Genomic DNA, 141524 nt, shown 5'->3' with positions numbered 1-141524 from the left:
CTCCCTCCAGCTGTGGCCTCCCCTACTTCCAGCCCTGTTTCTGCCTTTTTCTAGACCTTCCCTCTAGCAACAACTCCCACTCTCTGTTTCTCTCTGGGACAAACCACATCCTTCCTTCCCACCTACCCTAGGACCAGGCTATCCTCGGTTCTCCAAAGCCCACTAGCAGCAGGCTGGGGTGCTCATGCCTTGAAACTTTCCCTGCAAGCTGAGCCCTTTCCTGAAAATATGGAACAGGGCAAGAAAATATGGTTTCAATCCTCCTCAGTGTTTGCCTTCAAGATCTAGTTAAATCAACAAGGCAAGGAAAATCAGTAAGAGCTGCAGATGTCAAAGAGAAGCGGTTCGGATCTGCATTGTAATTGGTTATATCTGCCGAACAGTCCCAAGCTCGGTTATTATGGGAATAACAAGAGTTTAGTAAATTTCATATGTTGATTTTGCAAACACAATCAGTAGCTGTTCTGTGTGCCAGCCAGGCATGTTTTTAAAAAGACACAGGCTCCCTTCACCGCTGCCAAAATATGAACACCCCTGGTGACCATCGCCCACTGAAGTCCGGACATCTTAATGAGACACACAAGTCTCTTCCTCAGATTCGTCAGCTTTACTCTCTTGCCCCTCTGCTGCCCAGAACTCATCCCCCTCCAAGCCTTCCTGTGAGTTGCCCCTGCTCTTCCAGCTGCCAAGAGTTCCGTCCAGGCTCTTCCTCTGAGATGCGTCCCCTGACCAGCTGAGTCCTAGCACACAGCACAGCCTTTTCTGGGTCCAGCTCCAGCCCTAGATAATAGTTATGATCTGTGATTTCTCTGCCACTTGGCCAGGAGCCCCCCAGGGAACAGGGAATGAGCCTGGCTCAGACCCGTGAAGGGCTGATAAATGTCAGCTACCCAAGTAAAATGGTGTGGCCCCGCCATGATTGTGAACCTGAGCTACATCTACACTTAGGTGTGTTCCAGCTTTGCAGATCTTCATGCTGGCCCCTGGGCCTCTTCGTGTGTGTGTGTGTGTGTGTGTGTGTGTGTGTGTGTGATTGTCTTATAAAATGTGATTGCCTCTGTGTGTGGACGTCTTCTGCATCTGTGTCGTCCCTATGCCTCATGGATGTCTCTGCTTCCTGCGAGTGTGCGTGGCTGTCTATGTATTCGGATGTGTGCATATCTTCTGTGACAGAGCTGGTACTTTAGCTCAGCTGGCCTGGGCTTAGAGCCCAGACCCTTGACCACAAAGGCAACTAACAAAGCCAGAGTAGTCTCAGCCTCTTGGTCCCCACCCACTACCCCAAACACCCTCATATCCTCTTACCCTACCTGGCCGGATCATACCTGATATCCGCGCAGACAATGTACCCAGGCAGCAGAGGTCCTAGGGAAGCCAGCCAAGCAGGATCCTCAGCCCAGGTCCAGGAGAGAGGCTTCCAGCACAGCCCAATTGGTTGACAACAGCTGGGACTTCCCAGCCACAGGACCGCCCAGGCCCCACTCTCTACTCGGACCCCATACTTTCGCTTTCAGAGAAGTTCCACCCCTTTCATTCCAGAGACAATCACTCCAACCTTTGATCAGTCACAGCCCTGGAGCTGGTCTGAGCCTAGGCCGAGCTTGACAGGGAGAGACTGGGGAGGGGAGGCTAGGGAGGGCCTTAAGGGAGAGGCCGAGGAGGTGGAGATTGGTGGAGAGGTTAGGGGGTGTGGTTAGGGAAGGAGGATGCAGCAGTGGGGGCAGGAGCTGTTGGGGACCACCGAGGATGGTCAGACCCTTGCTCCCACCAGAGGTAAGCTACATGAGAGGCCTTCACCCCCTAGCGCCCAAGCCCAGAAACACTCCGCTCTCCAGGGCTGCAGCTCTAGGCCAGTCTGAGAAGTTCACTCCAGTGCCCCCAATGCCTGCCAGAGCTGAGAAGCAGAGAGCAGATACCAAGACCCGTCGGGGAAGTTTTCAGTAGAGCCTGGAGGACCAGGTGTGAGCAATACACGCTCCTGAGCGCTGAGAGCCTGAGGGACCCAGGGGCTCACACAGGAATGACAGGCAGCCTTCTAGGCAGATGCAACCCAGTGCAGCATGAACAGCGTGGAGGAGGGGCTACCGTGATGTTGTTGGCGTTAAGGCCTTCTGCCTTCACGGAGACTCACACAGGAGGCTTTTTTTTTTTTTTTTTTTTTTTTGTGGGGAGGGCCGTGGAGACTTCAGAAGAGGCACCTTTCTCGATTTCAGGGGGATTCCACACTCAGCGTCTTAGGAAATAAATTCAGGGGAAATCCAAATCCAAGGATACATTCAGGACTGTCCCGCCCTGCACCCTGGGTACAGTTCGGATGCTCCAGGTACAGTACTCAATGCTGGGCTGTGAGAACAGCGCCACACAGGGTGTGCTTTCCCGGTTTGGGGGACCTGAGGGCTAAGATCCTGATTCTTCTGAAGCTACCTTTCTCTTCCTCCTCCTCCTCCTCCTCCTCCTCCTCCTATTTTACTTCTTCTGAAGACAGGGTCCTACTATGTGTTCCTCGATGTCCTGTAGCTCACTATGTAGACCAGGCTGCCTTTGAATGCACAGAAATTACACTTTAAATGAAATTAATTTAATTAAATTAAACAGAAATTAAAGACATGCGTCATCATAGCTGGTACTTTCTATCTTTATGTGTTTTTTTTTTTTCCCTCTATATGTGTCTGTCCAGTTTTCCCTTTTATATGCTTGCAGGGTGTGATGATTTGTATATGCTTGGCCTAGGGATTGGTACTTCTAGAAGGTGTGGCCCTGTTGGAGTAGGTGTGGCTTTGTTGGAGTAGGCGTGGTTTCGTTTGAGTAGGCGTGGGCATGGGCTTTAAGACTGCTAGTCCTAACTAGCAGCCTTCAGATGAAGATGTAGAACTCTCAGCTCCTCCTACACCATGCCTGCCTGGATGCTGCCATGCTCCCACCTTGATGATAATGGACTGAACTTCTGAACCTGTAAGCCAGCCCCAATTAGATGTTGTCCTTATAAGACTTGCCTTGGTGTCTGTTCACATCAATAAAACCCTAACTAAGACAAACTGGGTAAGCTCTCTACCTGGGGTAAGATAGAAGGGGGTGGCAAAGTGTGGGACATGAGAAATAAAAAGAGCTCCTCTGGTCGAGGTGCCTCAGCACCAGGCAAGGATTCATCCAATCAACACCTGCATAAGGCCTTTCTTCCTGCCAGCTACAAACCTTCATTTTTTTTTTCTAGGAATTTTACTCTGAAACCCTTCACTTATACTAAATACCTTGAGAAAGCTCATCCAATTATAACTGCATAGAAGACATCTCTATCACCACCACTCCTGTATCAGAAAAGAGAGAAATAACACTATCTTGGTAACCTCGGAGATGTAAGCTGAGAGTCACCTAAACCAAGTATCTGTGGCTAAAGCTGGGCTCGCTTAGTTCACTGCTGAGCGCCCTGAGCAGGCTGAATCCTCGCTTGGGTACGTCTAACTTTCTGCTACTCTCCCTACGTTGAGTAAGTCTGACTCTCTTTCACCGAACCCTCATTTTATCTCCAATAGAAATCTCCAACTCTACTTCAGACTGGCTAGTCCCGAAATTCTTTTCTTCATTAAAGCCGCAAGTCTCCGTTTAGCGTAAGTTGGGTCTGTAAAAGACTAAGAAAGTCTTAAGGCTGGTGAAGGTGACAGCGCCAGGCTATGTGTCTCTGCATTTTCCTCTTGGGGCCGACATAACAACTTAGCTCTATACCCAGCCTCCCAACTGACCTGATTTTAATGGATTGTCTCTTTAAAGACCCCGTCTCCATATAAGGCCACATCTTCAGGTTCCGGAGCAAAGGGTTCAACATATAAATAATAGATTTGATTATACCAGGCTTATTACATCACCCCATGCTATTTGGAGACAGGCCAAGCCAGACTGAAGCCATTAGCACCACCTCCAGGATGCCCTCCAGCTAATCACACCTTCAGTAATGATAAGATCTGAGCTTCCTAGGTGGAACTACCAGTCCTAGCTCAAGAGGTGCCCAGAAGGACCGTTCCCCTCAGCCTGGCCTGCCTATTGGCTCCCTCTGTCCTGGGCTCAGGGACCTACCCACCACCACACAGTCAACAGGAGAGGCCGAGTCACATGAGAGTCCTAGGATCTCCAGGTTCAAATTGCCTAAAGTCTAACTTCAGATGTCCAAACAGGAAGACTTTGGTCTCTTTCTGACTTCTGCCTCTCTCCTGCCTCAGAAATCTAATACTCAGGACCAGGAGGATTGTTTCTGGGCCTCCCCCAAAGTCTCACAAAACCCCAGACTGAGCATACCCACAAGGCTGTGTTGGTTTCTTCTTTGATTTCGTTGCTGGATGGTATTTTTGGGTTCTTTTAAACATTCTTTTCAACAAAGTAGAGCTTTATATGTGTGTGTGTGTATAAATTTATTAAATATATTCATTTTGTTTTATGTGTTTTATCAGCAAATGTGCATATGCTATGCATGCATTGGTGCCTGCAGACGTCAGAAGGGAAACAGATCCTCTGGGACTGGAGTTAGGAATGGTTGTGAATCATCACATCAGGTGGATGCTGAGAACTGAACCCAGGTCCTCTGCAAGAGCAGCAGGTGATCTTAACCTCTAAGCCATCTCTCCAGCCTTAATTTGTCTGTTTTTATGAGCAAGAGTGAGTTGCCTACAGGTATGTCTGTGCTTTCCTGGTGCCATGTTCTCTGGGACAGGAATTATAGACGGTTGTGAGCCAACATGTGTGTGTGGGAGTCAGACTTAGTCCTCCAGAAGAGAAGATGGTGTTCTTAACCACCGAACCAACTCTTCAGTTCCAAGCCGTCTGGCCTTGAACTCGTTACATACTTGCGGATGACCTTGAATTCCTGCTCCGGCTTTCATCTCTCAGGTGTTAGGATTACAGGATGTGCCATCACACCAAGCAGCTTGTTCTAATTTTCCATGCTGTGTTCCCCTGGCTTTTCCAGTAAAATCCCAGCGGAAAAGTCCCAGTCTAGTCTAAGAGAAGCCCAGGGACTAGGGCAGTCCGTTGAGGTCAGCTGAGGGCCGTGCAGTGGACAGCTAAGAGCGAGAAGCAGAGCTAGGACACGACCGAAAAGAAACTTCAACTACAGCTCCCCACGACCAAGGGAGAGGCATCTTGGTCTCTAAGCCTTATTTACTCTTAAGTAAATAGAATTATTACTGGGATGACATGAGTTCGCCTCGCCTGAGGACCTGGATTCTAGGTAATCAAAAGCAGGAAGGACCCCTGCCCCCCATAGATATTTGCCTGTCGAGGGGTCAATTTTGCCCAGAATGCTAAGGGGCCCAGATTGGAACCCATTCTAAGATTAGGGAGGCGGAGTTCACCCTCTGTCTCTGGCGGTTGCGGTGTCTGGCGGGAGCGGGGGCGGGGTGGGTGTGGATTGTGCCCCATTCTCTCTGAGGACAATTTGCAGACTGCTGGGTGGACCTAAGCGCACCAAACTATGGCATCTGCTGTTTTATGTACTGAACCTAGCGGGCGCTAGGGGGAGCCGCAGGCAGATTTCAGGCCTCCTGTGTGCTAAGGGGCTGGGCTGGGCTGCTCAGTGGGTGTGGCCTCCGATCTGGCCCCACCCAGGCTCCGTCCCACTGCTTGGTGAGGAGTGGGCTAGGTCCCCTCTAGCTCTCGGACCTCCGGAATGGGTCATCACTACTCCGGGTCTAACCTGGTAGACCACGGAGAAAGCCTGGGCTTAGGTCCCAGGCGACACCTCTCCCTATCCCAAGGGCCCTTGGGCTTGTCTTCTGTGAGACCCTGTTTAAAGTAGGGCATAATCCTGCCAGGGAGAGAGGTGGCGCAATCCCATTCCCCGTTCCGCACTGCCTCCCGAAGTGCACAGTACTTCCTGCCAAAGGTCAGCCCCCGAGGATCCCCACACTCCCTCCCCATTTCCTATTCTCCCTGCCCTTGCTCAAAACCCACAAGAAGGGCTGGGGACAGGGAGGTTCTAGAAGGACAACAACACTTCTAAACTGTGAACCCGGGTAGGGCCCACGGAGACATCCTGGACCCAGAACACCCACGGTTTTAAATTTAAAGCAGATTTCCAGGCAAACTTCCGCACCTCCCCTCCCACCTCTGGCGTTTGGGGGCCAGGCTATATTTAGAAGGAAGGCAGGCTGGAGAAATTGCTTTATTCATCCTGGAGGTTAGCAAGGAGGCCAGGAGAGAACAGGAGGCCTGTGTCTTCCCACAGCCTCACCAGCTCACCCAGGGTGGGGCCTCAGCCCGAGGGCTTTGTTGAACTAACATTATGGGAACTTTCTAGTGACTAGGTCCTGAACTTCCTCAGGCTTGGCCAAGGGAGGGCAGTGCACCTTAAGAGGGAGCCCAAGCTATCCCTGATGAGGTACCATAGCTCCCCTCCTGGTTGTGGAGTGACAAGATCACTATTCAAGGTGAGAGGAGGTGCTTGCCCACCCAAGGTCTCTGGCCCACTTGATGGATTGCTAGCTTGAGGGTCCCTCCATAGCTTTGGGCAAAACTGGTCCAGGGCACCTCATTTTGAACCTAAATTTTCCCATCTGTAAAATAGGACTTGTGCAAGGAATTAATAGTCGGGGCTGGAAGACCCCTCACCTTAGGCATTACCCTAATGTACCCAGGATGCAGGGTACAAGGGGTGCCTGGCCTCCAGGGGATCTCTAGCAGGGGTAGGAAGAGTGGCCACAGGCAGCCTAGGTGAGGAAGAGTGCAGAGAGGGTCCCTAGGCAGAGACAGTGGAGGAGCCTACTCGGCAGCCCTGAACAGCCTTCTGGCTCTGCTCAGCCTGCCATTCCCCACCCCAGACTGAGTGCCAAGCACTGAGTGCTAACCATCCAATACTCTGACTTGCCCAGCCTAAGGAGTCTTCAATGCCATCGGTAGAAGCAAATTTGTGCCCGGTACCTCAAGTGCCCACCAAACGTGCCTGTGGCCGCCAGGAAGGATGCCTTTATTTCAACCACTGAACAAAGAGGGGTATATTTCCAGATCTGGGCCATGGAGTGCAAAGGCAGGGGCCGGGGTCCTGGCCACACCTAGCCAGACAGGAAGCTTGGCGAGCTGGGATTCCTGGGTGGGCCCAGCCTCTTCTGTGAATCATCCTGGGATAGAGGTCCTCTCGGTGGTCAGGGAGCAGAGCCTGCCATACCCTTATCTGTTACTGGACCAGGGAATGCCTGGGGCCCAGAGCTGTCACCCACCATGACATCATCATCCGCTTCCTTCCCTGGTGCTCCTGGTGGACTCGGGGAAGGAGCTGAAAACAAGCAAAGAAAGAAACAAACAAACAAAAAAACGAAAAACTAAACACAAAACCAAAGGCCTCTATATTGGTGTTTAGCTGTGGCTTGATTGGTCCTGGGGGTCTGAGGTGGGCCTTTGGCAGACATCTGGATGGGTCGGTTACTTCTTCCCCAGGGATGATGGGAAGGAAGGGGGTTATTACCATGCTCTTGTTCCGGGAAGAGAGAACGAGAATGAAGCCCAACTCTGGAAGCAGAAGCAGCTTTCCACCACCCTTGCCCTATGCTTCAGGGAAAGGTGAGACAGAGTAAGGCAGCCCGAGGGCCTTCCCACAGCCCACACCTCAGCGGTTGCCTCAGGGCCAGCTGCTGCTGCTGTCTCTGCTGCTGGCCTGACTTGGGGGTGGGAGCTTTGAGCAGAAGTAGGGGCCATGCGTATAGACCCCTTCAGCGCCAAGCTGCATAAGGATTACCCGCCCCCCAGAGGCTGAGGTCTGGGGAGAGGAAGGTTTGTGTGATTCTGAGCATCCGGCATGGGAGCTGAACTCACTTCCTCACAAGAAAAGACCCTCCCAGGGTTCAGCTCACCCCTCATTCCCATAGCTTCCAGTGGCTTATGAGCCACTCTGGAGGCCCTAAGGACTGACCACTCTTGTCCCACCTTTTTCTTGAAGCTCTAGTCTTTCACCCTAACTGCCAAGCCACGAGGAACCCCTGTTCCCAAATGTGTTCTGCACCCCCACCCCCGGCCTCTCTAGGTCCTCGTGAGCAATGTGAATTCTTCCAAAGGTCTCAAGTCAGGGAAGGAGGAAGAACAGAAAGCAGGCTAGCCACAGAGAGTGACGGTGCCCCTCTCAGGTGCCAGGCCTGGAGCCACAGGTGTGCATAAGGGGACAGATACAGACGGTGGGGGGGGCAGTAGCCACAGCAATGGGTGAAGGGGAGGCAGAGTCCAGACCCTGGGCAGATGCTTTACGTGTTGGGTGTGGAGCAGTGCAGGGGTCCCACACCAACTGCAAACACAGACAGGAAGTAGGTGCTTTCTTCTCACCAGCAGCAGCTCGGATCTGAGGGGTACCCCTCTGGGTTCCCTCTGGTGGCCAACGCAGCTCCCCACTTTCCACAGCACCCGCTTCAGTGGGTTCCACCACAATAGAGGGCAGTCGCTGACAGAGCCGAGGACCCTTCTCCCGGACACCTACTGCAGCCTAGAGAGAGTGTGGGGGGACAATCAGGGTAATACTGGCCCTGCCTCTTCTGCCCTCTATCCTGCCCTACTAGGAAGGCCAAAAAAACAGGCAGGGTGAACATCCCTGCCTTGTCCCACCACTGGGGAATTAGGCACCCAGGGAACACCTGGACTCACACCCAAATAAGCCCATTTCACAGACAGATCCTAAGATGGTAGAGACCAGTTACTCAGGAGGAAGCCCAGGACTGAGCACCCCAGCTGCTTCCTGTACCTGGAACCAGCACAATTCCTTTCTAGGGGCTTTCCTGCTGGGTCCTTGGCCTCCTCCCTCCACATGGCAGGCCAAGGAGCTAGGAAGATGTTGCCATGGCAATCAGAACCGGCTCTCCTTCATTGTTTGGTGCCCACACGCCCTCTGGGTGCCCTCAGCAGCTCCACCTCCCATTCAAGGCTTCTCAAGGCTGAGGCTGCCTCACACAGCTCCATCCATTGGTGCCCCGAGGCCCTGACTTACCTGCACCACCCCACCTCTATGCCCTCCTGAAGTTTTGGAAAAAATAGCTACCTAGTGTTTGTGCCTTCCCACGGTGGCACCCAGTCCTCAAGGAAAGGTAGGCACAGAACAGACATATTGTTACACTGCCCCTGAATGGCTGTTTAGAACCAATGGACACCGGTTTCCCCACCACCACCACACTTCCAACCTCTACCTAGGACCTGTTAGCCAAGCACTGCAGGTGACCCTGAGGGTTGAGAAAAGGTGTCACCAGGCTGGGCCATCTGAGGAATGAAAGAGCAAAGGGCCTCAGAAGACGGCAGAGGAGGGACCCTGTCCTGCCCCCACATCTAGACCCTCCTGAGGCTGGTACTTTGGTGGCCTCGCCAAGCCAGGCCTCCTTCTCCATCCTGGCTTCTTCCCTGCATGCCATTCTGTTTTACTTCTTGTCCCTGGCCAGGGGTTCTGTCTGGGGGGTACTCACTCTGGTAAGCTGCCCAGGCTAGTCAGACGATCAGGGTAGCTGTGCCCTTGAGCCCAGAGTTCACTGTCTCTATTGACCTAACACAGCTTTCTGTGACCCTGCTTTTCTGTGCAGGACTAGAGTCTTGGTTTATTTTACTTCTGAAACAGGTTCTCATACCCTAGACTGTCCTGAAAACCACCGAGGCTGGTCTTGATCCTCTGACTCATCCTCTAGACTACTGGGATTACAGGGGTGCATCACTGCACCCTACTACAGATTTAAACATCCCGCTGCATCAATATCCCTGCCCCCCCTCCAAAAAATCTGAAGGCACCCTAAAACCCTGCAGAGAGCAAAGTGTGATCCTGTGCTTGGGGAGGAAGCCTTGGTGTCCCCAGGTTCAGAAGGGGTGCTACGTAAACCAGGGCAGTTTGATTTCTCCACCAAATTTCTACAAAACTAGCAGTGCCCTCTGCTCTCCCCGCCCCCCACACCATGGAAGGGTAAACTGAGGCTGGCAGAGATGAGAAGCATATCCAAGTCACAGGCCAGAGCTTGAGTCTGTCTCCTGCTCCCTCAGTCACTTACCTTCCCTGCTGGGCCTCTGGGGCCCTCAGTAGGACTCTCTGGTGCAGCTGACTGTGGGGTACTCATGCTGTTCCTGCTGCTGCTGCTGTTGCGCTGCACAAAGACACAAGTAGAAGTGGGGCATCCACTGCAGCCAATGCTAGGTCTCCATCTCCTCCTCCTCCTCCTCCAGGAACACCACACACACACACACACACACACACACACACACCACACACACACACACACACACACACCACACACACCACACACACACACTCACACACACACACACACACACACCACACACACACACACCACACACACACCACACACACACACTCACACACACACACACACACACACACACACACACCACACACACCACACACACACCACACACACCACACACACACACTCACACACACACACACACACACCACACACACCACACACACACACTCACACACACACACACACCACACACACACACACCACACACACACACACACACCACACACACACACCACACACACACACACACACACACACACCACACACACACACACACACACACACACACACCACACACACACTCACACACACACCACACACACACACACCTCAGCCTAGCCAGGCCCAGCACCCACAGCTCAGGGCTGATCTCAAGAGCATAGGACATCTTGCCTGCAAATGGCCATGTCTACCCAGGTCAGGCACAGGTTGGGGATGCTGGATCAGAGCATCCACAGTGAGAAAAGAGTCCTTGCCAAAAATCATAGGCCCACTCTCAGACTTTCCCCAAGCACGGTAGAGGGCTGTGGGGGTGCTCTTGAGACCAAGCTCAGGCCAGAGCAAGAAATGAGCAGGAGCAGGGGGCAGTCTGAGAGGTACTGGTGGATTTCAGATGGGCAACCCAGGGCCAGAGGCCAGTGCTTTAGAAGGAGACTGGCCAAGGTGAAACACCGACCAGCAGGGTGAACTAGCTGAGAGACCCCTACTGGGAGGCGGGGACCCCGGGCCTCCACACGGTCAACTGCTAGTCTGGAAAATGAGGATCCTTCTACCAAATGTCCACCCGGTCAGCTCAAGTCCCAAGGAAGTCTGGAAATGGGAATACACCCTGTGATGGGGACCCCCTGGCAGTAGGCAGCCATGTCATGCCCTGTGGACCGCTCCCAGCTCTGAGATCTCCTAGGTTCCTGCATTTCTCCAGAGTTCTGGGAACCTGGTACAGGGACCCAAAGAGACGTCTCAGAGACATTCTAAAATGAGAGAGGGAGAGTGGCCACGTAGGCCATTCAAAGAGGTGACAGAGAGGAAGAGTGAGGGGAGACTGAGGGAGAGAGCAAGAGGAGAGTCCAAGGGAAAATCTGGGGAGCCAAGATAGCAGCAAGGATGGAGCAATGATGGGGCAAGTGCCCACAGGCTGCGTTGCTCTTGCCGGGTACCTGGTGTCCAAGCCTCCGCTGCAAGAGCTCCCCACACCTCTATCCGCTCTGGGGTGCGGAGGGCTAGGTGTTGTGGACCGGCTGGCGGTAGAGGGACCCTTGATCGAGAGCCCCCATCCCGCATTTGGTTGCCACGGGGGGGGGGGGGGGGACCCACACCCGTCCCTTCACCGGGGCGCTCCCACGAACTCCTTACCGCACTCGCCCTCCTCCCCACCCCAGGCTGCCATGGTGCACCTCGGACAGACTGAACCCTGAGAGTGAGGGTGGGGAGGGGGCGTTGTGCCTCCTGCACACTCACCGACACTCACCGCTGGCGCTTGCGGGGGACTCTACGCTGGCTTGGGAGCTCGCCTCCCTCGGTCCTCCTCCGGAGCTCTCCGCCCACACGCGCGCTCGCAGCCGGCCCCTCATTCACACTCCCGCCCTCTGTTCTGCAGGGCCGCTGGGAATGACCTGGCCTCCACCTCCCAAGGCACCACCCTACCCCAGAAACGGGTCTTGGCCACTTCAGACCTCCTCCCCCAGTCCCCAGGTTAGAATGTGAGGTGTGGCTTTGTGTGGTGCCAGATGTGGTAAGAAGAGGATTTTTCTGCAGCCGGGCAACTGGAGCAGGAGATATGGAGAGAAGCAGGTTGGAGAATCGTCCACATTCCGTCTCGCATAGCGATCCCCAGGTTCATTCTCTATCCCGGGACAGTTGGTCTGGTGAACCACTGTCACCCAAAGCCACAGTGCCACAATCCCATAACATAATCCACACAATTCCCCTTCTAGGATCCACTGTGGGCTCCCTAAATGTCCTGTTTCTCTCAGACCTGCAACCAATACCCACACCTACTATTTGGCCACCATGCACTCAGCTGGTCAACAGCAGGCAACATCTACCGTCAACCCAACCTCCATTCAGTGGTCAGTCTACCATTACCAGCAGCCACCCTTCCCTATCCATCACCCACAGTGACACACCCACCACCTTACGACCTACCACACAGCCATTCTGCACTCATCCCCACATACTTACCCTAGCATTGCATCTAGAATCTACCCTATACCAGTCACCCGGCCACCTAGGGTGGCCATCCAGCCATCTTCTTTCCCTGTAGTATTAGCCTGGGTGTCAACCAACATCTATTAACTGTGAACACCCTACCCCACCCCAACTACTATGTACCATCTCTTCACCATCCACATCCACTTCACTAAATGTTCACATCTATGAAACACACAGTGTCTTAGTCAGGGATTTCCTGCTGTGAGCAGACACCATGACCCAGTCAAGTCTTATAAGGACAACATCTAATTGGGGCTGGCTCACAGGTTCAGAGGTTCAGTCCACTGTTATCAAGGTGGGAGCATGGCAACATCCAGGCAGGCATGGTGCAGGAGGAGCTGAGATTCTACATCTTCATCTGAAGGCTGCTAACAGAATATTGACTTCAAGGCAGCTAGAATGAGGGTCTTAAAGCCCACACCCACAGTGACACACCTACTCCAACAAGGCCACACCTTCCAACAGTACCCCTCCCTGGGCCAAGCATATACAAACCATCACACACACCCAACAGATATTCTTTTACTGCTCATTCATTGTCTCTCTAGAATTACCCAGCATGCAACAGGTTTCCATCAAATAACAACTTCATGCATTCATACACAACTTACCTACCTTCAACTGTCAGTTTATTGTCTGTTTACTACCGGTGTCACTGAGCTATCTGCCAGCCTCTGTCTAGTCAGTCACAAGTCATGCCCTATAATTGTTACCAGTCACCATCCATACTTATACGAACAGCACCCCGCCGCCATCCGTCCACCCACTGACCTTATCCTCGGCTACCTACCTCGTCTACCTGTTCAATATCCATCTCACAATATCCACCCACCCGTTACTGGCCACAATTCACTATTAGTCAAATATCATGACCGCCTATCCACTTTTATATCCTAGAAAATGTCGAGGAGTGGTGTGGAATCAAGGCTCAGACTCCCTTAGCAGGTGAGAACGCTGCAGCAAGTACGTTTATTATTTCCCGGGGAACGCCCTCTATACCCTCCGTCCACATCCCATTGGTCCCAAGCAAGTGGGTCCTCCAAGTAGCAGTTCCTGATTGGCTGTCATTGTCTGCATCACCAATCTCTAGGCTCTCCGGCAGTCTTCCGTTTGGGCCTCTGAAAGTTGCCTCTGCGGTTGTGTGGCCCCTGATGTTCATGTGGAGGCGGCCGCCACTTTGTCCACCTCTGTGTCCAGCACTGATCTCGGCACTGGGGATGGAGACACAGCGCTGAGCTTCCACCCACCCCGCCCCCCGCCCAGTCCCACTGCAATCTCCCATCCAGCCAGCTGGGCAGCACAAATGCAACATCTTTCATCGAGTACTATTGTCTGGTGTCTGCCTTCAGAGGTCTCTCTGTACATTAAATTCCCCACTTACTAGTCACCACGTACTGCCTTCCAGTCGGTCACCATCTCTTCACTGCCTACCCAACCACCGTTCAACTTTCAGGGATCCATTTCCCAAGAATTAGTCATCTACTATTTACCCTTTCTCCACTCGCCACGTGACCATCATCTGCCTTCCCTGAGCCCGCCCACTTTCTGTCTTCGGTCTATGCTCAACACCATTGTCCATCCAGGGAGCAACCATTTATTTACCATTTGGGATAGTTTCTCTTCCTCGTAAACAGGATCTGAATCAACTGCAAGCACATCTGTGAGGGTTTGTCTTGAAAACGGTTTTTTATTAAAAAAAAAAAAAATCCACCCTAAGTGTATGCTGTGCTTTTTGGCGGTAGCTCAAATACAAGGATGTTCTAGGGGGAAAGCTTTTGTGTGACCGCCTTCGCAGCCCAATGGTGAACTTTCGTACTTTACTGCTGCTAAGGGTGTGGCTGCTGCCATTTTCACTGACGTCAGAACAGGATTCTTCAGTACTGAACGCCAGTGGCTCCCCAGGAAGCCTACGTTCAGCACCAGACTAGGACCGCTGGGAAACCCAGCTTTATGGAGTGAACAGCTACTAGTTTCCAGCCTCTCTTGTGTGAAGAAGGTTACCACTGTTGGACCCATCTACCCACTGTGTCGGGACACACACACACAGACATATATCCAGTTCCCAACATCTCTTGTGTAAAGATAACAATTGTTGGACCACCCACTGTATCATGTAAGAGATTTTATATATGTGTATATGCATGTAATTACATATATGTATATAATTATGTATATGTACACGTTGATGAATATGTATATGATTATGTACATGTGTGTATGTATGTATGTGTATGTATACAATGTATATGTGTATCCTTATATGTATGAGTATGTGTGTATATGACTATGCATATGTATGTGTATATGCATATGTATATATGTATATATGTGTATGCATACGATGTATATGTTGATAAATATGCATATGTATATGATTATGTATATGTATGTTTATGTGTATATGATTATGTACGTGTGCATGTGTGTATGTGTGTATATATTTGTTCTCATGCCCCACCCATCTTTCACAAAACATGTTCTTGTCTGTCACTCATCACCCATCCATCAGTCCTGTGCCCATCAACTTTCCATTTATTTTATTTGAATTGCCCCATTATAACCAACGTACTAATTATCTGCTGTCTGTCCGTGTCTGCCTCACCTGTGGTGTCCGCCACCCGTCTCTTACCTGCCATCCATCTGCTACCTCTAAACTTATTCACTGCATACCCAACTGGCTCCACCCCCATCCAACCCACTCCTGAATCTGCAGTTCATCTATTCACCCCCACTCAGCCACGCACCTTAAACAGGCCCTTCCTCCATCTTCCATCCATCCGCCAGGGCAGCACAAGCACCTACTTCGTTTCCAACACCTGCGAGCAGCATTTACATCATTCTACATTGTATCCAGCCTTCATCTCTCCACTGGTCATCCAGGCACATTGTAACTCCCCCATGCAGCATCCTTCTATGCAGTCATCTAGGATCCTTGTTACTGATCCTGTACGCCAGGCAAATAACTATTTTTCCTCTCTTTATACCTCTTTTTCCATAATTTATCCTTTTTCCCACCTACTATTCTTTTCTCTATTTATTCATAAACAAAACATCAAACATTCACTTGTTAATAACTATCAAAATTGTATACACACACACAAACACCACACATACATACACAGGGCTGAGCAGTTAAGAGCATTTGTTATTGCAGAGCACCCAGGTTCAATTCCCAGCACACACATGGTGGCTCACAACTGTCTGTAACTCCAGCTCTGGGGACCCCAACACCTTCTTCTGGCCTTGGAGGACACCAGGAATGCACATGGAACACAGACACGTATTCAAGCAAAACACTTATACACATAAAACAAATAAATCTCTAAGAAAAATTCAATATAAATAATAAACATTTGTTGTTTGGTGCTGGTTTCTGAAATCATTAAGATAAATAAGAATCGATCTAAATGTATAAAAAAGAGCCAACAAATCAGCAAGAGGAGTCTCGGCATAAAAATACACATTTAGGAGCTGGAGAGATGGCTCAGAGGGCCATTACTGCCTTGCAAAGGATCCCAGTTCTGGTACCAAAAGGGCCCATTGGGTGGGTCATGAGCACTTGTAACTTTGGTTCTGGAAGAATCTGACACCTTCTGACCTCCACAGAGACTCACACTCGTGTGCACACTGCCACATATGCACGCATGTAATTATACACAAAAGTAAATCTTTAAAAAATGTACTTCACACCGATGTAAATTTTAGGTCCTCCATCTCTTGGGTATGGGATAGGTGAAACACACTGGCCAGGTTCCTGGGAAGGAGGATGGGAGAGAGAGGAGTCTGCAGAAGTCTGCCCTCCACCAGTGGCTGCATCCGGAGAGACCTGGTGGTCCGACCTGAGGGGGAAAGACAGTGGGTGGAGATCCTGCAAAGTGGGGCTTAGGGATCTAATGTGGAGATATCAAAGGGCTCTTAGAAACGTATACACACACTCCCCTCCACTCCAGGTACAGGAACTCAAAGGTCACACGCCAAATGATCCGTTGCCAGGGCCACTGGCCGCTGTGGCTTCAGCTGAACCATACCCTCACAGCAGGAAGCGCTTTGCTCTGTGCCCCGCCCACAGCTCCATCCTCCCCCACCCTCCTTCCCACCTGGGCAGAAGTTGCTCTCCTTGCTTATTAGTGTGGTGTAACTGCCACCTAAGGTGTTAGCTGTCATCCAAGGTGTTAGCTAACAAGAGACCTGCATGCAGCTGCTGGGGCTTGGTCCTGATAGAGCTCTCTGGAAATGCTCAAGGCCTTGAGGTGTGCGCTGTGCTATAAGGGATGGGGGCAGGGACTGTGTAAAGACAGGACAGAGCCCAGAGCTTCCAAGTCCCCTTGGGGCCTAGCTTTGCTTTAGTCTCAAATCCTAGGGCTTTTCTACCTTCTTGCTCCCACTTGGGGCCTTCTCCACAGAGAAAGCAAAGCTGACCTGATAGAGGTGCTTTGTGTAGGGCTGTGTGTGCATCCAAGGGCACCCGTGTCTCTCCCTGGGCCTCCCTGACAATGCCAACCGAGTAAGGGATGAAATGGCTGCACACGGAAGGTAAGAACTCTGAAGTCCTCAGGTTTCTCTGAGACTGTTGGGATGACCTCCGAGGGTTGTTTGTGGGCTTCGGGCCTGGATGGTTTGCTCTTGGCGCCCTCTGGTGGCCACTTGGCTAAAGCACAGGCATACGCAGGACGATCATTGACCAAATAACAAGGCATCAGTGAGCTGGTATGGAATGTTTTTACAGGGCTCTATAAAACCATATACGGATCACGAGAAGACAGGTTCAGGACTGACCATTCAACCCTCTTGTGCCTCAGGGTGACTACGAGAAAAAAAAAAGTCTGGCGGGGACAGGATTTTCAACTCTCCAGCCAGGAAATGCTAGTTGGCTGTAGAAAGTTTTGGACATTAAGAGTTCTGAACTCAAAAGCAAACCGCTTTAATCAGAGAATCCTACCAAGAGGCAGCCCCGGAGGTTAAGAAGCAGGTGTTTCCCAGGGCACTGAACCAGGGCATGTGGGACACGGAGAACCTGGAACCTTGCCCTCACATCAGACTCATGGTGCCTGCTGAGGGTGGCAGCAATCTTCCCTCCCCACAACAGTGGAGTGGGCACAGGGACATTCATCCCCTGCCACAGGACTGGGCCCCACCTTGGAATGACTGAATGTGGAGCCTAGGATGAAGGGTCACCTCCAGGTTCCAGGGTGGCAGCTGAGGCAAGGGTACCTCTCCTCCTGCTGCTGGCTTCAGCAAAAAGCCTAGGAAAGAATCAGTTCAGCCCATGCTCTCCTCCCCAATACCCCCATTCCATCCACCCACAATCCAAAATGGCCACCCAAGGCCACCGTCTCTAGGTGCCTTTTCTTTCTTTGGGTGAACTACTTGCTGTCCCATGCCAACCCATCCTGCTGGGTTGGCTGGACTGATTCATGATGGAATGGTGTGACTTTTATCTGCAGAGCCTTCTTTAAATAGTATTTTATTTATTTGTGTGTGTGTGTTCTTGAGTGTGCACATGGGCAGAGGCCAGAAGAGGGTGTTGGATCCTTTGGAGCTGGAGTTGCAAGTCTTTACTGGATGCCTAGCTTGCAGCTTGTTAGACATACGTTGGGATTTGAACTCTGGTCCTCATGGCTGTGCTTCAAGTGCTCTTAACCACTGAGCCATATTTTCAGCCCCTACAGTGCTCTCTGAGAACATTTCCCTGGGCAGTGGCTGCCAGCCTGCCACTGTGAAGATCCCTATGCCAGCCCATGCCTACCCTGCTAAATGGCAGCTTATGTCCACAGAGGTGGGAATGCTCTTTCTCTAGAGTCTACCTTAAATAAATGAACAGTGATCATTTTAAAATGTTAAAATTTTTGGATAGCGTATGAATATTCTGGAAGGATACCCTAAAGTACTGGCCAACCTGACAGTACTTCCTGTCTCTAGCTGGGATGTACTAGATCATTTCCCTTAATCATGAAACCCAGGAAGGATGACATGATACTCCATGTTGTGGAGGAAGAAATTAAGCACAGAGAAGTTGAAAAATCTATCTGGGGTCCCAGAGCTGAATGAGAGGTGGGGTTTGGGTTGGAGTGGGTGGATGTCTTGCTGTTAGTCTCCAGGCTGTCTTATATTTTTTTAAAAGATTTATTGGTTTTATGTATGTGAGCACACTGTTCCTGTCTTCAGACACACCAGAAGAGGGCATCAGATCCCATTACAGATGGTTGTGAGCCACCGTGTGGTTGCTGGGAATTGAACTCAGGACCTCTGGAAGAACAGTTGGTGCTCTTAACACTGAGCCATCTCTCCAGCCCCAGGATGTCTTTTAAAAATGTCTGTCTCTGTTAGGGTTTTACTGTTGTGAACAGACACCATGACCAGGGCAAGTCTTATAAAGAACAACATTTCATTGGGGCTGGCTTACAGTTTCAGGGGTTCAGTCCATTATCATCATGGTGGGAACGTGGCAGCAGCCAGGCAGGCGTGGTGCAGGAGATGCTAAGAGTTCTATGTCTTCATATGAAGGCTGCTAGCAGAATATTGATTTCCAGGCAGCTAGGATGAGGGTCTTAAGCCCATGCCCACAGTGACACACCCACGCCAACAAGGCCACACCTCCTCATAGTGCCACTCCCTGGGCCAAACTCATACAAACCATCACTCGAAACTGTTCAGCCACACCCCAACAAAGGTGGAGGACCTCTTCTCCTCCCAGCAGGGCTAAGGATGGAAGTTGTTAACTCTCCAAGAGGAGAGGTGAATGGCTTGCCTCAGGGTGAACAGCTGGAAAAGCTGAATTTGAGTTGTTCCGGCCATTTCTGCTTACCAAGACCAGGAGAGCTACAGCACACTCCCTTTCTACGAGCCAGGCATTGCCACCATGACAGCCCCGGGTTGAACAGATTCTTCTGGTTGACAGAGCCTGCACTGTAAAAGCCCGCTCTTGAAATTCCCTGCACACCTAGAAGCAGAGCCCGTGACCAAAGCCAGTCAGGTAGGGAATACTGCCACTCCCTGTCCCAGCAGTGACCTCAGGTGGAGGAAGTGCAAAGCCACTTCAGCCTTGGTCTTGTCTCATGCTGAGGGGTGGGGCCCTCCAAGCCTCCGCACCCCACAGCAATCAGGAAAAAAAAACAGATGCCCACGGCATGACTGACATGCTACCTGGATGTGGGCTTAAGAGGCCTGGCACACATTCCCCCAACAGGGCCAGCTTCCCCGTTCCTCCCCAGCTCACAGGTGGCTCGTCTGCCCAGGCCATCATTGCTTTAGCAGTCCATTCCGGGACGCACTGCAGTACCATCGGAGAGCACCCAGCATGGCCTTCACCCTGGATATGGGCGTTCCAGGCAGGGGAGTGTGGAGAGGTGCAGCCTGGCTCAGACTCAGAGTGCCATAGTGGGAGAAGGAAGGGGCGGCTTCCAGCGTAGCCCAGAAGACGGGTTCACAGAAATGGTCCTGAGTGAGAGTCGTTGTGGTGGTAATAATGGAAACATTGGCATGATGTGGCCACCACGATGACATGGATGTCACCACACCCATGACATCATTTTAGTTGTCTTCAAGTCCTGTAACATGTCCTGATTGGTGTCTTAGTTGGGTTTCTATTCCTGCAGAAACATCATGACCAAGAAGCAAGTTGGGGAGGAAAGGGTTTATTCAGCTTACACTTCCATATCGCTGTTCATCACCAAAGGAAGTCAGGACTGGAACCCAAGTAGGTCAGGAAGCAGGAGCTGATGCAGAGACCATGGAGGGATGTCACTTACTGGCTTGCTTCCCCTGGCTTACTCAGCCTGCTTTCTTATAGAGCCCAGGTCTACCAGCCCAGGGATGGCACCACCCACAATGGGCTGCCCCTCCCCCACCCCCCCTTGATCACTAGTTGAGAAAATGCCTTACAGCTGGATTTCATGGAGGCATTTCCTCGGGGATGTTTGTTTCTCTGTGATAACTCCAGTTTGTGTCAAGTTTACACAAAACCAGCCAGTACATTAGTTTTGCTGTCAACTGATAAACCTGGAAAGAGGGAACTTGACTTGAAGGAATGCCCCCATTGGGTTGGCTTGCAGGGACATCTGTTTGGGCTGCCATCATCATCATCTTTCTCTCTGTGTAGCCCTGACTGTCCGGGAGCTTGCTCTGTAGACCAGGTTGGTCTCAAATGAACAGAGATCCACCTGTCTTTGCCTCTTGGGTCCCAGAATTAAGAATGTGTACCACCACACATGAAGAGCATTTTCTTGATTAATGATTAATATTAATGGGAAGACCTGACCCACTGCAGGTGGGGTGCCACCCTTGGGCACGTGGTTCTAGGTTGTCTATGTAAGCAAGCTGATCAGCCAGAGAGCAGCATTCTTCCATAGTTTCTGCTTCTGTTCCTGCCCAGAAAGTCTCGTGGGTGCTGGGAATCGAACCCAGGTCCTTTGGATGCAGAGCCAGCGCTCTTAACCCCAAAGTCATCTCTCCAGGCCCTGGCATTGTAGAAGGTGAGCTAGGACAGATGGTGAATGACTCTACTTGCTGAGTAGATGGGGGCTTGGGGGGACAACCTGCTAACCCTCTCCCCTGCAGAACAATATCCAGACCAGGACATCTAAAGCCAGGGTCTATAGTCAGCCTCTCCCTCTCCAAAGTCAACCACCTGAGGTTCTTTGTCACACCAAGGACTGCTATTGAGCACGAGAAGAAAATGGAGGAAGGTGTATGTTCATGGGGCGACAGAGGAGCTCTGGAAGGAAGCAGTACAGGAGCCTATTGGCTCAGGCAACAGGCTGGAAGGTCACGGCAGCCTACCAAAGGATCCCTGACCTCCCCACAGGCTTCTGGGCTAGATTTGGAGTCTGTTTAACAAGTTCCCGAGTACCGCTAATGGCCCCATTGGAGACCACACTGAGTGGGGGGCCAGAAGACAAGAATGCTCTCACCCTGCCCTTCCTGAGTCTCAGAGTTCATATCTCAGGAAGTCCGAGCCAGCCTTATATCTGCTGGAGATTCTCAGGCCTCTCCTAGCCACGCAAGCTTAGATAAAGGTCCTGCTCCTCCTCCGACTAGGTGCCCCTAGCAGGCTGCTTGTCCCTCTGAGTCTCATTTCTTATCCACCTGTGTGGAGGAGAGTAGGCTGTGTGCCAGTCAGAAAAAGCCCATGAGGCCAGAGATTAGCCTCATTTAGAAGGAGCCATCCTGCAGCTCTGGGGAGGGTGGGGTGGTATGCTGGACCAGGCTGTCTGGGCTCCAGACAAGTCCTGGCTTTCCTTCTCCAAACCTCAGCTTGCTCTGCTGATAGTGGGGCAGGCCTTCCCTCGCCCCTCTGGCTCTCATGCAGGTTGGAGTGAAACCTGCAAAGCATTGAGCATGCAATATTTGCAGCCAGGAAAAGAAATCCTTGACCTAAATACAGCCTCAAAACTCCCATTGCCCCAAGAGAGTGGGAGCTATGGAAGGTTTCAGAGCAAGGTCAGGAGGCAGTCAGCCGCAGCAATCCCTGAAGATGCTGCTGGCTGTCGGTGGAGATGGTCAGGCTGTCAGTGTGCACACGTTGTGTTGATCAGCGCCTCTTGTCCCCACTTTGTCCCTGTTATTGTCCCCAGTTGACCTGTTTGGCTCTAGGACTGTTCTGTGTGGACTGTGCCCACTGTGGCTACAGATTGCACCTAGGAATTTCCAGGAGCCTCACAGGCTGTTGCAGAGACCTCTTATCAACGAAGAGCTGAGGGCCTCCTCAGTGAGCCCTCACACAGCCCAAACGTGTCCCGGGTGGGCGGGCTTCGGGATTGCTAGGCTTGTGCTGTTAGATGTCAGCGACCGTGCTGGCTGCAGTGGGCTTTTTCAGGGGATATGGGAAAGGGTTTAGGAGGGGCAGGGCTTGTTCTCAGTCCAAACCAGCAGCAAATGGTAGCTTGTTTGCAGAAGACAACATAGGTCACTAGGTGTCCAAATCCTGGGGTGGGGCTGCCAGGTGAGAGTTCCTCTCCTGGAAGAAGTGAAGGTAGCAGAAATTGGGTCACCTCCTCTTGATTCCCGAGACATTGCCAGGTGCCAATGACAAGGAAGAAGCCTAGAGGATAAACGCCTTTCTTGTCCTCTCCTTCCCCCTAGATACCCATCAAACTCTCCATTACCTGAACCCATGAGCCAGATAGCTGGCCCAGATATGATGGCACCCACACAGACAACTTCATAGATGTAGCAGCTAGAGAGGGTAAGGTGAACCTGGGGCACAGGTGTGACGACTATGCCACCAACAGGTTCTTCCTGTACCACCGTGTGGTCTCGACCTCTACCCCTCTGTCCTAGGGCTCTTTGTAAGTCTTTCTGGAATATGTCTCTTCTGATGGTGCCGGCTGTTTCGTGCTGGGTCCTTGTCCGACAGGAATGTTTGATGCCTTGTAAAGACCCACTAGCAGGGCTGGGGAGATGGCTCAGTGGTTAAGAGCACTGGCTGCTCTTCCAGAGGTCCTGGGTTCAATTCCCAGCAACCACACGGTGGCTCACAACCATCATGGAATGAGATCCGATGCCCTCTTCTGGTGCGTCTGAGGACAACGACAGTGTACTCACACACATAAAATAAATAAATCTTAAGACCCACTGGCAAACTCTAATCCAAGTATGTCCCCTGCATGGCTCCCTTCCCCCAGCTAACCGGTAGGGTTTCCCAGATGGACTTTCTGCCTTTGTGGACTATGTGTTTGGTCCGAGCTACTATGATATTGGCTCCCTGGTCTCACCCTCTGCTCTGCCACACCGCACTGCTGAACAAAGAGGGGGTGTTCAGAGATCCCCATTTCTAAACCTGACATGCCAAGCAACACTGCAGGTTCCCCAGGGTCCTCTGTCCCCCCTGCATCTCCCTCACAGCTCCCTGTATTTTTCTTTTTCCAAAAACTTCACATAAATAACACAGGCATTTCATTGTGCCTGAACATAGCTGGTGCTCCTGAACTTCAGTCTTCAGTGTGGACACTGGGATGTTGACCAGAAGGCCATGCACCTTCAGGAAGGGCTGTGGTTCAGGTAGTCTGGCAAAGGATGCTTAGGAGTGTCACTGACAGGATCTCAGGAGATGGGGAGCCCACCAGGTATAAGAGGGAAGAGGCCCTTCTCACTGGGGGAGTGGCTGTCTGTTCTTGTTTGGGCCTTTGAGGGTTAGCGCTCCCACTTCATCATTCATACATCTGCACCTGCCCTATATAAGGGTCTTCTGGCTTGACCCCATAGTGTCACTGTCAGCGTAGGAGAGGAACCTCCCTTTTCCCTGTTTACCAGGCATTTCTTTACCTGTCCTCCAGGCCCACTGTCCCTTTCCTCACAGTCAGCCCTGCCCTGGATCGACCTGGTTTAGTTTGGTTTGGTTTGGTTTTTGAGACAGGGTTTCTCTGTGTAGCCCTGGCCGTCCTGGAACTTACTCTGTAGACCGGGCTGGCCTTGAACTCACAGAGATCTGCCTGAGGAGAGCACCACTACCACTTTGTTCACATTTACCTCTTTATGCACTGCTTGTGGTCTGGTCCCTTGGCTGCAAAATAGCTTATACCCGGACAGGATTTCCAGGAGCAGATGCTCCAGAGCCTTGGTTTGAAGAATTATTTTGCAGTTTTTAGGGGCTATAGAGAATTCTATTGTTTCGTGTGTGTGTGTGTGTGTGTGTATGTGTGTGTGTGTGTGTGTCTTGCTATTTGTTTATTTTTGATATCCTGAGACAGAGGTTTTGTCACCCAGGCTGGCCTGGAACTTTACGTGTGGCTAAGAATGACCATGAACTTCCGAGATTTCTACTTCTGCCTCCCAGGTTGAATCAGTCACTTTCCTGTCGCTGTGATAAAGCACCATGGCCAAGGAAACTTACAGAAGGAAGCGTCTATTTTGGCTTAAGGCTCCTGAAGGTTAGGAGTCCACAGTGTGAAGGTGCGGGAGCAGGAACTTGAATCAGCAGCATGAAGCAGAGAGGAACAGACTGGACCAGGCCCTAGTGAGATACCTTTCCCTGTAAGGCTGTATCTCCTAAGCCTCCCCCAAAATGATGCCACCAACTGGGGGACCAAAACATTCAAATGCCCAAGACGGTGGGAGACATTTCTCACTGAAACTGCCACAGGATGCTGGGGTTACAAGTGTGTGCCACCAAGCCGGGCTGGAATTCCACCTCCCGAGTGTCCTGTCCTGTGTGGATACTTGGGCTTCTGTTTTCCACAGACAGCAAATGCACATGTGTCTGGGTCAGCCCAGCAGAGGTCATGCTATGTAGCAGAACCGTGGAGGTCAAACCGTAGCTGGTTTACCAGGGTGTGGACGGGATCAGGTCAGGAAGGATGAGATCGGCCAACTGCTGGGTCCCACTACAGGTCCCATGGGGTGGCTGAATGGAGGGTGTCACAGTCTGAGAGAGGATCTCCTAAGGAAGGGCCTAGATGGAAGCTGAACTGTCAGCTACTGGGTAAAGACATCCCTTATGCTCTTACTGGACACCCACTGAATCTAGAGTAAAGTGGAAACCTAAGGGGTCTCTGGAAAGTCAGTTAGATGGTGTTTTTCTGGGGCAAACACAGGAAGGGAGATTTAGCTGAAGCAGACACAGAAGAGAGGATGTTCTGCTAAAGCAAGCATATGAAAGGACAGGTGATGAAGTGTTCTCTGCTAACAACACACATGTATTGGTCCGCCTTACATTTTGTAGTTGAGCTGCATTTGTCGAGACTCCGTAGAGAGAAGACCCACACAAAAAAATTCTTCTGGTGCTGTGCTGCAGTTTCTTGCTGCTTCCTTGGACTCGGGTTATCGGCAGAGTGATGTCAGCTGAGACAGATGCATGAGTTGAGGCAGGACATGTGATAAGACAAGACCCAAGGAGGACTCGCGATGTCTGGAGAGTATAAATAGGACTCGAGGACAGTGACAGGCTGAGCTAGGCTTGCTTATAGAGCTGGCTGTACAACACTTGTGGGGTCTCACATCTTTGCTGACCTTTGCTTCCCTGCGAGAGGCACAGCTGAGAACTTCCTGGTGTCCCTCTGTCCCTCTGGGTCCCTCCTGCTGACTTTTTCCAAGGCTGAGGCCTGGCTGTCCCTGTTGGGTAGGGCCACTGCTGTTGACTTGCGTTTGCTATCCGGACTCTCCCGACCTGGACGGCTGGTGTACCCGTCGGCATGTGTGAGTGGATTGCGGCTGCTGACCCGTGACCTGAACTGCCGATTTCCAGACAGCACAGATGGGAGTTGCTCCAAAGAGCCTTTCTAAACAGGTCCACTTCCTCCCCCACCCCCATGTCCTTTCTTTCCCACGACCTCTGGTGGGTGGTGGACTACAAGGGAGGTTAAAGTGTTAAAGAATCATCATTAAAAATAGGTTTTGAAAAAAAGTAGTTACACTAGAGTCTCCCTGAATAGCCCCACTTTGGGGTACAGAGTAAGATAGAATTTAGAATATATGAAAGAAAGGCAAACCACTTAGCCCTGTGCCTCTCAGGCTTCTCCCTTGTCCTATAGAGGAAAATATGACCTTAACTCCAATGGCCACAGAGTTGACTATCAGACTTTGGTTACTGATAGACAAGCAGGTTCGTATGTATATACCTGAAGCCAAAGGCTTGGCATCACCGTGACTTTGCACAAGGTGTGTGCAGGTGGAGCTGCCTAGCAGGAAGTAATCCCCAGTCTCAGGCCACTGTCTCTGTGCCTGCTCTGCCTCCCGTGGGGCTCCTTAGCAGCTCTTTCCCTCAGGATGACTAGAACTTTTGTTCACAGATCTGCACACTGGCCGCCCTGAACTCACAGTCTTCCTGGTGGTTGAGGCTGGGCTGTTTGGCTTGGTGGGGCCGGGCAGGGAGGCCTGGCGGGGGAGGGGCAGGCTCGGCTGTAATCCTGTAATCCATCTGGACCGTGACACAACGTGACTGAGTTTCCTGAAGGAAGCATTCCTCTCTTAGACACTAGCCCAGGGTCACAGGAAGGAAAGCAAAATTCCTGTGTTAGTTGGTGTTAAGCAGGAGGGCGTTCTCCGCTGTTGGGTTCCTGGACTTGGGGTGAATGGCGCCATGCACTGCTTGCTGGGGAATAGACCACACCCCGCAGGATGGGCCTGGCGGTGAGGCATGTGGTAGTCAGGGGATTTCATGGGCATGAGCTCTCTACCATACTTCCTTCTCCATAAAGTGAATCCTACAGCTCTCAGTGATGTTGTGTGCGTTGCCGTGGCAACAGATAAATAAAGCATTCTCAAAGTCCAAACATGGTGGTGCTGGTAGTGATGTGGCTGGAAAGCAAGTCACTGCCTGAAGTACAGACAGCGAATCACCATCCTCTCTGATGGATGCGGAGAACAGCCTCAGATGAACGCGACATGGGGCCCTGGTGATGAAGTCTGGGCTGCATGCCAGGACGGAAGCCATGCCAGTCTGGGTGAAGGGAGTCTGTGGTTTCCATCCCCACTTTGCTCAAGCATAGGTCCTTTGACCAGCACTGTGGGGTGAGAGCACAGGAGATGAAGGAGAGGCAGCTGGTGTCTTCAGAAGAGTCATACTGTCCCTGTGAATTCTTAGAGCCTCCTCCCCACTGAACCTTGCTTGGTGAATCTTCATTCTCACAGACTGGCATTTTATGCCTGTCCTGATAACTACATCCAAACTGCCCCTGCTGCTTCCCAGTAGGGGACACCTTTCAAAGTCTCCGATTGGCTGGACAACATATAGTTACAATCAGCATGGAGTTTTGCCTTCTGGGAGAAAGTCTCCTCAATGTTGTCTTTTAGGAACTTACCTCATCCTGCCCAGCCATCACTGGCTGGCTGAAACCAGACCCTCACACACCCCATCCTCACCTCCCCCTATCCCCATCCCCACCCCCACCCCCAGAGCAATCCGTATTTCAGGCCCATCCTGAGTTGACTGGCCATGAAATCATAGCTGCAAGAGGAGTTTGCAGAGCAGCTGGAAGCAAATACCATGGGCATCATGCTACCTAGTCATGACTTTCACTGGCTCCTTCCGGATATGCCTGGGTCCAGTGTCATTTTACAGCGGAATGCTGTTGTGCATACTTGGTTTTGTGATATCTCGGCTAACATCTATTTTCTGATGGACAGATAAGTCGGGTTGAATAGTTTCTTGGTATCCATGGTCAAGAGTCACCTTTTATTAACCCAGTAGCGAGCCTGTGGGAGCCTTTGAGATGGGGAACTGTCACTGGTAGAAGAAATGGATTCACTCCAGAGCTCTGGAGTGTTCAGGGTGATGATTCTCTTACCAGGATTGGCTCTACAGGCTGCCCTTCACACTTTGTGTGTGTGCATGCACGTGTAAACATGTGTGTGGAGGCCAGAGGAAACTTGAGTCCTGGGGTGTCATTTCTCAGAAGCTATCCACACCTCTTCTTTTAAAGACATGGTGTGTCACTGACCTGGAACTCACAGAAGAGGGCTAGGCCAGTGGCTATGGGATCTAAGGCTCCTTCCTGTCTCTGCCTCTCCCCGGTGCTGAATTCTAGGAACCAAATGCATGGCCTTGTGTTTGCGAGCACATCACCAAATGAGCTGTCTGCGTGATCCCACATTTTCAAAACATGCTGGGTCATGAGGCTGAAGAGGCAGCCACCCTCCTCGAAGCCTGTGTCAGGTCACCCACCCAGTGTGGTTTCCACCCAAAGTTGGCGGTCTTTGTGGATGGCCAGCAAATAAATCAGAGAAGACCACGCAAGGTAGAGATGGTTACCTAAAATACAAGATGCAGGCTGGAGAGATGGCTCAGTGGTTAAGAGCACTGCCTGCTCTTCCAGAGGTCGTGAGTTCAATTTCCAGCAACCACATGGTGGCTCACAACCATCTGTTATGAGATCCGATGCCCTCTTCTGGAGTGTCTGAAGACAGCAATAATGTACTAATAAACATAAAAGAATTTTAAAAAAAAACCAAAAAAAACTGTTCCGTTTAGTACTTCAAAGTGTTGCTCAAAAAATGAGATATTTGCTGCCATCCTTTTTTCTTTACATAATGCTCTTAAAAATAATCTTTAATGTATATGTGTATATGTGTACAGAGAGAGAGAGAGACAGAGAGAGACAGAGAGAGGGAGAGAATATATGTATAGGGTGCCCGAGGAGAGCAGAAGAGGACATCAGATCCCCCGGAGCAGGAATGACAGGTGGTTGTGAGCTACCATGTGGTGCTGGGAACCTAACTGTGGTCCCAAACCTCGAAAGAAGAACATTCTTCACTCCCAACCCATCTGTCCCGCCAGTGCTTAGCCAAGGCCTTGTTCTCTAGCTGTTTTTCTTTTTTCTTTTCCTTTTACCTTTATCCATGCTTTTGGGCAGTCCGTGACATGTCTGGCACCAGGAATAGCGACTGGTTGGGCAGTTCGTGATATGTCTGGCACCAGGAATAGCGACTGGTTGGGCAGTTCGTGATATGTCTGGCACCAGGAATAGCGACTGGTTGAGCAGTCCGTGATATGTCTGGCACCAGGAATAGCGACTGGTTTTGTGTTTCTTGTGCTTGTTTATCAAGTGACTTAAATTTATGGATTTATAATTTTTGGAAAATACTGTCCCTTCTCTCTTAAGAATTATCCCTTTCACCAGGAGTAGTGGCTCATACCTTTAACACCCAGCACTTGGGAGGCAGGAGCAGGTGGATCTCTGAGTTCAAGGCCAGCCTGGTCTATAGAGAAAGTTCCAGGAAAGCCAGGTCTAAAACCCGTTTTGAAAAAACATCAACAAAAAAAAATCATTCCTCTTTTTTGACATTAAATGACATCATTTCCCCCATCCTTCTTTCTCTCTCTAAAACCCTTCCATATTCCCTTCCTTACTGTCCTTCAAATTCATGGCCTTTATTTATTACTTACACACACACACACACACACACACATATACACACACACACACACACACACACACATACACACACACACATACACACACACACACACACACTCACGACCTTCTCAGTCTGCATAATGTTACTTCTATGTGTGTTTTCAGGGCTGGCCGCTGGTAATGGATAACAACTCGGTGTGCACTTCCCTGGAGAAGACCATGTCTCTTGTTCTCAGCTTTTCTTAGTTGCCTGTGGTTCTTTGGGTAGAGTTGAAGACTGGTGGGGTCCTCCCCTACCCCATCCACCTTGACACACCCACTGTTGTTGCCCTTCCTCAGATTAAGTCTAGGCTGTCATGCTGGTGGGACTTTGTGGATGTAGCTTCTGATGGTCCTTGGAGAGACAGTCACAGGGCAAACTGCCTGTTCCCCTGGCTCTTACACCATCCACCCTCTGATACCTGAGCCTTGGCCTTGGGAGCTGTGTTACAGATGTGTCTGTAGTTGGAACTGGGCTCTGGGACACTGTGCTGTGACTGGTTGTTATTTTCAGTCTGTGTATTGCAAAGAGAAGTTTCCCTGATGTGCAGTGAGAACTGCACTTACTACTATATCTAAAGATTTAGAGCGAGGAGCTTCAGATGAGAGGGAACATGTGTCTTTCTGGGCATCTTAGTTAGGGTTTTACTGCTGTGAACAGACACCATGACCAAGGCATAAAAGATTCTGTGGCTTTTGTTCTGGGATGAAGTTAAATTATTTGGAAAGAGCCTGATATTATTTTGTCGTGTTTTGATGACTGGGCAGGCATGGAGGAGAGCTCGGTCTAGTGTCTCCTCTTTGCCTCGTTTGGACTGAACTCAGGGCCTCACGCTTGCTAGGCTACTGCTGTCTGTGAATAGAAGTCCCACAGAGTCTGTCCAGGGCTTTGTGTGGAGGTCTAGGGAGAAAGTGCCTAGCAGTGGTGATCCCACCTCCGAAGCTCCCCAGCTGCCGGCCCTGGTGGGAGGCAATGGAAGCCTTAGTTAATGGAAGGAAGCGCTGTGTGCTGTGTGCGCATGCCCTTGGAGAGAACCTGGCTCTCTCCTCTCCCTGTCCCTGCCTCCTGGTGTCCGTGATTGTTTCTGTAAAGGTGGTTTCCCTGCCCTGTGACATTGCCACGACATTCTGCTTCAGCACAGGCCTAGAAACAAGAGTCACGTGGTCACAGAATGCAGTTTCTCCAACTCTGAGCCATTTTCTTCACAAAGGCAGAAATCCACAAAGAAAGCTGACAATAACAGCAGACACCAGCTTTCCCGGGAATCCCATCCAGTGTCTGTCAGCTACGGGGTCTTCTAGCCTGGCTTGTGGGAAACATTATCTTTCTGTCTCTGTGCGCACCAGGTACTTACTATTCGTCTAATCTTCCTTTCTGTCCCTGGTGCTGTAAGTGGGCTGCTGGACTCTTGCGGCGGCGGGGGGGGGGGGGTTTGCAGAGGACATCTGTAGCACTGCACTTCTCTGAGCGCTGTGGCTGTCTTCTCTGCCCCTCCACCCTCCCACTGTCTTCCTGGGGGGTGCTCTCTGGGGTCCATCTTATTTCTCTTCTCTGGTTGGCTGGGCCAGACCATTCATCTCTGGCCCCTTGTATGTCAGGGCCCACGTACTGCCTGTTGGCACTGCGACGGAATTCTTTATTTCATGTATCTGGTCAATATTTTTCTCAGGTCGAAAACAAACTCTGATCTCTGTCACCCCTTGATGATTTTTTTTTTAAACACAGTCTCACATGTTTTTTTCTTTGGACTTGAAATAGCAAAGGAGGAGCTAGAACTCCTGTTCTTACTGCTTTTGTCTCCAGAGCGCTGGGATTATGGGATTATAGGCCTGTACCATGGACAGAAACTCAGGACTTCGCACATGCTAGACACTCTAGCAACTAAACCACATCTCCCCTCCCCCGGACCCTTTAGAGCCAGGGTCTCACTCTGTAGCCCAAACTGGCCTAGAACTGCCAGTCGACTTAGACTACTGAGTGTTGGAACCATCACAGGCCATTCCATCTTACCTGGGAAGATGGTTTGGGTGTTTTGTTCTTTTGTTTTTAACACCAGTTAGATCAAGCAAATTCTTTTGTGTCTATTAATCCTTTGTTTTTTCTTTCTGTATGGTTTGTTTGATTCTTTCACTTTGGGATTATCTCCTGTTGCTCTTAGTGATTTGAAAGAACACTTTCAGGCACATAACTGCAAGTCCCTTTCTCACACTGATTTGAAGAGAAACGGAAACTTTGTTCTCTGCAGTCAGATCCTTCATTCTCAGACAAGGGTTGAGGCTCTGAGCTCAACCCAACTGAAATTCAACTGCCACAGCTTCTGCAGTGAAGCAAGAGTCAGCACAATGCAGCCCTGTAAACCACTGGCTTTTGTAAATAAAGTTGTACTGGCACAGAGCCACCCCCCCATTTGTTTAGACATCATCTATGCAGATGTGGAATTCTCCAGATCTGAGAGTTAATTCTCCAGATTGCCTATGTAGATTATCGAGGGGGAATGCTTGTAAACCTGTCCCCAGCTCTGGACCAAGTCTTTGCGGCTTCAAGTAGGGTTTGTGTGTTGATCTAAACATTCAAGGTGGGCTCTCATGGATGCCCAAAAAGATATATAGCTAGACTTCCTCCGCCGAGAGCCAGCACTCAAGGCTGTCCCAGCCTCCAGCTTGGTGCTCACAGACTTCGTTTTCTAAAATATTAACCCCAATGTTCCAACAGCAGCCACCAAAGAGTAATTATGAACAGGGCAAATGACCAAGTGCTCCATGGGTAGTAACTCAAATCCTTTCCCAAACCGACTAAAATGCACAGGAGATAGCTTACTCTTCTACACCAGAGAAAATTCACTACAGAAGAGATTTATTGATTAATTTGTTTATTTATTTTTGATCTCAGGCTACAGTGGACTCAGTTTCAAGTTCAAAGGAAGCGTACAGAGTACAACCAGGGTCTGATCTGTCCCAGGGGTATAAGGCATCCATCCTAAAAGGCAGTGTGGGACAGATCTGGGATGAGCAGACACACCCAGTTGGGAGAAGCAGCTCAGAATGGTACGGGGATGGGGGAGAAGGGGGACAAGTGCAAAGTCCTAATTAGGAGGAATTTAATAGTCTAGAAGCATGGACTCCGGGATGTCAGTGGGGGAGTGGCTGAAAGTGTGACAGGGACAGCCAGAGAAGACACTTTCATGGGCACACTTACAGGACAAAGAGGAAACATGGGGTCTGCCAGGGGGGAAAATGCAGTTGTCTGGTCAGACTACTTTGTGTCTTTGTCCTATTAACGGTGCTTAGACTTTAGTTTTGGGTAGGACGATTCTCTTGGGCTTTCATTTTAAGTTTTAAAAACTGGGCATCATACACGTGCAGTAACTCGTGAATATACTTGACATGATATAGATTCCCTCACAATAATCAAGGTCTGCCAAGGGTTCGCTCTATCCGACCTATTGTACCGGGCTATTTTGCCTGTGTTTTAAAAACTAAGCTAGACACACACGCATATCGATGCGCGTGATTTTGAGGACAGTCTGCAGGCTTATATGTGTGCTTCGTAACCCCAATCAAGTCACGCATCATTCCAGGGACTCTTCAGTCGCTTCCTGCGCAGGAGTCGCCATTCGGCTCTCCATTCAGCGTTTTGCCTCAGGCTCCTCTCAGCTTCCGGCTTCCAAACCCCACCTGCCCCTCCTCTACTGCACCACAAGCACCCATTCTTTTGAAGCAACCTTGGGGTCCACAAAGGGCTCCTCCTCTGCGGAGGCTGTGGAAGGGTCGGGGTGGGCCGTGGTAAGGGATGCTTTACATTAACCTTCTCAGCCGCCGTACCGGGTAAACGGGGTGACTCGCCAGGAGACAACAGTCTACTCCCCACCAGGTCAACACCCTAATAATCAGTCATGGGGTAGAATCTGAACCATCGAGGCAGGGCCACCGGGGAGCGCGCGTCCGGCGGATCCCGGAGCCTCCCGGCAGGTGCCCCGCCCGCATCTCGCGTGCGCACTCGGGCACGGGGCACTGTCCGTCCACAGCTTGGGCGAGCTCAACCGACACCCAGCAGTGATGCTCCCGGGGCCGTGCCAGAGAGCTGCCTCGCTAGGCCACGAGGGTCGGTTCGGAGGCCCGGGAACAGAGCCGAACTGTGAAACCCATGGCACACACAGCGAGGCTAAGCGCCCCGCCCGCGCTCCTGTGCGCGTGCGCCACCCGCAATCTCGGTTTCGCACTGGGCACCCCGCCCCACACCGTTCCTACGGCGAACCGCGAGGCCCAAAGAGCGGCGGATCGCCGCAGGCCGAGGGCGGGGCGTCGCGCTGAGGTCAGCGCGGCGGCGGTCGGCCCCGCGGTGGTTGGCTGCGCCGCGCTGGCCGCGCCCTGGTTGGCTTGCAGGTCGCGGGCTGGGCGGCCGGTCGGGCTGAGGTCGGGGCTCGGGCGCCGGCCGGGTTTGCGCGGTGCTGGGCTCCGCCGCGGTCCGGGTCGGTGACGGCGCGCGCGAGGGCGCGGCCAGGCGCTGAGGGCGGGGACGGCGTGCGGGCGTGCGGGCGGCGCCTAGGGGAGGAGACCGGCCCATGGACCCGCGGGGCCCGGTGCCCCAGACTCGGTGCCGCCGGGACGGAGCCCAAGATGTCGGCCTAGGCCGGGCTGCGAGGACAAGGACTGAGCGGCTACTGGACGCCGGGGTGCACGGCCGCTGGGCCGGGGAGTGCCGGCTCTGACGCCGGGGCGCACGGGCCGCGAGAGGCCGGCGCGTGGGGAGCGGGCCGCGCGACACCATGTCGGCCAAGGTGCGGCTCAAGAAGCTGGAGCAGCTGCTCCTGGACGGGCCGTGGCGCAATGAGAGCGCCCTGAGCGTGGAGACGCTGCTGGACGTGCTGGTGTGCCTTTACACCGAGTGCAGCCACTCGGCGCTGCGCCGCGACAAGTATGTGGCGGAGTTCCTCGAGTGGGGTGAGTAAGGTGCCGCTCGCCCCCCTGCGCCTCTCCCTCCTCGCACCCGCGCCGGGCCTCCCTGGTCCTGCGCTCCGGAGCCACATCCTTCGTTCGCACTCCCCCCCACTCCCGGCCATCGCCCTGGCCGCTTCCTAGACCCACCCTCCGAGTCTGGATATCATTTCCTGCAGCGCTCCCTGGGATATCCGCCCTGCCCCCGCCCCGGACTAGCCTTTGGGGTCCAGAGTCGGGACTGAAGCTACCCCTCCCAGCCCTAGGCTCTGCCGGTGGGAGGGCAGCCCCCTGTGCCTTGTGCATCTCTCCACCCTCCGCCCCTGCTCGGTGGGCCTTCCTAATGCATCCTCTCACAGCCCAGCCCCTAGGGCTCCACCCAGGTGACAGCCTGTCCACCTCCCCTTGATGTCCAGGGCCTGAATAGCCCTTTCTTTTAGCACCTCCAAGCGAAATTTAGATGTTAAAGGCTTTATTTCAAATACACCCTGCCAGAGCCCCCCACCCCACCCGACTCCCGAGTTGTAATCAGACTCGTGATATTTCGGGGTATGTGTGTGGGGGGGCAGCTAGAACTGTCACTTAAAAACTTATACATCTGATCTTGGGTATTCAGTTCATTTTGGGATCTAATGCAGTCATCATAGGTCGGATAACCTATTCTGCTTTATTAGGACAAATGCTTGATTAAGTCATTCATTGACAGTTCCCAAGACAGGTTAGAGTATGAGGATTCATCTAACCCTAATGGTAATTTCTCCTTAAGTCTCCCAGTTCCTCACAGGAGGAAGGTCTAGATCTGTAAATCTCGCCCTTGGTTGCTTTCGTCATTGGGCTAAGACTGTGCAGTTTGAACCAGTCATTTCTAATCTTTGGTACAGATAAGTTGATATTTACTTGGGGAAACAAATGTATTGCACGTGGAGGCCTCTTCCTCTCACATTACAGACTGGAATCTGGAGTTGTGTGTAGAACTCGAGCAATACATTCATTTTAGAGGGCTTCTGCCTGGTTGCTGTTCAGTGAGAGATTTGCTGCAGATGCTTGAGAGCGAGAGGCATGGGGGCTTTGTTGTGAGGGGCCTCTGCTCTTGGTTACATAGAGGACTGAGCCCTTAGATGGGAGCACTGGCTCCCCGGAGACTGTCAGGGACCCGATTTCCAGGTGGATGATGAACTGACTTCAGAGTTGCTTTGAACGTGAGGTCTTTGGTGCACACTGCAATCTGAGAGTTCTCAGTATTGGATTTGCCATTCTTAGCACTGGATCTTGAGATCCACAGCTCCACAGTCAGGTTCAGCTGGGCGCATAGCTGGTGAATGAGGAGGCACAGTGGGGAAGTCCAGTTCCCTGAAGAGGTGTGGTCCAGGCGTCCTCTGGCCTGGGACCTGGGAAGCACCGGGCGGGCCTGGATGTGCCAGGAGGCTGGGTGCTCTTCCCAAAAGGACGCTCTACCCGGCATTCGGAGAGGGCGGATTTTGTAATATTTGACCTTTCCGAATCTAAACAGAAGCTGTGTGCTGCAGTGTAGACGTAGTTTTAAATTTGTGTTTTGGCTCTTGGAAATTATGATTACAAATAAATCATCCCCGCACCTCAGTTCCCACGGTAACTGAGTAAACCAGCGGTGATGGCCCACACCTGCAGTCCCAGCGATTGGGAGGCAGAGACAAGAGCCTTAAGTATTGAAGGTTAGCCTCAGCTACCGAGTTTGAAGCCAGCATGGGGTATCTGAGAGAGAGTGTCCCTGAACAACAAAAACCAAATATGAGAACAGAATGTTCTGTAAATACAAGATAGAATCTTAATGAAACAGTACCATAGTTCAGACCAACATACTCTGACATATGTCCCTGCCTGCTCGAGCTGTTGTAACCTTGAAGTGGTGTTACCAGTAAAGACACTTGCAGTCACTGTAGGTGTTTGGTGACAAGACAGAGTGATCTTCCTAATAAGACCATTCTAGAGCAGTAACCTAAGTTTATTCCCCCTGATCAGCAGCCCTGAGAGCCAGTGTGTCCACAACACATATCTTGGCAAGTCTCTAGTGACCAGCAGGTAGACACTGGGACTTAGGAAGGGGAACATCCAGCTTTGCCCTGTAGAAACTTAAGGGAAATCTTTGAGAAATTTGGATAACAAAAGTAATGAAGAGTTTTTAAGCTGTAAAGGTGGTTCCTGTTCCCCATGGCCGTGGCCGCTGTGTTTGTGTTGGATGCGTCACTACAGGGCGGTCCTCACCTTGCCTCTGATTATGTGTGTCATGTGATTGGTTTCCTCCATGAAATTCCGGACCGTGATTAAAAGTTGGAAATACTGTTGCTTTGTATGTGTGTTTCTTTAAGATATTTCTTCAAATGTAAATTAGCAGCTGTTTGAAGCACAGCATATGAAACACTTTAAAGTTTCCACTGACAAATGGTAATAAATATAGACACCCCAAAGTGCCGTCTTTTTCTCTTTGTCTTTTTCTCTTTATAGAGGAGTTTTTCACAGCTCACGTAATCTTTGAAAGCATCTCTATGTGAAACCCCAGCTGGCCTCAGTGCACAGCCCTGGGCATCTTCTCTTGGGGTGTTTAACTCTTTAATGAATAGAGCTGAATCTTTTATCCTTCTGGTTAATTCCTTGTAGTTTTCGCCCCCTCCCACTTCCTCCTCTTTCTTTTGTTTATTCAAGACACGGGTTTCTCTATGTAGACAAGGTTGAACTCAGAGGTCTGCCTGCTTCTGCCTCTTGAGTGCTGGGATTTGTGGTATGTGACACCACACCTAGCAAGCAGGTTCTTTTATTTCTTTAATACAGTTTTTCTTTTTTCTTTTTCTTTTTTAATGTATAAATGTCTTCCATGTATATAGGTATATGCACTCCATGCAGTGTAGTACCCGCAGGGTCCAGAAGAGGGAGTCAAAAGCCCTGGGACTGGGTTTTGAGTTGTGCCATGGGTAATGGGAATTGAACCTGGATCCTCAAGAAGAGCAGCCAGTGCTCCTAACCTTTCCCAAGTTGCTTAAAAAAAAGAAGAAATCTGCGTGCACAGGCACATGCGCTATAGTGCCCTGTGGTGTCTGGTGGGAGTCAACTCTCCACCAGTAGCATCCTGGGCATGGTAGCCAGGCTTGGTGGCCAACACTTTTACAGTAAGTCACTTCACCCATTGTGTTTACATGCTTTTTCTTCCCACCAGTGCTTTCGTACGTTCTAAGACCGGATGCTGCTAAGTATCTCAATGCCTGGTGACTTATGATTTCTCTGCATATGATGTCTGTAGAACATGAAAATACTTTTTAAAATTAGAGATGTAGGAAAAGGTCTTTTAATGAGCTCTCAACTGGAAGGAAATGCTGGAGGTTGTGTGATAAAAGCAAAGGCTAACATAATTTCTATTTTATAAATAGCTCCGTAGCGTTCGAATGACTCTGAGAGTGAGGCATGAGATAGACAGTGGAAACAATTAAACATTAACAGGCCGGTCTGGTCCTGCTCTGTGTCCTCGAACCACTCCGAGGACTGAAAAGCGAGCCAACAGCAGTGTGTGCCTTACGTCTTCAAACACAGAATTGCAGTTGGGGAGTTCTCAGTCAGGGCCACCTACTCGGAAGTTTATATTGTGTGGTGAATTGCTCTCTGCACAGTACTCAAGGGTAACTTAGGGAACTGAGCCTATGGCAGGGCTGGCAGGCAGTCCTCTCCTCCCCCCCTTCCCCCCTGCCCCTCTCACCCCTGCTCAGCCTCTTTTTGGAGAATCAGGTGTTCTGGTTGCTGGTCTAGACATCAGGGGTATATGATCAACCTGTGAGTGGGCAAGACCTAATTCCAAACATTAACATGGGCTAAGAAGATCCAGTGTCATTTTTGTTAGAGAGGAGAAAGTATTTTTAATTTTTAAAAATTATATATGTATATATTTTCTAATATGTATGTGGGCCACCATGTATGGAGGTCAGTGGACAGCTTCTCGGTGTGAGCTCTGTCCTCCCACTGAGTGAGTTCTGGGTATGGAATTCAGGTTATTAGGTTTTTAGTGAGCAGTTCCATTACCTCCTGAAAACATTGCACTGGCCCAGAAAGTAGATTTTGAGACTGATAACATTAATAGGTTCTTGTTAGATGAGACCAAATATAGGTGAGACCAAATATAGGCTTTACGGTTTCTTATTTATTTTTAAGAAATTAAAATCTGGATAGGGATTTAGCTTACTTGATGGAGTATTTGCCTAGCATGTACAGATTGTGGGTTCAGTTTCTAATACTGTCTGTAAAATCAGCCTGGTGGTTCCTGCCTGTGATCCAGTGTTGAGGAGGTGGTGGCAGGAAGATCAGAACTCAAGGTCATCTTTGGCTACTTAGCGAGTTCAAGGTCAGCCAGAGCTACATGAGACCCTGGGTCAAAGTTAAAATGGGCTGCAGAGATGGCTTAGTGGTTAAGAGCACTGACTTCTGGAGGTCCCAAGTTCAATTCCCAGCAACCACATGATGGCTTGCAGCCATTTGTAATGGGATCTGATGCCGTCTTCTGGTGTGTCTGAAGACAGCTACAGTGTACTCATATACATTAAATAAATAAAGAAATTTTTTTTTAAAGTTAAAACAACATAACCATGTAGTCTTATCTGAACCCTGCGACAAGATATATCTTGGGTCCTTTAATACTTTGATGTTTGTAATTTACTTATTTTCAAAAGTGTTATTTTGTGTATGTACTGAAGGTGAGTGTGCCTCAGTGTGTGTGGTGTGTGGTGTGTGTGTGTGTGTGTGTGTGTGTGTGTGTGTGTGTGTGTGTGTGTGGAGAGCAGGTGTAAAGGAACCTCTCTGGGCCCTGGGGAGTAAATACAGGATTATCAGGCTTGGTGGCAAGTGCCTTTAAACCCTCAAAGCCATCTATCTCACTAGCCCTGACTGACTTTGAATTTTTATTTGGTTGGAGGCAGAATTTTATGTAATCAAAGCTGCCCTTGAATTCTTTATAGCCAGAGGTGACCTTGAACTTTTAATCTCTGGCCTCTGTCTCCCATGTTTTGGGATTACAGGCACCTGTCATCACGCCAACTGTTACTGAGGTTTTCTCAGATTCCTAGGATTGTGTGTAACAGCGGGATCTTAAGATTTCCTCAAGGCATGCATGAGCTTGCATGCTGTCTGTACTGACGGGGAAACTGAGGACCTCAGTCTTCTTCTGTAGAAAGTCCTAAGTGTTTTGACCTTGTGATGTATTTGAGATGGTTCTCTTTCTTGTTTTGGAATAGGCTGTAGTCTCAGCCCCCACAAAGAAATCTTTTTCCCACAATTTTTTAAATTTAAATCTACCAGAAAAACTTGTGTGTGCAAACAGAATAGACACCTACAAAGTAGAGGGTATTCTCTGAGTTTGGTTTTAAGTAAGTGTGGTGACCGTTAGCTTTTGGTCTGTGTCATTGATTGGTGGGTAGCCAGCAGCTGTTTTCAGATAAACATTGTCCAAAAAAAGATGATATGGAAATTTGGGTTTTTTTTTTTTTTTTTTTTTTTTTTTTTTTCTGTTCTTAGGAATGTGTTGAAAATCCAGAAAATTTTAATTGATTGGAACCTCTTTGGAGAACTTGTGAAGCTTCTCCCACTCAGGTGGTTTCTAACTTCATTGAAACCATGATTCCTATGATCTCTGGGATGGGAATTTGAGACATTGTGGGGTCCACCCTAGTCCATGATCCTCCCTCAGTAAACTGGTTCTAAACATTTCCTCTTAATTTTGAGGCAGTGTCTAGCCACATGTGTCTTTTCCCTGAGGACCACAGTCATCTTTGGTCCTCCTGGCTACCTGTTGCTGGTTGATTTTTTTGACATTTTCTTTGGGTCTCCTTTAACATTGGTCTAACTAAAGCTCTTGATCCGCGGTGGGTGCTTTTCCCATTTTCAAAGTCTCTGCAGGATCAGTTTTAGTCTGCCTGCCTGCCTGCCTGCCTGCCTGCCTGGCTGTTTTGTTTTTTGAGACAGGGTTTGTCTGTGTAACAGCCCTGGCTGTCCTCGAATTTGATTTGTAGATCAGGCTGGCCTTGAACTCACGATCCATGTGCCGCTGCCTCCCACCAGGCTCACTGTTTTTCATCCATTGCTTCTCTACTTGAAACTCCCACCACACTTCATAGTGGTGCCTTTCTAAACCCTCAGTCCAGCGCTAGAGCTTAAAGTGGACCTAAAAGGGTCAGAGTAATCCTAGTTTTAGTAGTTAAATTTAACAGCATTTCCATTAAGCAACTTGGAATGATTTTCTGTACATTTAAATTTACCTTTATTACTGTGGCACATTTACGTAAAGCCAAGTAGCACCCTGGAATTTAAACAAAAACAGCAGGTCTTTGCTGCCTCCTCAGACTGTGGCTTTTATCTACGTGTAAGTTAGGATCACACCACACTGCCAGCGTGGAGAGACCAGCACAATACAGAGCTAAGGCTGCATTCACTGTCACCTAAAATCGGGGTGTCATGGTCCAGGGCTAGTAGGACACCTAGTTCTTAAAAGTGACCAGGGGGCTGAAGAGATAAGATGGCTTAGCGGTTAGAGTACTGGCTGGTTTTCCAGAAGACCTGGGTTTTGTTCCCAGCATCCACATGATGACCTGTAGTAACCACCTGTAATTCCAGCTCTCCAACGGACCTGACACCCTCTTCTGGCCTCCAAGGGTACCATCACGCATGTAGCATACAGATACACGTGCAGATGAAGCACCCATACACATTAAAACTGGGGATCTGAGCCTCAGCTGCAGCCCTCTTATGGGAAAGTGACCAGCACTTCCGTGTCTCAGGCAGTAGTGTAAGGGCTGCTGCTTAGTGGTTCCTGACTCTTCCCTTTGGTACCACCTGCCTGTTGGGTGGCCTTAGCATCCTCCTCGACAGCCCGACAGCCCGGGAGACAGCCTTTGTCTGTCTCTTTTTCCAAATAATGCTACATAATTTGGCTTAAGCTGATATTCAATGTTGCTATTCTTTTAAATAGGTGAAGATTATCACAGCTAGCCCATAAAGAATTCCATTGAGCATCTTTTCTAAGGGAATCTTTTTATATGGTTGGAGTAAATTATTTGTTCCTTAGCTTGAGTCTCAGTGAACAGACCTAAATTTCATAGTAGGTTTTTTTTATTTACTTGAAACAAGATCCCACTGTGTGGTCCTGACTGTCTCTGAGCTGGTTATGGAGTCCAGGCTGGCCTTGAACCCACAGAGCTCCTGCTTCTGCCTCCGGAGTGTTGGTGTGTCTGGCTTCATACGAGGTTTTTACATAGAACACCAATATAGCCACATGCCTCATGGAATCTGCCATTCCTGCTTCTTCTAGCGTCGTCCATGTTTTCTGCTTCATTTTAGGTTTTTTTTTTTTTTTTTTTTAGGTTTCTACTTTTTCTCTCTCTAAGGAGGTGGGGGAAGATTTGAGATTGTCCTGGAACTTGATACAGCGGCCCAGGCTGGCCTCAGCCTTGAGCATTCTTACACAGCCGTGAGCGTACTCGGCTTTGGTGGGGATTGCTTTTGTTTCTTCCTTCGTTCATTCCCTCTGGGTTGTGTGTGTCTTTTCCCTTTAAGAGAGTGTTGGGTTTTTTGTTTTGTTTTGTTTTTTGTTTTTGGTAGCTTTCTGAGGACGGGAGTTCATCGGAGGTAAATGCTGGAAACTTGATCTGCCTAAACTGTCTTCCCCTCCCGGCTGGGATGAGAGTGGGCCTGGACGTGGGCTGAGAGGTTGGAAAGGACTCCCTGAGCTGCTTGAAGCATCCCTGCTTCCCTTTGTGTGGCCCCATGGCCCTGTGTCCTGTGCTTCTGGGTGAAGACGTTCAGTTGCATCTCTAGTCCTTATTCGTCCTGTTTCCGTGGTGCTGGCTCCCTGTCTGGGTGTTCATGTTCTTTAGTGTTTCTCTGATGGCATCTTGACTTTGTTTTACGACGGTGATAGTTTTTAAATGTGTTTTTATGTTTGAATGGACCTATGCACACTCAGACACTTTTTTCTTCCGTTCTTGTTTCTTTCTCTGTGTGTGGTACATGTGTGAGCATGGGGCAGGTGTGCACATGTGAGCATGCTCTTATGTAGAGGACACAAGCAGACATTGGATCTTCATTGTTCTCTGCCTTATTCTTTGACGCCATCTCTTTACCGAACCTGAAGCTCACAGACTATCAGACTCGCCGGCCAGTGAGCTCTGGGGATGTTTGTGCCAGCGCAGCTTGGATGCTGGGGTCATCGGAGCAGGTCCTCAAGTTTGCACAGCGTGTGCCTTACAGACTGAGCCCCCTCCACCTCCCTTTTCCTTCCTCCCTTCCTAAGACGGGTCTTACTGTGCTGCCCGTGGACTGTTGTCCCTCCGGGCTCTGAGCTCACTCTCTCAAGTCCCAGGAGTTGTCTCTTCGGAGGTCTTCGGAGAGACCCTTTTTTCACATCTGGTGCTGCCGACTGTCTTTCTGACTATCTGTTGTCTGACTGGACAAACTCCAAGCATTTATCTCATGTGGTGGGGGCGGGGTGGAGCATAGAGATGCTCAGCGTAGAAAGCGAGTCCTATATTCCCAGGGGACTCCAGGGTGAAGGGTGGCCTGCAGGCGCAGGTGACTTCAGCTCCAAGGGAGCTCCCATTCTTTTCTGGCCTGTTTGGAACCTGTGGCATATACTCATACAGACACATATAAATAAAATTTTTTTCTTTTTTCTTTCCAAGACAGGGTTTCTCTATATAGTGACCCTGGTTGTCCTTGAACTCACTTTGTAGACCAAGCTGGCCTCACACTTACAAAGACCCTCTTGCCTCTGCCTCCCGAGTGACCACCATGCCTAGTCCAATAGAAATCTTAAGGGAGGAAGGAGGGAAGATGTGGTTCCATAAGTGTGATTGGCAGTGCCAGAACTGGTCATTTGGTAGTTTTTCTCTTGGTCTTGAGAGTTCCCCAAGCAGAAAGAGTGGGCGTGGCCACAGTAGCCTGGGAAGGTGTGAGGTGGAGGTGAGGTACAGCAGGCTGAGGACACAGGCTCATGCCAGGCCTGTGTCCTGCGCTACTCAGCTCTACCCTGGTGCACCTCCACCCGTGCACACTCAGGGTTCAGGTTTGCAGCCCAGCTGTGCTAGAGGCCAAGTGTCCGGTTGCTTTCCCCCTGCAGAGCAGCATTACCAGGCTGCTGGTATTTCTCATCTTTCATTCCACAGTGAATATTGTCAGAGCTCAGGATTGAACACGGGCTTTATGCAAAACTATACTAATTCTGCACTATTGAGCATGGCGTTACTGAACAGAACACAACTCCCGTCCTGCGGTTCAGCTTGTCTCTGCAGCTCTGACTGGGTGGAGACTTCAGGTTGTAGGTAAAGGGCGTTCTGTGTTCTGTGGCCCTGCACATGTGGCTACCGAGGCTTTGCTTACTCTTTTCTTTGATCTGGGCCTTTGCTGTTTCAGTTTCTATGTGAATTGGTTTTCTGGAAAGGCACCCAGGTTGAGTAAAGGAGGAAGCAGAGGTGAGGGAGTCCAGCCTGCGCTGGAGACAGAGATGGGCTCAGGGCAATGGAGGAGAGGGTACAGCAGGTTGTGTTCTCTCTGAGAGGGAGTGACCAGTGACACCAGAAGGGGCTCAAGGCTGCCATTTGTGAAGTGTGCAGCAGTTGTATGTGAGCTGTCTTGAGATGACATGGAACTGAGCTTGTTCAGCTCCTGAGCTTCTGGTGTGTAGGAAGTAGTCACTTGGGCGTAAACCAGAGGAGGAGGAGCACATTCTCACTGCTCACAGCCTTGTGAGTTTTCACTGAGGTCAGGAGCCCCTTACCCACAGCCGCCATGCTTGCAAGGCTGTTGCTCTCTGGCACAGAGGTGAGCTGAAACAACGGAGCTCTGCCTTTCTGTGTAAGGAATGTGTGAATCTGCAAGCTGAATATATTTAACACACACCACATTTCCAACTGCAAATGCTGCTTTATAGAGATTGTTTGCTATTGAGAAAGGTGCTGATTTTGCAACTGCTTGATAAGTAGCAATCCTTAAAGTGATTTCACTTTATTTGTTCTGTTAAGACAGTCTCACTGTTTATCCTTTGCAGGGTTGGAAGTTATAGAGATCAGGCTGGGCTCTAATGATTCACCTGCCTCTGCTTCCCAGTGCTGGGATTAAAGGTGTGTGCCACCATGCCTTTCGAAGTAATTCTGTAGCTCAGTCACACATGGTTGTTCTTAACCCAAAGTATTTGAAATCAAATTATTTAAGTCATTTAAGTATATTAACAAAACAGCCTTTTGATATGCAGTTAAAATTAACCTTGGGGCTGGAGAGATGGCTTAGCCTTTTTGACTGCTCTTCCAGGGGTCCTGAGTTCAATTCCCAGCAACCACATGGTGGCTCACAACCATCTGTAAAGGGATCCGGTGTCCTCTTCTGATGTGTCTGAAGACAGAGCACTCATATTCATGAAGCACATGAATACATACATCTTTTTGAAAAGTTAACCTGGGCAGTGTTGAGGAGACATGATGAGGTGCTGTGGAGCAGCAGGCAGGGAAGCCACTGGGAATGTTGTGCTCCAGTCTGGCCAGTTAGGGCACAGGCCTCTCACTCTAAGTATAGATATCTAAGCTAATTCCCAAGTCAGGTGCCAGGATGGCTTTACACGACCAAATGATAAACCCAGACACATTCCCTCCGTGAGGAACAGTTCATTTGTTTTTAGGAAGCAAGGCTCATGTTAATGAAGTTTAGATGTGAAATATTTTAAGAGGATTTCAATTAAAACTGGAAGTCTTTCATAAATTGACATTTAAATTGAATTACACGACTAATTGTTTTAGTGGAAAGGTTTCTTCCTTAATGAGTGTTTGTGTATAAAATAGGGTCCCCATGTCTTCTTATTTGCCCTACAACGATCCTGCCTCAGTTTCCTTAGTGCTGGGATTACAGGGTTTTTGGTCTTTGTTTTGTAAAAAAGCTGGGTAGGGTTGTGCATGCTCTCAGAGCTGGGAGACAGAGGCGGGAGGACCAGGAGGCTGGTGTGGGGACACTTGCTGCCTGGCTGGCCAAGCCAACTTGGTGAGCTCCAGGTTGTGAGAGACCCTGCCTCAGAAAAATAGAGTGGAGAGGGATGGAGTGAGGTGTGACCCCTGATTGACCCCCCCCCACACACATCAGAAAACCCATACAGCTCCAGGTGTACAGCTTGATGGTTTTAGTTGTACATCTACTGGCAGAACGTTTTGACCACCTCACAGAGCATTAACACCGCATAGGTGATGGCGCCCAGCAGACACTAAGCCACTTCCTTACCTCTTTGCCTACACTGTGGTTATTCACAAGGGACTTACTCTGTGTCTCTGGCTGATATGCCCTTGTGGTGACCACCCCCCCACCTCTTCCACTCCAGTGTGGGGTGAGCTAACAGACTGCTTGCCTGGCTTGTTTGCAGGGCTCCGCCCAGCTGCGCCGAGTCTCTGCTCCTCTTCAGCACTGCTGCTCCCTCATACCACAGATCACCAGTCGGTGCACAGTGCGGTTTCCATTGACCTTTCGGAATAGTAAAAAGTCGGTGTACAGTCCTTGTATGGACAAGCGTTTTCATTTCCCTCAGGGTTAGCGATGGCAGAGGTGGAAGCTCTGTTTTTGGTGTTTTGAGGAACTACAGAGGGTCATCCACGGCAGAGGCTGCGGCAAGTCTCCTGCGTGTCAGCCGCATGCTCTGACTCTGCTCTGCTTGTTCCTGTGGGCAGATCCCTCGCTGCTAATGTGTTCTGCTGCTCGTTAGTGGCTCGTGTTTGACACCTTTCCCTCCGTTCACTGTTTCTTTAATTCTTTGCCTATTTAAAATTGAATCAGTTTTTGTTTTCATTGTTGAGTTTTGAGTTATTTATAGAATACAAGTCCCATATCAAACACATGGTTTGTTCCCAGTCTCTGGGGCTTTGGCCTCCGTTCTTCACGGTGTCCTTTGATTGAAGAACACTAGTAATTTTGATGAAGTTCAGCTTCTCTCTCTCTCTCTCTCTCTCTCTCTCTCCCTCCCTCCCTCCCTCCCTCCTTCCTTCCTTCCACTTTCTTTCTTTTCTTTTCTTCTCCCAGTTGCTTTTGGTTTCACAGCTAAGGAGTCGTTGCCAAATCCAAGGTCACAGCGTTTTACATCAGTTCTCCTTTGCGTCTCCTCTGCCTGCTCCCGCGTTCCGCTTTCTCCTTTTCTTCCTTCCTTTCCTTTGTTGCTTAGTTTGTTTTTAGACATGGTCTCCTTATGTAGTTCCAGCTGTATGTATTCCACAATTCTCCTGCACCATCCCTATTTTGTTGTTTGGAGATAGGATCTTTATATATAGCCCCTAAGTGGTGGGAAACTCACTGTGTAGACCAGGCTAGCCTTGAACTCACAGAAATCCACCTGCCTCTGCCTCTCAAGTGCTGGGATTAAAGGCACGCACCACCACTGTTGGCTGGCTGTCACATATCTTAAGTCCCAGCACCTGGGAGGCAGAGGCAGAGAGAATCTCTGGGAGGCAGAGGCAGAGAGAATCTCTGGGAGGCAGAGGCCAGCTTGGCCTATAGAGCGAGCTCCAGGACAGCCAATGCTGTATAAAGAGACCCACCTCAAACAATTAAAAGATTAAAGAAAAAGTTTATTTTTATGTATACGAGTGTTTTGCTTGCATGTTGTATGTACCATATACATGCAGTGCCTATAGAGGCAAGAAGAGGGCATCAGATCCCCTTGGGTCTGGAGTTGCAGACAGTTGTGTGCTGTTGTTTGGGTGCAGGGAATTGAAGGTCCTTTGGAAGAGTAGTTTTTGCTTTTAACCACCAAGCCTCTAATGCTTAGACTTTTTAATCTGTAAAGCTGAGGCAGCAGTTTTGCAAACTCTGGGCCAGCCTGTTCTACCTAGGGAGACCTTTGTTCAGAAGCTAAGCACAGTGAAACAATACCGCCAACCCTTCACATGCTGAAAAGGAAATTTGCTTCTTTGCAGTGTGGGTACAGTTTATTTCTCCATGTGGAGTAATTGTTCTGGAGACCCAGAACACCGTGAGGTAGTTCTGTTTGTGTTTGCACTGGTCTTAGGAGCATCCGGTCCTCATCAGGGTGTTGAGCTCTTCTGATCCTAGTTTGTAGAGCATGTGTCCTCATTTTTTGTGCTAGTTTGTTGTTGCTGTCTTATAGAAGATTTTTGCATTTGCATTCATAAGAGGTAATTATGGGTCTCTTTTCCACATTGCATGCTTGGCTTTGTATGGGATAATTTTGGTCCCAAGCAATAAGTTAAGAGGTATTCCTTCTTGCCTCCTTCCTTCCTTCCTTCCTTCCTTCCTTCCTTCCTTCCTTCCTTCCTTCCTTCCTTCCTTCCTTCCTTCTTTGATGAGTTGGAAGAATTGGTATTTTTTAAAAAAATTTAATTGTGTGTATATTTGCTTAAGCTCAAGTCCCCTGGGAGAGCAGCAAGTGTTCCTGACCACTGAGCTATCTTTCTAGTGCTTGTTTGAGTGTATGAGTGTGAGTGTGTGTGTGTGTGTGTGTGTGTGTGTCTATCTGTCTGTATCTGTTGTACACATGCCACAGTTCTTTCATTAATGAGCCATTCTTGATTTTCTGTGTTGGGTTTTGTTGTTGTTGTTGTTGTTGTTGTTTTATTTTGTTTCTTCTTCTTTTTGGGACAGGACAGAATCTCACTATATAGTTTGGACTGTTCTTGAACTCAGAGACATCTGCCTCTGCCACTGGAGTGCTGGGATCAAAGGCATGTGCCCCCAAATTCTGCTTTCTTTCTCTTTTTTAATGCTGATTTTGATTAATAATTTTCTCTTAGAAACATCATCTGTTTTCTCAATAATTTCTGGTTTATTAAGGAGAATTATTTAAAGACTATTTAATCTTTATATCTTCTATTTTAATTTGAGTTGGAGGTCTTAATCAGTTTCTGGCCTTTATGTGTATTGCTACAGTGAAGTCTCTCTTTCTCTCTTTCTCCTCTCTGGTTCAGGAATGGGGATGTTGGGGAAGTACTCTACCTCAGGCTGTGTCCTTAGCTATAAGTCAGTCTTGAATAACTTATAAACTAGTGAATAACTTGTCTGACAGCTGTTGTGACTAAAGCATTAGCCACTTAAAGCCCAAGTCATGGCTACGTGCAGTGAGGGGACCGGCGGATAGACTTCTTTGGGCAGGTGAATGTTTGTGCATGTGTGTGTATGTGCAAGTGAGCGCATGTGTGCATATGTGTGAGCGAGTGATCTGGCTTTCTTCCCTGCTGTTGAGTCACTTTCAGCCACTGCTGCTCTTGTGTGTGCACCACTCTTAATTGGATTCTGTTTTAAATATTTTTCTAGAGTCATTATCTGTGTGTGTCTCCATAAACAGTATATGATGGGGCTGGAGAGATGGCTCAGTGGTTAAGAGAGAGTACTGACTGCTCTTCCACAGGTTCTGAGTTCAATTCCCAGCAACCACTTGCAGGCTCACAACTATCTGTAATGGGATCTAAGCCTTCTTTTGGTGAGTCTGAAGACAGCTACAGTATACTTATATATAATAAATAAATAAATCTTAAAAAAAAGTATATGATGCATTGCACATGACCAAGAGTCAGTCTCTGTGTCTACATAAGCAGTATATGATGCATTGTCTACATAAACAGTATATGATACATTGTCTACATAAACAGTATATGATACATTGTCTACATAAACAGTATATGATGCATTGTCTACATAAACGGTATATGATGCATTGTCTACATAAATGGTATATGATACATTGTCTATATAAGTGGTATATGATACATTGTCTCAGTATATGATGCATTGTCTATATAAACAGTATATGATACATTGTCTACATAAATGGTATATATGTACACATTGCACATAATTGTGTACATATAGCTAACAGTTTTTCCCTCCTTGAGAAGATGTCTTCTGTTCTCAGTTGATTTAGAATGAGCATGGAACTAGGGTAGAAATACTTTGAGGAGATGCTGCTTGGTGGCCATGTGGTCGTTCAGGTGGGTGGTAGAACTCTATATAAACGATCTTTCTAAGGGTAATGATTAGAATTTCAGAGTTTTCTTCTCTGATGTCCGGTTTTCTCTAGACTCGGCTCTTTGTGGACACTGGAATTCCAAGATTGACAGCCCTTGACTGTCTGTTTTGTGATGGATTGTGTAGAAAACTTCTAGTCTAGGTCCCTTGGTGCTCTTCTTGCTGGAAACCAGTGGTTTCTTCTCTGATAGTTAAAACTCACGTGCTGTGGATTAGGGTCTGGTTCGTTTCTACCTCCTTTCCTTATACTCTCGTTGTGAGCCTGGCCTTTAGCAGCGGAGCTGCCTCTCCAGCCCTGCATTCCTCATTTCTTGACGGTTATTTTTTTCCTACTGCAGTAGTTCTTTTTAATGGCATGAAACTTTACTTAGAGGGTTGTATTTACAGTCTTAGAAACATTCTCAATAAAATGGACTTTAAGTGTTTTTTAAAATAAAAGTTGGTATAGAAATGTTCTTATTTCCTGAGGAATTCTGCAGCACTCTGTTTGAAAGTAAGTCTTCATGTTGAACAGTAGGAGAGCCTGCACAGATCTTGAAATCAGGTCCAGAGTGTGGTGGGGCTGGTATTGACCAAGTTTGGGAAGTATAGTTTATGCTGAATACTGAAACCCTCCGTCCAGTTAGCTCTGCAGGATTTGCACAGAAGTTTTACCAGCTCGTAAAACTTTTATGGCCCAGAAGGAACGCTAGCAATAAACAAATGAATTCATAGCCACTCAGCTAGGCTTGGAATTTGTTGTCTTGACGGGCTTCCATTGGAGATGCTGCCTCACTTACTGCAGGACTGGTGGTCCTGGAGTCCGTGTCCCGGCCTGGGGAGTGTGCGCATGAGGGCTCTTCAGCAGTGTGTGTTGCATCCCCAGAACCTGTTTTTGGCAGCTTCTTCCCCTCACTGTCTTCCCTGTACATCATGCGGTCTGATTTGATCTTCCCAGATACCTCCTCTGGTTTATTTGGGGCTCTCCCTCCACATGATGGGAAATTTGAAGTGAAGGGGTATGCTCCACTCTCCAGCCCCTTTGCTTCCTCATGCTAGCCAGGGGTTCACCCAAGAGCTACAGGGCAGCTTCCTAGGAAACTCCTGTCTCCTGAAACCACGTAGACACTGGCCGTGGAGATGTGTGGCCAGCCTTGCTCCTTCCTGTCTTCAATCTGGTCCCTCCTTCCATAGGGGAGGTTGTAGACTAAGAGGCTATGACTGTTCCCTTTGCCAGGTGCCACTGGCAGGCTCTCCATCCTGCTCCAAGGGAGCAGAGAGAATAAAAATGTGTGGTGCCCTCCTAATACCCTTCATCCCCAGAGCATTGGAGGCCCCTTGTATGGCGAGTCAGTGTAGCAAATGGGCTCATGACATGCTTTACACATTGCCGGGGACCCTTCAGCACTGAAGGTAGTGAGGGCTCCGTTTGTTTCAAGAAAGGATCTCATGTGGCCCAGGCTGGCATGGACTTTTCATCTTCCTGCCTCAGCCGCCACGCCCAGCAGGACTTGGCTTTTAAATATGGTTTTGAGCTTTGTGGTTTCAATTGAACTTAGGAACACATGTTGGTACTTGCCCATCTCTGTGAGCAGTGCTCTGTCCAGCTGCCTCAGGTGTGTTTCCTTGTTTATAGCTCTTCCAGTTGCTGGATCTTCCAGACGCTTGCAAATGAGTGCGGATGGTAGGGCTGGGCGGGAGCCACTTCCATCAAGAGCGGGGAGTGGTGTGCATGAAGATGTTCCAGAGTGTCCTTCTTTATGGATAGTGATTTTTTTTCATCTACATGCTGACTACTTTTGTATTGCTTTGAAGAACTTCTTCTGACCCTTCACAGAGTTTTACAGGGATACAGTATCTTGTCTTTTAGTTTTTAGTCAGCCCTGAAAGTCTTTTCCCACATTCTGGATAGATACAAATCCTTTATCAGATATATGATAAGTGTGGGTTTTGTTTTTTTTTTTTTTTTTTGACACATCCTTGTTATTTCCTTCCTTCCCTTTCCAGTTTGATGTTTGTCCCCTTTCCCCCTCCCAGCACCAGTCCCTCACCCCTCAACCGTGAGGTATGGTGTGTGGTCTTGGTATGTTAGTTACACAGCCCGGGCTCACCAGACTTGTAGCCTCAGCTTCAAAAGTATATGGGACTGCAAGTAGGCCCCACCTCCTCCTTTTGTTTTTTTGAATCAGAGTCTGTGTAGCCATGGCAGTCCTCAGACTTGTGATCTCTTGCTCCAGCTTCTCTAATGCTGGCATTATAGATGTGTGTCACGTTAGAGACTCATTTTCCAGCACTGGGGAAACTAACATACCATTGTTGGCTCCCAGCTGAACAGTTTAAATTCATTTTTATGATTATAGTTCAGACATAAAGGTGTTAATTTTTTTTGTTTGTTTGGGTTTCGTTTTTTAGCTTTTTGAAATGGGGGGTTTCCCTGAGTAGTCCTGGCTGGCCTGGAACTTGATATGTAGACCAGGCTGGCCTTGAGCCTCTGCCTGCTTCTGTCTCCTGCTGGTCAGGGCGTGCGCTACCATGCCTGGCATGTTGCTAGTTTTGACAAAGTCCAATTTGTCTGTTTTTGCTTATGTTCTTGGTTTTATATCTAAAATTGTCGCGTAACATGAAGATTGGTACCAGTGTTTGTTCTGTATGTGTCTTCATTTTAACTCTTGGAGGAGGCCGGCACCTCCCTCACTGACCTCATGGTGGGGCAGTATCTGCTTTGGAGTTTCATATGGAGTCATACGGCGGTCTGTGCCTGGTGCCATGTTGAATGTTCATGCATATGTAGGTCCAGGTTCAGTGTTGACTGCCTTTGTCTCTCACACCACCTTGTCTTTAGGTGTTTAGGCTGTTGCTGACCCTGATGTTCACTGACCAGCCAGATTGGCTGTCTACAAGTGTCAGGCATCCTCCTGCCTCTGTTTCCAAGCTCTGGAATTAGGGGTGTGTACCACCATGCCAGTTTTGGTTGGTGATAGTGATTTGTTTTTTGAACATGAGTTCTGGGAATCCAAACTTAAGTGTTCAGGGCTTGGGCAGCAAGGTCTTTACCAACTAAGCCATTCCCAGCTCTAGTGCTGGCTGAAGTGTGCTCTCTCTCTTTCTCCCCAACCATATATTCAGCATTTATTTATGTGTACATGTGGAGGTACAGAGGACAAACCAGCCTTTAAACTCAGGTCTTCAGGCTTGATGGCACCTGCTCTATTTACCCACTGAGCTATCTTGCTAGTGAGCACCTTTGCTTGATCTTTGATCGCCTCCCTCCCTCCCTCCCTCCCTTCCTCCTTCCCTCCCTCCCTCCCTCCCTTTCTCCCTTCTTCCCTCCCTTTCTCCCTTCTTCCCTCCTTCCCTCCCTCCCTCCCTCCCTCCCTCCCTTCCTTTCTCCCTCCTTCCCTCCCTCCCTCCCTCCCTCCCTCCCTTCCTTTCTCCCTCCCTCCCTCCCTCCCTCCCTCCCTTCCTTTCTCCCTTCCTCTCTCCCTCCCTCCTTCCCTTTCTCCCTTCCTCCCTCCCTCCCTCCTTCCCTCCCTCCCTCCCTCCCTCCCTCCCTCCCTCCCTCCCTTCCTTCCTTCCTTTCTCCCTTCCTTCGTTTCTGAGACAGTAGCCGAACTTGGCATTGACTCTGTGGTGATTTCCTGTCTCAGCCACTCCTGCATTGCTAGATGCATGAGCTACCATGCCCAACCTGTGTCTGGTTTCTTCAGCTTCCACGGTTGCCCTGAGATACTCAAACCAGTGTCCAGCAGTAATTCTGTATGCGCACACACGTGCACGCGCCCTTTTAAGTATAGTAATAGCATTTATTACATAAATAGAACAGGCTGCTCTTTCACCTGACAGTGAATATTTGGGGTATTTTTAGACTTTGATGATTACAAATAAAGTTGCTGTGAACATTTTTGATAGACACATCCTTTGTTTCTCTTGGAGTCACCTAGTCCAGAGTTCAGTTTTGGGATTGCATCTGTGTCAGCCAAAGAGCTTCCTGAGCAGGTCTAGGATAGTAACAACCAGATGTGTTTGGACGATGGTGAAATAATCTCAGGTTCAGCTTTCTCGTTAGGAAAGGGCATGGCCCCACTGACCAGTGCTCAATGGGACTCTTCATCACAGGAGCTGCTGTTCCTGCAACAGAGCAGGTGCCCTAACTACCATCTATGGAATGTTAAAAAGTAACAAAAAACCAGAAGCTGATTTCCCGAGGCTTTTAAAATGGAAGCTCTTTAGTGTCTCAGGAAATACAAGAGGAGCCCTGGGATTGAAGATAAGTGGTAGTGGACAGAGATACAGTGTTACTGTGACCTTAGACCTCAGGTACCTCAGTTTGCAGTGTGGTCTCCTTGACACCACCAGCCATGGAGTAGACTTGCTCCTTGCCTAACAATTGGGATGCAAAGAAGAAACAGTTTAAAAATGATTGAGTCCTGCCTTTTATGTCTTTAGATAGGAAGGACTGTGATTCTGAATGGATGTTTGTAGGTGCGTGAAATTCTAGAGAGCGTTTATGTGGCTAGGATCTTGGCCAAACCAGCCCCTTGAGTGCCAGAGACGCCTTGGCCATAGAAGGACCAGCTTCTGCATGGGCTTGCATGCCCTGTAGTTCCGATTTTCTCAGATCCCTGAAACTTAGCACCCACATTTTATTTGTAATTAGTTGATGCCAAGCATATGGTTTCTGCTTCTAGGTTCCACTTTAGTGAGAGCACGTTGTCCTAAGCCTGGGAGTGCCTTCACAAATCTGTTAGTGAGTCGGGGCTCAGGATTGGAGGCACAGGGCTTCAGTTGTATTCTCTCAGAGATCCCTGGGAGCCGACCTCAATCTTTTTTTGTCCTCCATTCAGCAGAGCAGTCATGGCCAGAGGCATCGTGGAAGGAAGAAGCACAGACAGTTCCTTCCTTTAGTGTTACATCCTTCCTGTTGTAGCAGGCCTGTCCATTCTGGTGTGGGAGCATCTCTGTGCATTCTGAGAGTGGCTCTTCCCTGATCTGGGAAGGAGGAAGGAGCTGGTGTTTGATTTCTCATCCTGTACCAGCACAGTGGTTAAGCTCATTTCCCATGTGTTGCTGTGGAGACAGGCGTTGTCCTCGGTTCTGTCTGCTCACTGGGTCCTGTCCCTTTAATCTGGGGAGCCAATCTTTAATGATGCTTTTTGTCTGTAAAGTAATTGCATAGGATTGAAGGGGAGGGGAATGGGTTGTCACCACAATTTCAGAAACTTGGTTCACAAATAAGATTGGAGTTAGAAAGCTGTGTCTACTCCAGCCATTCTTTCCTGCTGAGCTATCAGCAGAGTGCACCCTATCATAAAGATCCAAAGGACTCCATTCAGCATGCCGTGAGATCTGACTGCCAGAATATATATATATAATCCCAGGGTCTGGCCTTAAAAACTGTGTATGCTCTACACCCTCCTCCATGCTAACCTGGCGGCATCGCATATAAAATCCCAAGGGCCCTTTCTCAGATTAGATGTTGAGGGGATGATTTAATTGAGGCAAAGCCAGGGTCTGTTGTTCTTCTGTCCCTGTGAGAAGACACTGTTTCAGCAAAGATGTCCTGCAGACAGCAGGGTCTCTGGGCAGAGGCCACACGAGACCTCAGGCTCTCTCCCTTTTAACTTTGCTCTCAGGATGTGATGATTCCAGATGTTGAGTGAAACTTCTTTGGAGTTGGTGCATTTGAGGAGTGGTAGTTGAGAAGGGGTGGGGGTCCTAGAGACAGATGATGGAAAGTTCTGGAAATTACATAGTGGAGAAAGGACCAGAAGCCACAGCTGCTTTACCGAGGGAGAAATGGCTTGACAGTCCTTCTTCCATGGTTGGATTCTTCCTTGTTCTAAATACTGAGGTAAAAGAAGCAAACAAACGGCTGACTTCAAGTTTCCTTTTTTTTTTTTTTTTTTTTTTTTACTGAATTAAGTTTTGGAATGAGTTCCTGTCACAGCATAACAGAAACAAGACTCTCTCCTTTTGTCTTGGCTCTCACGCCCCAGAGCAGGAAGGTGGCTGAGGGAAATTCAGAAGGTAACTGAATGTTCTTGTGACAAGAATGTGACACCACCTAAGCTTTCCTGGGCTCATCCTGTGAAAGGCCAGACTACATCTCTGGCCTGTCCCTCACATCGCCTCCTAGTGCCTGAGACGGTAGCTCCTAGGGACCTGGCCTGGGGGCAAGAAGCTCTGCTATGTCCGGTCTGTGAGCTGTGTCTTACCTGTCCTGGAGGTGCTGCTGCACACGGAGCTGGTGGTTGGGGTGGGCAGCAAAGCTTATGGATTCCCATCTGCTCAGAGGCTGTTCGCATTGCTGGTTCCTCTCATGCTCAGCTTAAGTCTTACCTGTCTTCCCAAAACAGGGTTAAAGAGCACTGTTTTAGATTAAGAATTCTTCTTGCTACAGTAAAAAGTACATATTTTTTAAAAAGATTTTTGCTCTTCCCCAGAACAGCAGGACAGCAGACTTTATTGTCTGGTACCTCTTCCTTGGCTTAGGGTTCCTGGGAGGCTCCACTGCCCCCCCACCCCCCAGTGAGTCTCACTCAACAATAGTGGCCATTGGGATGACACAGACTGGGCTGGGGACTGCTTAGTGCATCAAGTACTTACTTTATGTGCAAGCATGAAGAGTGAGTTCTCAGAACCTGTGTAAAGGCAGGCTTTGGTGACGTACAACCATAACTCCAGAGCTGCTGGTGCGGAGACACAGGTGGATGTCTGAGGGCCTCTGGCCAGCTAGTCTAGACAAAGTGCAGAGCTCTCGGTTCAGTGGAAGACCCATTTAAAAAACTACAGTGGAGTGCAATGAAAGATGGTGTCATACACATATGTGTGCTCACACAGGAGCACACAGGTTGGGGTATATCATGCATTGTAAGCCAACCCTGCTGCTCCTGACTTGAGAGCATCCACTTCTAAAACTGGCAGCTGTTTTTTGTTTTTTATGTTTATTTACTTAGTGTGTGTATTTGGCTGGGGGTGGTTGTGCTGCACACGTATAGAGTTCTGGAGGTGAGAGGAAGGTTGTGAGAGTTGAGTCTCTCTTTCTACTATGTGTGTTCCAAGGATTAGACTCTGGTTGCTGCTCAGGTCACCCTTGGCAGCAGGCACATCTACCCACCAAGAAAGCCATCGGTTTGTTTTCAGGGCACCCGTGTGCCTCTGGGCCCCTTTCAGCCTGTCTTTTGGTTAACTGGTGGAGGTGACTTCAGGTATGAACCCCCTGAGAAGAGAGATCGTTCCAGGTAAAGCATCCCAGCTTCTAAGCTCAGTTGCTCCCAGTAGACATTCTGTTACTAAATCTGCCTCACTTCTCCAGCACATGCTGCAGGCTGCCGGGTGAACTGTGAGGTTTTTGTCAGTTTGACACAACTGGAGTCATCTGGGAAGAAGGAACCTTAGTTGAGAAAAAAACACCACCATCAGGTTGGTGTATAGGCAATCTTGATTAATGATTGCTGTGGGACGGTTCAGCCTACGGCAGACGGTGCCAGCCCTGCTTGAGTGGTCTTATGTTCTATAGGAAAGCAGGCTGAGCGAGCCATGGAGGTAGTCAGTAAGCAGGACCCTCCATGGCCTATGCTTCAGTCCCTGCCTTTAGGTTCCTGCCTTGGGTTCCTGCTCTGACTTCCTTGGGTGACAGAGGGTGATCTTCTCGGGTGCTTTTGGTCATGATGCTTATCACAGCAATAGAAATCAGACTGGTCATGCCGAGGAACCCACTTTGATAACCTCTACACACAGAGCAGATACTTCCAGAACATTCTAATCCCTACTCATCCCAGCACTCTGAGCTCTTCAGCCACTTGCTGCAGACACTTATCCTTTGGGATTGAGGTTTGGTTTGTTTTGCATTCATTCTCTGTGTGTCTGTGTCCGTGTGTGCATGCATGCATGTATGTGTGTTTAAGAAGGGTACATGTGGAAGTCAGAGGACAACTTGTGGGGGTTGTTTTTTTTCTCTCCTCCCACTGTGGGTTTCAGGGATTGAACCTTAGGTCAATCAGGCTTGGCAGCAAACACCTTTACCTACTTGTTTGCCTTTTGAGACAAGGTCCTGTGGTGGAGTCCAGGCTGGCCTTGAACCTACAGTCCTTTTTACCTCAGTCCCAGCTTTTGAGCTCCCCGTGTGTACCACCATGCCTACCTTAGCCCCCAGCCTTCAGTTCTGACTTCCTTTCTCTTGAGTCTAGGATGTACATAGAGAGGATGCATCCAAGAGCTTGTGGAGGAGAGGGCCTGGAACCTGGTCATCTGTGGTGCCGTGACTGCAGTGGCCTTACTTCATCCACTTGGGTCACCTCTGTACAATTGGTTACTTTTCATTTTAATTATTTGGGGAGAGAGGCCCCACTGGGGACGGAACCAGGGCTCCGTGCAGCTGGGCAAGGCTCTGTGCTATGCCAGCCCTGGAATTTTCAAAATGAAATTTTTTGTTCACAGCAGCAGGGGAGCTGGCTTTATTGCTGTCACTTGTGACAGCAGAGGGTCTTCTCTTTGCTGAAGGACTCCCACAGGACAGCGCTGCACGTGCCCCATGGGGTATTCAAGTGCAGTGTACCATCCTTGGGCAGGAGGTCAGAATACTGAGGCTGTGTGCAGCGATGAGGAGGTGGGAGCTTTTTTCTGTAGCAGCAGAGCAGCTTTCACCAGGTGGAGGTAAATGGAGAAAGGCACCTGACAGAGGGAGTGCCTGAGAGTGAAGGGCCGCAGGGCAGCCCTGAGTGGGTCTGGAAAGTAGGTGTGACTGGCTTCATCCGGGCATAGGCGGCTCCTCTGACGGTACACTGCTGGAATGAAGGCTCCTATCTGGTGTTGACTCAGCACAGCCTCCCACCCTAGTGGACTTTCACTGCCAAGCTTGTAGCTGGCTTGGCCTCTGACTCACTGTTAAAATGCTTCCTCTCCACTCCGCAGCCTCATGGTGAGCATAGTTCAAACGCACTGTTTGCTCACAGATGGTGCTGCGGGTCCGCAGGTCCCACCCCCCACCCCGTCAGTTCTTGCTTAGGAATGCCCCTGGGACTTGTCGGAAGAGTCAGTTCTGTTTCTCTAGCTCGAAGTCCATGGTGGGGGATTGTAGTTGCCTGCCTGTGACGTAGATTGCTGTCACTTCACAGATACCTAGTTATCTGTACAAGTGAGCGTGGCTCTGTCATTTGAGCACATATTTCAGAACCCTTTGTTAATCTTTGTGCCCTCACTAGGAACAGGTGCCTTCAGGGAGCCACTCTGGAGAGCACAGAGCCTTCGAGCGGCATTGACTTGTATCTTGTGTGCTCCATACACATCAGTGACCTTCAAGGGTCCCTGTGATAACCCACCATGTACACTAGATCTTGAAGACCATGTCAGTTGCACATGATGCTGCTGACACATGGCTACCAAGACCGAAGCGTTGAGAGACTTGGACGAAGACTTAGGTCTAAGCTGGGTGTGGTCCCATTGCTCTAGAGGCAGAAGTGGATAGATCTCTAAGTTGGAGACCAGCCTGGTCTACAGAGCGAGTTCCAGGTCAGCCAGGGCTGTACAGAGAAGCCCTGCCTTGGGGGAAGAGGGAAGACATTAAGTGAAGAGGCTGAAGCGAGGTTGATAGCCAACGGCTGGCATTGTGAGTGAACTGCTGGATGGAACAGGTGAGGCCTGGTCTGGTGCCTGCCGTCTGCTGGCAGCCACCTCGACCTGTTCAACCGTTCTAGTCTTACGTCTTCTCTTGGCAAAGGAGCTGAGGTATGAGGCATTAGTTTCTCATTCACGATTCTCAGTCAGAGAGACCCCCCCCCCATCACTAGTTCTTCCTGAGGAACACTGGGCTTCAGTTTTTCCTACGGTTTAGATCTCTGTCAGTAGTTTCTCTTTGTGTGTGGTATGTGACTTTGGGTACCTGTGTGTGAACATGCAAAGGCTGGAGGAGGATACCAGGTGTCTTCAGTATCCTGTGCCTTACTGCCTTGAGACAGGGTACCTCATTTAACTGGAAGCCTGCCTCTTTGGCTAGGCTGGCAGTCTGGCCATTGAGCTCTGGGGATCTGCCTATCTCTGTTGCCTCGGGTGGGGCCCAGCAAGCAGTCTTATCTTCTGCTGAGCCATCTTCTTAGCCTTAGTGGTTATCTCAGTGGATGAATTCATTGCCTTTGGGTGACAGGAGAAGTTCAGGGACAATAAAGCTCTACAGCTCAGTGGAGCACTTGCGTGGAGCACTCGCCTGAGACCTGGGCTTGACCTGCAGCTCTGTAGAACAAGTTCAGCAGAGTCGGGAGGAGTAGGAATAGTGGTGTGAGCCTTCCTCATGGAGAAGGCAAATCTCTTTTGGGTGGCTTGTCATAGTGACTGTCAGTCCTCCCGTGTTTCTGACTGTGCTGGGCAGAAAGTGGTTAACCCATGGGACGTAGACCTAGGCTTCCTGAGGGTGGGATTACAGTGTTAGCCTCATGCCTGGCTACAGTTCGTCTTGAAACTTAGAATTGTTGCTTGTGGTGTTTGTTCCTGCTCCATCTATGATTTATGTCACTGAGAGCCAGCATCATGTCACACTTACAGCTGACTGATGCACTGTCTGCCTTTTAAGAGTGTTACATGGAGCTGGGTTAGGAGCTCTGGCTGCTCCTCAGAGGACCAGGCTTCCTCTGTAAGTTCAGTTCCGGACTCTCTAGGACTGCATGTATGTACTACACAGACACATGAAGGCCAAACATCCACATATATGAATACATTTTTCTTTGAGACAGGGTTTTCAATTTAGCCCTGGCTATTCTGGAACTTGCTGTGTAGACCAAGCTGGCCTTGAACCCAGAGATCCTCCTGCCTCTGCCTCCCGAGTGCTGAGACTAAAGGTATGGGCATCATGTCAGAATTAAAACAAAATTTTTGAGTGTGTTAATATAAATAATCTTGAAATGAGTCACTAATCATTATTTTTTATATTAATTGATCGATTTGAAGGTCTTGTGTCACCAAGCCTGGTCCAGATGGTTTTTTGAGCACTCTGGTTTTGTTTCCTAGCTAACACGTTTTAAGAGTGTGTGACCGTACAGACAGTTTTAGCTGAGTGACATACAGGACAGGGGGTGGGGAAGTACTTTTCTGAAAAAGATTTATGTATTGTATGAGTATTTCTGTTTTGTCTGCATGTAAGACTATGTACTCCTTGAGTGCCTGCTGTCCACAGATGCCAGAAGAGGGTATCGGTTCCCCTGGAGTTATTGGTGGATATGAGCTACTGTATAGGTCCTGGGAATTGAACTCGGGTCTTCTACAGGAACAAATGGTCTCACCTGCTGAGCTGTATTTCCAGCCCCAGCGTTCTCCGCCCCACCCCCCTTTAACATACAAGGCAGCAGTAGGATACGACAAGAAAAACAGCCACCGTGTCCCCTTTATCCCCTCAGCCCTGAGCATTAGCTGGTTTTGTGGTTCTGGGGGCGTCATGGCCTGACATCACTGGGCCTCCCAAGTCAGGAAGTCGTCTCCCTGCTCTCCAGGATGGAACAAAGTCTCATCCTCCGCCAGCACTGTGCTCTGGTTCCAAGGTGTCCAGGCACATCCTGCCCCCTCCTCTCCCCCAGGACTGAGCTGCCCTGGTTTTCTCTTGGGGCATTAATGTTGATGTCCATCTGGTGAGTGTGGCTCTCCTTGCTTTCCAGAGTTATCTGTTTCGCTACACATGACCATTAGAAAAGGCGTTTAAAATGTCTCTGTAATGGTTTCACACTGAGAGAAGTTGAATAACAGAAAAAAGATGCTTTCCCCAGGTGTTTGAGAGTTCTCACATGATGTTCTCTTGAGTAGTGTTTCTTGAACATGAGTATTCCGTGACACCACAACACAACCCAAGGAGCTTAACCTTAATATGTCACTATTGTTACAGACTTCACACGGTCACCTTTGCTTGCAGGTTAGGTCTCTGGTTTTTCCAGGCTGAGGGACTCATTAATGTCACTATGAGCTCCCTGGTTAGCTGTGCACTAATGGGTTTGTGACCATGGTGGTTTGTTTTCTTGGGCCATCTGTGGGCTTCTCTTTACACCACAGGCTGCTCCGGCTTACCTTTGCTGCTTGGCTCTGGACTTGTCTGAGGAGACCTGGTTCCTTTAGTGGAGGATATTTAGGAACTAAAGCCTGGTATTAGGTGCTCATTTTTGGGTGGTTCCTGTTTTAAGACCTCTTGGTTTTAAGAGTGCAGAGATTGACCATCTGTCTGTGTACACCCATATAAGTGTATTCTGTTTCTATCTTTTCTGTCTGTTCATCTCTTTATCTCTCTGTGTATTGGAGACAGGATCTCTGTCCTGTGTGGTGGAAATGGAGTTCACCTGTCGGATCCCGTTTACACTCCCATGCCCTTCCCCCATATGGCTCTAGGTCTGTGGACTCACTTGATCTCCTGCTGTCTGAGGCTCATCTCCCTCCCAACCCCCAACTGTTCCCCAGAACAGAGCTCCTCCTTGCTGTCACTCATACATTGTGAGCTCTGACTCCTTCCTTGTTCTTTGGATCTTTCTTCAAGGCCCCTCTGCATCTTACTTTTGTTTACATTGATTTACTGGCCTTGTAGTTTCTTTACCATGTCAAACCCCACTTCTATAGTTCCTATAGTTGCCCAGGCTTCTAGAGTAACCCCAACAACTTCATGTCAACCTTTTGTGGGACACCTGGCCAAGACTGTTAAAATTCATAGACAACAAAAAAATGTTTGGGCAAAGAATAGAAAGAAGCTTGTCAAGAAGGTTGAGCAACCTTAGGCCGATTGGTAGGGAGGGATGTGAAGAGATGGCCTGGATGGGCTCCAATGGGTCCGACAGCTGAACCTTAGAAAGAGCTTTCTGTCGTGCTTTCTGTAGTAGAAAGAGAAGATCCGTTCCTAGTCACTGATGGACGTGACTTCTAAGATAGGCTAGCTGTCAGGCTGCCGTGACTCAGGAGCCAGAGCTTTTCTCTGGGACCCACAGTGGAGTTAGGGGAACTGACCAGAACTAGGCAAATCATTTTCAGACTGCTTAAACACATGTGTGGTTCAAACCAAGTATTAAAATCTGCATTTCCCACCTGTTAAGAAGCAGTTAAAAATATTAACATAATTTCCTAGCCTGTCTCAAAACCAAAATAAATAAATCCACAAATAAAAGAGAATTGTCTTTATTTTTTAAAGAATTATTTATTTATTTTATATATGTGAGTATATTGTTGCTGTCTTCAGACACACCAGCAGAGGGCATCAGATCCCATTACAGATGGTTGTGAGCCATCATGTGATTGCTGGTTATTAAACTCAGGATTCCTGGAAAAACACTCAGTGTTCTTAACCACTGAGCCACCTCTCCAGCCCAATAATTTTCTTTAAACTAATTTCTATAAAATAGTGTAATTAAGAAAAAAGTCCACAATGTATAAGAGTCACATTTACAGCTGTATATCTGGATAGAGCAAGAGCACAGCAGTTACATACATACCCAGTGGGAAGAGTGCAGTAGTGTGGGAGCACAGCAGTGGGAAGAGTGCAGTACTGTGGGAGCACGACAATGGGAAGAGCAGTGTGCAGTAGTGGGAGCACAGCAGTGGAAAGAGTGCAGTAGTGTGGGAGCACAGCAGTGGGAAGAGCAGTGTGCAGTAGTATGGGAGCACAGCAGTGGGAAGAGCAGTGTGCAGTAGTGGGAGCACAGCAGTGGGGAGAGCAGTGTGCAGTAGTGTGGGAGCACGGCAGTGGCTTATTATTAGCAAGCTCACAGCAGGCATGGTTCGGCTTCCCACATAACATCTGAGAACTGTGGTCCTGAGTGTATAGTCTGGGCCTGGAGAGATGGCTCAGCGGTTAAGAGCACTGACTGTTCTTCCAGAGGTTCTGAGTTCAAATCCCAGCAACCACATGGTGGATCACAACCATCTGTAATGGGATCTGATGCCCTCTTCTGGTGTGTCTGAAGACAACGACGCTGTACTTATATATAATAAATAAATCTTTATTTAAAAAAAGAGTATAGTTTGGGTTGGGTTTGCCAGGGAAGGCATCTTAGGAACTATAAAAACATTTCTGTGTTCTTTGGAAAGTTCAGAAATTTTATTCTCAAAATTAAAGTAATAAAATATATATGAAATGATTGTTGTAAATTCTTGATGAAAATAATATTTTTAAAAATTAATATATCCAAGAAACTCAGCTCACAGATCCATTAAAGTGATCATTGAGTGATAGAAAAAGTTAAAAATCACAAGTAAAGTAAAAGTGGTGCAGAAGTTTGTAAGCAATTAACGATGCCCAGGAGCAAGAACTGAGAGAATGTGGACAAGTTGAGCCAGCACATGAAACTTTTATAGGTGGAATTTCCTTTGCTTCCCAAATGCTTCTGTGTGCCTGCAGTGTGTATGCCACGGCCCTCAAGCCTGCACCCCTGGTTCTGTGGGGTCCAGAAAGCCCTGCTGTCTGCCTCTGAGCTCTCACGGGAGGGCATGTTTGCTCTGTCGTTAACTGGCGTGTTTCCCTTCCCAAACACCTTTCTTCTGATTTATATAGAAGTCAGAGTTCGTGTTTTTCTTCACAGTAGAGTAAAAGGTACTGTTTGGTTCCCCCAACATTTCTAGCAGCTGTCTAAAAAAACCTTGTTTCCTTTGGGGGTTTTAAGAGTGGTTATTTTTGGTGATATTTGAAAGAAGCAAGCATGAACTGTAGCTGACCCTTTAAGTTCTAGCCCAGGGGTTTTCTTGTTAGGCCAGCCTTAAATTCCAGGCTTTGTGAGCTGCATTTTCTGAGCTCTGTGCTGCTGGGCGTTCATGGTGATGGGCCAGTGTCCACAGCTCGCCCTCTGACAGGAGCCAAGAGCTTTCTGTGGCTTCAGTACTGCTGTTAACAGTGAGCAGTAGTGACGGAACCTTTATCCTACACAGAGAGAAGTAAACTCAACAATATGGAGGTCAATGTAAAGTCTTTAAAATACCAGATTATACATTTTGACAGAGCTAGTTTTAGATACTGATATAAGATGTAAGGAGTAATACATTTGCTCAGTTTTGCCCAACTACCTAACATTCCAGAAACCTTTAGTAGCCAGGTGATGGTGGCACACCTTTAATCCCAGCACCCTGGAGGCAGAGACAAGCAGATCTGTGAATTTGAGGCCAGCCTGGTCTACAGAGGGTGTTCCAGGACAGCCCAGGCTACACAAAGAAAGAAGGAAAACCTCTAGTAATGAAAACTAATGGAGATTAGTGTAAAGTGGGTTTGGGTTTGATGGTGAGGGCGGGCAGGCCAGACCAGGGGAGGGGGACAGTGGTTGGGAGCCAGTCCATGAGGGACTAGCCCTGTCCCTGTCACCTACTCTCCTGGAGAGAAAGGAGAACTCTGTGAATTTTATCTATACTGGTAGATGTGGAGTGTGGTGCTCAAAGTCACAGAGCTCTGCCTGCACAGCCCCGAAGGCTGAAAGACCAAGTATGGGCTGCTTGTTTCCTTGCAGGCTCAGGGAGGACATTGTTTATCTGTTCTAGCTTCTGGTGGCCACCAGCGTTCCTTGGTATTAGCCAGTTTGGGGCTGCCTTCCTCCAGCCTCTGTCCAAATCTTATTCCTATAAGAACACCAAATCTTGGGCCGGAGAGATGGCTCACTAGTTAAGAACATGTGTCCTACAGAGAACCCAGGTTCAACTCCCAGCACCCACATCAGGTAGCTGACAACTACCTGGAACTCCAGGTCCAGTGCACGCCCCTGACCTCAGGCACGTGCACACACAGACATGCATGTGTGTACATGTAAATAAACAATAATAAAGGTATTTTAAAAAACACAATCTTGTTGGTTTTGGCGCTCACCCAGTTACATGTGACCTTATGTTAATTGCATCTGTGAAGAGAATTGTTTCCAAATAAGTCACATTCGAAAGAACACTTCATCCCTTCACCTTCCAAAGCCCAGCACCGTGCTGCTCTGTCAGTGGACCAGCCTTGGACCTGGCCAGGAAATTAGAGGGTTTAACAGATCTCAGAGCAACTGTATTTGTTACAGTAGATACTGAAGCATTTCTGCTGGTAAACATCTACTTTCAGAGAAACCTCTGATGCAATGGGGTGCCCACAGTTAGGTCTAAGAACTGTGTTTTCTTCTTACAGCTAAGCCTTTCACCCAGCTCGTGAAGGACATGCAGCTCCATCGGGAGGACTTTGAGATCATCAAAGTGATCGGAAGAGGAGCTTTTGGTGAGGTAAGAGAGACTCCCTCACATGGCCCAGGCAGTCCTGCCTCCTTACATCTTGGGCCTGACCACTGGTGTCATCTGAAGAGCTCTGGGTGGGTAAACAGGGCAGCTTTATGCTTCACAAAATTTCTTCCTTCATAAAATTCCATAGTTTGGGGGACAATATCTGTGTGTGTGAAAGCAATGATCTGTTTGCTATTTGTATATATTTGTACCTGGGGGGCCTGGTAGAGGCCAAGGTGGACGTGAGATGTCTTCTGTCTCTCTCCACCTTAGGCTTTGAGAGACAGTCTCACCTGTGCTGGGATTACAGGTGTTGAGAATGGCGCTCTGCTTTGTTCTAGGGTCCTGGGGATTGAGCTCAGGTCCTCTGGATGGAGCCAACTCCCTGACCTCAGGAGGACCAATAGTGATCCTCTGGAATACTTGAAGTTTGGGCTGGAAAGTTTCCGGTGGCACAAATGAGAAAATTATTCCTTGTTTATTTTGTTAAGTTGTTTTATAGTAAAACTTATCCCACAGACAAAAGAGTTTTTTTTTTACATTAAATTTTACTTGAATGTTTTACTTCTACATATTCCTAATAGATATTTCTCTGTGACACACATGTCCTTCCATGTGCTTTATTACCTATTTTGTTGGTTGTCCCAGCGGTAGTTTGTGCCTGCGGAAGTTCCATTGTTGTGGGTCTTGTTCTCAGCGTCCAGGTTCCTGTGCTTCCTCTTCAGAGAGTCAGTGTTTGTCTGAAGTCAGCTCTGCTGTCCTCTGCAGCTGTGAGCCCAGAATGGCTTTAAAGTGGCAGCACCTCATTTGCTAGCCCTCAGCTGGCTCTCAGGAGGGAAGAGCCATTCTGGTACAGCAATGGGCTTGCACCCAGAGCTGCTGATCTTCACAGAAACTCGTTCTGTGTACTGTTTCCTGTTTACTCGGGTTGCAGCAGGCTTGGCTGTTACTTTCTAAGCCACAGATAAACAGCATTATGAAGAGCCACCTGCACTGATATGTAGAGGGCTTTGTGTAGGGCAAACACCCTTGACTCAAAAGGCCTGTGGCTATGTCGGTGTGAACATCATGGACGAGCCATTGTCATCCACGGAAGATACTGAATTCTGGTGGTCATTTTAATTTGGGCTTTAAAAGCTTGTGCCTGCATGCTATTCCACAGTTCCTCGGGATGCCATTAAGACCCTCCCTCCCTAAAAGTCAACATCTGTGAAAAATGTCTGTCTAGCATCCATGCCATTAAGGATTATGAGGATTGAGCAAGAGTCCAGGATGTTCAGCATTGTCCCTAGCACCTGGCATGTACTTAGGACATTATAGTTCTCAGGGTCCCTTAATGGTGGCACTGTGATGTGTGTGCTACTTAGGAGAGCAGGCAGTTCCATCTGAGAGCTTTACGTTCCATGGCTCTTAGTGCAAAGAGACAATAGCCTTCAAACAGTAGCACACATCGTCTTGTAGATGAGTGGGAAGTGACACCCATGGTGGGTGTGCAAAGCTGTGGCTCATCTTGATGCTACTGGTCACCATGGAGGTCATTGGGGTTTGACAGACTCCTGAAAAGAGGTGGTAGTACAGCCAGGCCTGAAGGGTGCTTCTAAGCCTCTTGTATACTGGAGACCCTGCACAGCCACTACCTCTGTGAGGCAAAGCTTCAGATGAGCAGCTGGTGTCTGTAGAGGCTGGCTGGGGAGGTGGACATAGCAGGAGGGACAGGGAGGAGGCAGGTACAGCTTGCCCCAAGTACAGGGAGAAGACGAGCTACAAGCCAGCATAGAAAGGGCTGGGTTTGTTTTCCTGAGAATCTTCAGACGTTGCTCAGATGGAAGACGGGAAAACCCCAGTTCCCATTGCTTAGTCCTAAATTTAAACTGAGCCAAGCGGATTTGTCCACACTACAGTGTGGCTGAAGCCAAGTTGTGTTGTTTAGATGGCAAATCTCTCTCGACTCCTTGTCTCTCATCTCCTAGCCAGTTAAGATCAACTTTTAGATGTGCAAGGCTTTTCAACCACTAACTAACTTTTTTAAATTCAAATTTACATTCTAGGTTGCTGTTGTCAAAATGAAGAGCACTGAACGAATTTATGCAATGAAAATTCTCAACAAATGGGAGATGCTAAAGAGAGCAGAGGTATGTGTGAGTGTATAGTGTGTAAAGATGGAGAGGGAGGGGGAAGGAGGGAGAGGGGGAGAGGGAAGGAGGGGGGGAGGGGAGGGAGAGGGCCTGAGGAACTTCCGACATTCCTCACCGTCCTCTTTCACATGCAGAGGGAAACAGTTTTTGGGAACCCAAGTAGTGCAGAATTCTGCCTCCCTGCTCAAGGGCAGTAGAAATGAAGCATCAGAGTAAAGGGTCGGGGGAAGGAGCCGCTTGGTGGTGTGAGACACTTCTCCTTGGTTCATGATCCCCACCTCCAGCCTCTGGTCCCAGTCCAGGTGTCTTCTCACTGGCCCCTCCATCTGTCACGCTTGTTCCCCTCTCACTCCGCCAGGCCCCCTTGGCTCCCCTCTTTGCAAACCCTGCCTCTGGCCAGGACACTGCCGTCTGGGCTGCAGCATATGGCCAATCTCTGCTATCTGCAATGGGATGCTTCTGGGTGGAGGAGCACCTCCTTTTGGGAGACCCTTCTGTAGTTTCTACCCCGCTCTCTTGCTGCGCATACCTTCCTTACCACGGCACGCTATTGCTGTAGTACGCTGTTGTGGACTTCTTAACTGGTTTGCCATTGGTGCCACCTTGGGCAGCTAATGGTACACAAGGTCCTTAGGCCTCTGTGTATGTGTGCGTGTGTGTTGTTTTGGGAAGAAAGGTTTCCGGCTGGTCTGGAGCTCACTATTAGGCTGGCCTCTAAATCAGATCTTTCTGCCTCTACCTCCCAAGGGCTCGGATTAGAAGCAGGTGCTACCACACGAGGCTATGGAGGTTTCTTTCTTGAACTTCAGATTTTGTGGACAGGGTAGTATTGACTATCTTCCCACAGACACTCCATTCTCTTGGTGTCTGACTGGTTTCTATGCCTTGTTCTCCTTTCACACTGATTCCCTCTTTCCTGATGTAGCTCCACACACGACCACACAATCACACACGACCACACCCTCCTCTACTGCTTAAGAAGTGAACACTGGTTCACTAAGTAGTCACCATCCCTGACACCCCGTAGCCCCACACCTGCCTTGGCTACCTGCAGCAGCCTGGGGACCCACCTGCATGAGCAGTGTGTTCCCTCTGCTCCCTCAGCGTATTCCCTGTTCTCACATAGTTTGGGTCATGGTTGGCTTTCTGTAGCTTCACAAAATCCTGACTGGCCAAAAGCAGCTTAGGGAGAAGCGGGTTTATCCGTTCACCTTTCTCTGTCACGGTCCACACTTGAAGAACGTCAGGGCAGGAGCTGAAGCTGAGGCCGTGGAGGATGCTGTTTACCAGCCTGCTTCCCCAGCTCAGCCTGCTCTCTTACACAACTCAGAACCATCTTCCCAGGACTGGCGCTGCACACAGTGAGGTGGACCCTCCCACAGTAATCATTAATCATTAATTCCCTACAGGCTTGCCCACAGCCTGACTCACGGAGGTATTTTCTCAGTCGAGGTTCCCTCTCCCCACTGACTCTAGCTTGTGTCACGTTGGCAAAAACACTAACCAACACTGAAGTAGTCTTGGGGGAGGAGAGGCTGGTGCTACCTACGCAAGAGCTTGGGAGGTGGAAGGTGTGAGGTCTCATCCAGTGTTGGGTGGGAGAGCCCTGACTCGGTTTGAATTCAGTCACACAGCTTTAGAGACAGACAGACAGAGGGTGAGCTCTTTCTTTTTTAACCAGACCGGCTAAAAGCAAAAACCTTTTTATGCATGTGTTGATGGTCATCAGGAGTTGCTGTAGGTCACATCTGACTGTGACCATTCATCAAACTGAATAAATGGTGTTTTAGATCAGGAAGCAGGTTGTCCCTCTTGTCTGCCTTGTGGCTGCTCAGCGGCAGATGTACAATTGGGCATCATGTGTCACACCCAGGGCAGTTGAAGAGGCCGGTTTGGTAGAGGTGTGGGATGTGTGGGTTGGGGTTGGGGTTTGAGAACTGCTGCTGAGTCCATGGAAGGTGATCTTAAGGTGTGGACCACAGAGACGGCCAACATGGACAGAGACAGAGAAGGCTTGCCCTGGCTCCGGAGAGGAAGAGCAGAGAGCTCCAGTCTCTTGGCTTCTGCAGAAGCTGTGGGGGCCAGGCAGGATGTTTGGTTCCAGGTGAGGTAAAGACATCAGGCTCCAGCTAATCAGGATTCGAGGCGCCCTCTGCAGATCACAGTCCCAGCAGAGACTGCTAGTATTTAGGCATATGTTCTATGGGACCCTGCCTGGACGGACACAGACTGACTGTCCGCTTGTTCCTCACAGACAGCCTGCTTTCGAGAAGAGCGGGACGTGCTGGTGAACGGCGACTGCCAGTGGATCACGGCGCTGCACTACGCCTTCCAGGATGAGAACTACCTGGTGGGTCTGCACGCCCAGGGCACCGACCCCAGCTCAGGGACTTTTCCTCCCAGTCTTGGCTCCTCCTTGCTGCCACTCAGAAGAGAATAAGACAGTGGAGCGGTCACTGTCAGTACATAGCTTGCATTAAACTGAGGGGTTTGTCTCAATTCAGTGGCCACCAGGGAGAATTTTTAACAGGAAACTTCCAAGGTCTGTACAACATTTTTCTCAAACCATTAGTTTACTGAATGACTTGGTTCCGAGTTGTGAAGGCTGAGGCAGTCCTGGCTCTGCACTGCACACCTGACTTTCCCATGTGAGGGGCAGAGGAGGTGAGTTCTTGGCAGGTCTTAGCAGTGTTTCTTGGGTGCTCCTGACAAGCCAGCACTCAACTCGAAGCACTTTGGAAGTCACACCTTCCTTTGTCAGCTTTACGGTGCACATACGTGTGTAGAGTTGAGTGTGCACAGCTGTGGACCAGTCCTCAGGCAGCCGGTGGAGATGAGGCTGATGGTCCTGAGCCCTCAGTGGCCTCGGGCTCCTTATTTAGGAATTCCAGGATGACTCGATTGAGATTGTTTGAGTGGACTCGGAGAAGCAGGGCTATGCCAACGCGCTCTAGCCGGTGCTTTGCCTCAGCTGCAGCTGAACAGGGTATAATTGCTGTTGTAACACAGCCTCTAGATGGGGGCCTGAGGCCCGTCTCTGTCCACACAGCTCCTTTGCCTGTTTGCCTTTTGAAGCTCCTTGGTCAAGTATCCATTTGTTTGCAAAACATTTTTATTCATCGTAAAATAGTTTCTTTCAAACGTCAAAACCCCGAGATTTGAACACCCAGGGTTTGGTAGATGGTGTCTGTCATATTGTTTGTTTAGAGTACTGTGTCTTTGTTCCAGCAGAGGACAGCTGATGTGCATCGGTGCCCCGAGATACATTAGGCCTCTGGTTATATTGGCCAGACTTGCCAATGACTCCCATGTTGTAAGATTTTGTGAACACCCTCCTTTGGTAACTGGGGTGTCTGGGGCACAGAGTGTGTAGCCATGAGACACGGTCCTTGCACAGGTGACAGAGGCTGTGTTAGGCTCCCTGTTCTGTTTTTGTGAGAAAGGTGGTTGATGTTCCTCAGTTCCTGATGAACGTTTCTGCCGCAGATACCCTGTAGATCGAGTGCTCTACTGACAGGAACCATGTGAGCTTTCAGGGGGAACTAGGCATCATGGGAAGACTTTTGTTTCAGATCTTTTCTCAGCTCAGCCATGTGGTGCTGTACGAAGTGTGTAAACAAGACATCAGCTGTTTTCGAGATTCACACTCAGCTAGGAATCTCCAGGGCAGATTCGGTGTTCTCGGTTGCTTTCTAGGATGTAGAGAGTCAGCAGACATGCTGCCTCAGCCAGAGCACATGGGATTGTCGGAATAGGAGCTGGACCGTAAGGGAGACAGATGCCTCACTTGGGAGCATGGGTTCATCTGTGGCCCAGGAGCTAGTGTGTATTCAGATTCTGAGATTTCTGAAGTCTTATTAAGGAAAGCCTGTTGACCACCAACTGAAAGAGTGTAGAATTATTGACTTCACCCCCAACCTTGCCTGACAGCAGAGGTTACTCCAAACTAAGTTTCTTTGGATCTGCCCTACAAGCTGTTAATTTCCTTTCCATGGCTTCTTTTCCAGAGAGCTGCCAGTCACAGCATAAGAACAGACCTGCAGAGCTCTCTTTAGATTCCTAGGTAGACTGGAGACCTCGGAGCTCAGCTGTGGTCCTGACTCTCGCCCTCTGTTATCCTGAGGGCTGCTGTTTCGTTCCTCCTGTGTCTTCTCCTCCCCCACACCAAGAACATCCTGCAGCAGCTGCTGATTCTTCCTCCAGGGTTTCTAGAGTGTCTGCCCACAGTCTTCAGTCCCCACCATCCCTCCATGGACAGCACCTGGCCTGCCTGAAAGGCCTCACAGTCTCACTGATCCAAAACCCCCAGCCCTGCTGAGCTCTTGCTACAAGCTCTGGCCTCATCCCTCCCTGTACCTAGATTTGCTGTCACTGTCACTCCAGCGGCCAGACTCCTCTCTTCCCTCTTGGTCTCCTTACACACCCTATGTGTCCTTTTGGCCTTGACTCTTAGCGCCCCTTAGTCTGTGCTCAGTAGCTTCTGGTCATGGGCTGTGTCAGACAGGCTTGTTTTTAGGCCTTCCCTTGCTCTCTGTGCTTCCTGTGCTCTTCCTTCAGTAATATGAACCCTGCTGAGCATTTTCCATTTTCACACCTCAGGCCCCTGCATCTGCCTCCCAGGAGTACATCCCGCTAAGTGTTGAGGCAGGCTGGGTTGGAGGTGCTGTGTGATAGAGATGTAATTTGGCATATGTCCACCAAGAGGCTTTTGTGCTGCAAAAGTTGAGCAAGGTACAGGAGGCAGACTTGGTGATACAGGACACTGCCCTTAAGCACGCTGTTGGTTGGGAAGAGACACAGGAAGAAGGAAGGCTTTGTAGAGGGACACCTGAGAAGGATTTCAGAAGTTGGGTGAAGAGCTGTTGGTTACACTCTTAAAGACCAGGATGCTCTAGTTTGCTCGCCCCCAGTCACTGGCATGGTGATCACTTGAGTTTCATAGGGCAGGCATCCTCTGTCCTGTTAGATTGTGGGCCCTAAGTTTGGCACGAGAGGACTGTTGAGGACAGACAGGTGACAGGCTAGCTCAGCTAGCTGAAGGCAGTGCGTGCTTGCCGTCCAGGGAAGAACTGTTATTGTCTTAGATCTCGGTTCTTTTCAAGAGTGGCTTCCTTGCCTCAGCTAACCAGGCAGTGATAATTCCTTATTGCAGTGGTGACTTAAAAATTAGTTTGTCAGGCTGGAGAGACAGCTCAGTGGTTAAGAGCACTGACTGCCAGAGGTCCTGAGTTCAATTCCCAGCAACCACATAGTGGCTCGCATCCATCTGTAATGTGACCTGATGCCCTCTTCTGGTGTGTCTGAAGACAGCTATGGTGTACTCATATATATTAAATAAATTATTTTTTAAAAAATTAGTTTGTCATGGAGATGAGACAGCGTGTTTCACTCTGTGTCCCAGAGCCAAGTAGCACCAGTAGAGCTGCTGTGGACTGCCACCCTCCTGTGACCTACAGTGGTCCTCCCATCCCACACCCTCTGACGTGAGATGCTTCCATTAGGGCCTCTGCAGCTCCAAGGTTGTCAGCATAAGCCTCTGAGCGCTGCATGGCAGGCAGAGGCAGTGTGTCTCTGCTAATACTGTACCTCACACACTGGCCCTGTGGCCGTGTAGTGAAGGGGTACACTCAGCTTGTTGAAGAGACATTTCTCTCTGAAGTAGGAGCTGTCTGACCTGCTTGTGGCTGATCCCATCTTCCCTTCCCTTCCCACGCTTGGATGACATCCTTTGAGCAGGAGCTGCTGGGGTCCCACAGTTTTGGATGGTACTTTCGTGCTCTGATCAGCCTGCAGAGGCTGCTTCAGCTCTCTGGCTCTGTACAGCCTTTCTCATTGACTAGCTGCACTGTGTAGTGATGTCTGTTCTCAGCTCGTGTGTATTTGGATCACAGCAGCATAGCACAGGTCATCAGTGTAGAGCCCAGGCTAGGAAGACAGCCTGGCCTACATGTCTGACCCAGCAGGTTCCAGTGAGACAGCTTCCGCAGTAGCTAGAGGAGTTCGGTGTTAAGAGCTGTTTTCTCTCCTTTCTGATTTGCAGTACTTGGTTATGGATTACTATGTGGGTGGTGATTTGCTGACCCTGCTGAGTAAGTTTGAAGACAAACTTCCAGAAGACATGGCACGGTTCTACATCGGCGAGATGGTGCTGGCCATTGACTCGATCCACCAGCTCCACTACGTGCACAGGTAACTGCCGATCCATGAAATTCACAAATATTACATCGAACAGGAAAAGCCTCCTTTACACCTTGAGCCCCACAACACCCAGAATGTGGGGCTCCCATTGCTCCATTTGTGATGTTGAATTTCCAACAGCTGAGCCATCTTAGCTTTTAGGGGTCCCTATTTGCCCGTCCTCACTGGCCTCATGACTCCATCCACTGCACCCCCATGCTCTTAGCTGTCCAGACTGGCCTATAAAGCCCTCACAGGAGAGGGGAGGGCTGAAGCATAGGTGTTCTGTTGCAGCCTGGAAAAGGCCAGAAGAGTCACCTGCAGGGGCGCCCTCCCTTGGAGTCACCCTTTCCTTTCTCACATTGCCCCGGATGGTGAAATAGCTTCTGGTGGAGTCAGTACACAATGCTTACAGCCAAGCCTTGTGATGTATAAAAAGAGAACATGTCTATATTTGTCTGTGTGTCTGTATACCACTTGTGTGGGTTCCTGGGGAATCCAGAAGGTGAGACTGGATTGCTAGAGTGACAGTTACAGGCATTGTGAGCTGCCTGACGTGGGTGCTGGGAACCAAACTTCTGTCCTCTAGAGAGCAGCAAGTGCTTAACCACTGAGCCATCTCTTCAGGCCCTAAAGTAATCATTTCGTGTGTGTGTGTGTGTGTGTGTGTGTGTGTGTGTGTGTGTGTGTGTGTGTGAGAGAGAGAGAGAGAGAGAGAGACAGAGAGAGACAGAGACAGAGACAGAGACAGACAGACAGACATAGACAGAGAAAAAGAAAGAGAGAATGTAGGCATATGCGCATATGGAAGTTAGAAAGCAAGTTGCAGGAATTTATTTCTCTACCATGAGGGTCCTAAGATGACATCCATTACCTTTACCCATGAAATTGTCTAGCTGGCTCATGGGTTCTTAATTAGTTAATTTGAGTAGCTGTATGTGTCAGTGAGCATTACATTAGAGCCTTGAAAATATAAATTAGCTTTGCCTGTTTTTAATTATGCATCCTGAGTCACACTACACACATTGTTGGGTTTGCGGCCTGGAGTGGGATTCTTCCACTACAGCCTCGCTATTGCTGAGCTTACAAGTGTGCACTGTCACTCCTGGCCTGTCTGTGGTGTGGATATCTTTCTCCCTTTTAACGTTGGAGTCCTAGAGATTGAACTTAGGGTCTCACGTATACCAGCAAGTGCCCTACTGGGCTGCACCCCAGCTGTAACATTTCCTACCAAAACACTGTTTGAAATAGCAAGAAAAGTAGAAGAGCATCTGCCCAGACTCACACACTGCTGACTTGTTGCCCAGTCTCTCCCTCTCCCATGTGCATTCACAGATGTGCAAAGCACCTTTCCGGAGCCACATTGTTTTAGATGCCTTAGGATTAGGTGCATTCTCTTCATAGACTGCTTAGCTGCTTGTTTTATTTTTGTTTTTGTTTTGAGACAGGTCTTTATAAGATAACTCTGGCTGTCCTGGGCTTGCTATGCAGACCAGGCTGGCCTCTCTGGAGTGGTGGGATTAATGGCTTACACCACTCTGCCCAGCCATTGAAACCCATTCCTCTCTGTGCTCACACCGGCCCTCGATCCTTCTATAGTTACTCTCTGTCACTGTGGTAAAACACCAAGGCCCAGGGCAGCGTAAGAGAGAGCTCCTTGTGGCTTATAGTCCCCGATGGGGAAGAGTCAGTGGTGGCAGGATTAGAGCCAAGGCCCCTGAAGCCAAAAGCTCACACATTGAATTGAGAGCTGGAAGTGGCTTGTCTTTAGCCTCTGAAAGCCACTTGTAGTGACAGACTTCCTCTAGCAGGGGCATCTCCTTAGCCTCCCCACAGCACCAGCTGCAGACCACAGGTCCCAGTGCCTAAGACTAAGGACAGTCCTCCAGTGAGAGTCAGATCCAGGATCACACTCAAGCCCCATCTTCTCCACCTTTTAAATTCGGAATCCTCCCCCATCCTCTCTTTGTTTTTTGTGAACTTGGTGCTTTTAAAGAATACTGTACCCACTCTTGCAGTAGAACAGGCATGGCTGGTCCTCTGGTTGTAGGGTAAAGCATCCTTCAATTTGCAGATGCCGTCTGTCGGTTCTGTGACAGCGACGAACCAGGCTACCCAGCGATGCTTCGTTTGACTTTTCCTGAAATTCTTGTGCCCTAAAAAGGCACTTTGAACCCATGCACATGTGTTCCTATTTGAGTGGTCCCTGACAGGTTCTACCTGGGCTAGGCTTCACTGCTGGCACTGCATGACCTACTTACATCTTCTGCCCCAGGAAGTTCTCCACTTCTCTCTGTCTGCATGTTTCAAGTGTTCATTCCTTGAGGGCGGAGCCCTCTGGGAGGTTGGGGAGTGCTCCCAACTGCTGTTCCTGCTTCCAGTCTCTGTCATATCTGTCTACTCTGCTATGTGCAGACGCCCTAGGTGTGGGCATTAGGTGCGTCTGGTGTGTCTCAGCTGCACACAGTATCTATTTGGTGTGTCTGCAGAGTAATTCCAGAACCAGTATTTCTGGATCAGAAGACATACCCGCTTGCTTGCCAATCCGTAGTGTTTGAAATACCATTTCCTCTGCGTGATGGGATCCCCGTGTTCCCCTGCAGGGCTCTCCCATGTGGCTGCGGTGCAGTCTGCACACAATCCTACAGTGGATACCAAGCATGTGCTGCGGGAAACAGATGTGAGCATGGCTTTGGTAGCTGTGTTCTCTTGCTTCAGAGTAGTCTGTGATGATCTTACTCTGAGGCCTCAGCCCACATTTGGGCATGTAGAAAGGCCGTTGACTGCGTGGGCGCTGGGCAGCCTGCCTGGGCTGTGAGACTGTGCCGTTTGCTGTGGTAGCCGGCTCTGCAGGGAGCTCAGTCCGTGTAGACTGTTAGCCTGCGGCACCTCTCCCTGGCTCCATTGCCTCTCTCTCTGCCACATGCCCCTTGATCTCCTTTTACATTTCTCATAGATACACTGTGTGGGGTCATCACAGGCAATGCTGAGAGAGGATAGGGCCGGGGAACAGACAGAAGGACAGGGCTTGAGAGAGGAGAGCACAAGAGCACAGAGCTGGAGGGGGGAGACCCTCAGAGCTGGATCTACAGGCATCTGTGGAACACTTGGCTGTTAAGTGGTTGCTGGGCTCCAAAGGCTGAACACCAAGCCCCCTTTCCTGAGCCGTCTCCCTAGCTCTTAGATATTATTTTCTGATCCTGGGGCTGATGAGCCTCCTCACGAAGGCAGGAGATAACTGAGAACCTTAGCTGTGGGCAGGTGACAAGCTTGGTCAGGCTGCTCTTGGTGTGATCACGATTCTCTCTGTGCACCCATTCTGCTTCTGTCACCCACAGAGACATTAAGCCTGACAATGTCCTTCTGGATGTCAACGGTCATATCCGCCTGGCTGACTTCGGGTCGTGCTTGAAGATGAATGATGACGGCACTGTAGGTATTCCCGCTGGAGACCGACTTTGCTTTTCAGTTTGGCCTGGGGTGAAAGGGGGTTCAGTGTCCAGTTTGAGATAACATTGAGAAAAAAAATCTGGGGGCTGGAGAGATGGTCCAGTGGTTAAGAGCACTGACTGCTCTTCCAGAGGTCCTGAGTTCAATTCCCAGCAACCCCTATTGTCTGGTGTGTCTGAGGACAGCAATAGTGTACTCATATACATAAAATAAATAATTAAATAAAAAGAAAAGAAGACAAATCTGTTCAGGAGACAATTGAAATTTGGGAAATTTTTAGTTTGAAAACCATATATGTGCATGTGTGCCATGTGCAGCTGTGTATGTAAGTGTACAGGTGTGCAGGCATGTGCCTGTGTGGAGGCCAGAGGATGCTCTTGGGCACCATTCTTCAGAATTCTGCCCCGGGTAGCTTTCTGCCTGGTGAGCTTTTTCAGATGGGGTTCCTTGGGACAGAATGCTGTGAGCACCAGCTGATGTCCCTGTTTTTGGACAGGAGGGAGCCTGGCTCAGCTGGTACCTATGCTCAGACCAATACTGGAGTCAGTGGCCTCTCACTGGCCAGCTCTCTACCCTGTTTAATTCACCCTGGGTCATCACATTCTCTCTTGTGACCACAGCAGCCCCTGCAGTCCCTTACAGGAGGCTTTGCTTCTTTAAATCCTACACTTAGGTGTGGTGCCATATACTCCAAAAGTGAGCAGCCTAGGCATTTCCTACCAGTGTGTTTTCAAGGCCGTGGGGCTGTGTGTGCTCCACTGTACTTTTTGGTTTTTGTTGTTGTTTGTGACTTTCTGTCCCACATTGACTTGTTGGCAGACTGATGCTGTGGTCCGCTCCTGTATGTGACTCGCTGTGCTGGAAAGCGCTAGGCACAGTCCCTGCTGTCTACTCAGAGCAGCGCTTCTTACCCTGCTTGTCCCTGAGATGCTCTTTCCAAAGGGGACCCCATGGAGTCTGGTCTCTTAGATGAGACTGGGCTAGTGTATTGGCCACTGCCCGGCTGTGTCCCATCAGCTTATTTATCTAACCCTCTCTTGCTTTTCCGTGGTGATAGACTAGCCCTTATTGGGCCTTCATGAGTGGTGCCTTTGCTTTGGGCATGTGCCTGCTGATGTTGTATCAGACCCCTAAACAAAGACTGTCTAGCCCTGTTCATATTGGGCCAAATTGCCTTTTTCCCCTCTAGATATCCAGGGTGGGTTGTGTTAGGAAGCCACAGCCCCTGGGAGCTTGTTAGAAGCCAGCACATGCTTTTCCTAAAGCCTTGCGTTGAACTGGACAGTCAAGAGCTGGCCTGGGCACAGCCCCCTAGACCACCCTGCAAGCATGGGCAGCAGCTGTGGACATGCCGCTGGGAACGTCCCAGAGCTGAGCCTGCAAGAGTGCTTGTGCATGCGTGTCAAATCACCTGGCCTTGCTTCCTGGTCACCCACCATTATTATTCCACGACTGTTTGTTCTCTGTTACTGCTGCTAAGGAATGTGGTTAGAAATATTAGTGACGTTCTGGGTTCCCTTGTCTCTCCCCTTCTCCCTCCAAGGTTCAGTCTTCCGTGGCTGTGGGCACACCCGACTACATCTCACCAGAGATCCTGCAGGCCATGGAGGACGGCATGGGCAAATACGGGCCTGAGTGTGACTGGTGGTCCTTGGGCGTCTGCATGTATGAGATGCTGTATGGAGAAACACCGTTTTACGCAGAGTCTCTGGTGGAGACATACGGAAAGATCATGAACCACGAGGTGAGGTGCTGTATGCTGTTCTATCGCCTTCACAGGCTGGGGTGAGTGGTGGGAGGCCAGATGGGGTAGGAGAAAAAGGGAGAGGGGAACAGAGGTTTGAGATCCCATTAACTGCGTACTGGGACAGAAAGGAAGACATGCTTCAACGATACTGCTGTGTTCCAGCCCTGCGGTGCGCTTCTTGTGTTTGCTGAGCGCTCTGCAGGTCACGCTGCATGAATCCCCGAGTCACACTTGTCTGTGTTCCTTGCTGGTTTGAGAGCCAGAACTCTAGTCTGGCAAATCTGACTGTGAGCAGTACTTACTGCTCAGCTATGAAAGTCTGTTTTAATTAATTTACTTACTTGTGTATGATGCATGTGTGTGGGTGTATGTGCCACAACGCGTGTTGGAAGCTGGAGGATGACTTTGTGGCGCTTTTTCCTCTTTATGTTGGTTCTGGGGATCAAACTCCAAACACCAGGCTGCAAGGCAAGTGAGTGTATTTTACCCACAAGCTTTCTTGCAGGCCCAAAGGGAATAGGTTTTTTGTTGGCCTTTTTGGAATTAAAATTTCCTAGCTTCAGTCAGGCAGTGGTGGCGCACGCCCTTAATCCCAGCACTCAGGAGGCTGAGGCAGGTAAATCTCTAAGACTGAGGACAGCCAGGGATACAGGGAGAAACCCTGTCTCGGGGTGGGGGTTGGGGGTCCCTAGCCTCAGCTTACCCCTGGTTAATTATGAAGTCAGGATTACTTCTTGTACTGTTCATACATCTCAGGTTTTCCTTACTACCGCTCCTTCCTCCGCACATTTCGGGTTTTGCTGACTGCTTCTGGCCATTTCTTTCTCCCCAGGAACGGTTTCAGTTCCCATCACATGTCACCGACGTCTCTGAAGAAGCAAAAGACCTTATCCAGAGACTAATATGCAGCAGAGAACGGCGGCTCGGGCAGAACGGGATAGAGGATTTTAAGAAACATGCGTTCTTTGAAGGTCTAAATTGGGAAAATATACGAAACCTGGAAGCACCCTACATTCCCGATGTGAGCAGCCCTTCTGACACGTCCAACTTCGATGTGGATGATGACATGCTGAGAAACATCGTGAGTGCCAGGCCCGTGTCCTCCTGGGGTTGCTTTACAGTGTGGGTCTGAGTCAGCATTGTTTGCTGCTATCTGCTGAACAAGTCAGTCAGCTGCAGGACCAGAGAGGCGGGTGGCTCAGCTCAAGATCTCCTGACTCTTCCAGAGGGCCCAAGTTCCCAGCACCCGTATGAGGCAGCTCAGTACTGCCTGCCACTCCAGCTGGAGGGGCTCCAACACTCTCCTCTGGTTTTTTGCACGTGACTGCATACATGTAGCATAGACAGACACACACACACACACACACAAATAAAAATTAAAGCAGCTGTGTGAGATGACACACGCCTTTAATCCCAGCACTCTTGAGAGGCAAAGGCAGGTAGATCTCCCTAAATTCAAGACCAGCCTGATCTACAAAGTGAATTCCAGCCCTGACAGATGTGTATAGTTAGACCCTGTATAAACATTACATTTTTATCTTTGGCAGTTACTTTAAAGCCTTCATCTTGGTCTTTTGTTTTTGATTTTAAAAAATGTTCTTACTGTCATACATGTGAAAGTTTTTGATATATATATATATATATATATATATATATATATATGTATGTATGTATGTATGTATGTATGTATGTATGTATATATATATATATATATTATACCTTTCTATTTAGTGTTAGATTTATGCTCAGCTTCACTGTTCCCATGGCTGCTTCATGTGCACAGGAGGCCTGGCTATCAGCCCCTACCAGTGAGCCATCTTGCCAGCCCAAATTGCTGCTGCTTTACACAGCTGGAACTCAGAGCAGGGACAGTGGTGACAGGGTCCTTGGCTCTTGTGTCTTGTGGCACTGTGCTGCTTACTTGAAGGACGGTTTGTTTCACCTGCGCTGTATGTTTCTTGCACAGGAAATCTTACCTCCTGGCTCTCATACGGGCTTCTCGGGACTGCACTTGCCGTTCATTGGCTTTACATTTACGACAGAAAGGTATGCCTGGGGTGGCTCCCCTCATCGCTCTTCCTTAAGGGTAGGCACAACCAGAAGGGCCGGGAGGCTGTGTCTGCAGGAGATGCAGAGGGTATCTCCTGATGACTATAGGTATCAGCACCAGCTGGCTGCTTCTGTAAAAGGCAGAATAGTGAGCGAAGTCTCGAACTACATCACAGTGTTTTGGTCAACGACAGACCATACACACAGCGGGTGACCTGAAAGTCTCCTTGCCTAATGGTGCCAGAGTCTGACTACCACTGTACATACATGTTTGGTGGACATGCTTGATGTGTGGCCGGTGACTGAGTGAGCCGCTCACACAGCTGCAGTGGACTCTTGCTGTGCAGTGTCCGTGTCCTGCAGAGAAGGCTCACTGTCCAGTGTCCCACCATGCCCACAGTGGCTTAGGTCACGGTGCTCTGCGTTCCTGATTGCATGTCTGTCCTGCACTTGACTTAACACTAGACTGTTGACACAAGGTTTGTTTTCTCTTCTGCAGTCCTTTATATGTATAAAACTGAGGCTGGAGAGACAGCTTGTCATTTAAGAAGGAGGCTGCTCTTCCAGAGAACTGGGGTTGTGTTTTCAGCACTCACAAGACAGCTCACAACTGTGTGGTGGTGGTCCCAGAGGTTTAGATGCCCTCCTTGGGCACTGTATGGATGTGGTACTCAGGCACAGTTGCAGGCATTCATACATGCACAGTAAAATGGGAAACCTTGTGGAACTGTAACTCCGTGGCAGCACTGGGCAAACATGTATGAGGTCCCAGGTTCCACCCCTGCCAGTGGGGCATGCGGAGGGACGGTGAGACATGACGTGAAGAGGACATTCTTAAAGGTTCATGGAAGGTTCAGGAGCAGGACTGGGTCCACGAGCTATCACTGGTTAACTCCTGTGAGTAGGCTGTCGGATGGTAGGGAGCCTTTAGAGCTTCTTTTGGCGAGTGTAACCCTGGCTCCTAGTTCCTGTCAGTGAGCTGGAGTTGACTTCCTCCATGCTGTGAACTTGGCGGTTCCAGGAATATGCATCCATGTTCGACCTCGGCCAGTGGTGTTGACGTGGGTATGCGGCTCCTATCTCTGGTGCCACAGTGATGGCTGGCACAGGTCATGGAAGTGTGCCAGGTGTATTCAGTGGTTCCCACTTGTGGGGTGCCAGTCGCACTGTAAGGCCCAGGCCTGCCTGTCACGACAGGTCTCACAGACCATAGCATGGTCAGGAATCAGCTGATTCCCACAGATAAGCCATTTGTCCAGAGCACTTCAGTCAATATGCTGTTCGGTCTACAAGACTGAAAATTAAGTCTGAATTGTCAGCAACTCTCCCAGGGGCACAGCTGGTGAGAGGCAGAACCAGGGAGCCATACTTGCCTGTAAGTCCAGCTTGTTAGCAAAATGCCCCCTTTTGCTTTTCCATTTGAACATGAGCAGTGATTTCCAAGTCGGCGCCCGTTCCCTGGTGCCTCCTGTTTGGCTCCCAGTCCCCACCTAGTCACAGTAGTAAGGAGGCTCTTGTCTAACTTTGGCTCTTCACACAATAAAGTCTTTTCACAGGTACTGGTTTGTTCTTTTAAAAGCCTCTCATCCCAGAAAGTCTAGATGCTAATGAAGCCACTGCCAGTTCTCAGTAGATACGAAAGCCTGTTGTTCCATTTGCAGCTGCTTTTCTGACCGAGGTTCTCTGAAGAGCATGATACAGTCCAGCACGCTAACCAAAGATGAAGATGTGCAGCGGGACCTGGAGAACAGCTTGCAGATCGAAGCTTATGAGCGAAGGATACGAAGGCTGGAACAGGAGAAGCTAGAGCTGAGCCGGAAGCTGCAAGGTAAGTGGCCGGACAGGACAGGCCTGATGCGGGGTAGGGTCGTGCCTCGCACACATGGCTGGCCGCTCTCAATGCTGTGTCTCCCTCAGAGTCCACACAGACTGTGCAGTCCCTTCACGGTTCCACACGGGCCTTGGGCAACTCAAACCGAGACAAGGAAATCAAGAGGCTGAATGAAGAGCTTGAGCGAATGAAGAGTAAAATGGCAGGTAGGTGCTCCCTCTGGTGGGTAGGTGCTCCCTCTGGTGGGTAGGTGCTCCCTTCAATTGGCAGCTTCATGAATGTTAGTCTGCTATTTTCAGACTCTTTCTTCCTAAGGTGGAAAAATAGGAAAAAGCTAAAGTTTTTGCAAGCTTATGTAGAATTACATCTTGTTGTCTGTATTTAAAATTGATTTCCCATCTTCCTTGGCTCTGATATCGTCTTTTCCCTGTGAACTCTTCCCTTGTACTGAACTTGCTCGGCCACTGCCCCAGAACTTCAGGGGCTCAGCCTCTACCTCTGCTTCTCTCTCTCTCTCTCTCTCTCCCTCCCTCCCTCCCTCCCTCCCTCCCTCCCTCTCTCTCTCTCTCTCTCTCTCTCTCTCTGTGTGTGTGTGTGTGTGTGTGTGTGTGTGTGTGTGTGTATGTGCATGTCTGGAACCTGTGGAGGCCAGAAGAGAGGAAGCCCTGTTTTCTGAAACAAGACTTACAGGTAGGGAGCGGTGAGCCACCATTTGGGTGCTGGGAACCAAAACTGAACCCAGACCCTCTGCAAGAACAACAGCTCTTAACTGCTAGGCCATTTCCCCAGCACCTTCAATCTTATTTATAGTTAGTTCCTGGTCATGAGAACTTCTAAGGACTCAGATCACTTCTGAGCTGTATGCCTTAGCCACGTGTGGGTCAGCTCCTCAGTCAACCTCTGTTTCCAGGTTATGTTTGGAGTCTGTCTGCTCCATCTCTGATTAGACCCCATCTGATTTAAAAAGGAAAAAAAAAGTTTGGGCTGAGTCTCTTTATTTACTAAGTAAAGTTCTGCCGTCCATCCTGAGACAAATGAGCAAACGCACCAGTGGGAGTCTGTCTGTGAGCAGAGTCTCCAGAATCAAATATAAGCAGAATATAACAGGCAGTGAGCGCAGACCTCAGGGTGCCAGCCACAGGGAGCATGTGACACAGGACCACAGGACGCCAAGTGCAGGGGGTGGGCACAGGCGAGACTGGCAAGACGGTGTAGTGGGTGCTTGTCACCAAACTGACAGTGTTCAGCTCCTGCTGCCCACAAGTCGGCCTTGGACTTCTGCACCCTCACTGTAAAACACACACACACACACACACACACACACACACTACATGAAAACTAGTGAAGATTACTTCCCTGTGAATCAGCAGCTACCGCAAAGTAACTGTACACACAGGAACACATCCATTTCTCTTCTGTTCAGATTCAAACAGGCTCGAACGACAGCTTGAGGATACCGTGACCCTTCGCCAGGAGCATGAGGACTCCACACACCGGCTGAAGGGCCTGGAGAAGCAGTACCGTCTGGCACGGCAGGAGAAGGAAGAATTGCACAAGGTAGCAGCACAGTCCTTCTGAAGAGGACTGTGTCAGGGACTGTGTGTGAGGGGGACTGTGTGTCAGGGACTGTGTGTCAGGGACTGTGTGTGAGGGACTGTGTGTGAGGGGGACTGTGTATCGGCACTGTGTGTGTCAGGGACTCTGACGGGGACTCTGAGGGGGACTGTATGAAGAGGACTGGCTCAGGTGCTGAGCACTAATTCATGTAGAGCAGCGTGTTCACAGGAGTACTCTCCAAACCCAGCATTTGAATCACTTTTGACTTAAATATGACAAGACACAGCTTCTGATTTCAGTCTTTGTTGAGCAAACGTGAGACAGAGAATTCTATCCCTTCAGCAATTGGTTGAAGCTTCCGAGCGATTGAAATCCCAGACCAAAGAACTCAAAGACGCCCATCAGCAGCGAAAGCGGGCCCTGCAGGAGTTCTCAGAGCTCAATGAGCGCATGGCAGAGCTCAGGTCACAGAAGCAGAAGGTGTCCCGTCAGCTCCGTGACAAAGAGGAGGAGATGGAGGTGGCCATGCAGAAGATTGACTCCATGAGACAGGATATCCGCAAGTCTGAGAAGTCTAGGAAAGAGGTGGCTTTTCCTTCCTTTGCTTCATTTATTGAGTGTGAGGATGGAACATGTGCGCACAGGACAAGTGCAGGAACCACCGGGTGGGCCAGGATCAGAAGGAAGCCCCCAGGCTTGGGGCCAGTGCCTTCTAGTACCTGACTAATGGCTGTGTACTTGAAAGGGAGGTACTTTGATCTTCTGCTGCTGCTGACGCCAGTCAGTGCCACTGCCCTGGGGGTGGATGTCCCTGTCCTGCTAGTGACAGGTGGTGGGGTCAAGGCAGCGTGTGGCTCCATGCTCTGTTAAACGTGCTGGATGGATGGTGACCAGCCTTAGTACATGACCGCTCTTCGTGTGCACCCCTGATCCCTGTCTTCTAACCCAGATGCACTTGTGGTGGCAGCAGTGGCGTTACACCTAAGAATTGAGGGTGCAGTGGCAGGGGACCTGAGCTTGTTTTAAAGCAACCTGCGAATTTGGGCACAGACAAAATGAGCTTGGCCCTTAGCTAGTTGTTACCTATCAACTCTGGATCATGGGCATGTGGGGTTTTCTCTTCTTTACCCGATGTTTGAATTTTTCATCTAAAAACTAAATTGTAATTGTAATAGTTTTTTTAACTGCCCCTTCACATGTCAGAATTGTTTCTACAAATTGGGAACTTCCCTTGAATTTAAGCCTCAGATTATCTACTTAACTAGATTATAGGTTTGTCTCATTTCTACTAGTCATACATTCACTCAATTAAAGTGTTCTCAGCCTTCAGGTCACAGTGACTATGGTGCAGGGACATCTAGACAGAGACTCTCCCTGGATCTGCGCCACGGTGGCCATTGGCACGTTCTGTTTTGTAAAAAGTAGGTCTGCTTTTTCTTAGCTGGAGGCTCGGCTTGAGGATGCGACTGCTGAGGCCTCCAAGGAACGGAAGCTTCGAGAGCACAGCGAGAGCTTCTGTAAGCAGATGGAGCGGGAGCTCGAGGCCCTCAAGGTAACGTTCTCTCCTGTGTACCACGGGCTGTCAGACATGGCTGGACCAGTGTCTCCCACAGCGACTTCCAGGAAGTGACAGAATGAGAGGAAGTGGGGGATGTAGTCACTGCCTTTCCAACAGCTTTTGTTATAAAGGCCATGTTCTTTTCTTTGTTGTGTAGCAGTTTCAGGTGTTGTGGTCAGCACTGCCAAGTTAGCAGATGCTGCCTCCTTCCTGTCCCGATTTCCTACATGTGGGCATGGTCAGTTCAGGAAAGGCCATGTCAGGTCCATGTCCTGTTGTTGATATGGCAGAGGCAAGCTGCTCTTCACCCAGGCAGTCGATGGGGTCCGAGGGTGGTAGGAAGGCCAAGAGAAGGAACAGTTACGAGTGAGGTCATCGTCCGCTCTCCGGGTAGTGTGGTCTGGGATGAGTGACTTAGCTCTTTGGAGCCTGGTCACTGGGTCCATGTAGTTGTCATGGCAATTCTCTCCTTTGAGCCCAAGGCATATTCATTCCTCTGTCATCTTTGCTACCTTTGGATGCAGCACCCATTAGCACCATTTCCTAGACTGTTTTTCTGTGACTCTGCAACTCTTTACCTGTCTGTACCACATTCCTCATATACAGCCACCAGGGAGTAGAGCAGAAGGCTCAGGGACATCCTCCTCCTTCCTCGGTGCCCTCTGGACCTGGTCTGCAGAGTGTTTGCTCAGCCTGAGTCAGCTCCACAGCTCCTCAGCCATGTCAGCCTTCCCAATAGACCCAGATCAAACTTCTGCCCCCAGCATGCCTGTGCGCAGGATCCTCCAGCAAAGATGGCCCCTCACACATCCTCTGTCCCACCACGTTCCCTCTTCCCTTACTTAGTGTTTCTCTGTCACCATCACTCACCACCTGCTTCTGAGAGCAGGGACCTCAGTGTCACTGGAAGATTTGTGACAAGCAGTCAGCACTCTATAGAGTATTGGTAGGTGACTGTGTAGACAACACAACTCTGTGGCACCAAGTCTGTGCCATCCCTCAAACTCGCCCCTTGCTTGTTAGAAGGTCCCCGCGTCCCATGTTGACGGCTCTGCCTGGTACAGTCCTAGATGCCAGGTAGTGGTAGAGAAAGAAAGGACATCATGGCCTCCACACTGAGGATGTCCAATTATTTCACCCTTTATCTGAAGGTGAAGCAAGGAGGCCGGGGGCCGGGGGCTACACTGGAGCATCAGCAGGAGATCTCCAAAATCAGGTCAGAGCTTGAGAAGAAAGTGCTGTTCTATGAGGAGGAGCTGGTGCGCCGGGAGGCCTCCCACGTGCTGGAAGTGAAGAACGTGAAGAAGGAGGTGCACGATTCCGAAAGCCACCAGTTGGCCCTGCAGAAAGAGGTCCTGATGCTGAAAGACAAGTTAGAAAAGTCAAAGCGGGAGCGGTGAGTGCCGTGGTCTCCAGGTGAGAACGATGCTCGCTGCCGCGGGCAGGCGTGTGAGTGAGGCACTCTGTCCTTCGCCTTCACAGGCACAGCGAGATGGAAGAGGCCATAGGGACCGTGAAAGACAAGTACGAACGGGAGAGGATCATGCTGTTCGATGAGAACAAGAAGTTAACAGCAGAAAACGAAAAGGTGACTTGCTCTCTGTAGCATGACTGGGGGTGACATCGCTGCTAGGGGGACATTACTTCTTCTTTGGATGCCTGGTGCCCATGTTAAACAGTTTGATACTTAAGTGGGTGCTTTGACTTGTTGAAAGCTGCCCCTTCCTGTCCCTGGGTTGGGAGCAGTGAGCCCCCCCCCTCCCCCCCCCCCCCGTGCCGATGTGCTGCCGAGCTGGGGTTACTGTGCTGCAGCAGAGGTGCCAGACACACATGTGACGTGCTGGCATTGTTTAATTTCAGCTTTGTTCCTTTGTGGATAAACTAACCGCCCAAAACAGACAGCTGGAAGACGAGCTGCAGGACCTGGCGTCCAAGAAGGAGTCGGTCGCGCACTGGGAGGCGCAGATTGCAGAGATCATCCAGTGGTGCGTGCCCGGGGTTGGGGCTTCCGTCTTGGCTGTTCTCCTCAGGCTGGAATGTGTCTAGCTGCCATGAGTATTTGGCTTGAACTGTTTATGCTCCTAATGGCGGGTGACACGCAGGGGAGAACTTCCACAGCCAGTGTACACATCACTAAAGAGACCCTAAGGTGGGGCCAGAACCACTGTCTACTCCATAGAGGTGGCTGAAGTTCTGGCCACGGTGAGGTGGTCCCGAGGAGAGCAGACACTCCTATCCTCATAAGATAAATACCTGTTCCTGTGTAGGGTCAGCGACGAGAAAGATGCCAGAGGCTACCTTCAGGCCCTTGCTTCTAAGATGACTGAAGAACTTGAGACTTTGAGAAACTCTAGTTTGGGATCCCGGACACTGGTAAGATGCTGTGTAAACCTTCATCTCTTTTCCTGGAGAGCTCGCTGCTGGTTTTATTGTAAGCAAATGTGGAGCTTGACTCCTGTGCACAGGCCATGTGCGGCTTGCAGGACACGTGGCAGCTGTTGGCCAAGCATCTCATGGTTCATTTCTTTAGTTGTTAACCTGACGAGGAGCTAAGCTATGACCTCAGAGTAGCAGGACAGTGGCTGACACAGGGCACGTTACTGGTGACACCCTCCATGCACTCACTTAGATCTGTTTTGAGCTTGAGTTGTGGCCGGCTGCCCTTATTCCTGTGAGGCAGCCACATCACCAATGTTTCTCACCACCACAGCTTTGGAACAGTTACTACCTTTTCTTATGTGATCTTGTGACGTGGCCCAGGCTGACTTAGGTTCATCTCAGTGGTAGGGCACTTTCCTGGTGTGCCCTTGCTCAGGGTTCACTCCCCAGCACCACAAAAAGAAAAAAAAAATTACAAGTATTAAAACTAAAAACAAGATGGATAAATATAATTACAAGTATTAAAACTAAAAACAAGATGGATAATTTGTAAATATAATAGTAAAGGTGTAAGACTGAAAAGGTGACTTGTTTGTACTGATTTTATTAAATGGCTTAAAATGTGTTTTGTTATTTTAATCAATGTCACAGGATCCACTTTGGAAAGTTCGTCGGAGTCAGAAGCTGGACATGTCTGCACGGCTGGAATTGCAGTCTGCTCTTGAGGCAGAGATCCGTGCTAAGCAGCTTGTTCAGGAGGAGCTGAGGAAGGTCAAAGACACCAGCCTAGCCTTCGAAAGGTTGGTTTGTCCTAGATCTGACCCATTAGAGGAACCGGGTCCTCTGTGACTTTGGAGGCTGTCCCCTGCTGGTCAGGCTTTGTTTTCCTCACCTGGGAAACCTGTGCCATTCAGAGGAACACATGAGGCCCTCAGGGACCGTAATGTCAGGTGTATTAGCACTTAGTACTTAATACAAGCCAGGCAGGGAGATCGTGCCTTTCCTGCAGGAAAGATGACTGCAGTCTGGTGTTCTCAGGAAGTAGTGAGGACCCTCAATGCACACAGGAGGCTGAGACAGGAGATGAGGCCAGCATGGACTATAAAACAGCCTTAAAGGGCTGGTTGTAGTGGTAGAAAACTTGTCTTGCATTCGCAGTAACCTGGGTTGAGTCATGTGACCCTCATATATCCCACTGATGTAAATATTGTCCCCATTCTACAGGTGGTAAGATCAAGGTGCAGGTAAATGGAGGTGAAGCAATACGCTCAATGTCATCCTGTTGATGGGTGGCCGCGTCTATGCTGGGTTCTGCCCTCCTGGACCTACTTAAGAGCCAGGCCCCTGGGGCTCCACACTCATGTTAGGTGTCCTCCAGGAAGACAGCCTAAGGATCTGGACTGTGTGCTTGATGCCAGTGGCCAGTTAGAAGCTCACCCACAGTTTAATGAACTACACACTCCTTGACCAGGACCTTATTAGGTGTCTTTGCTTTGTTGGTGTGAAGGCAAGGTTTTGATGTGGCCCAGACTGGCTTCTGCTTCCTGGTTGCTGGGAATAGACTTGCTCTCCATAACCCCTTAGCCATAACTTAAAAATCTATGTTTGAATTCATAATTCTGAGCTTTCTTTAATATGACAAGTGGAGATGTTGGCCACACCATTCTTGGGAATGAGAATTTTCAGGATTCTCCGCCATTCTTCGGAAGCCAAGGGAGCCCTGCCCCCACTCTCCAGCTCTTTGTGAGACAGGGACATGGTCTCCAGCCAATGTGCCTACAACCACTCACTTCTTATTTCAGCAAACTGAAGGAATCGGAAGCCAAAAACAGGGAATTATTAGAAGAAATGCAGAGTCTGAAGAAAAGAATGGAAGAAAAATTCAGAGCAGATACAGGTAAAATAAAACCTGAAGGTTTAAATTATTAAGTACCAGCCTTTCTAAGGAGTGGTTTTCTTCCTAGAGCCATTTTTAGTTATATAAAATATGTTCAAAAGTACCTCCCCCAAATCAATAATAATTTTTGGTCAGTTCTTCCTCTGAAAAGGAAAGCAAACACACACTCACGCACAAACACACAAACACACACACACATACACACACACACACACACACACACACACACACGTAGTTACCTTGGTTACATGACACACACATGTAGTTACCCTGGTCACATGACAGGTAGCTCTACTCTGTGCTGGAGACACCACAGCCCATGGGAACCATTTGGGGGTCCTTTGCAGCTGCTTTGGGCCCCTCTGGGCTGGGCTGTTTCCTGCCTTTTGCTCACCTGGGAAGTGCTGTGGTGTGTTGTTGAACAGCGTGATCCCAGCACTCGGGAGGCTCAGGCAGGTAGATCCCAAGTTTGAGACCAGATTGGAGTTCCTAGATCCTCTGTTAACCTCTCCCAAGGGCTTCATCTGTAGCCGTGCACATGAAACATTAGTGTTCCGGGATAGAGCTTTAGAAGTGGGACTCTGGTCCACATCAGAAGGTCATATCTGTCAGTCTGGGACATGAGGACTTGTCCCACACCCACACTCAAAAGTGGGCTTCACGCTTCAAACAGGTGTCGTCTCAATACAGGAATTGCATGTTTCCTGACATTTGAGTTGTCTTAACGTTTCAGAAGCTTTTTATATATGGGAGATGAAATCCTTTTTGATGTTAAGTTGCCAGAATTTTTTCCTACTTCGATGTTTACTAAGCAATAACCTTGTTAGGGCTAAGATTGTAGCTGAGTGTTTGCCTAACATGCACAAAGCCCTAGGTTTGTTCCCCAACACCAAAGAAACCAAATGTGGTACAGGTACTGTGAGCTCTACATCCTGGTCTACATGAGACCCTGCCCACCGCCATAAAAGCTTTCCCTATTTTTGTGTTGAATTTATTAATTTCATCTTTCCCTGAAAAGGAAAATGTCCCAGCCACAGGCTGTTCAAGGGACACGAGTACATCTTCCTGATTATTATTTTATATGTATTCCTGTTTCGCTAATGTGTATGTCTGGGCACCACTTGCATGCCTGGTAGGACCCTCCAGTGCTCGTGACCAGAGTCACCTCCTCAGCCGCCCAAGCCTCCCCACCCCCACCCTTTACAAAAAAGTCAGCATCTCACTGTGTTACAGTCAAGCTGCCCTCAAACTCCTGACCTTTTCACCCAGCCTTGTGAGTGCCTCCCATGGCTTCAGGCTTTAGGCTAGGGGATTAGTGGATTTGGAACCCACTCTGACCAGCAGCTCCAAGTGTCTTCCCAGCTTCATGATCATCTTAAATCTCCTTTCTCTCCTGATTCCTGTGGTCTCTGGGAAGTGTTCTCTGGGGTCTCTGCTGTGTCCAGTCATGACTTAGCGCAGGCTCAGTGACTGCAGTCCTGCAGGATGGTGGTGGTCTGCGGGGACTGATTGATGTCTTTATGGTTTTGCCTCCATTTGCCTTATTCCTTGCAGGGCTCAAACTTCCAGATTTCCAGGATTCTATCTTTGAGTATTTCAACACTGCTCCTCTTGCACATGATCTGACTTTTAGAGTGAGTATTGCTTTTTGAAAATAAGTGTTGTAAGTTTAAAATGGAATGTAAGCTGGGTGGGGTGGCACATGCTTTTAATCCCATCACTCAGGAGGCAGAGGCAGGTAGGCCAGCCTGGTCTCTAAAGAAAGTTCCAGGGCAAGCCAGGACTAAATAGAGATACCTTGTCTCAAGACTGAAGATCTGACACTTCCTGAGAGTGGGACCAGGTGACGTTTTGGGCAGGGAAGTCACACGTGTCAAGGTAGAGAACGGCAGGTATTCCAGCTGTTCCTGGAGACTAAGCGGAACTGAGAAAATGGTCAGCCTTTTCAGGGGCTCTGGCTGAGCAGTGAGTGTTTGAGATAAAATGTAAACTACAAATAATAGTCCTGCTGCCATTCCTGGGACTGATGTGAATTATAGCTTGGATGCAGTGATTAGTGGGAAAGTGGGTTAATAGTGATTCAGTGCCAAGCAGTTTACCAAGACCTCATCCAGGTGACCAGCGTGTGTCTGCCTAGATTGCCTTAGTAGTGGGGATGAGCCCGTTCCGCCCTTCACACACTGTTCTGGGACTGCTTCCTTCTTGTGGAGCAGACAAGTAAATGTCTTCTAGTCCCCGCAGTGCGCACACACTCGGGAGTAATGTAGGCTGGGCTACAGTTAGTGGCAGGGCACATGCTTAGCTCAGGCCTGATCCTCAGGACTGAAGCGTGTGGTAACTGGAAGGATGAGAGTGTGTGTCATCAGCAGAGCTTCTGGTGAGGCACCTAATGCTGGTGTCCAAACTTGTCATCTCTTACTGACCTACCAGCAAGTCAGAATCTCACATAATGAGCGGCTCTTCTGCACCAGGGGTGCGATTTCTCTCGGCCTGTCTCCCTCGCTGACCGGTTCTTCTCTCTAACCTAGTTGAGTATAGACTGTGGTGACCACAGGACACCTTGCACACTTTTTCCCGAGACTCAGGCTCTTCTCAGTGAATTTCAGTGCCATCCTAAGGCTGTACCAGCAGTGAGTTTTAGCTCAGGGTAGACCTGCCTGTGTCCTGGACAACTGTTCCTCCCTGTTCAGGACTGGTGACATTTAATCATCGGGTTCCATCTAAGTCACCTCTTTCTTTCAACTTAGGACAAGTAGAATGCCCTACAGTCTGGGTTTATATCATGTTCTCCACGTGTCTGTAGTGGGAAGCGGGTGTTGGCATGGATTCTGCACAGGAACCACATTCTTTTCTGTTCAGTGTGCACTTTGCAGGTGCATTGCTAGGCAGTGGCATGGGTGTGGCATCCCACCTTTGTAAGCAGGGAGCAGTCAGGGGTGACTACGTGGGGATGTTGCAACATTTATTCAGGGCACTCAGATGTTTACCTTCACTCAACAGTGTTTCTCTGTGTAGCCCTGGGTGTCCTTGAACTTAGTCTGTAAATCAGGCTGGGCCAAGCCTCTGTTCTCTTTGTTTGTTTGCTTGGTTTGGTTTTTTTGAGACAGTTTCTTTGTGTAGCCCTGGCTGTCCTGAAACTATAGACCAGGCTGGCCTCAAACTCAGGGATCCACCTGCCTCTGTTGGGATTAAAGATGTGACCACCACGCCCAGCAAGTCCTCAGTCTTAAGCAAGTACATTATGAAAGTAATTGCTCACCTCGGACGAACCCTATCATGGGGTGACTGGGTCGCAGAGCTGGGTGGCTCTCATGGTACATGTAGCAGTGTGGAAGTCACAGCATGGACAGTTTAACATGGAGGCAGAGCTTTCCTCTGCTCCCCTTTCGACGTCCAGCTTGCCTCCCACTTTTACACCCTCAGCACTTTTCACCTGAGTGCAAACTGTGCTTCCCTCAAGAGAAAACCCTCACCTGGATTGGGATCCATGCTAGATCTGAGATGCCCTGGGAGCTCCTGAACTCTGCCAGATTTAACATGTTGCTGAACGCTAGAAGTGGGTCTCCATGGAGCCTCATTGGACTTTCTTGCCAGGGTTTACTGGGTGGGAAATGATCATTTGTGTTCCTCCTGTCTGTCACACCAAGGACTCGTTCTCCTCCTCATCTGCATCTTCTCTGCTAGCCTTGTGGGAGGACGTAAGTGACTGCGGCCCCTTCCGTGGGCTGCTCGGAGACAGTGCCCTGTGTGCTCTGACTTCTGAGTCTGTCCTTTGATTAACAACTAAGGAAATGGCTTTTACGCCACTAAACATGACTTCATTGGCTTGCTCGTACTCACCAGCTGGATGGCTGACCTGGTTAACTTGCCTGTGGGGGATACTCATATTTACTACCTCTGCTTACTATCTAATGAATGTCCTGTTCGTGGAGGATTCGCTCACCATCCAACTCTAGCACTGCAGTGTGCGGTTGTACCTGTGTGACCTGTGGGTGACCCCGAACCCCTGCTCTCCTGGAATGTGGAGGACTCGGGGTCTGATCTGCAGCTGTTGGAAGGTGTGCGCCTGTGTGCCACTGGATCAGAGCAGAACACAGCTCAGCTGTAGGCTTGTCTGTACATTCCCCAGTACTTTTGTGCACTGGGAATATCCACCGTGCCTGTGTGGTGGTGTATCAGGGCCACACCCACAGAGAGGTTCACCCCAGAGAGCTCACGAGGCTCCCTGTGAGTACTGCATTGAAGACCCCTTGTTCGCTGACATTCAAGCTTCTAGTTGTCAGGGCTCTGTGGGTGTTGATAGAGAGTCTCTTGATTTCTAGCAGGAGGTTAAGCATCTGGGTTGTCTGAGGACAGCCTGGGGTTGATTTTCCTTGTTCCCTAGTCCCTTTTTTTTTTAGAACTCACTATGTAGTCCAGGTGGCCTCAGACAGAGTGCTGATTAAAATCGTGCACTAACATGCCTAGGCCCTCGTTCCTCGTTTATAATGGCTGGAGGAGAGAAGGCCCATGTAACCGGAGTGGCCAGGCAACATCTTTCTATTGGCAATAATAGTGACTTGCCACTCCTTGTAAAAGGCAGTATGCTTGTGAGGAAACAGGTTCATGGTGAGACCTGGGTATAGAACACAAGGGACCCTAGACCCTGACAACACACTGTTCAGGAAAAAAATGCACCCTTTTCTTTTCACAGACCAGCTCAGCTAGTGATCAGGAAACGCAGGCTTCAAAGCTGGACTTGTCCCCATCAGTGTCTGTGGCCACAAGCACAGAGCAGCAGGAGGTAAGACCAGATGCCCCGTGGGTGCTCTGTGGGCCCTGGGGTCTGCTGTGCAGCTTGTAGCTAGGACCCGTCTCTCCCTCAGAGCTCCGTCAGACCATCAGCTGAATGAATGAAGGAGACCTTAACAGGTGTCTAAACAATGTAGTAATTAAAAATTCAGAAAGTTAACAATTTATAAATTATAGAGAGAAACTCCAGATAGGACCTGGTGGCTAAGCTGAAGCTCACCTGCCCTCACTTTGTCCTAGGATACGGCTCGGCCACAGCAGAGGCCGTCTACCGTGCCACTGCCCAACACACAGGCCCTCGCCATGGCTGGACCAAAGGTAGGTCCTTTCACATTGCTGGGTACCTTCTTGGTTTTTGAAGACAAATGTTGTATAAAATATCTGTGCTGGTTTTAAATGCACACAGTAGGCTAGGATTGTTCACAAATCTAAGTCCAGGATCTGTATTGTCTTCACACCTAAGCACTTAGTGGGGTTTTCAGCTGGAGAAGTTGGGGGGGGGGGCTCTTCCTCTGTTTCCTCATTAGTCTCAGACATGGTGGGTAGGTAGTGGGGGGCCTTTCACATCCACTTGCTTTTCTGTGTTTATTCTGTCTGTTGTCATTGAGAACCATCTGGTTTGTAGGAGAATGTTCCCCAGTGTACAGTTTGAACCTCAGTGCCCGGGTCTTCACCTTGTTACCTGATAGCCTTGAAGCCCAACTGGGTCTCCTTTCTCTTGTGTGAACAACATTGTAAGTCGTCATTTTCCCAGTTGTGTGGCCAGAGCTCGTAGCTTGGCCGCATTTGTGTATGCCTGGCATAGATTTGTGTCTGTTGATGTTTTCCCCCTTCAACCTGAGAGTAATTGGCTTTGGGACTTCGGCTCATGTAGAATTAAGGACCAGGCTGAGGGGCTGTGTGTTTTGTGAGCTTCTGGTTCTCAGAGACAGAAACGTAAAGGTGGCGTGTACCTGGGTGGTGACCGAGCCCCTGCCTCCTCTCTGGCACCTCCGCTAGTGGCTCCTAGAGTTGTGCTAACCACTCCCGCACGACTTGAGAAGCATGTGGTTTGTCAGTGTCTGTGGCTTTCTCTGTCACCTGTCACTCTTGTGTAGGCTTGCCAGACAGCTGTCACTGCCTGTTCTTGCGTTCCCAGCTAGCCTCACGGTTCTTCCCCTGCCTGTTATATTCTAAGTTTTCTGTCCTGGCAGAAGACAGTGGGTCTCTCCAGATTTTGGTGTTAACGTTTCTTGTAGATTGAAAGTGTGCATACCTTTGATGAGCCAAACCTAGGCAGGTTCCAGGCCCAATCCCAAAATCCTGATCTCAGTAGACAGTCAGCTGTGAAGGCACCACTGTGACCTTCCCCAACTCTTCCCCAAACAAAACTAACTAAAGGAAGCTGGTGTGGCTTGAGTTCTGGCTTGGGACCTTGGGTTTAGCACCACTGATGGGGAGCCCATAGCTGGAAGAGAAAGGACGTGAAGCAGGTGGCTTTTCAGGATGGCACACAAGCTGTCTACAAGTCAGTGCAGAGCAGATTGGCCCACTTCTTAGTTCCTGGTCACCTGATTTGTTTTACTTGGTTTTTTTCCTGCAGCCCAAGGCACACCAGTTCAGCATCAAGTCCTTCCCCAGCCCCACTCAGTGCAGCCACTGTACGTCCTTGATGGTCGGGCTGATCCGACAGGGCTATGCCTGTGAGGGTGAGTATTGACCTTAGTGCGTGAGCTGGACGCTCTGCTGTAGCTGCAGTGTGCACATAGAGAAGCCAGGTCACCTGTCACCTGAAAATGACTGTGAAACACACCTTCACCTGAGAGCAGAGCAAACACCCTCAGCCGACGGGGAGGTTTACCGTTCCCGTGGTATATGGGGGTTTTGTTTGTTCTTAACTTTTTAATTACATTCGTTTATCTGTGTATGTGTGTGGGCACATGTGCCGTGGTACATGTGAGGGTCAGAGGACAACTTAAAAGAGTAGCTTCTCTTCTCTCCTGTGGGTCTACTCAGACCTTCAGATTTGGTGTCCTTACCTTCTTCACAGGCCCCAGGCTAAATAGACCTTACCTTTGACTCTGTTGTATCTTTGTGATGGTAGTCACTGTTTTTAAATAACAAAAACCCTCTTGAGCTCTGTTTGGCTATCTGTCTTGAGCCTATTCACAAACTGTCTGCCCCATTTCACAGACCGCCTGACTGCTGGGTCAGAGCCTCCTTCCTAGAGACCCCAGCTGAGGACTGAACCCAGGACCTTGTGCTTGCTAGACGAGCGCTTTACCAACCCAACTTGTCAGTTGTCTTAAGCCTTCTGATTGGCTGTGTGTCACTGGGACCTTTGCCCTGCAGTGATGTGCTGGTGACTGCAGTGGCTAGATCAGGAGACAGCCTGTGCAGAGTAACTGTGAGGCAGGCTTTATGGGCGTGTACTTTGGTTTGGAAGGCCCCTCTTGATGTGTGGGCACCATGATACATTGAGCTTTTATTCTGGAACCTTTTTGGGAACTGTTTTCTGCAAAGCCATACTGACCATCTCAGCCTCACAGACAGTGAGTACAGAGAGCCTGTGCTCAGCCATTCGGCAGCATGTTGTTAAGGTAGGACTGTCCTCCTGTCCTCTTTCAGTCTGTGCGTTTTCCTGCCATGTGTCCTGCAAAGACAGCGCTCCCCAGGTGTGCCCCATACCTCCTGAGCAGTCCAAGAGGCCTCTCGGCGTAGACGTGCAGAGGGGGATAGGCACGGCCTACAAGGGCTACGTCAAGGTAGGAGGAGCCAGCTTCTCTCACAGCCCAGTGTAGTTCACTTTTATTAGGTCACCCATAGCTTCTTTCATGTAGTGAGCGCTAATCACAGCTCGTCCTACCATGAGAGGGTCTTAGACACAGCTTCGACTTTAGAACAGTTGGGTGGGGAGAGTCCACCTGCGGCCCCACAGTAACTCCCTGGGTTTCTGGCCAATGAGCTTCAAGCCAGGGTTCCAAAGCCAAGCAGTACTTGCAAACCACAAGTTCTCAGGTTTCCCCATGTCCTCACCAGACGCAGATTCTTGGTGAGAGAAACGTTAAGGGTCTGACAGTCTGCCTGTGCTGCCCAGATCTATGGCCCAGGATAAATGTGGTCACTGTTGGTCTATAGGTCCCAAAGCCTACAGGCGTGAAGAAAGGATGGCAACGGGCTTATGCAGTGGTCTGTGACTGCAAACTCTTCCTATACGACCTGCCAGAAGGGAAGTCTACCCAGCCTGGTGTGGTTGCCAGTCAAGTCTTAGACCTCAGGTATTTCTCTCCATGTTTGTTTGAAGACTGGTTAATGGGTGGGAGGAGCTGTCATGAGACTTAACCAAGTGCCACAGGCACACTCAGGGCCACATATGTGAAGGGCCTGTGCTATTCTCTCCTCCTGCCATCAGAAATGCTGGCATTGTGACCATCTGTAGTTAGCCTTGCCTAGTGACACAGGCTCGAGTTGGTGGTGGTCTTCGGCTGGTTCCTTCAGAGAGCTGCAAGAGCAGGGATGAGCCTGTCACCCAGCAGTGGCAGTGTCCCATTCATTCCATGTCTCCGTCCCAAATGGTGCCTGCAGTCCCTTGCCAAGTATAGCTATCTTGGTCACTGTTCTATTGCTCTGAAGAGACATATGACGGGGCAAGTGTTACAAAGGAAAGCATTCCGTATGTTCGGTACACTTGCTTACAGTTGCAGAGGGTTGGTCCGTTGTCATCATGAGGGAGCTTGAGGACATGCACAGTGCAGGGACAGTAGCTGAGAGAGAGCTTCTTCCTGATCCAGAAGCAGAGACTGAACCGAGCGTGCCGCGGGCATCTTAAAGCCCCAGAGCCTACCCCCGGTGACACACTTCCTCCAACAAGGCTACATCTTTCAATCCTTTAAACCGGGCCACTCTTTAGGGCTAAGCATTCAAATGCTTGGCCTGGGGAGCAGGGGGACATTTTAAATTCAATTACAACAAGAGCTATGACCCAAATGAGGGTGGAAAACAATTCATCCTGGCACCCCATCCTGAACTCAGCACCTTCTGCTTTTTGTTTATGGGTAGTTAATGAACCACTTCCTGATTGTACCAGGACAAGTCAAAAATGATTGGTGTGGAGCTGGGGGAACGGCGGGACCGTGCGAGTCAGGCAGGGGGACAGGGACTGTGCAACCATGAGAGTCAGGAAGGGGGCTCTGTTCTCAGCATTCCCCCCATGAGCCGAGTTGTACAAACGTGATGGCAAATCTGTGGAGCTTTCTCAGACCATGTGTCTCTTTCTGCCAGAGATGACGAGTTTGCTGTGAGCTCAGTCCTGGCCTCAGACGTTATCCATGCTACGCGCCGGGACATCCCATGCATATTCAGGGTATGAGTCTCTGATTTTATCTGTTAATTATTTTAAAAACAAATCACACTGTTAAAAGACAGTAGTCCTTAAAACCGGTGGTGCACACCTTCAACCCCAGCTGATGGGAAGCAGAGGCAACAAATCTCTGAGTCCCAGGACATCCAAAGCTACATAGTGAGGCCCTGGCCATGCCCCCAAAAAAGCAATTTTCCGAGCATTTTGCTGCCCTGGTGAATATCCCAGTGGCCCCTCACCTGCCTATGTTCCCACTGAGCACCAGGTACCTCCCACCTGACAGCTGCTCCTTGCTGAGCAGTGTGCTGAGTCTGCCTGCCACGGGCTTCCCATGGTGCCCCCTTCACCCCAGCCTTAGCGGAAGGGACGTTTCTTGGTAGACCCGTGAGGCACGTGTTGCTTTAGGGTCCCTCCTTAGAGTGCAGACTCTTAATTGACTACATCTAGTTTGTCCCTTTTCTCTGACTGGGTTGGCTGCATACTGTCATATGAGGAAGTTTCCAGAAGATTTGGTCAGAGAAATGCACACCACTTCAAGTTGTGATTTTACAGACACATTTGCCAAGCACAGAGCTAAGTCTGAGAGTTGTTTGTATATGGAACAGCCTTTGTATACAATCCAGAAAATCACCATTCTGTGCTCAAGATGACAGTCATGCTCTAGCTGTGGGGTTCCCAGGCTCCTAATGTTCCTAGTGAACACTTTCTGCAGACCCTTTCTTCCTTAGACACGCCCAAGAGGCCACATCTTAATCAGAATAAAGCTATTGACAAAAGCAAAATAATAATAATAATAATAATAATAATTGAGACAGGGTCTCTATTGGAGCTGTTACAGAACTTACTGTATAGATCAGGCTGGCCCACAGATCCTGCTGCCTCTGGCTCCTGGGTGCTGGGATCAAAGGTGTGTGCCACCACACCCAACCAAGAAGGCAGTTTTTACATGTGTGTTTACACAGTAGTGCTGACTAGAGCAGAAATAATTGAAATCTGACCAAGAAGGGACGAAGTCTGTGTTTGCAGCCCTGTTTCTTCCTGTCAGCTGCCCTGCCAGCAGCAGATTGGTGGTCTCTGGGGCAGCTGACATGAGTCTCCTAACTGATCCCGCTTGTGACCTCTGGAGCTAGGTGGTTCCAGCACGGTCTGTGTTCTGACCTGGCTGGCAGCTCATGGTTTTCTGTTTTGTTTTTCTCATGAAGGTGACGGCCTCTCTCTTAGGTTCACCTTCTAAGACCAGCTCACTGCTCATCCTGACAGAGAACGAGAATGAAAAGAGGAAGTGGGTTGGGATCCTTGAAGGGCTGCAGGCCATCCTCCACAAGAACCGGCTGAGGAGCCAGGCGGTGCACGTCGCACAGGAAGCCTACGACAGCTCGTTGCCGCTCATCAAGGCTGTCCTGGCTGCCGCCATCGTGGGTATGTCTCCAGGGTCTCCAGGGCATGACCTGTGTGGGAGTTCAGATTCTGAGCATGGCCACCTGGTCCCATCCTTCTGAATGCGTAGACAGTTTCTCCTGTGTAAAGAAGCAGGTCCTGGCTCACGGGACCCCACCTTGTTTCCCCAGATGGAGACAGGATTGCCGTCGGCCTGGAAGAAGGGCTCTACGTCATTGAGCTCACCCGAGACGGTGAGTAGGAGGGCACTGTGAGTCCTGCTTGGCTGTCTCAGACTCCGCGTCCATCTTTAGGGTTGTGAAAAGGGGACATCCTGGCGTGCAGCTTGAGTGACAGCGTCAGGGCATTGTGGAAATCTTAGACAAGAAGTAGAGAAAGATCTCAGTGACATGGCAGGAGCAGCATATTCTAGTGCCTGGGCATGTGTGTGGAGACGCACCAAGGAGTCCTGGCTATTTTAACTTTTTGTTTTGTGAGACAGGGTCTCTTTGTGTAATCCTGACAGTCCTGGAACTGGTGTGGAGACTCTGTTGACTTCAAATTCCTGCCTCAGCTTTTTTCTAACAAGCATTTATTTGCTTATACGATAGAGATTATAGAGTGTAGAAGTTAGGAAACAGCTTGTGACAGGCAGTTGGTGGGTCCTGGGGCTCAATCTCAGGTCTTTCCAGCTTGGCAGCAAGCACTTTCCCCACGGAGCTATCTTGCTGGCCTTCTAGATTGAATTGTCATTTGCTTTCTTATTTGCTTTTGAGCCCAACATAGCCCTGGCCATCCTTAAAATCAGAGATCTGCTTACCTCATCTTCCTGGGTGCTGGGGTTAAAGAAGTGCCCCCCACACCCAGCCTCTATTGAGGCTGACTGGGACAGGTGTAGGTCACCAAGCCTGTCAGGAGAACCGGGCAATGCTGGTGCACCGAAACTTACCAGAGTTCATGCTCCTCGCCTGCCAACCAGAAAGGAGTCTCCCCGTCTTTCCCACTCCATAGCCCTTCCTGTGGCCAGAACATTGGGCAGCTGAATCCCGCGGGCTCCAGACGAGGTAGTTTGAGTGTGCATGAGATCAGTCCCAGCCCCAGCTCCCAGCTGGACCCTGGCACAGCATTGGACAGGCAGTGGCAGGACCAGGGTTGTCAGAAAGCAGAGACAGATGTGCCACTGTATCTCCGTTAGGAGCATTGGCAACACTGGCCCTGGGGCTAACCGTGGTGGGAGGATTGTGGCGGGCAGTGGACCATGTCAGCCAAAGCAAGTCACCTGCATGCTCTGGCCACAGTGATCGTCCGCGCTGCTGACTGCAAGAAGGTGTACCAGATCGAACTGGCGCCCAAGGAGAAGATCATCATCCTCCTCTGTGGCCGGAACCACCACGTGCACCTCTACCCCTGGTCCTCCTTCGATGGAGCAGAAGCAAGCAACTTTGACATCAAGCTCCCGGAGACAAAGGGCTGCCAACTCATAGCAACAGGGACCCTGAGGAAGAGCTCGTCCACCTGCCTGTTTGTCGCTGTGAAGCGACAGATCCTTTGCTACGAGATCCAGAGAACTAAGCCCTTCCACAGGAAGTTCAATGAGATGGTGGCCCCAGGACACGTGCAGTGGATGGCCGTGTTCAAGGACAGGCTCTGTGTTGGCTACCCTTCTGGGTTCTCTCTGTTGAGCATCCAGGGGGACGGGCAGCCTCTAGACCTGGTAAATCCCACTGACCCCTCGCTCGCGTTCCTCTCACAGCAGTCTTTCGATGCCCTCTGTGCTGTGGAGCTCAAAAGTGAGGAGTACCTGCTTTGCTTCAGCCACATGGGACTGTACGTGGACCCTCAAGGTCGGAGGTCACGCATGCAGGAGCTCATGTGGCCTGCGGCTCCTGTCGCCTGTAGTATGTATATGTTTTCTGTTGCCATATCACTGTTGCTGCTTCTCACACGGACAGCCGGCATGTTCTGTTTGCTTTGGTTTGTCTCTCAGTCCCTGAGCCAAGAGTTAAGGAGCAGGGTGAGAGGGTGTCCAGTCAGCAAGAGGGCTTGTGCAGGCTAGATGCTAGGCTGCGGCAGAGTTGGGGCCTGTGGTGATGGCCAGCCTCACTCAGTACTCTGCTTGTTCCTCAGGTGTCTGACAGGGGGCCTCCTGGGCAGAAGGGCACGGTGGATGGGGAGGGGCCTTCATCTTCTTTAAAAAGCATTCTCATAGCAGAATTCACGGGGCAGAATAAAGTCACAGGGACTTGGTTTCTAGGAGACTTAACTGCAGCGTCAAGGTCCTGTCCCTTGTCCTGTTGGTCTGTAACGTGCTTCTGTGAGTGGGTGCTGTCCAGGGGCTGGGAGAACTTGATGCCTCCTGAGTCTGAGCCACCCTGCCACTGTTAACTGTGAAGGCCTTAAGCCTTCTCATTCAGCCCTCATGGAACCAGAGGGTAGTAGCAAGCAGTCAGGAGTGCAAGCCAGCAAAGCAGACTGGATCTGACCTGCCGCAGGTGGGGCTGCTGGGTAGGAGGTGCTGCAGACTGGATCTGACCTGCAGCCGGTGGGGCTGCTGGGTAGGAGGTGCTGCAGACTGGATCTGACCTGCCGCAGGTGGGGCTGCTGGGTAGGAGGTGCTGCAGACTGGATCTGACCTGCAGCCGGTGGGGCTGCTGGGTAGGAGGTGGTTTTATGCTTCTGTAAATGGTGGACAACTGAAAACACACTAGGCTGCTCCCACGCTGCTCTGGCCAAGGGAGGTGCCCAGGGCTGATAACTCAGTCTGTGTCGTAGTTCTCAAACCCTCCACGCTCGCTGGGGAAGCTGGAGCAGCAGGCCCAGGGCAGTGCCAGGGGAAGGACAGACAGCCCTGGAGATCCCTTTCTCTGGTCTTTGCAGGCAGCCGTGCAGTGCGCTGAGCCGTACACACTCCTAACTTCCAGAATGTCATTTTTCTTCCCAGTTTGGACTTGGAACAGACACACGTCCCAAGTGCAGTGTCACACATAACTAACATGGATACCCAGTGTCCCCTCTTCTCCACCTTCATAGTCAGCCCCACGTGTAGCAGTCAGCTTCAGAGCGGGAAGAAGTTAAGGAACTTTGAGGGTGGAGTAGCATCAGAGTCTGCAGTGCCTTCAAATGCTATCTCAAGAGACACCTGCAAGTCTACCATCTCCAAAGCACACATCCTCCACTGCCTTCGTAGTGTTATTTCAAACATCTGGTTTGAACTTTGTCCTCTGTTGATGAATCAGGAGTAGAGCCCCCCTCACCCCCCATATAGTCAGCAAGTCAGACCACTTGCCTGCGTTTCCCTGTGGAGAATTTTCATCTGTGAGGTAATTGAGGGCCAGCCTCTGCACATGGCATTCAAAAACAGGACAAATGCCCCACCCCGTATCAGAAACACCACTGGTGGATAATTTGGTGGCTGATTCCAGCATCTTATCCTGCCTAGGCTGGCACAGGCTGGTTGGAGTCACGTGCCCCTGGTGAGTGCTGCTGCTGGTGTCCTTCTGTGTGCTGAGGTGCTGCAGTGCCCAGCAGGTCTCTCTTGGCGTCCAGGTGCCTACTCTGTACTCTGCATGTCCATAAATGCCCAGCCGTCTTTGAGAACACTGCAGGGTCCGGGTGGTGGCCATCTGCAGCAGCACAGCTGAGGGGAAGTGGACGTCCACTCTCCCCTGTGCCTGGCAGGCCATCCAGACAGATGGGCTCTGCTGTGTCCTAAACTTGAGGGTGCCTCCTTCAACCTCATATGCTCAGGGGCAGAGGGCCATGCGTATGTATCGGCAGGGTGCCAGATCAGCTGTCATAGCATGACAGACAGCATTTCTTAAGAGCGTTGGGAGAGGCAGGGACACCATCTAGATCACTAGAATGGAGCCTACTGTGCCCTACAGGACAGTCCCAATGCCCTTAATATGAAATGTGCACAGCAAGGTTATGCACAGGGCAAAGCAGTAGAGTAGTGTGAGTCTGAAAAATACCCAGAAACCTGGTTTCTCTCTGTTATCTTATGGCTTTTGGGACTAGAGAGGTGGCTCGGTGGTTAAGGCTGCTGTCTCAGGAGCTGGGATTCAGTTCCCAGCACCTGTATGGCAGCTCCCAGCATGTGTAAGTGCAGTTCTAGGGGATTCCGAACCCTCTTACTAGTCTTCTCTGGCACTGCTTGCACACATGGTACATAGACAGACATGCAGATCAAACACCCATACACGTAAAAGAAAGAAAAAAATTAGAAAAACATTAAGGTTTTTGCCTGGCCATGGAAGAGGCGGTCCCTGCCAGGAGTGCTAGGAGAGAACTGAGTCTCTAAATACTTTCTAAATCCCTCAGCATCTTGCTGTAGTGTGGGAAACACACCCTGGTTGTGGAAGCAGTGGGGCTCCTCTGTGTAGTTACGATGCAGGAGACCTTGATGGAAAGGTGACTTCTGGCAGCGGAGCCCCACCACGGGCAGTGCTGCACACCTCCGCCTAAGGGCGGCGAAGGCGGGGCTCCGTGCTTACTGCTCTGCTTGTCTGCACCAGGCTGCAGCTCCTCCCATGTCACCGTGTACAGCGAATACGGGGTGGATGTCTTCGACGTGCGCACCATGGAGTGGGTTCAGACCATCGGCCTGCGGAGGGTAAGACAGCACAGTGGTCCTGGCAGAGACGGTTGTCCCCCGTTGCCTGGTGCCACATATGCGTCCTCTCTGCTCCTATACAGATAAGACCTCTGAACTCTGATGGCAGCCTCAACCTGCTGGGCTGTGAGCCCCCACGCCTCATCTACTTCAAAAACAAGTTCTCAGGTGAGCTTCAGACCGGACACAGGCCTCCATTGTCCCGCTGGCCTGCTGGCCTGCGAGTCGTGGCGTGTGGCTTGCCCCTTCGTGCAGCAGTCACAGTGACTGTTCCCAACAGGAACTGTCCTCAATGTGCCCGACACCTCGGACAACAGCAAGAAGCAGATGCTGCGGACCCGGAGCAAACGGCGTTTTGTCTTCAAGGTTCCCGAGGAAGAAAGGCTACAGCAGCGGCGGTGAGTGCGGGTCCCTCTGGCTCAGGCCCGCGGGTCCATGTGAGTGTGCTGTGAAGGGCTAGCTAGAGCCTAAGGATGCTTCCTGAGTCTCAAATGTTTCCTTTCTGCAGAGAGATGCTCAGAGACCCGGAATTGAGATCCAAAATGATATCCAACCCGACCAACTTCAACCACGTGGCTCACATGGGCCCTGGGGACGGGATGCAGGTGCTCATGGACCTGCCTCTGGTGAGTGTTCAACCAGGCAATGGTTGTGCAGTGCTGACCTGGGAAACCTTTGCATTGCTGCTGGGCCACTCCTGATCCTGAGATGGGTGTCTGTAGGAGCAGCCCTCCCTGAGTACATGCGTGCCCCCTTAGTTGTCATGAAAGGGCCTCTAGCTCCTTGGTGTGAGATAACAGTTTTTATCCTTATTTTAAACAGTGCATTTTCTATGGGGTTGTCCTACAGTTGGCACTGTAAGCTAGTCCTTAGCTCAGACGCATTGGTTGGTTGCTACTTTCCATTCCTAGCCCTCTCCAGGGCCTGCACTAGCCTGTTCACTGCTGTCCCACTGTGGCGGCCCCACTGTTGTCCCGTGTATGCTCACGTTAGTGCTACTCTCTTCCCCCAGAGTGCCGCACCCACTGCCCAGGAGGAGAAGCAGGGCCCTGCCCCAACAGGCCTCCCTCGGCAGCCCCCAACCAGGAGCAAGCCCTACGTCTCATGGCCTTCCTCAGGTACCAAGGGACAGGTGCTGGGGCAGCAATTCCATTCTACGTGATCCTCTGAGCCTCTCCCTGAGGTCAAAGGTGTCCTTGTCTGTAGGTGGGTCTGAGCCTGGAGTACCTGTGCCTCTGAGGAGCATGTCCGACCCCGACCAGGATTTTGACAAAGAGGTATGTATTCCCCAACACAGAAGGCTGTGTCCACTCAGGGCCTGCAGAGTGGAGACAGGAATTGTGTGGGGGAAGCACTTCCTCACATGGCACACAGCTGGGAGCACAGTCCTGAGCCCCTCTGGAGCTCTGCACACCCTGGGATATAATGGCCTCAGCACAGAGACCCCAGTAGCATTGGGCAGCCCAGAGTGCACAGCTGCCACCTTGAGTCACACGTGTCCCACCCCTCCCCCAACAGTGTGACCAAGGTTATGTGTCACCATGCACACATCCCACCAAGGGGTAAGGATTTCCTTAGAGTTGAGCCAGGTTCTGCCAGAAGCACTTGTCCTTCTGAACTTCTCTGATCTCTGAAGGGATTTCATGTAGCCCAAGCTGACTGCAAGCTTACTGCGTAGTTGAGGATGACCTTCAGGAGCAAGCTCTACCACTGTGGGCATGCGTTCCGTGCCCTGCTGTGTGTCTGTGGTCGTGCCTGACAAACTCCCCCAGAGACAGGGCTCTGGAAGTAGAGGTGCACACCAGCAGACTTGACCTGCTTCTGGACCTTCATGTAGTTTGGTTGCTTTGTTGGATTTCGTGCAGTGTCTCACTGTGTAGCCCTGTCTGGCCTGGAACTCACAATTTTGCCCAGACCTTGAATTCACTGAGACCAGCCAACCTTTGCCTCCTAAGTGCTGACTAAAGATGTGGTCACTTCCTGCCTGCCTTTGCCTTTCCTGACAGGTCCTCAGTCTGCACTCTGAGGCTTCCTGCTCCTCTGCTCCTGGCCTTTGTGTGTGTGAGACATAGCCAGGCTCTCGTCCGGGAGAGCCTTCTCTGGTCACCTGTGTGCCTTCCGTTCCTGGACATTTGGTGTTTGTGTGTGAGCAGCAACACTCCCATGACTTGAAGGCACGGTGTCCCTGCCTCCCCTGTGGAGAGAGCAGCCAAGGTGTCCAGCATCTAGCACTTGAGCTGCGTGTCTGTGCGCCTTAGGGTCTCTCTGGAGACAGGAGCTGGCCTGTTGCCCACAGCCACCCAGTAGGGACGTGGTGACCAACATGCCCTTCTGCTACTCCCTTTACAATCCTGAGACTCAGAACGCTGGTCACCTTCACCCCTGGTCAAGAGACCTTCCCTCTTTTCTCACCTGTGGCAAGCCTGCTGGGTGACTCACTGGATTTCTCTTGCTTTCTGAAGTCAGTCATTAGGTGTGGTTTTGTTTTTTTTACTTTATGTATGTGGGTGTTTTGCCTGAATGTATCCCTGTGTATTGTGTGAGTACCTGGTGACCAAGGAGGCCAGATGAGGGTGCCAGATGCTCTGGAACTGGAGTTGTGGATCATTGTGGGTTGCAGTGTGGATGCCGGGACCAAACCTGGGTCCTCTGCAAGAGCAGCAATGTCTAAGCTGCTGAGCTGCCTATCCAGCTCCTGCTTCACATTCGTCCTTATCCGGATAAGCGTTACTCTCCGTCACAGTGTGTGGAGTTCTGTCGGGATCTGTTGTCTGATCCAGCACCCGTGATCCTGCCAGTTCTCCCAAGGTCCATGTTCGTTCTGTGTCTGTAGCGTGTAGCTGTCTACACGTAAACCCTGTGCCATCACTGTGGGACGTGCCCTTACCCACTGGATGTCTTCACAGCCTTGTTGATTCCCACACCATGCTATGGCTTGTTCTAGACATTGAGTCAGAAACCGGAGGGCGAGCCCCTGTGGTTTTCTTTAGTACTGGAGATTGAACCCCTTAACACTGAGCACCGTTTTATCTTTCACTGTGACACGCGGTGCGAGTTTCCGGGCTGCCTTGAACTTCTCTGCCATGGACCTTGAGCCTTCACCCTCCCACATAACTAGGGTTGCAGGCTGGGTCATAGGCCCAGATCTTGTTTCTTAAGAGTAACTTTCTATAAGAGGCCATTGGAATTTCAGGAGGTCACACTGAATCTGTAGACCTCTTTAAGGGATTGATACCGTCTTAATATTTTAGTTGTGAATTTAGTCTTTTTGTTTAATGAGTCTCCTTTGTGTGTGTGTGTGTGTGTGTGTGTGTGTGTGTGTGTGTAGGGGTGGTTGCTAAAATGAACCAGATCCCCCTGAGTGGAGTTATAGGCAATTGTGAGCTGCTTGGTGTAGCTGCTGGGAACCAGAGCCAGGTGCTCACAAGTGCAGTGTGTCCTGGGCTGCTCGCGGTTCCACCAGCTCCGTAGCGGTTTATGGTGGGCGAGAGTCTCACCTCGGATGTCAGGTTACTGTCAGCCGATGCGGATGGAGTCGCCTGTGGCTGTGTGGACACTGAGCCCTGACCCTGCTGCTCTTGCCTGCAGCTCTGCTTTGCTCCTGATGTGTGGCTTCCTTGGGACCTGGCATACAGAATCCTGTCACTGTAAACAGTGTTGAGTCCCCTTCCAGTGCAGCGTTGACCTGCAGCAGTTTGTTCGTGTCCCTAACCTCAGGAGAGCTGTTTCTCTCACTGTTGACCCTGCACTTACGTGACAGCCTTTGACGTGACTAAAGTCCTCTTCCGTTTATTCCTAGAATGTCCCACTTGGCTACAGGTTGTCTGGCTTCCTTCTCACTCCCTTCTCTTGTGCAGTGAGGAGACCCAAGTCACTTCTGAGAGCAGGGCAAAGGCTGATACTCACCCACAGGGCCCTGCAAAGGCCGTAGACAACGTGCACATGAGGGGACAGGAGCACTGCCCGTTCTCACACTCTCTCTTTGCATTGGCAGCCCGACTCTGATTCCACCAAGCACTCAACTCCATCCAATAGCTCCAACCCTAGTGGCCCCCCAAGTCCCAATTCGCCCCATCGGAGCCAGCTCCCTATGGAAGGCCTGGACCAGCCAGCCTGTGACGCCTGAGGCTGCCAGCACAGCACCGAGGGACCAGGGAGCCCAAATGGCCCCAACATCAGTGCCAAGACTGAGCTGACCCTCCAGTGTTGTCCAAGGAAATGTAGAATCAGTTTGTAGATAGATAAAATAATCTTTATTATAATGATCAGCTTCGTGCCACGTTGTTGGTGGCAATCGACCAGATGTGTTCGTCTGCACAGCCACAAGGCAACACTGTTCCGTTTGCACATGAAGGACCACCACTCACCCCTCCCCCCGGGACCACCCAGGCCCACGTCCAGCAGATGCTGTCTCAAGGCCCCACAGAGACTAGAGTGCGCCATCCCAGTGTCACAGAAGGCAGAGGATGTTTGTGGCCTTTTCATTCACTTCACCCTGACACAGGCAGCTGCAGCAGCCCTGCTGACTGGCTGACAGTCTGTGTCCCTGTGTCCGTCCATTCTGGGTCACAGTCACTGAGATGCCCCTCCTGCTCTGAAGGCAGCTGTGCACTGGCTCCCACTGTCTGCAGCCCGCCACTGGCCAGCACACACAGAATGGGCAGGAGCCTGGGGAGCCATGGCCCAGGCCCTGCGACTTCCCTCCCATCTTCCTCCCCTCGCCCTGCATGGAGCCTCCGTGCTCAGTGGCACGGAATCGCCCAGCACTCCTGCACATCGGCAGAACCACGGGCCCGGGAATGGCACGTATGTTGAACCTCATCCCTTCTTGTGTCCTGGGCTGAGTGATCAGGTCTGTGGCCCTACCCATGAAGGCTTTCGACTAACTGTGGCAGCAGACATGGCTTGTCCTCATTTGGACAGGCCTCCCTTCCCCATTGGCGTGCTTGGTGACGCGATTCAGGGTGAGCACTTGGCTGAGTTGGCACTGAGGGTGGTGGCACTGCTGGCCAAGCCTGCATGTCACACCCAGCACCTGCTGCCTGCCCCATCCACGTTCCCCGGCTTTGTGCCGGGGCAGGCACCTGCTGGGGGTTCTGGTTTTTACTTTTTTAATGTAAGTCTGAGTCTTTGTAATTATTGAATTGTGAGAACATTTTTGAACAATTTACCTGTCAATAAAGCAGAAGATGGCAGTTTTAAAGTTCTCAGTGGTGTGTCTGGCAGTGATGTCACCCTTTGTGCCTTCCTCCAAGATGCTATGGGGACATACCCATGGTACCTGTGTCCAGAGCATGAGGCTGCTGTGGCATGTCACCTGTGCCATGGCAGGCAAGTCTGCCCAGACGCTCTTCCCAGGCTTGCAGGCCCCACTGCAGAGAGAGGAGCTGGTGTCTGCGTCTGGGCAGAAATAGCACTAAAGGAAAGGTGGGGCTGGGGACAGGGAGGACAGCCTGTCTGTAATCCCAGCAGAGTGCACAGCCAGTAAGACAGGCTAGCCACAGGGCCACCTGGCCACAGGCACACCAAGGCCTGGCCAGCAGGCCCTGCCCCCGCCCCTAAGAGTCAGCATGGCTGGTCAGTGAGGACAGTAAGGATGGGGGTGCTGGGGCTGTCAGGGCTCCGTGAGTTCATTCTCTGCCACAGACAAAAACATTAGACCAACTATCAAACATCTGGAGCCGGATGGCAGTACACGCCTTTAATCTCAGCGCTTGGGAGGCAGAGACAGGTTGATCTCTGAGTTTCAGACCAATCTGGTCTACGGAGATCCAGGACAGCTGTGTCTACACAGAGAAACCCTGTCTCCAGAAGTTCAGGAAACAAAACAAACATTTGGGAGAACAGATGACCAAGCCATGGAGAAAAATCAATGATAGCTTCAGAATGGGAGGAGCCATCCCTAGACCATGATCCTAGGGAAACAAGTCAGTAGGTAGCACTCCTCCGTGGCCTCTGCATCAACCCCTGCCTCCAGGTTCCTGGCCAGCTTAGTTCCTTCTGGACTGACTTCCTCCAGTGATGAACAGAGCTGTAAGAGCATAAGCCAGGTAAAATGTTCGCTCCAACCTTGTATGACACTGCTGGCACTGTTGGCCCTGGGCCCCAGCTCCAGGCTGATCTGTTTGATCACAGCAGTGAGAACCCTAGAGTCCTGGGGGGGGGGGGGTCCTCACCCCGTAGCTTACTGCTCTCAAACAGTGTCTTCAAGGAACAAGCGGTCATCGCTTGGAGCCCATGTCACTCCTGTGTCCTTCTCACGCTTCTTCAACACCAGCTGCCGTCAGTGGAGGGGACATGACCACTCTAGCTGCTCTGTGCCGACTGTCTTTGACTTAAACACACTAGTCAGCACTCAGGAAGCAGACGTATGAGGAGCTTTGTGAGTTTGAAGCCAGCCTGGTCTACATAAGTTCCAGACCAGCCAGCACTACATACTGAGACTGTCTAGAAAAGAAACGAGGCACAAGAACTACCATGTTAGTCTCCGGTCATGTTTTCCTGTTAGGTGTTCAGGACCTTGCAGGTGGCCAGAATTAATCTCATTTTTCTTACTGTCCAGCTTGTTGAGGCTCTGGTCCTTGGGGCTCACGGGCGTTTTGAGAGGAACCTCTGGCTCCTCCAGCTTTGTTTTGATTTATAAAGATAAGTCAAAGGCCTTACTTGGCAGTGGCTTCTCTTGGAAACATGGAGGAAATTCTCTTTATTGACTCTCCTGTTTGCAAATTGAACACAAGGGAGAGCTCACCAGGTGAGTCACTTCCAAGGCCTCCCTGAACAAGAGAACAGGTGACTCCCCCCAGTCACCGCCCCCCAAAGTCCCCTAGAGGACCCTGACCTCTGAAGGAAAGAGTTAATTCTTCTCCATTTTCATTCCTCTGACCTCGTGGCAGGGCCTCCAGCTGTCACCACTGGACACCCAGACTGTCACCTACACCAGGCCTTTTAACTGTTGAGCAGTACTTAGATAAAGCTTAGCCGAAAACCTAATATAGACTTGGATTAGATGTACAATTTATCTGTAAGCCAGCTTTATAACCATAATGAAGATTAGACCGATAACTACATTGATTAAGCAGAGGTTTGATGTCAGTGTTTTGAACTTTTTAGAACTTTTACAAGCCGTATGTAACAAGCTCTGTAACCTGCTTACATCTTTTTTTTTGTCTTTGTTGGGGTTACTGTTGTGATAAACACCATGACCAAATCAAGTTCCCAAGGGAGGAAAGGGTTAACCTGGCTCGATTCCACAGCCCTGTTCATTAGTGAAGGAAGTCAGGGACAGAGCAGGAAACCAGAAGGAGCTGATGCAGAGGCCATGGAGGGGCTGCTAACTGACTTGCCTCCTCAGCTCAATTTCCTAGAGAACCCAGGACCACCAGCCTGGGATGGCCCACAATGGGAACAGGGACCGACAAGAAACAGAAAAGATTTTTCTTTGAGAGTCTTTAAACATACTGTTCACAGGTGTCAGGGAGTACCCACAGTCAATCGGACAGAAGTACCTGACTTTGCCAGCGTCTAACCCAAGACTCCTGGCTGCACTCAGAAGCAGACTCTACCCACAGTCAGTCTGTGTATCTGCAAATGGGGGCGGACGACCTGAAAGTCTCAATACTCCTGGCTTTTCTTTCTTCTCTGATAATGAGAAGGCTCGGAACATGGGGTCAGACTTCTCCATCTGCAAGGGAAATGTCCAGGGGACTTAGAGACAGCCTCCTGACAGAATAAAGTCAGTGTGTGTGTGTGTGTGTGAGAGAGAGACAGAGACAGACACAGACACAGAGAGAGACAGATTCTGGCCTGAGTTTGGGAAGCCAGCGCACGTTATTTGGAGGAATCCTGGGACCATGTGCAGTGAGGTGGAGACAGCCAGGAGGCTGGGTCAGGGCAGCTCCTATGCACAGACCCTTGTCCACCTGGTGGGCAGCTGCAGTCTGACAACAGGAAGCAGATAGTCTAGTCTGTCCCAGGGAGAAGCCGACTAAGCGGTGGAGTGCGCACATGCCCAGGGCTCAGTCTCTGCCAGTCCATGTCCCCCCCCTTGAGTCTTTTTTGGACCTGCATTCCCTCTTGTCCCAAGCCACAAGGACTACAGTCCGGGTCTATACAACTACTAAAGACGTTTGATGTCACCGTCACCCCTCAAACCAGTAAAGCCACATGAGGCCGGAGGGACCACTGCCTCACCAAGTTCCCTCAGCACATGCTATATGATGCGGCCTGCTCTGCTCCATCCTCACAGTGATCTCAACACCCAAAGCTAAGATGTTTCTAGATCAGAATTCACAGAGCAGGAGCCAGACACGGGCAGGACACATACAACTTCAGCACAGAAACAGGCCAGACAAATGCTAAGGTAGAGGCAGGGGGGCAGAGTTGTCCTGAGTTCAGAACCTGGGATCTTCCTCATTCTGGGATCCAGCCACCAACCTAAGGAGTAAAATGCTCAAGTGTTAATCGATTACTGGAATCCCATAGGAACTGGAGTGGCCCTTGGTCAGCCACAGTTGCCAGGCGTGGCTAGCTTTCGCAAACAGCTTTGCCTCTGGTACCCATCCAGTTCCTATCTGGTCCTGAATTACTGGAATGGAGGCTTTGGAGAGTCAGTTCCTGGGTGTACAAGTTACACACCTGTGGCTTGGTCCCTAGTCTAGTACCACCCAACAAACACAGGTTATATGTAGTGCTCATGGGTCCCGTAGACCTGGTCAGCAAGATTTTGGACACATGCAGGACCTGCATTTGGGCTGTTGCTAACTCTTGAGTTTTCACCAGAACTGGCCATTCATATCTTCCTGTTCCACCTCACCACACAGCCTTGAAGCCACAGCTGGAGGCTGTAACAGAGTAGCACCTGTAACATAGTGGGTCAAGGAGGGTGACTCCTCAGTGCCACCCCCAGTGGGGCAAGGGCACCTAATTGAGATTAAAAAGTGGTCATAGCGCCAAGAATCGTCATAGTAGGTGGAGATACAACCCATGAACATCTGCAAGGAGGAGGCTGGACATCAAGGTAACAGCTTCTTCTGCAGTGACCCCGGCCACGGTGATGGGCCAGGCACAGGTCAGGGTGCTGAGGTGGAGCAGCGGCTCCAGGAGTAGGGAAACTGGATGCTACAGGCACTTCACCTTGGGGAGCCGGAACCTAGGAGCTCCAAGCACCCTGCAGCAGTGAGTGCTTCTCCTGCTACACATGCTGCAGCCTCCGCTGCCCTGGGACTCTGCTGGAGGCCCTTCCTTTGTTGACACTGGGCAGAAGTCCTGAAGGGCAGGAACAGCCAGCCAACAGCCTCTTAAGTTAAGCTTCACCCAGCAGGAACCAGTTTGGTGACCCATGGGTCAGCGGCTGCGGTGACTGTCTACCCAGATGGCTTTACACACTCTGCATTTCCCATTACACCCCCTTTTTGTTTCTCAAAACAGGGTTTCTCTGTGTAGCCCTGGCTGTCCTGGAACTCACGCTGTTGATTAGGCTGGCTCACAGATCCATCTGCCTCAGCCTCTGCCTCCCCGCACTGGGATCAAAAGCATCGGCCACCACCACCTATAAAGGGCTCTTCTTGATCCTTCAGTTTATTTTTATGCAAAGCCCATGTGCAGAAAGCTAGCAATTGTTCCCTTCTTAAAGCCTGCCTTCAGCCACCGGGGTGGATAAAGAACTCCTCTGTGGGAGCCTTTGCTAACCACCTTCCATTTGTAGACAGAAAGTGTGTTGAAATATAGTCTCCCTCTCCAGAGGGTCTTCGGAGGTTTTAACATGTGGACCTGTCTTGTTCCACATTATCTGCTATGAAAGGAGGGGGAGTGGTCCCTGTTAAGGGTCTGTCTAAACTCTGCCCCACCGTTACCTGGCAACAGCCAAGTATGCTCCGCCCCACAGTTACCTGGCACTATAAAAGGGGCTGTTTGACCCCCTCCTCCCTTTCTTGCTCTTGCCTTCCTGTCTCTTAACTTTCTCCCTCTCTCCACGCACCAACCTCTTCTCCTCTATTCCTTTTCTCTCTCTGCTCCTACTACCTTCTTAACTCCCTCACCATGCCCTGAATAAACTCCATTCTATACTATACATCGTGTGGCTGGTCCCTCAGGGAGAAGGGATGCCCAACATGGGCCCTCCAGAGGTACCCCTTTTCCCCCATACCTCACCACACCTCCATAGAACATATCCCTACCCCCCACTCTCTATCTTTTATGTTGGTATCAGGAGCCACGCACCCCAGCAGCAGCGCCACTCACAGGCGCCGCCCACAGGCCACAGGGACCCAGCGCATCAATTGCCGTGGAAAAGGCCAAACATTCCCAGAGTGTACTGGTCCAGACTCCCACCTACACCTGGGAGCTACAGCACAGCCCACATAAAAGGCCGACCCCCCTGTCACCCACTCTCTTTTCTCCCATCTCTCTCCCCCTTTTCTCTGTCGTTTCATTAAACTCTTTCACGTGAAACTGTTGGCCTGCTGTGGTTTGTCGAGACCCGAGTCCAGCAGTCCCTGTTTAGGCAGTCTTGTTGGTGAGACTCTGTGGGTGCAGCTTCTGATGTTTCTAGGGGACACAATCTGATGGCAAACTCCCTGAACCTACCCCTCTTTCCCAGTGATTCCCAAGCCTTGGGTACAGGAGTTGTAGATTTGTCAGTTGGCCTGGGCTCTGCAGTTCGATTGGTTGTGGTTTTCTGTAACAGTCTTTACCAACAGACATGTTAACATGGATGGGAGCGTGTTGGGGAGAGCACGAGGCCTCACCCCTAGACAAAGTACAGGAACTAAGGGTTGCTGGGTGTAGGAGACACACCTCTCACAGAGGAGAGCACAGCAATTTATTGTCCAGTCGACCACATACATGTATGTGTGAGAACACATCATACATGCAAACATCACTATAAAGACTGAGGAGGCTGTATTTATACATTTAAGGAATACACTCAGAGACACACCACACACGCATGTGTAAAAATAAAAAGAGGCCATGAGTTTGAAAAACCGAGGGATGGGGGTCAGTGGAGGGTTTGAGGGAAGACATGAAAGGGCGAAATAATACAATTACCTCAAAAAAAAAAAACTGTTTTAAAATTAAAGAGAACGAAAGGAGGGGGGCTTATCCATAAGCTTTGCCCTGTCCAATTCTGTGACCTTAGTGACTTAACCACCATTCACCAAAACGTCCGGAGTACACACCCCCTTAACACCACCCCCTTTTCAAGTTTATGGTCTGTAAGCTCAAGAAGTGCTCAGTACATAATTCAGTGCATGGACCCAAACTTGAGAGAATTTGGAGTGATTTTCCCTTAGCCTGGACACAAGAGTGGGCATGGACTCCACGCAGGCAGCGCGAGGGAAAGAAGATGCCATTTCGATTAGACCCGGCTTGGATGGCGGCAGAAAGAGCTGCTGTCCCCACCCGGCAGGACCCGTCTCCCACCTGCCAGGCAGAGCCTCCTGGGCCTCCAGGTGTTACTGGCAGAGTCCTGGCCCTTGTGAATCCACAGAAGCCTCCCAGGCCATCTGAGGGCAGCGTGGCTGGAGAGCTGCCAACCCCCAAACGTTACTTTCTCTGCGCACTGGTTTGCAGTGCTGAGAATAGAACCCGACCTTCCTGCGTGCTGAGGCAAGCCCACCTAGTGCAAAGCCCACCCCCAGCCTCACAGCAGAGCTTCTGCCATTTTCTTCCCCAGAGTCCAGTGTCCTCTGCAAAGCCAGCAGAGCACTAGACACACATACACACACGCACAGAGTTACACACACACTCACAGTCACACACTCACATTCACACACTCACACACACATACACACACAGAGTTACACACACAATCACACACACATACACACACACAGAGTTACACACACAATCACACACACATACACACACAGAGTTACACATACACACAGTCACACACTCACATTCACACACTCAGTCACACACCCACATTCACACACTCACAGTCACACACCCACATTCACACACTCACAGTCACACACTCACATTCACACACTCACACACACACTCACATTCACACACTCAGTCACACACCCACATTCACACACTCACAGTCACACACCCACATTCACACACTCACAGTCACACACCCACATTCACACACTCACAGTCACACACTCACATTCACACACACACACACACACAGAGACACAAAGCCTGAGCTGGAGAAGGGACAGTGAACAGGGAGCATATACAAGGTCACAGCTGTCATCCCCAGACAGTCTAGTTGTCCCTGTCACCCCAGAGTCCTACCTCAGAGTTCACATCAAACATTGTTTGTTACCTCTGGAAAGCTCTGAGGGGGAGAGAGGTTAAGTTTCCAGCAGCCATGAGGTTCCAGAAAGCAGCCAAAGCCTGTGAGCTGTGTTGACCCCCCCGCAAAGCTTGCAGTGAAGAGCCTTCCTCCTGCACACACACACACACACACACACACACACAGAGCAGGAAGACCCTTCCTCCTGCTCACACACACACACACACACACACACACACAAACACACACACACACACACACACACACACACACACACACAGAGCAGGAAGACCCTTCCTCCTGCTCACACACACACACACACACACACACACACACACAAACACACACACACACACACATAGCAGGGAAGAACCTTTCTCCTGCTCACACACAGCAGCCTGGAATTTGGGCCATGCCCTGCCTCAAACTCAAAGCAAACCTGGGATCACTTTTTTCTCCTCTCTATTGAGAAAAGGTTCAAAGGTCCAGTCTTGCCTGCGTGTTCAAGAAACCGCAGGAAAAGCTGAGTGGCTCTTTCCTCCCCAACGCAGCCCATTCTCAGGGGCCTGCCCTTCGCTAGTCACAGCCATGGGCCCACGAGCCAGGTAGGTTAATGAAGTAATAGAGCAGAGGTGTGACCTTTCAATGTGTGACCTGTAACCTTTCCCTATGTGACCTGTGACCTTTCCTTTGTGTGGCCTGCGGCCTTCCCCTGTGTGACCTGTTACCTTTCCCTGTGTGACCTGTGACCTTTTCCTGTGTGACCTATGACCTTTTCCTATGTGACCTTTCCCTGTGTGACCTGTGACATTTTCCCTATGTGACCTGTTCCCCTGTGTGACCTGTGACCTTTCCCTGTATGACCTGTGACCTTTCCCTATGTGACCTGTGACCTTTCCTTTGTGTGGCCTGTGACCTTCCCCTGTGTGACCTGTGACCTTCCCCTGTGTGACCTGTGACCTTCCCCTGTGTGACCTGTGACCTTCCCCTGTGTGACCTGTAACCTTTCCCTGTGTGACTTACCCAAGTGTGTCAAGCGGGCGTCTGCCATCTCCTCCTGTTCTCCGCAGGAAGACATCAGGTCCTTGGCTGGCACTGTCCCTCGACTCAGGAATGGTGGCCTCCTCCCTGGTTCTTGAACCGTGAAAGGTCAAAGCACCTCTTCTCTCAGAGCCCGAGCCCCCCCTACCGTCCCTACTCCTGGTCACCCAGAAGCGCCCTCCCCCACACCAATGCCCATAGTCACAACCACCTCCTGGGCCTTTATCCAGGAAAGACAGAAGACCAAAGCCAAGGGCAAGAGAAAGGAACAGATTCATTTGTTCAGAGTAGGTGAGGACCCCCGTCAGGCTTGGGCACTTTATAGACCCCAAGTCCACCACTTCCGGTTTGTCCTGTTTGACACATTCAGGCGCATGCGCACACGCGCTCCAAGCCACTGAGTGAGGGGCCGCGTTGCAACCCGGAAGCTAGCTTTTGACCCTAGCAGCAGGCACCTGGGTCCTCCCTCTTCTCCTGTTGGTCCTGTTTAGACAGACAGATGGACAGACACACACACAGTAATGGGTAGGGTGTCCGCTTTTGACACCAGCTGTAGCCAGCACAGCCCTGCAGACCCAGGCCTCACCTGGGCCTCTGACAGCAGGCCAAGAAAGCCATGAGGTTTTAGCAACAGCAGCCCCATTGTCTTACCCATGATCCATTCCCACCGGGAACACAGAGCAGTCCTCCATCATGGCCTAGAGGGGCTTAGGCAGGGGCATAGTGGGCGGTTTCAGGCACAGAGGGGTCCTTCAGAGCTTTAGGAGCACAGGGCTGCGGGGACGGCTGGTATGGTATGAGAGTGGCGGGGTGGTAGTGGGATGGTGTGTTTGGGGGATGCTGATGGTGGGACGGTATAGTGTGTGTGGGAATGGTGGGGTCGGGGTGGGAATATGATGTGGGGGGTGGGGTGTGTGTGGATGATCCACCCCTAACTGCACAAGGTAGGCTTGAAGACTGAGAAAGGAATGGCGTAAGTTGGCCACTGTGGTCTGAGAACCGCTCAAAACACGGGAATGCATTTGGCATCGTTTGGCATCATTCACGATGAGCCACGGAATGTGCCACAGGCCTCTCGTTCACACGAAACCCCAATAGGGCCAGGCTGGGACGGGAACGGTGCCATTTCCGAAGCCTCTGAAGACAGACGGTCCCATGGCATCCGTGCAGCATTGTGTGCACAGGCGTGTGGTTTCTTGTCACTGTGATGCTGTCACCTGCCCATCCTGCTACACCCACTGACCCGCAGTGTCTAGGTCAGAGCTGCCCTTGGGGACGGTGCGGCTTGTCTTGCAGTGACGACTGCCACAACTGAAGAAGGCAAGGTGGGCTCTTTGGTCTGGAGACAGAACCGGGGTGAAAACAAGAAGAGTTGTGAGGGGGAGAGCCCGTGCGCGGGTGCAGTGTGCCCGACACCATCAAGAGCTTCAGAACACAGCCTCCCACAAAGGCCACTACAATCCACATCCGCAAGGGTGGCTGCCCAGCCGCCAATGTCAGCTCCCGGCTGCCCAGCCGCCAATGTCAGCTCCCGGCTGCCCAGCCGCCAATGTCAGCTCCCGGCTGCCCTATCTTTGTGAAGCTTTCCAGGCAGGGATTTTTTTTTTTAATTCATTTATTCATTTCATGAATGTGGGTAACAGTGTTGCTGTCTTCAGACACACCAGAAGAGGGCGCCAAGATCCCACTACAGATGGTTGTGAGCCACTATGTGGTTGCTGGGAATTGAACTCAGGACCTCTGGAAAAGCAGTCAGTGTTCTTAACCAGAGCCATCTCTAAATGATTTTTTTTTTTTTTTTTGAAAGGCTGCTTTTAAGACCTTCCGTTTGCTTAAAGCTTTTGCACAGGCCCTTGGTCTCTGCTCTCGCCGCAGCTCTTCCAGGGAAACCATGGTTCTTTGGAAAACCTCCCTGGATGTTACTTGATACATCTAGTGTGAGCCATGAGCTCTGAAGTCAGACCACTATCAGAGGAACTTAGTAATTATGTCTTTTAGATGCTGACTTTACATTTGGGCCCAAGAGACAGCCCTACTCCGGATGCCTTGCATGTCTGCAAAAACTGGCTGGTGAGGTTGGGGTGGGGTTTGGGATCTCGAGGAAAGAGCTGTCAAAAGGCTCCAAGAGACCTTTAAGTCTCATGGACTTTACTGATGAAAACTGTCCAACCGTCTGCTCTTCCAGAGATCCTCAGTTCAAACCCCAGCAACCACATGGTGGCTCACAACCATCTGTAATGGGATCTGATGCCCTCTTCTGGTGTGTCTAAAGACAGCTACAGTGTACTTATATAAAATAAATTTAAAAAAAAAAAAAAAAAAAAGAAAGGCTATGGGGTAGTGGACCTGTTTAGAAATAGTTCTTTACAGCAGTTCGGTTCAGTGGAGTTGGGATAGCAGACAGGAATCAGCCGTGGTTGGCAGGACCTAGCAGGACCAGCCAGGCCTCAGCCCCAGCACAAATCAGTAGGAGGGACCAGAGCCAACAGAAACACCAGGAAAAGTTCTCAGTCAACAAAGCAAAGATGAAACTAACAAGCACTTAGCTATGCAAGCAAGCCAAGCTCAGCCTCCATCACTGCCTTTGAGACTTTTATACTCCCTCCAAACATCACAGGTCCTCTGGTCCGGTCTTAGCATGTGCGTCTCTCTCAGCTGACGTCACTCTGCCAATCAAGTCTGAGGAAGCAGCAAGAAACTGCAGCTCACCACCAGGAGTTTTCTTTTGTTTCTTTTTTGGTGTGTTTTTCTCTATGCAGCTCAACTACGCAATTTACTTGAACTCACCAATGCAAGGCGCGTCGTTAGCGAGGAATCCTTCACCACACGCGTTCACGTGCCTGCTCTAGCAGAACATCAACTGTGTCTGCTTCAGTGAAACGTTCCTTCACGTTTGCCCCAGCCAAACACCGCCCAACACTGCCGACTTTTCAAGGAACCCTTACATTTCCACTTCAGTCAGTGAATGGATAAAAACGTGGCCCCTTAGGTCCTGCCCGTCCTGTGCTCTGGGAACTGGGATGTCCTCATCCCCTAGGCAGGGTGGGATGGTTTCTATGGTCATTGTTTGTTTTGCTGCATTTACATAATCAAGCCAAATTTGATGAAACTAAATTTTTTTGTTTGTTTGTTTGTGTTTTTGAAGACATGGTTTTTCTATGAAGTCCTGGGTGTTCTGGAACTCTCTATAGACCAGGCTGACTCAAACTCAGAGATCTGCCTGCCTCTGCCTCCTGAGTGCTGGGACTAAAGACGGCATACAAGTCAATGTGATTCTAGAGAGAAGAGATGTGTTCCTAAAAACTATACTATACTTGGTATTTGTGAGCCTGGAGTTTTCTTTTTTTTTTTTAAGACTGATTTTAAGGTGTTGAGTGCTTTACATGCATGTACGTATGTACATATGTGAACCGTTTGTGTGCTCTTCCCAAGAAACCCAGATCCCCTGGAACTGGAGTTAGAAATGGTTGTGAGCTGCCGTGCAGGTGCTGGAAACCAAATCCACGGCCTCTGCCGGGGCAGCCAGTTCTCCGTCTGTGAGCCATCTCTCCAGCCTGACTGTGGTTTTTATAAAGTTTTTTTTTTTCTTCTACCTCGAGACCAGAATCCATCATAAATAGATCATAAATCGTGCAAGGGCACAAGTCACCAATCTAATTGCCTTTCTTCCTCTGAGGGGTGTGTGCATGCGTGTGTGCATGTTCAGGAATGTACAGGTACACGGGTATATGCAGGCATGTGGGGCAGAAAATCTCCCTTTGGAGCTCACATAGACTAGACTGGCAGCCGCCTCCCCAGTGCCGTGATTACACACGTGTACATGTACGGGGGTTTGTGTGGGATCTGCAACTCTAACTGCTCCTCCGCTTGCAAGGCAAGGAAGTACCCACTGCGCCATCTCCTTGGCCCCATTCTCTTGGTTTGGTTTGATTTTTGTTTATTGAGAGTCTTGCAGTATAGGCTAGGCTGTCCTCAAACTCCTGATCCTCCTGCCTCCATCTCTAGCGGTGGGCTAGTGGGTAAGCACCACCATGCCTAACAGATCCAACTCCCCCCACAAAATTACCAAGAACTGGAACTGGTCCTTCTGAACACCTCAAAACTAAAGCTGGCCGACCCGAGATGGCAGGAAGGGTCAAGCTTCCTGCTTCACACCCGGAGACAACAGGTGCAAACCAGAATGCTCTGACCCGAGGTGGGGCTCTGTTCCAGGAGACTGAGCTGTTTAAAAGTCACCAAACCTGACCAGGCCAACAACAGGAACAGGTCCATCCAGCATCAATGGCCCATTCGAAAGTGCTGGAACCAGGGGGTCACACCTAAAGCCCTGAGTAACCATGGAGGCTGAGACGGGGAGATACTTGAGCCCAGAAGCTTCGTGCCTTCCTAGAGACTCCCACCTCAAAACAAACCACCACAGGCCGGCTGGGTGGTAAAAGCACTCGCTGCATGGGTCAGATCCCCATCACTCAAGAAAAGCAAAGTTACAAGTATGATCATCCGTTATGTTATGCTAACAAGTTAAAAAAAAAAAAAAAAAAAACAAGCAAAAACAACCAACCCTTTATTGGGCAAAGTAGGCCTGTCCTTGTCACCAGGGTCCACAGCCTGGAGACCTGGTACCCTCCCCACAGGTCAAGCCTCTGCCTCCTCGGCAAAGAGTGGGTTAACGAAGCAGCCGAAGTTGGTATCGATGTCCACAATGTCCACCTTCTGGGATGAGTCAGGTAGCTCTACTGAGGGCTACAGAGTCACAAGGTCAGGGGGCTCACGGTCCCAAGTACCAACCCCGGGACACCCCACCCCCACCCCCAAAGCTTCTTCCCGCTGTCTCACCTGCTGCTTGAAGACCATCACGTCAAAAATCGGATTTCGGAAACCCAGCGGCAGCCCAGCGGATGCGGGCTCCGTGTCGTCACGCCTTCTCCACCTACCGGAAGTGGGCGTAGGTGAACCCCTGGGGCAGCCCGGCTAGCCTCTGGGAGCCTGCCTGCAGGAGGGGTCGGGCGTACCTGAGCCTCCCGCTGCGGTGCAGCACCAACAGCACGCTCCCCAGCAGAACCAGCAGCACCACGGCCGCCACGCCGCCCGCCAGCCCGGCTCCGGACCGGTTCTGATCCCCCGCTGAGTCTGCCGTCGTGGGCTTGCCGGACTGTCGCAGGGTCGCCGACACGATGCCGAGCACGCTGCCTGCAACCAGACGGACTCAGCGGGGGCCGGGGCCCCCGGGTCGGTGGGCAGAGGGAGGGCGCGGAGGGTGCGGGCTTACCTTGTACCACCGCCTCCTGAAGGAGCGCTTGGCCCAGATGTCCCGCCGCGCCGGTCGCGGGTCCGGTCTCCACCAGCACCACTTGGATCTCGGTGTGAGCGTCGCGCAGCACCTTGGACACGGCCACCTGCAGGCCCTGGTACTGGGGCTGTGGAGGGAGGGAGTTGGCCAGGACTCTGCCATCCAGCCGACCGAGGGGCACCGTAGAGTCGGGGCTCGGCTGCCAGGAGCCGGCACCCGCCGTGTGGCTCCCTTACCTGCTTCAGGAAGAGGCTCAGCAGCCGCGCTCGGTACCGCTCCAGGTCAAATGTGGGGTCGTGGGTCAACGACACGATAGCTCCTGCGACGGGAGGATAGGTCAACGCCACGGTCCCCAGGAGAGGGAAGCCCGCCTGAAGCGCGAAGGGGGCCGGGAGGACGCTCACCGCAGAGGTCGCAGCACTGCCCTTGAGGCTGTACCGGGTCCTGGCAGGTGGCCGGGGGACAGCGGCCTCCCAGGGGCTGCAGCAGAGACGCGCAGATCCAAGGCAGCGTCTGGGTGGGAGCACGGAGGTGAATGCAGGAAAACGCAGCGTCAGTCACGCGCCCCAGCGTGGCCCGGGCGGCCCTCGCGCTGTCCCCGTTAAGGCTCACTCACCTCCGCGTTGCCGCACACGCAGCCGGACGCGTCGGTGCAGGCCTGGGAGCCCACTCTGAGCGCGCCCGACCCGTGGAAGCGCAGGCGGCCCTCGCGGGACGCCAGGAAAGCGGACAGGTCCTCGTCGCGCGTGAACGTCTGCGGGTGGTGGCATCACCAGGCGACAGAGGAGAGTCTGAGTGCGCGGGCCCACGCGCGCAGCTGCGGGGTGCCACGGGGATGCGCACAGGGGGTGGGACCCCAGCCCTCCCGCGCCTGCTCACCTGACCCACGGCCGAGACGCTGCGGACGTGCACCGGGTTGGAGCCTGGGCCCAGCGCCACGCGGAAAGAGCCGTCGCGCGGGAAGAGGACGTCGTCGTAGCTGCAGGGCACACGCTCGGCGTCCACGGAGAAAAAGCCACGCTCCTGGGTCCCGGAGCTCCACAGGTGTGGGTCAAGCCAGGAGAAGCGGTCGGGATTGCGGAAGAGCAACGGGGCGCCTGTGCAGACGCGCACCAACCCACTGAGACCCGCTCGCCCAGTGCGTCCGTCCCAAACCCCACCCCCAGAAGCCACGCCCCCTCTAACCACGCCCCGAGAGCCTCGTTCCGAGCCAGGCTCCTCTTTCTCACCAGGGTTATTACAAGCCGGGTCCGAGTCGCCTCCTGCAGCGCTGAAGGCAGCTCCCGAGGCCAGGACGAACTCCCCGTTCAGCGGCAGGAGCTGCGGAAGGAGCGGGCTGAGGTGGCGCTTGGTCCGGGCACGCACGCGACCAGCTAACACCTCCAGGGCACAAGGGCGAACCCAAGCTGCGACCTTGGTGGGGGTCTAGGTGAAGTCAGGGACCGGGAACCTTTACCTGGCTGAGGCTAACGGGAAGAGCTGGGCCTCACCAGGGAAAGAAAAGAGAAGGCACACCGGGCACATGTACCAGGGCTAAGGACCCCCTATTGAACTGTAGCTGAGACTTAGACGGTGACATACTGAGTCAGATGCTAAGGAGCAGGATACAACTGAGACTCTGTGAACCCACGGAAGACTTGGGGCGGGAGGTGACATTTGCCAGTACCTATTTAACACTTGGTGAAGTAGGCAAGGTCTCCCGGGTCTTACAAATCAGACTTTAAAATATATACATACGCCACTGGGGAAGGGGCTTCCGTTTCAGAGAGAGAGGGACACAGGAGAAGGCAGAAAATTTAAGGGTGATTTTAGCTAGTTGTATGGCTCCACTACGAGGACCCCCCCCCCACCGTTCAAATCCGGTTCTGTGCTAGGAATATGCTGTGGGGAAGGGAAAAGATGATCCCCCACACACCATGTCGTGGTTTCCCACACCTCTGGACCCTCGTCTTTCCATCCTTCTCCCTTAAGGAGACGGAGGCCATAGGAGCTGCTCCTTGCTGGACCATCAGGTTACCGGGCACCGCCCATAGCCCAGGCTCTCCCCCACTTGGCCTTCCTAGAGCTTCAGACCTGTCCAAAGGCTCACCCTATAGGAGATGATGTCACAGGCCAGCTACACCCCCGCCAAGGGTGAAGCGCAGTGAAAGCCAGGGACTCCACCCACAGGTGGGGACAAGCTGGAGCTCGACATGATGTATTGTAAGCATGGTGGCACCTCAGGACAGGAGGTGACGCGCACATCCCCACGGGAATAGAAATGTATTGTCATCAAGAACAGGGCTGGAATGAAGCACCTATCTAGCATTTGTGAGGCCCTGGGTTCTGTCCCTAGCATCACAGTAAGTGAACCGAAGAGGAAACATGAGGAGGATGTAGAAAACCATCCCCGCTAGGGCCCAAGCACTAGTACATGAGAAAAACACCAGGACTGACCCAGCTGTGGTTGTTCAGTGACAGGTGTCCAGGGGAAGGGTGGACATCTAAGTACCAAATTCACGTATGATGGCTGAGGGAGGCGAGGCCGAGGTACGAGACAATAGGGAGAGCTTTTGAGACCTGAGCTTGGGAAACTAAACTCCAATTAGAACATCGGCAAGCAGAATCTAATCCACACACACACAGGTATGTTTGATATCAAAGACAGGGAATGTTCTAGCTTCCAAAAGGAAGAACAGAGAGGAAACAAGATAGGAAGAGATAATAAGTGGCTAGAGCCAAGGCCCTGCGGTTAAGGGATGCAGGCTCCTTTCTACAAGGTGGCTCACAACCGGCTGTGATCTGGCGCCCCCTTCTGGCTTCCGGAGGCGCTGCGAGCACATGTTGCTTGGAGGATGCTAGTTTTTTTGTTTTTTGAGAATTGGAACAGATGGTGGGATTCCAGTCTCAATCCATAAGGAAATAACACTAAAAAAAATCAATTAATTAGAAAAAGTTGTTGAATTCATTGTAGAAATTCCATTGCTAAAGCAATGTCCTCCAAACCTAAAACCAACATGGCAAGGGCCCCTACTTCCACCAGAGTAGTGAGCACGGTCAACAGGAGAGAAAAAGAATTAAGACATCAGGAAACCATTTTTCGTACGAGAAGAACCATCAGAACTACGGAATATATAAAGCATTTGGTATACTTTATATATTCTGCAGAGGGCGACTCAAACCCCTTATAGAACAAAGCTGATGAGGATGTTGGGAGACGCAGCCCATGCTCTCGAATGGGTCAGCTCCGCCACAAGGCAAATGTTCTTTTGTGATGTGTGCACAGGCTTTCTGCAGCGACCGGGGCCACAAAGAGCAGCCAAGGGCACAGGGCTGGATATTTTTCTACCAACAAAGATGACGGTGGAGCTGGAAGGAGGACCTCTCCATTCGGGAGGAGCTGGTGAGGTCCAAGATGAAACCACAGCCACAGAGTGACTCACACCCTTGTCCATCAATAAACATCCTTAAGCAGTTCATACCCTGCTCCAGGACGTTGAAGTGGAGAGCAAGGAGAAAGGAGAGCTGCTTCCTAAACGGAGAATCTTTAAACTTTTGTGTGGTAACAGAGATGCTGGCCAGGAGTGGCTGCCTGGGAGCCTCCACCCGTCCCCATCGCTGTCCCTGCTGCTGGCCCGCTGGGGAATGGCGCTTTAAGCAGGTAGGGCAACCTTGTTGTAGCCTGGATTGTCCCATGGGCCTGCCACACCCGTGAGCCCAGCACGCTCTTGGGCAGTGAGCCTATAACCCCAGCATCTGGGAGGCAACACGGTGAGATCAGGAGTTCCAGCTCAGCCTCATCAACATAGCTCAAGGCCAGCCTGGGCTACTTGAGATCCTGACCCACAGAAAATATTATTTCTTATTGTATAGTAGCAGGCAGATCTCTGAGTTTGAGACCAGCTTGGTCTACAAAAACAAGAAATCCTATATTAAAAAAAAACATAACAACAAAACAAAAAACAAACAAACAAACAAAAACACCAAAAACCAACCAACCAAACAAAAAACTTCAGGCACCAAAATGGGGGTTTTATATTTGAATTGCCGTGAAATACTGTACTTTTGGTTTGGTGTATTGTGCCTTGGTGTTATCAATGGCTCAACGATTAATGACACCAGCCGCCTTCTGGAGGACCCGGATTTGAATCCCAGAACGCACATGGTGGCTCACAAACGCCTGTAATTCCAGCTTCAGGGAACCCAGTGCCCTCTCCAGGCCCGCATGTGAATTGCATGCATGTAGTAGCACACAGATATAATTATGCAGACAAAACACCCATACACAGAAGGAAAAAAAAATCTTAACCAAAAAAAAAAAAAAAAAAAAAAACCATAAAAAAGAAAAGAAACAAAACCCTCATTCTTAGCTCCAACCACAGGGCCTGAGCTCGGGTCGCCGGCCATCAGCCTTTATTTAGCGCATATTAAGGCCCTCAGCCTTAGCATGTGCAGGAGGAGAGGCAGAGGCTGTTGAACCTCTTGCTCCTCACCCTCCGGGCTAGCTGGGCCAGTGGCTTTGCAGGTAGTTTGTTAACATGGCCTCCAGGGCAGGGAAGGGCAGGCCCGCTTCCCGGAGCCCACCCTGCACTGAGACACTGAGGGTGGGGGTGGGGGCGCAGTGGAGCTGGACTGGGAGACCCCACGTGCTCTCCGATGTCCCTTCCCAGAGGCTCCCGTGGTGGCGCGCAGAGGCCTGGGAAGGGGCCCTCGGCGACCCGGGGTCAGTCTTGCTCGCAGTGGCCACAGTCCCGAGCCTTACCATATCCGAGATGGCGTGACTGTCTCGAACCAGGACCGACACCATCTGCAGCAAGAGGTGGCGTCAGGCGCCGGGATGGCCGACCTCCTCACCTCCAGTCCACCCTCTCAAACCCCCAGCAAGGCACCTTGTCCGACGGGAACTGGACCGCATCTCCCGCGCACGGGGTCCGGTTCTGGTTCCAGTTGGAGGCAGTATCGAAGGAGGTGTTGGGGACCCAAAGTTTGTAGGCGGCCCGAGTCAACGCTAGAGAAAGGAAGGCTGAGTGTCGCCCCTCGGGAAGGCGACCCCCCCCCCCAGAGAAGCGCGACAGAGGTGCACACAGCTCTGGTGCAGATCGGGTGTCTGAGGTGGTCCTGACCTGGCGCTCATCTGTCAGAACAGGAGGTCAGAGCCCGCGAGAACCCTGCCATGGCGTTCTCCAGCGCACTCTTAGCCGATCTGCAGAACCCGCGCAAACGTGTCCTCCCCCCTCCCTCGGGACGTCGCAGCTATTCACTGCACGCCGACTGCCCGGGATGGGGTCCGGGGGACTCGGAGGTTCACGAGGTTTCTCCACTTCCTGTGCATTGGGAGCCTCACCAGCCCACGCCAGAGGACGGGGAAATTGAGGCAGACTGCCAATGCCGCCGTCCCACCCTCTCCTGAGATCGCAACCCTTCCAGCCTAGAGAAACTTCAGCCCTCAATCAAGGTCCAGACACAAGGTAACGCGAAGCCTACCACAGAGCTGCAGCCACAGCAGGACCCGGCCCAGAGCACCCATCTCTCCACCGAGGCTCTTACAGATGCGGACTTCGCTCCGAGGGCCCCACGTGATCGGGCGGGGCTGACGGGCAGGGGGCGCCCAGATGTTACACATTTACCTTAGGACCGCCCAGCTGTCTCCCGAGGTCCCTCGGAGGAATCTTCTCAGCGACCTTAGCATCCGCCCTTTAGGACCCAGAGCCCTGGGTGCCCAGTAAGAGGGTGTGGTCCTGACTTTCCCTGTGACATGGCGTGGAGGTGGCCAACAACCCCCGCAGCTCAGTCATCTTTGCCCATCGTCTCCAGGCCTGAAGTCCGCGCCTGCGTGTGTGGATGCAGGGACTGTGTGGGTTGCAGAATAGAAAGGAAGGGATGTCAAAACGCAGGCGTGTGGCGGTCCTGGAAGTGAAAGGGCAGATGAGGCAGAGTGTGGTGTGTCCGGGAAGGCTGGCAGGCTGGGGACAGGGGCATGAATCAGTGAGACGAATGTCTGGATGGTCGGTCACCAGATGGTGGCAGTGGCGTGAGGAGGGCTTCTGTGAGTACATGGTAGACTGTGGCTCCTGGTAGCGACGGGACGACTGGAGTGACCGGGCCAGCGGCAGAGGGTGGCTGACTGGTAGCTGTGGGTGGGTGGGTAGGGGACAGTGGGTGGTGATGACAGCTGTAGCCATGACTAGGTTGTGGAGGGTGGTGAGAGTTCTGGGAAGTGTGGGTGGAGATGCTGGTGGGGTCCACTTGGAAGCAAGGTTGTCGAGGTAACAGGAAGGTCGAGGAGAGGTAACGGACCTTATATGGGGAAGGGGTGGAAACCCAGTAGATGAGGCAGGTCCTTTAGCGGGGCTTGAAGGAGGATGGAGATTGGGCGAATGGGGATGAGAGGTTACTGGCAAAGCGTCTCCCAGTTCAGAGGTCAACATGTCCCAGCCCTGCCCAGTCACATGTCCCTGTGGGGCAAAAATGGATGCTTGCAGAAGGTACCAGGAAGGAATGTGAGTGAGCTGTGGGCTGCTGAGGTACGGCTGGCGGGCGGCGTGGTGTGATGGGAAACTTCCCGGTCAGCCTAAGAGGCTCACCACGGAAACAGCTCTGGCTGCGGCTATCCAGGTCTCTCCAGATACTGAGCAGGCAAGTCCTGCACTGTGGGCAACACTCCTCCGCTTCCCCAGACACCACAGCATCCCCAGTATGGCAGCTGCCTCATGCCTTCCCTGCCGTCCCCTCTGACTGTAAGCCCAAATACACTTTTCCCTCCGGAGGCCGCCTCTGTCGGGTGTTTTACCACGGTGGGGGGTGTTAGAGGAGTCACCTTGGTTTGTTTGTGGTGACAGATGGCCCAGTGGTGTCCATCTGGTGATGACACTGGTGAATGGTGGACGGATGTGTGGGTGATGGAAGCACAGAGTGGGTACTGCTCATGGAAGAGCTTGGGTACTCCCTAAGCTCTCCTCTCTGGACGTACCCTCCACCCTCCTGCTTCTCCCCTGCAGAAGGGGACACTTCTTTTCACGCCCAGGTTGGGCCCAAACTGGCCAGGGAGTACCGGGGTATTGTTTACCCTGGCATGGTTGCCTCCACAAGTGGGCAGTTGGAGTTACGAGTTGAGAGAAGTTTGCTCTTGGCCTCCGGCTAGGTCAGGCACAGAGGAGACTCCTGGAGGTCACATTCTTTTTGCCTGTTGTTTTATTCCAACAGAGGAAGCATTGTCAAGGACTGGGCTCTGGCACTCACTGTAGATCCAGTTTGACCCATGGGACACAAATGCTAGTGGCCAGGTGGGTGCTCCCATGGTGGTCACGGAATAGCTGGGCGATGAGGCTTCGGTGTGACAGTTGCCATCAGAGGGTGTGAGGAACCTGCTGGGACCACGAGCAGGCAGTGTGTCTACAGAAAGCTCCTGGTGGTAAACATGAGCCCTGGGGAACTTAGACACACATCGATAGACACTTGTGAACTGACCAGGACCTTCACCGGAAGTAGGAGAAATGCAGAACTCTAACGAGTACCTAGGAGTATAATAGTACCGTGTGGCTACCTTGGGTAAGGATGAGGCCAGGGGCTTGGCTGTTGCTCTGTTTTGTCTTGACTGCCATCTTGGGTCAAATTGTACACAGGCAACCTTCTTGTGCCAGAGAAGTCATTTCCCTCACTAGGCCACTGAGACAGCCCCAAGAGGCTTTCTACTGGCTCACTGAAACTGTGTAAAGAATGCTAAAAATGGCTTTATAACTCATGTCCTACTTTGGGGTGGTGGAAACCCTGAAGGACAGCCCTGCAGTGCTGAGGGGAAGGGTAGTCAAGGGACAGATAGACAAGGATGTCTGCAGAAATAACAAGCCTTCTAAGGCAGTAAGGCAAGGGGCGTGGGAGGCACAGGAAGATGGGGAGGAGCTGCCCCTTCCTTTGTAGACCAGACAACTGCCTTCTCCACCCTGGGCAGTGGAAGAGGACAGTGGGCAGGCAGAGGACTCCAAGGAGCCCTGGGCTGAGAGATGTCATTAGGTAAACCACTGGCCTCTTAGGATAAAAAGCCCACAGCCTTTGTCCTAGTCAGTTGTCACCTACTGTCCCCCCACCCCCACCTTCAGACCGGAAGGAAGGCCATAGGTCCCTGGGTCAGGGGATGCCACAGCTGGAGGCCAGACTTCCTGACTCCAGGTTTGAACACTCTTTGTTCCTTCTTGGGCGAGGTCCCTGCAGGGACAAGGGCTGCCTGCTTGGCTAGCTGTATCCCAGTGAGAGGCAGCTCCTGTTATCTGGTTACCCATGGTGTGGGTGGGGAAGTTGTGACTGGGTCCCAAATTCCACAGCCAAGGGGCATACAGGTGGAGCCCGGGGTATTCCCCACCTCAGGGGGGCTTCAGTGACCTGAGCACCACAGGGTGGAAATGCAGGGTCCAGGGGGTTCGCCCTACCTGGGACCTTGGGAACAGATGCTTTCTGACCCTAAACAGAAACCTTTATAGGTATGGGTGTGTCTGCATGCTTGTGATAACCCCACCCAGGGGTTACAGCCTGTCAGTTCTCAGGGCTCCGGGCCAGGCTCACAGTCCTCACCCACTCATCTTCAGTAGTGGGCCACTACCTTGTGCTCAAGGTTCTGGGGCAGGTGGCCCTCAAGCACTCACTATGACAGGGCCTGGGCAGGTCATGGAAGGTGGCCCTCTTGCTCAGCTCTGAATTCTCCAGGGGTTTTTTAAATGAGCTGTGTTGAATTATATCGTTTCCCAGAAAGGGGGACAGCACACTTGCCTGTCTCCAGGGCTTGCATTTGTGTTTCTAGCTCCCTGCCAGCATCCTGCAGGGCAGGCAGTGGGCTGGGTGCTGAGTGATCATAGGTGGTCAGCAGCAATCATCTATAGGGCAGAGCACACCAGAGCCAGACGGCCCAGGGCCTGCCTTCCTCTCCGAGCCTCATGCTCCCTACTTCAGAACTTGGGGTTCCTGGCAAGGGCAGAGCTTGTATCCATATTCAGCCCTGGTATCTGTGAGCCGGGTCCCCATGCATTCAGTCTTTTACCATGGACCAAGCTACATATTCCGGTGGGCTACAGACAAGACCTGGGGTAACAGGAACAAACAGGGTTTGCTCAAAACCTTCTGGTATCTCAAAATGGTGGCAGCATATCTTGGAATGAAGGGTGGCCCTTTCTAGCCAATGTCCCCAGGCACTTGAGAGAACTGCTGGAGGGGGCCCACTGAAACCTAAGCAGAAATTGAAGTAAGAAAACAGGACTCTTAAATCAGCTTTATTTTCCTCTAATAGACACTTTAGCATTGCAAAATTTTGCATTCTACAGTCTTACAAACTTTATTATTAGCAGCAGAACAGAAACATCACAAGACCTCAAAACACAAATAAATACCGAATGAAACCACATGTAACACACAGTAAACAGAATACGAAACACCATAATGCTATCAGGAGATGAGGCGTGCTGCTAACTCCTGGTGACATGATTATTGCTGAGCAATAACTCACACTGTCTCAGTTTCTTAGAAGAGCAGAACAACACAGGACGCTAATCACTGGTCACGATCACTTGGACTGTCAAGATGGGGCCTCACAGCGAGCGGTTACTACAGACGGCATGTGTCAAAACAGGCAGATTAAAAATACGGTCAAATGACAGACTGGCCTTCTTTGGTCTTTTTTTTTTTGTTTTTTTTTTTTTTGCTTTTTTTTGTTTTTTGGGTAATAAAACTGAACACAAGAGATCAGAGAAAAGAACGAAACTCTAGAACAGTCTGCAGCTGTCTGCATTGACCCCAACTTCCTCAGTCAGAGTGCCCACAGATTCTTAGGGGAATCCTTGGAAGGAAGGCCAGCTTTTGTGTTTTCCAACTAGGTCATTTATTTGCTTTTGAAGGTTATCTTACTTGACTAAGGGGACTAAGGGTGGACGCCACGGACTACGGAGTGGCAGTGACCCTGGGCTTGTAACCTCCTTCCCACAGTGAGCTCACAAGAAAGACTCCAGACATGGTGTGGCAAGGGAAATGATCAGACACTCAGCTTGGGTGTCGGGGCCTACTTGGCTGGCTTTGGTGTGGTTCACTGCCTTGCCTGCCTAGCACTGGTGTCCAGGCAGACAACAGGCTAGGATATGTCCAGGTTTTTGGGATGGGCTCCTGGATGCCACGGGGCTCATGGCAAGCAGCAGCAGCTGGGGTGGGAGAGTCGAGAATGGCTGGGTCACTTGCCAACAAGCACATCACCTGATCAGACCCCAGCGGGCACATTCTAGTTTGGAGAAAACAGCCAGCCGCTATGGATTTGCAAACAGAAGACGGAATCTTAGTCTGAGAAGATTTGGGGGTCAGACCCTCATTTGTCACACACACTCAGACACAATGGCATGGAAACCACACTAGCTCTCCCGTGGTCAGCCAAGGGCTCGATTGAAAGTAAAAAAATAGTACCCTAAGCTCCACCAAGCCCTTCTCCACCCACTGATGGTCCCAAGCAGATGTACGGGAGGGTAGGGACTGACCCACACTGTCACCTGTGGGGCGGGGGGAGTCTTGGCCAGGTACAAAGTGCAGTCCCTGCAATGCTTGGCAGTGTGCAGGGGGAAGAAGGCGGCAGGAGCCATGCTGTTGGCCCTGGCACTGCCCCTGGTCTCCTCTTGGGCTGGCAAGAGTGGTCCACCCAAGACTCTGTTGCTTGGTGTGCCCAGACGTCCTCATCTTTGCTGGATGCTGTCTACTGGCTGCCAGGCCTGCCATGGGTGACTGCTGTACACACTGCTCAGTCACAGTGCTGTCAGTGATGTCAGACCCAAGCATGAGGGCCCATCTCCTGGTGGGGCTGGGTCTGACCGCTAGGCTCTCGTGGTCACATGGAAGTCATTTCAAAGGGGATCTGGTGGTGGTGGGTCTGAAGGCCCTGCTGGAGGTTGTCCAGGGAGCAGAACCATATCGCTTCTGGTCACAGCTCCCTGGAGTCCCAGTCCTTGGAGTGAATGGAAAAGAGAGAGAAAGGAGGCGGATGGCAGCTGTAAGCAGACACTTTCCTCGGCTGATGGCTGTGCTGTCTGACTGTTGTGCTGTCTTAGGGGCATGGTGTCATCTGTGCACAGGCTACTTGAGGAAAGGGGTGTGGACTGGGATGAGAGCCTTCTCAATAGCCCTTTGCCTCTTCGAATGCCGTGCTGGTGCTCTCCAGCGTGAGCCCAGCACACGGCCATGTTTACTCATCCATTCCCCTCACATGTGGCCTGCATGCTCCACCTAGGCTGGCTCTGTCTATCCCCAAGAGGTAAAGGAGGCTCAGCCAGAGCGCCTCAGGCTACCTTCCTTCCCCTGACCAACTAAGGTGGAAGGTCCTCACTCCTAGTCTGGACCTTCAGCTACTCACAAAAAACCACAGGCCGGACCTCAAGACACGCTGCCACCTAGTGGCCGGCATCTTCCCAGGGTCAGTTCTGAGTGGGTATGAACACCACCACGGAGGCCATGGGACAAATGACACTTGACACTTTCACACAGCCAGGCACACAAGCCACATGACCATCCTGTGCTTCTTGTGGCCAGGACCCTGGGAGACGGTGAGGGCTGGCTGTCAGGACTGGTAACAGGGCCTCAGCTGTGCTGAGACCACAGCCCAACAGTGGCCCGGGTGGCGAGCACCAAGGAATCCTGGGATGGAGCAGAGCAAGGCACACCCAGGTAGGACGCGACACGCTCCACACCTCCCAGGAGACGTGTCTCGGCACGCCCTTCACACATTTGAGACAGGGCACGAAGGCATGAGCTTACCCACTATTCTACTGTCACCAAGAAACGCAACAGACACAATGCACTACAGGAAGCTGTGACATGCAGGGCCGGCCCTCATCTCGGGGGCAACAGTCACTTACTTTACGCACATCCTACAGGCACCAGGGGGAGGCCAGGAGGGCCCACTTCACATAGGAAGGAGCCTTGTTAAAGTCTCAGTAGCAGGGAGGACTCCTCGGGGTCACCCCCATGCCAGGGTCTGAAACTAAAGACAGGCATGTTTTTTGTCAGACATGATGCTGCTGCTGGCCCACACTTATTGGTACCGCACTGACTTCTTTAAAGGGGGGAGCTTCAGGGATGTTTCTGTTGCTGACACCTGAAGCCAGCTGAGGATTGCCAGGTGGTCCCCCCAACTCCAGGTCTTTGGGGGAGGAACCCTGTGGACAGGCCCAGAGGAAGAAGAGGGCACCTTTGAAAGAACGTGGGCTCTGCACTCTTTCCTTATGAGCAAAACCAAGGTCACTGACTTACCCCAAAGCAACCCCAGCAGAATGGAGAGAAAGGGAAACGGGAAGAACCAAATGCTTAAGCCATGGATGGGCAGGGCGAGCGCTCGAAACCAAGAGGTGGCTCATGGAAGCACGGGGACAGGTGTGCGAGAGGAGGGCACTTCCAGCAGGCACTGGGGCAAAGGCACACCCAGGACAGATGGCAGCACCAGAGACAAGGTGGGCTACCGGGCACCAACCCAGCTGTCCCCGTGCGACCATGGGGAGAGCCCAGAGGCAGGCAGTCTGAAGCGCGGGCCCAGCTGGCCAATTGTGGGCACGCCTTTTGGGCAAGTGGCACAGATGTGGTGGTTTGCACACATTGGTTTTGCCTAAGAAGCACCCGTCGCGTGTAGCACCCATCAATGTAGAGCACCATGAAGTGTGGTGCATAGCAAAAGGGGCACCGGGGCAGGGTTCCAGGCTTCTCATCACAGTGGGAAACAGTTAGCTAGCTGAGAGTGCTGTCTGGACTACACAGGCCGGGGCGTCAGCTGGCCACCCTCCTAACGGGGAGACCAGGGCCGCTGCTGCCAGCCTGGGCAGGCCCCCAGACCAGTGGTCTTGGGAATGCTCTGGGCAGGGCACTTCTCCTTCATGCTGTGGGGGGATTTCAGGGCCCTCGAAGAGACCTGGAAGGGTGTGGCTTCTGCTCACACCTCCCTCCCTTGGAGTGGGACTGAGCTGCTCTTGGGGCTACAGTTGCAATCTGTGAATATTTAGCAGCAGAGGCTTAAGGAGCCACCAACGGAGGCCTGGCTTCCCCAGGCAGGTTCAGAGTTGTCTGAGGGCCCTGGCAGAGACAAAGATCTGGTGGTGGAGAGAGAGATCTGGTTAAACTATCACTTTCTAGAATCATGGTGAACGCAAACCCAGGGACAAGAAGCAGCATGTCACATCTAAGGCACATGTACCGTATGCCACCATCTCTGAGCACAGATGTCGCTTTCGGAGAGCGCTAGCCAAATGCAGCAGTATGACAGGATGGGATGCTTGCTGGGGCCTCCTGCGGCACAGGTCACCTGCCTATCCCCGGACACCGAACACTGGAGACCACGGCTGGTGCTGTCAGCAACACAGAGCTTGTCTAAACATGGGGCAGAATTTTAAAAACCTATAGGATTTTGTTTAGAACTCCAAAGTTCAACGAATGCCCTATTTTAGGGTGAAAACGATTTTGTTTGAAATGATGCACAGCATCCATGAGCATTGTCCCTCTCATAGTCATTGTGAAGTGCTGTCACTAACTACGACAGATACCGAAGGGTCACATTTCTAACGAGAAATAACAACAGGTTGAGTATTCTCTTTCCTATCACAAGTGATAACCAGTGCTTGATATTTTACATTTTCTTCCAAGAAATATCAGTCTATCAACGTTTTAAAACAAAATGTTCGCAGTAACAATTATTTGTAGAACTTTAAATTAAAAATGACTTCTGGATTTAGAGACCTTGTGCCTACTCAGGGTCTTCTGACAAACAAATTATTAAAACAGCGACCAAACGAGGCCTTAAAAATATACAATATACTATATCTGAAACAAGATTGCACTCTTGAATTTTAGGATGAATCTATCAGAATTGTATTATTATTTCATAAGTTCTCCTGTAAGTTAACATGCTGACACATCCAGCTACCTCCACATGTGTTTTCTTTTTTGGTGTTTAAGTTATGGAAGAAAAATCATGTTTCTTTTTAGCATATATGTTTCCACCTTAATTAACTAGGTCTTTTAAAATGAAAATGAAAACCTTCTCTGACAGCAATATTTATCTTGTTGATGGATAAATAATTCTTCAGAGTGAGTGTGGCTAGTCTAGAAAATCCGTTGGGGTCTGTTTTCACATGTGGCTCCTCCTCCTGCCACTCGACCTCCTCCTCCTCCTCCTCCGGCTGCCTCCTCTGTCCCACAAGGTCCTTCCTGAGGCGAAGACCTTCGTGAAGACAGACCGGTTCAACCCCCCAGAGGAGTTACCTTCTGCTGAATCCACCGCCCTGGTTTCTTGTCAGGGGTCAGGCAGATCCGAGGTATCCACTATGACTTTAATAAAAATTGTATCATCTTTAATATACGTCCCGTTCTCTAGAACAGTTTGGGCGACAAAGACGGGGCAGCCAGAGGCGATATTCATCTCTCCGGTGGGTTTCTTGAAGCTGCTGCTGTTGGGATCAGGCTTGAATGCATCTCCCAGATGACGTCGAGAGGACCCCTGATCCATCAGCATAAGTGTCACTTTCTGCTTGAATGGCCACGGCAACAGAGCATCATATTCTCCACGCATAATCACAAAAAACAGCGACAAGTGTGTCCCTTTCCCCATTCCGTCCCCATTCAGGTAGACCCTGGCGCACATCTTATAGCCAAAGTAACCTGTGTAGAAAGGCTGGCTGTAGAGAGACAGGGTCTTCCCCATGACAGCCTCCTGCTTCCGGCGCTTGTAGTCGCGGATCTTCCAGATCAGCACACCGTTGTAGCTGGCGGTCTCGAGGACCTGGAACCGCAGGTCCATGTCGGCCAAGCGGATGTCATGAACACTCAACATCTGGTCATGCCGGCTCAGCTGGGACTCCAGCAAGCCTGCCATAGGCAAGAAAACATTTGGCAAAGGAGAGATGCAATCATTGGAGTGCACCTGCACCACGTCTGGAACAGCAGCCCACGGACTCACCGTGACTGCAGAGGGCAGGCATATGCACAGCAGACAAGGATGGGGCGTCTGTGCTGTAGCTTTCCTCCCCTCTCCTCTGGCAGTCACAACGTGCCAACTGCCAGGCCACAGCTGTCAGAGCCTGACTGCCTATCTGCCCGCGTTCCCCTGCGCTACAGTCCTGGCATCCCCAGGGACACTAGGCTCTGACTCTAAGCTGTCTCCTATTCTAACCACACACCTTCCATCTGTTTAATCCAACCCAGGTGGTACAGTAATCCACTCACACTCCCTAATCCTTCCATGAGAACCATCACTGCTTGTTCAGGCTCAAAGCTACAGGTGCGCATCTGCTCCCAATGTCAGAGATACTTGGGTCATACCAGGCTGCAGGTCACCTGCAGTCTAGCTTCCGGAAGAGAGGGCTTTGCACCTCCCTGCCAAGCTGGGCCTCATGCAGAAGGACAAATCTAAATGAAAACCTGCCCCCACTAGAGGACGCTCACGTGTACCGCCCGTGTCTGGAAGCTGCCTCAGACCCAGGTCCACTCACCTGTGTTGCGAGCCGCCTGCCCTGCACTTTTGTCTACGCTTTCCAGCTCGGTCACACGGTTCTGGAGGGATTCCACACTGCTCTTCATGCTGTCTGCTTCCTCCCAGTTCTGCCGGAAGGGACGGATCTCCTTGTCGAGTTCTTTCAATTTCTCTGCTTGGCTGTCTATTACTCGCTTCCAGACCAAAGGGGGTAAGGATAAAAGCCAGTCAGAACTCAGCATGCTGTGCTGTCACCCCCAAATGCAAACTGGAGCTGGAGCTCTGGGCCCCGTGTGGATATCCACTGGCTGAGACCCACCAGCCTCCTGGGAGTCTCAGGGGATAAGAACCTGTGTAGAACACAGTGAAGCTGGAAACAGATCAAGATCTGTCTCATGCAAAAGACCCAGTAACGTGCCTCCCACCCAGCCTCATTCGTGTTCAAGTCACCAGGAGAAGGGCGGATCAATGAAAGAGGATGTCACCGAACACCACAGGTGCGCACATGGCCTAGAGTAGTTCTTTTCCTGCCCAAAGCTCCTACGCAGACTGGGATGGTCAAACTGCCCGTTTGTCACATAACTGCATTCATCAATGCCACACGTTCTCCTTTCAGAGCCCTGGCTGTGACCGTGACCTCACACTCGCAGATGTCATCTCCCTGTCCATCCTTATAGATATTTCACCAGAATGCCATAGGCATCACACCCTGTGCCCGTATGTACCTCAGGCACCTTAGGAGGCCACAGGGACAGAGAAGGGACAGTCAAAGCCTCATTTGACTAGTGAGGATTCTCAGGCCTCTGGCCTCTATCAGTCAAAGGTTAGGATGACAGAGTCACAATTACCTGGCACCATCTGCCTGTCCTGCTGCCATCCTTCTGTCCTGTGAGTACAGAGGGGGCCCTAGAACTGTGCCACGGACCAGGGAAACAAAGGAGACCATCCTTCCTCTGCCAGAGACCCTGCGTGTTAGCGGCCAGAGAAGGCCTGCTGTGGCTCCTCAGGCCTAAAAAGAGCTAAGGAGGCTGGCCCACAAGAGAATGTTCTACACTCAGGCACCAGGACATATGTCCTGACACAGGGCCTGCCAACAGCAGTTGTGCTCCAATTGGGTATTTAAGGGCTGTGTGTTCCTGTGACAGCAATGGGAGTCTCATGCTCCTGCCTGTCTCCTGTGATGGAGTCAGGGACCCGACGTTCCCACTCACACAAAGACTCTGTAAGAGTCAAGAGGCAGTGGACTAGCTCTGCTCAGGGACAGCCTACCCTCTCCACTTCTTTAGAAATTCTGGGTTTCTGTACCTTTGTTGGCTGTGACCAGTCAGGAAGAAACAAAGGAGGCTGGTCTGGATTCCCTCACATAGAGTACAAGGCTAACGTGAATCTCCCTGTTCTTTCTAAGAAACCCGACGCTGACATTTAAGAAGGATGAGAGGCTCAGGAGATGGCTCAGCATGTACGCCGGCTTGATGAGCAAACACAGGTCTCTAGAGTCCATGTTAAGGCTGGGGATGGCTGTATGTGTTGCCTGGAACCCCAGCTTTGTGGGGAGTAGAGACAGACTCACTGGGGCTTTCTGGCCACCAGCCTAGCTCTCCGACTTAGTGAGAGCCTCTATCTCAAAGGAATAAGGCAGGGAATGGCAGACCAGGTCACTGACATCTTCTGCCATCCCTGGGCATGTATATACTTGTGACATACACAACCCCACCACACACATAACACAGGTAAGGTCTTCGATCATCAAAAAACCCTGCTATGTAGACATCTTATTTTATTTTTGGTTATAAGCCCAGTCTTTAATAGCTGAGCCATCTTTCCAGTCCCATGTCTATTTATTTTAAACAAGAATGTATAATCAGAGGAATATTTGACTCCATAAGAACTGTTTTCTGTGGGACAACTGTACTGACTTTGATGGTCACCCAGAGTCTCAGTGTCCTTGAATGAACTGTCCCATAGAGCATGTTGTGGTGCGCACTGGTAAGGAGGAAAAGCCTGGCCCTGCTATGAGAGATGGTGCTTGGTTAGAGGATCAAGGAGGAGCCTTAAGTTGCTCCTCTCCAACAGCTGGTGGCAAGCATTGGAGGGGACAGGACCACTGCACTGGCCTTGACAATCTCCCAACTAATACGGGGCACTGCCTCAGTATTTGTGGGCCCATGTAGGTACATGCTCCACACAATGGACTCCCACTC

At 50.7% G+C, this 141524-nt stretch overlaps 4 protein-coding genes across 8 annotated transcripts in view; 1 reads left to right on the top strand and 3 right to left on the bottom strand.

The window, feature by feature from the left end:
- Positions 1-7124: 7124 nt before the first annotated feature.
- LBHD2 (LBH domain containing 2) lies at positions 7125-10049 on the bottom strand (the record flags this gene model as incomplete). The annotated part of the gene is made up of 3 exons (XM_080913345.1): positions 7125-7255; positions 8293-8449; positions 9984-10049. The coding sequence occupies 3 exons, from the start codon at positions 10047-10049 to the stop codon at positions 7125-7127; spliced, it is 354 nt and encodes a 117-aa protein (XP_080769471.1).
- A 23788-nt stretch (positions 10050-33837) lies between these two features.
- Positions 33838-110500, top strand: CDC42BPB (CDC42 binding protein kinase beta). Of its 4 annotated transcripts, none has more exons than XM_080929555.1 (38): positions 33838-34237; positions 65310-65401; positions 67447-67530; positions 69788-69883; positions 73574-73722; positions 77049-77142; positions 78704-78904; positions 79740-79988; positions 80874-80953; positions 82618-82784; positions 82874-82993; positions 84211-84344; positions 84687-84929; positions 85786-85896; positions 87054-87298; positions 87385-87490; positions 87763-87887; positions 88170-88275; positions 88933-89081; positions 90084-90178; positions 91733-91812; positions 93826-93876; positions 94872-94961; positions 95210-95287; positions 96552-96657; positions 97577-97713; positions 98087-98226; positions 99230-99311; positions 100511-100727; positions 100877-100939; positions 101984-102529; positions 105200-105297; positions 105381-105465; positions 105578-105695; positions 105806-105923; positions 106310-106415; positions 106504-106574; positions 109292-110500. In XM_080929555.1, exons 1-38 carry the CDS (start codon positions 34063-34065, stop codon positions 109421-109423), a joined length of 5139 nt encoding a protein of 1712 aa, XP_080785681.1. In that variant the 5' UTR covers positions 33838-34062; the 3' UTR covers positions 109424-110500. The 4 variants fall into 4 exon arrangements, 3 of the variants coding, with proteins under 3 accessions (XP_080785681.1, XP_080785679.1, XP_080785680.1); XM_080929553.1 differs by having other exon boundaries at positions 101984-102583; XM_080929554.1 differs by lacking the exon at positions 93826-93876 and having other exon boundaries at positions 101984-102583.
- A 12723-nt stretch (positions 110501-123223) lies between these two features.
- On the bottom strand, positions 123224-129384 carry AMN (amnion associated transmembrane protein; the record flags this gene model as incomplete). Its single annotated transcript, XM_080908918.1, has 12 exons — positions 123224-123331; positions 123425-123518; positions 123601-123778; positions 123858-124005; positions 124115-124197; positions 124283-124391; positions 124495-124632; positions 124758-124975; positions 125108-125198; positions 128620-128664; positions 128747-128865; positions 129342-129384. 12 exons carry the CDS (start codon positions 129382-129384, stop codon positions 123224-123226), a joined length of 1374 nt encoding a protein of 457 aa, XP_080765044.1.
- A 3810-nt stretch (positions 129385-133194) lies between these two features.
- The window catches only part of TRAF3 (TNF receptor associated factor 3), an 88773-nt gene continuing 80443 nt past the window's right edge, over positions 133195-141524 (bottom strand). For both annotated transcript variants that reach the window (XM_080929831.1, XM_080929830.1), the window contains 2 exons: positions 139343-139517; positions 133195-138719 (listed from right to left, as the gene is read on the bottom strand). In XM_080929831.1, coding sequence (XP_080785957.1) covers positions 138148-138719; positions 139343-139517 — 747 coding nt within the window. In that variant the 3' untranslated portion in view covers positions 133195-138147. The remainder of the gene's footprint in view (positions 138720-139342; positions 139518-141524) is intronic.

This window comes from Micromys minutus, assembly GCF_963924665.1.
Source record: "Micromys minutus genome assembly, chromosome: 1".
In the NCBI taxonomy this organism is placed as follows: domain Eukaryota; kingdom Metazoa; phylum Chordata; class Mammalia; order Rodentia; family Muridae; genus Micromys; species Micromys minutus.
Note: the sequence above shows the minus strand (reverse complement) of the source record. Positions and strands in the feature narration are given on the sequence as shown.

Coding starts and splice junctions, on each gene's coding strand:
- CDC42BPB (XM_080929553.1), top strand. CDS start 34,063: ATGTCGGCCAAGGTGCGGCTCAAGAAGCTGGAGCAGCTGCTCCTGGAC. Junction 90,179..91,732: donor AAAATTCAGAGCAGATACAG/GTAAAATAAAAC, acceptor TATTCCTTGCAG/GGCTCAAACTTCCAGATTTC. Junction 99,312..100,510: donor ACATCCCATGCATATTCAGG/GTATGAGTCTCT, acceptor TTTCTCATGAAG/GTGACGGCCTCTCTCTTAGG.